General features: G+C 34.9%; 12 protein-coding genes and 1 non-coding gene across 15 annotated transcripts; 6 read left to right on the top strand and 7 right to left on the bottom strand.

The window, feature by feature from the left end:
- Positions 1-8710: 8710 nt before the first annotated feature.
- Positions 8711-14644, bottom strand: LOC133283968 (probable rhamnogalacturonate lyase B). Its single transcript, XM_061480903.1, has 16 exons — positions 14532-14644; positions 13300-13375; positions 13056-13177; positions 12873-12923; positions 12565-12684; positions 12328-12447; positions 11028-11163; positions 10715-10891; positions 10354-10509; positions 10127-10239; positions 9961-10045; positions 9721-9862; positions 9469-9628; positions 9248-9364; positions 9038-9164; positions 8711-8956 (listed from the first exon to the last, which is right to left on the bottom strand). The coding sequence occupies exons 1-16, from the start codon at positions 14642-14644 to the stop codon at positions 8711-8713; spliced, it is 2061 nt and encodes a 686-aa protein (XP_061336887.1).
- A 7683-nt stretch (positions 14645-22327) lies between these two features.
- LOC133283967 (uncharacterized) lies at positions 22328-23431 on the top strand. Its single transcript, XM_061480902.1, has one exon. It carries the CDS (start codon positions 22328-22330, stop codon positions 23429-23431), a length of 1104 nt encoding a protein of 367 aa, XP_061336886.1.
- Positions 23432-44796: 21365 nt separating this feature from the next.
- LOC133283966 (lectin 9-like) lies at positions 44797-45750 on the bottom strand. Its single transcript, XM_061480900.1, has one exon. It carries the CDS (start codon positions 45748-45750, stop codon positions 44797-44799), a length of 954 nt encoding a protein of 317 aa, XP_061336884.1.
- Positions 45751-47870: 2120 nt separating this feature from the next.
- On the bottom strand, positions 47871-48671 carry LOC133283956 (lectin 5-like). Its single transcript, XM_061480892.1, has one exon. It carries the CDS (start codon positions 48669-48671, stop codon positions 47871-47873), a length of 801 nt encoding a protein of 266 aa, XP_061336876.1.
- A 6227-nt stretch (positions 48672-54898) lies between these two features.
- LOC133283965 (uncharacterized mitochondrial protein AtMg00810-like) lies at positions 54899-56008 on the bottom strand. Its single transcript, XM_061480899.1, has one exon. It carries the CDS (start codon positions 56006-56008, stop codon positions 54899-54901), a length of 1110 nt encoding a protein of 369 aa, XP_061336883.1.
- A 4971-nt stretch (positions 56009-60979) lies between these two features.
- LOC133283970 (lectin 5-like) lies at positions 60980-61801 on the bottom strand. Its single transcript, XM_061480905.1, has one exon. The coding sequence runs from the start codon at positions 61799-61801 to the stop codon at positions 60980-60982; it is 822 nt and encodes a 273-aa protein (XP_061336889.1).
- Positions 61802-63960: 2159 nt separating this feature from the next.
- LOC133283972 (lectin 5-like) lies at positions 63961-64788 on the bottom strand. The gene has a single exon (XM_061480906.1). It carries the CDS (start codon positions 64786-64788, stop codon positions 63961-63963), a length of 828 nt encoding a protein of 275 aa, XP_061336890.1.
- Positions 64789-78855: 14067 nt separating this feature from the next.
- Positions 78856-103065, top strand: LOC133283964 (MADS-box transcription factor 23-like). Its single transcript, XM_061480898.1, has 7 exons — positions 78856-79037; positions 91681-91759; positions 100954-101015; positions 102344-102443; positions 102566-102607; positions 102696-102779; positions 102907-103065. The coding sequence occupies exons 1-7, from the start codon at positions 78856-78858 to the stop codon at positions 103063-103065; spliced, it is 708 nt and encodes a 235-aa protein (XP_061336882.1).
- Positions 103066-110180: 7115 nt separating this feature from the next.
- Positions 110181-110254, top strand: TRNAN-GUU (transfer RNA asparagine (anticodon GUU)). The gene has a single exon. It is a non-coding gene; the product is annotated as a tRNA-Asn (tRNA).
- Positions 110255-111643: 1389 nt separating this feature from the next.
- LOC133283951 (serine hydroxymethyltransferase, mitochondrial-like) lies at positions 111644-118819 on the top strand. Its single transcript, XM_061480885.1, has 16 exons — positions 111644-111800; positions 111944-111994; positions 112168-112254; positions 112428-112549; positions 112715-112791; positions 113429-113553; positions 113909-114001; positions 115280-115372; positions 115498-115695; positions 115867-115971; positions 116577-116642; positions 116773-116850; positions 117118-117229; positions 117310-117420; positions 117559-117729; positions 118552-118819. Exons 1-15 carry the CDS (start codon positions 111711-111713, stop codon positions 117705-117707), a joined length of 1557 nt encoding a protein of 518 aa, XP_061336869.1. The 5' UTR covers positions 111644-111710; the 3' UTR covers positions 117708-117729; positions 118552-118819.
- A 287-nt stretch (positions 118820-119106) lies between these two features.
- Positions 119107-128330, top strand: LOC133283975 (probable cytosolic oligopeptidase A). The gene is made up of 17 exons (XM_061480909.1): positions 119107-120150; positions 120265-120432; positions 120686-120809; positions 121264-121340; positions 121768-121911; positions 122002-122232; positions 122296-122386; positions 122679-122800; positions 123586-123693; positions 123783-124028; positions 124878-125023; positions 125484-125601; positions 126336-126495; positions 126584-126615; positions 126830-126895; positions 127896-127967; positions 128126-128330. The coding sequence occupies exons 1-17, from the start codon at positions 119752-119754 to the stop codon at positions 128210-128212; spliced, it is 2391 nt and encodes a 796-aa protein (XP_061336893.1). The 5' UTR covers positions 119107-119751; the 3' UTR covers positions 128213-128330.
- Positions 128331-131226: 2896 nt separating this feature from the next.
- Positions 131227-139271, top strand: LOC133283976 (protein BRICK 1). 3 transcript variants are annotated; one of them, XM_061480912.1, is made up of 3 exons: positions 131227-131463; positions 131762-131887; positions 139166-139271. In XM_061480912.1, the coding sequence occupies exons 1-2, from the start codon at positions 131331-131333 to the stop codon at positions 131884-131886; spliced, it is 258 nt and encodes an 85-aa protein (XP_061336896.1). In that variant the 5' UTR covers positions 131227-131330; the 3' UTR covers position 131887; positions 139166-139271. The 3 variants fall into 3 exon arrangements, with proteins under 3 accessions (XP_061336896.1, XP_061336895.1, XP_061336894.1); XM_061480911.1 differs by lacking the exon at positions 139166-139271 and adding an exon at positions 133777-133926; XM_061480910.1 differs by lacking the exon at positions 139166-139271 and having other exon boundaries at positions 131762-132003.
- LOC133283974 (nodulation receptor kinase-like) lies at positions 134975-141463 on the bottom strand. Its single transcript, XM_061480908.1, has 15 exons — positions 141367-141463; positions 140529-141042; positions 139445-139914; positions 139150-139300; positions 138854-138925; positions 138691-138759; positions 138288-138359; positions 138101-138172; positions 137842-138017; positions 136885-137111; positions 136472-136598; positions 136330-136398; positions 135940-136129; positions 135433-135565; positions 134975-135313 (listed from the first exon to the last, which is right to left on the bottom strand). Exons 1-15 carry the CDS (start codon positions 141461-141463, stop codon positions 134975-134977), a joined length of 2778 nt encoding a protein of 925 aa, XP_061336892.1.
- Between the last annotated feature and the right edge of the window lie 2716 nt (positions 141464-144179).

Raw genomic sequence — 144179 nt, 5'->3', positions numbered from 1 at the left:
CACCACGGTCATCCTCCGTGGACAATCCAATTATGAAAATTGGGCTGCTCATACTTCTCTGCCTTCGGTTCCTTCTGAGCCGTCATCAGCATCCATCTCCATGGCAGATTTTACACCAGAAGTTCTACAACATCTCATGTCCTTGGCTGTCTCTTCTGCCCCTCCAGTTGATAAACTTACGGGTAAAATTTTACACCCATCTTGGATCATCGACAGTGGTGCATCCCAACACATGACGGGCACACTCTCCTATCTATCCAATGTGCATTCTATTTCTCCTTGTTCTGTGGGACTGCTTTCATGATATTGCTACGCAATGTGGCAGCATTACTTTGGGCTCTTCTCTTCATCTCTCCAATGTTCTTTATGTCCCTTCGTTGGCTTGTAATTTGATTTTTGTATCTCAGCTTCTGCGCCAGTCTTGCTTGGCATTGTTTGTTAATTCTGTTTGTTTGATACAGGACCTAAAGCAGAAGAGGACGATTGGAACGGGTGTTGAACGAGAAGGGGTGTATATATTGTGTGCATCATCAGCTTCTGCTCATGTTGCCAGTACGTCAGATTCTGCAGCACTATGGCATCGTCGTCTAGGACATCCATCTTCCCGTTATTTATCTTTGTTACCTTTTATTTCCAATGCAAACAATTTGGCTCCTTGTGACGTTTGTTGTAAAGCCAAACAACCACGAAGTCCTTTTCCTATTAATAATAAACGTTGTTTACATCCTTTTGATTTACTTCACTGTGATATATGGGGGCCATATCATATGGCATCTACAACTGGTGCCCGCTATTTTTTAACTGTAGTCGATGATTTTAGTAGACATGTTTGGATTTTTTTGATGCGCAATAAAACTGAAACTTCCACATGTTTACTTCGGTTTCTCCACTTGGTTCGCACCCAATATGATGCATCTGTTAAGCGAATTCAGAGTGATAATGGGACTGAATTTTTGTCATCTGTAGTCCAAGAGGCTCTCTCATCCTACGGTATTCATCATCAATTATCATGCACTTACACCCCACAGCAAAATGGACGCGTTGAACGTCGTCATCGTTACATCCTCAACGTGGCTCGTGCTTTGCGTTTTGATGGTCACTTACCTATATCTCTTTGGGGAGAATGCATCTTGACCGCTGCTCACCTCATCAACAGGACACCGACTCCACTCCTTGGTGGTCAGTGTCCCTATGAAGTTTTGCATGGCACTCCACCAAAGTATGATCACTTACGGGTCTTTGGGAGTTTATGTTACACTACTGTTTTACCCAAACCACATGACAAGTTCGCTCCTCGCTCCCGTAAGTGTGTGTTTGTTGGCTACCCTTTCAACAAAAAAGGATGGAAGGTCATGGATATCTCCACTCATGAAATATTTGTTTCTCGTGATGTTTTATTTCATGAAACTATTTTTCCATTGGCTGCAACTTCATCTGCACCTTCTGTCCATGTACCGTCACCACAAGCTGTCTTCACCGATTATGATGTGGCACCTGTTACTGCTATTGATACTCCCACAGCGGAGCTTGATGACAGGGGGAGTTCGTCCTCCCCAGTTCCGGGTTCTATTACTTCATCCACGGATGTCCCTGGTTCACCGGTTCCGTTGACAGAACCCAACACTGCATCTGTGGCAGATATTCGTGAACAGCGTGCCAGACGTCCCCCATCTCATTTAAAGGATTATGTATGCAACACAATGACTACACCCTTTCCTCGTCTCTCCACTTCTCCAATCGACTCAGGTGTTCAATATTCCATTGATCATTATGTTTCTAATGCATTATTTTCTTCGCACCATCAGATTTTTCTTGCCGCCGTGGATAGTAACCTGGAACCCAAATCATTTAAAGAGGCTATGCAATATCCTCATTGGCAGAAAGCCATGCAAGCCGAAATTGATGCATTGGAAGCCAATCATACTTGGCAAATTCAACCTCTCCCTTCTGGTAAGAAAGCTATTCCATGTAAGTGGGTGTACCGCATCAAGTACAATTCTGATGGAACCATTGAACGCTATAAAGCGCGTCTGGTTATTGCTGGGAACAATCAGATCGAAGGAGAAGATTACACTGAGACTTTTGCACCGGTGGCTAAAATGACAAGTGTGCGTACATTTTTATCTGTAGCTGTAGCTCGAAAATGGAGCATTTTTCAGCTGGATGTTCAAAATGCCTTTCTCCATGGCGATTTGGATGAAGAAGTCTTTATGCGTTTTCCTCCCGGTTTCTCCCAAACCAAGTCTGGTCACGCCTGTAAGCTTCAACGTTCACTTTATGGTCTCAAGCAATCCCCACGAAATTGGTTTGCTAAGCTTCGTAGTTCTCTCCTCAGTTTCGGCTTTGTTCAGTCTCGTGCTGATTATACGTTGTTCACTTACTCGACTGGTTCCCATTATGTTGCTATACTTGTCTATGTAGATGATATTTTGTTGGCAGGTAGTGATCCTTCTCTCTGTGACCGTGTCAAAGCTCATTTACAAACCTGGTTTAAAATCAAAGATCTTGGTCCCCTCAAGTATTTTCTTGGCATTGAATTTGCTCGAAGCAAGACCGGTTTGTTTCTTACTCAACGCAAATTTGCTTTGGATATTCTTAAGGAATGTGGACTTCAAAGTTGTAAACCGGTTGCTTATCCTATGGATCCCAATCACAAGCTTGCTCTTGCTGAAGGACCTCCGTTTGATGATCCTAAACGTTATAGACGTATTGTTGGCCGTCTTGTATATCTCACGATTACACGACCAGAACTTAGTTATGCAGTTCACACACTTTCTCAGTTTTTGCAGCATCCTATGCAGATACATTACGATGCGGCTATTCGTGTTCTTCGGTACATTAAGTCCAATCCTGGCCAAGGACTCCTTCTTCGATCTGACAGTGATCTTCTTCTTCGTGCCTATTGTGATTCGGATTGGGCTAGTTGTCCCTTGACTCGAAAATCAGTCACTGGTTATTTTGTTACTCTTGGACATTCTCCTATTTCTTGGAAAACCAAGAAGCAAAACACAATATCCCGCTCCTCTGCTGAAGCTGAATACCGTGCCATGGCAGCTGCGACTTCTGAGCTTATTTGGTTAAAGTCTTTTCTCAGCTCTCTTGATATTCCTCATGCAGCCCCTATGCAACTGTTTTGTGACAGTCAGTCTGCTATTCATATTGCTTCTAATCCAGTGTTCCATGAGCGTACCAAGCATATCGAGTTAGATTGCCATTTTGTTCGGGACTATCTTCTCAGCAAGACTATTTCTACTCAACATATCCCCACTAGTTCTCAACCCGCAGATATTATGACCAAAGCACTTGGATCCAAACAATTCGATTTTTTGACTTCCAAGTTGGGCATCTCCTCCCTCCATGCTCCACCTTGAGGGGGAGTATTAGAGTAGCATTAATTTGTTAGGATCCTGATTGTAACTATCACGGTTTGTTACCTTGTATATTAAAATAGATTAGCTTGATTTATGCTTTCTGTTTCTTAGTTTTAGCTGATTTCCTGATGTAAATAGATTAGCTTGATTTATGCTTTCTGTTCCTTAGTTTTAGCTGATTTCCTGATTAGCTTGATTTATGCTTTCTGTTCCTTAAGTTTAGCTGATTTCCTGATGTAAATAGATTAGCTTGATTTATGCTTTCTGTTCCTTAAGTTTAGCTGATTTCCTGATGTAACCAATTGTAAATCTTGGTCTATATAATAGACCCAATTTGATATATCATTAAGCTGCGAATGACAGCAACTTCTGTTAATAATTGAAGAGAGAGACCATAAGGACATGCAGAGGAGAGAGGGGGGAGGAGAACAAAAAAAAAAAACCACAAAGGAGGGGGGACTGGATCACGAGCTTTTGGTGACAACCCGGTCCATCTTCAAGTTCCACATCATCTAAGTTTTCATCTATTTCACAGCTTTAGAAATAAGGTCTTGGGAAACACTTAATTAATCCTATTCACATTACCGACACTGTACCTGTTCCTTAGGGGGGATTCCGATTTCTTCAAGCACTTTTCAAACTCATCAACACATATTAATACCAAGTGAGAGGCTGCCTTTGTAAAATTCGTCTTCAAATACCATCCATGAGTGTCTGGCCAGTCACGTGAAGGGTTGTATTTCAAGCACAACATCCAAGTAAATTTCTCATGTATCAACCGTTGATCAATATATTTTTTTCTTATTATTTTATTTGTACACATCATGTTATGTAAGTAGGAGTGGGTATATTTATTACTGCAAGTGATGTTTGCTGTCAACATTTCCATTTCTCGATTACATCACATGTTGTTTCAAGTGAATCAAATGCACATATTTTCAAATACATGATGCACGAATCCTATGCAATTTTTGTCTTCTATGTTTGTTTGTCCTTCACTACGTTGATACCATTATATTAATACAAGAATTCTTCTCCCCTTCAGCGTTTTTTTTTTTTTTTTTTTTTTTGCACCTTCTCATATACATACGTTTGTTTTAGTTACAAGTAATACCTTTTTTTTCTTCTTTTATAAAAAAAAAAAAAAAACACTCATGCTGTTCAAGTCTTTTTTTTAAGTTTGTAGTTTATCACTTTTGCTTTGCACATGTTGGTCGTCTTTCTAATGCTTATTAGACTATTATTTGTTTTATTTTATTTTTTTATCTCAACCGTATGTAATGAGAGTGCATGAGTTATTTTTTGTATTGATTTTATTTTGTTGCATTTGCAATATGGAAACCATATGTCGGTAGGTATGCATGGGTTTTGTCTTATATTACTTGCTGTCTTTGTGAACAGAATGAAAAGTGGGTTTAAAAAAAAATTAATTTAATCATAGGTTAAATATTGGCTACAGCATGTTAACTTTGTGTGGTCCAAGAAGAAAAATAATAACAAAACAAACAAATGTCCTTGTGTTCACGTAAGTTATTAAGTTGATTGTCACTTTCTTTAATTCTTTTAATTCATTTTTAATATACCTTTCTTTTTGTTCAGTTTTTTTTTTTATTTTTGTTGTTTATTTATTTCATAAATACTTAGGTTCTAATTTTTTTATTTTTTTTACTTGTTTATTTTGTTTGTTCGTAAATTAATTTCTTAATTTTTTCTGTAAGTTAAAATTTAATCTTTATTTGTTCACTTTTATCATTGTTTAATTAAAAAGGGTAAAATAAAATTCACGCAACCAATTTAAGGTAACTGTTTAAAGACGGGCGTGTTGAGAGTGCTGTGGGGTTTATTCTCCATCCTTCCTCACGTGCAAAGGATTCCCGAACCTTGTTCAATTTCAAAATCAGTGTGCAAAGACAAAAGATTTTTCAATTTTCCTAATAAAAAATTTGGTTACGACTCCATGTTCAAAAACCAACTTTTACAACGCTCATTATCCATGGATTCCTAGTAACCCCAAAGAAACTGATTGCCTTGTGCCCACACTCACATGTCACAATCATTGAAGCTTGCTACTCAGAACAAAACACACCACATCATAGTAGTTCAAAGAAAAAACGTAATTTTTGGCTAATTCAAAGGATACTACTCGGTATCCCGCTCTATACACGGGTAAATAATTCAAAGGAATCCCTAGAATATGAATTATACCTGGGTATTTTCCTCTATACTGGGTATCCCCTTTGTACCCGGGTAAACAAGGATAGATGGGTGATATTTTTTTGCTACGGGGGCAAAGTGATAATTATTTATTAATGAAGGGCACAATGGTTAAAAAGCCTTAATGTGACCCATTTTAAAGTTCAACTTGCCTAAAAATATAATAAGGGTTGAATGGTAGTTAGAATCTCGATTTATCACTATATTTTTACATTTTTACGATTTTTTTATCAAAACGATTTTACCAATATTTCAAGTGCTTTTACGTTTTTACGATTTCTTTTACATTTTAATTTTTCATTTTATAATTTTTTATTCTCCTTCTATTTTTACGTAACATATCCTTTTTAACTACTTTGGGGCCGAACTCAAGAAAAAACAGTTCGGTAATGCCTGTTTTGAAATCTATTTTAGAAAATAGTTTTTTATTTTCAGAACAAAAAAAATGGGTTTGGTAATGCCTATTTTGTAAAAAAAAATAAAAAAAACTTTAACTATTAAAAAAAATCAAATTTAGAGAACATTTTTTAGTTATTTTTATTTATTTTTTAATTTTTAACTTTCAAAACAAAAAAAAATCATAAAAAAATATTTATTTTCATAACTATTCTACAAAATTATTTTAATAACAAAATCAAATAGGCCATTAGTTAGTTCTTTCTTTTCCTTTGGGCGGTCACTCTCAATAATGTTCTCTTCAATATTTTGTTTTCTGTTATAATTAAACTAAAAAGTAGAAGCAGACCGACAAAAAAGCAAAAAGTCATATTCCCCTATACCTGTATCCGAATCCCTGGGATATTATGTGATTGTATCTAAAGCAGTCCACGAACCCTTATTGAATAAATTACTACCTATTTCTTTTTAAATAATTGTAATTTAAACCAAATAAAAGTAGCTCAGTTGACAACAGAAAATTAAACATGTGTGTTCGATCCTTCTTAATATCTCAAAAAAAAAAAATTTGTAATTTAAAATTTTGTATAAAAGACTCACAGATTCTTAAATATTTTAAATTTTAAGAAAGTATAAGTTTATTTTACTATATTATCTGGAAAAAAAGAGCATTGGTATTTGTCATTTTAAATATTCTTAATTTTAAGAAAGTATAAGTTTATTTTACTATATTATTTGGGAAAAAAAAAAGAGCATTGGTATTTGTCATCTAGCTATGCCCACCTATGGATTATGGGCATTCTCAACTGTTCTCACCTGTTTATTGGTTGGGTGATGTGTTTTCAATTTAAATGTGATAAAAAGACATCAGAATTGCGATTAAACTATCAATTCACTATCAGGAGTATTTTCATGAAATTCTTGTGTTTTTGTAGGAATTTTGACCCTATGAAAAAAGACAAGTTGGAGAACTCAAGTGAAGAGACTGAAAAAGCTCCAATCCAACCACACCATTAGCTCGAAGATGGTGCTTCCAATGCCAGCATCCAAATTACCTTAGGTTTCTCCGCGCTAGAAGCGCTAGAGTGGCGCTACCAGCGCCAATTACATCAAAAACCCTTGTTGCCCCATGCCACTAGCTTGGGAGTGGCGCTAGCAGCGCTAGAACTTCGGGTATTCCGCGCCAGTAGCGTAGGAATGGCGCTAGTAGCGTCAAAGCATAAATTAGTTTTAGTTTCGTAGTGCTTGCAGCGCCAAAATCGCATCATTAGCGCTAGAGGCACGTGACTCTACAAGTGGGTTTTTCAAGTGTATCTTGAAGAAGATTTATTTGGATTTATGGGATATTTGAAGAAATCTCTCGTGTGATATAAAAAGAACGAATTAGGAAATCAGAGAGCAACTTGGACAAATTGGGGAATGGTTGGAACACGGAGAAAGCTGGAAAATTGGAGAATTGTAGTTTTTCAGAGAGAGAAAGAAGATTGAAGGAGATCAAAGCAATTGTGGAGATCATCCTTCTTCTTTCTATCATTGCTTCATCTAGCTTTCTTTTCTTTCTTTATGTTGTTTAAGCCAGCTATGTTTGGTTAATTTTCTTTTGTAGTTAAGATATGTATCCGACATGAATCCTTATTTTGGGTTAATTCTTTCCTTAATAAATTGTCTCTGATCCGACATATAGGAATAAAGAGGGTTAGGATTCACAACTGACATATTGAGATCTTAATCTTGACAGGGATAGAGCATCAATTCTTGCATGATCGAAACATAGACTTGCAGAAATTGTGAACTTTGTAATTCATTGCGCTTAAAGCTTAATCTAAAAGGGATTTCTAAGACATTAAGATTCTAATTAGGTTAAAAGGTTAAAGAGCTAAGACATTAGGATTTAACCAAATAATTCTTAGATGATTAATTGTTTGAATCAACTGAGATGGATATTAATGAATTGAATTAATTTACTTAAGGAGGATCATATGTGAAATAAACCCAAACTGCAGTCTTTATTATTGATTTTCTAATCTATTTTTTAATTACCTGAACTTTACCCTTGCAATTAATTATTATTCAGCATTTATTTTTCCTTGTTACTTTTAATTGATTTTCTACCAATTTAAATATTATTCTTTCCGAATTCATCTTGATTTGTCTAAACTATGTGAAATATTGAGAATAGTGATTGATATATCTAATCTTCGTAGGAACGATACTTTATTAACTTCTTTATTATTTTTGTGATCGTTATACTTGCCGCGAGAGCAACAGTGGAAAGAAAACCTTCTAATGGAGGAAACTATTAAATAATTAGTCTAATAAAGTGACGTTCTATCTGATATAATTTCATTTGATATTAACATAAAAATTAAGTGAAATATTCAAATTCAGATCATGTTATGCACTTACTCTACACACTAGCTTGTAGCTATATTCCGACACAAAGGTTGTATTTTTTTCTTTTCTTTTCTCTTTTCATCCTTAGTATAAAATAAAAATTGTACCAATAATTGGTAACTTAAGAAAACATAAACAATAACAGGGAGTATCGACTTTAATATTGCTTTGTTTAATAGATGCATTTGGAAGACCAAAAATGACAGGATTTATTATTTCTTCATAATTTATGCTTTCTAGCTAATTATTCTGTTGTACATGCCTTTGGACTAAGAGAATACTAATGTGCACTAAGTCACGGTTATAGATCGTCCTCAACTACAACTTAGACACAATCAATTAGCTGGAGTTGGAGGGCTTTCTAAGCGAATATAATCATACATAACTCCTTGGAAAGCTTCTCTGGCTCTTGGTTGCCTCAAATAGATTGTGTTCTTTCCTTGAACCAAATGATCACTAGCTATACTTATGCTATACAGCCTATGCAATCCATGGATGCCGTGCCTTGCTATGGCATTGTCATCGCCTATTAGCCCTGTTGTGAAGTGGGGTGGATTAGCACTCGGGTCATTGAACCTAACCTGATCAACCCATCTCAGAAAATGTTAGTGATCATAAAATAGTCATAGCCGAATTAAAACTTAATTATGGAAGAAAAGTACCTGTACTTCAGCATTAGAGGAGGATGCCAGGGCCAGTTGTAGTGTGTAGGTTCCCCTCAGTATGTTATTTTGAAGTTCAAATCTAATCTGCCATATGGTTGGCTGGTATGTATTATTTTCCAAGCTCCTGCATACATACATCAAAGCAGTTTAGAGGAAAAAGCCAACAAAACTTACAATTAACAAGTTCTATATATTAACAAAACTTACCTGGGAACATGAGCAAAAAACCAATCCTTTTTATAGTTGTTAACACCAACCGTGTAAACGAGATCATGATTTGGATATAAATCAGCGTAACGTTCCCACAATCCGTATTGCCTGAACCTGCCACAGTAGAAATACTGTCTTGAGTAAATGGAAAAAGAATGCTGTGATTAATAGTAAACTAGGAGCTAGCATCAATTGTCGACAATGCGTTTTGGACTAACTTGTCTCTGTCATCATTCTTGTATAAATAGTTCATGAGGGTAGGGTAAGGATCTGGGACATGGAATTCTGCAGCCGAGCGATCTGGGAAGCCAATTTCCCAAAGAGTAGGACCATTTCTTGGAGGACTATAAACAAGTGAATCCAATTTGATGGTACATCCTGCACGTACATTACATATCATTAATTGTCTAAATAAGCAAGTTGTAATTAATTTTAAGTCTAAACCCACGAGAGTTTTTGAGATATGTTACCAGGTGTGATGGTGATTTGAGCATAGTATTTGTAATCTCCAATAAAGCCAGGAACCCACCCATACAAGTTGTAAACCCCAGGTACTATATTTTTTATTACGAAGTATCCATTGCTGTCTGTTCGGGTCCAGAATTGGTAACCCTGTGAATGATATATAATTCAAACCCTTTTTAGCTGCATGCATCATTATTCCTTCAAAGTTAATGAAACTAAATCTTTTTGGCTCCAACCAAATGTACCTTGCTTTCTTTCTGCCATGATCCAGCATTTCCAGGCAAAGCTAGACCAATGTAAGCATTGATAGCATTTTGAGATCTCTTTCCTCTGGTGAACATGGTAAAAGTAAGGAATTTAGCTCAATCTCATGTAATCGAAGAATAAAATGTAGGTAAACAAGGCATTAACATATACCCATCTTGGACTTGTAACCGTCCTGATACTGTTCCTCGTTGATTGCGTGGAAGGAAATCTTTTGAACGAGGGAAGTCATAAGGCCAGCTTTTGACTTCATTAGATAGCTAATTAATCAAAGAAAAATAATAAATTATGTGCCATAACATAATCACTTCCCTCTAATTAATAATAGGCAATTAAAAATAAGAGTGCGAGTGTGGTTAAGGGTAATTAAGCACCTGTCGCACCGCATCTGACCACAGAGTTTGTAAACGAACATTATTTGGAGCAGAGTTGAGGTAGACAAAAACAGGGCCGAAAACTTTTTTATATGTCTCGCCTTGTTGAAATTTCATGTTTACCCCTTTGCCAGCATAGTGGGTGCTCACAAACATCTATGTAAGAAAATTAACAAAAGCAAAAACAGAAAAGTACTTTAACTGTCACTTATTATTGGGTCCTATGACTGTGAATGACAACTCACATTCTGGCAATAACTATCTAAATTTGGTTTTTAGTTATGATGAGGAGAAATATTTATACACTGTTACATCACAATATATATTTAATATTAAATTAGAGGACAGAAGTTGAACTTACGGAGAGGGTAGTGGGGCCAACATGAGAGGTGAGATCTTGCTTAATGGGCCCAGCATTTTGGAACTCGTTACTGGGTGTTATCATCCAGAAACCCACGGGTGCTTCAGAATCTGCCGTTATCCAGCCATGAACTTTGCAGTCTGTGTTCTCAGTAGAGTATTGGTATTTGTCATCCACCTGAGCCCAACATAATCATTCATACATTCATTCCATGACATTTTAAACTATAAGCCCATATAAAGAATAAAGAAAAGAAAAAAGTGAGGCAAAAATCCATGTCAAATCAAACATGCAAGCATATTAAGAAAGTTACCTCTCCCCTAAATTGTGGGTTAGATGGATGGGTTAAGAGAACAGCTTCAGGATAAGCCAGCCTTTGACCTGTTTCTCTATCTCTCATCGATGGCATTCTCCTTTGCCTAGTATCTGATATAGCCATATAGTTGAACCTGGGCAGTTGTTTGTGTTCATTAGTTAACACAGTTTTCGCCCCTCTTTTAAAATGATAAGCTCAAAATAAATTTATAGGAAAAGTGTTTGTACTCTTAAATGTCACAACTTATGTCATTTTATCACAAAAAGGTGAAACTCATACATTTACATCTTTTAAAATGATATACACTTTTTTCATATATCTATTATGTAACTGGAAAAATTTTACTGTTGACACAAAATTAGTTGAGGTTCATTGGTTTTTTGTTTTCTCTCTTCCTTTCACTTTCTCTCTCTTTGTTATATGATACATATATAAATTAATAAATAAAAGATTCTTTTAAAATATAAATGTATTCTCAAGTTAATTTGTCAAATAAGTATTATGAAAGTATGATTTCGATATAGGTTTTTACATTATCATTTATGTTATTGAAATAGTTTGCTTGCAACAATTACAAATGTTTAAAAAAAGCTAACTCTCTTTTAATGATATATTTATTGAGGAGTGTTATATTGACAATTTTATTTTATTTTTTACAAACTACACTATATTTTATCAGTAAGGCTTAATTTAAGAATATCTTACAAATAAGACATAGTGAAGTTTGTAAGAGTTTATAAATAAAAAATTTCTAAGTATAATTTTTCATGTTTATTTGATAATAAAAAGTATTACAATAATGAGAAATTAAAATTATATATTTATATCCATATTTTAATACATCCCAGCACATTTCATCTTATGTTACACATTTAGGACAAGCAAAATTGTAGAGAGGGGGGAAGGGAAGCACGGAATATAAATAATCAAATTGAAATATTTAAATACCCAATTTATAAAATTAAATTTTAAAGAAAACATTTTTTTAAAAACCGTAACAATTTTCTTCTAACTTAACTTTTCATTTTTTTCACTAGAGTTACTTCTGTAAATTTGAAATTCATAGTTTATCATATTCTATAAACCAAATTAATTACGTAATTAGTTTCCAAGCCAATATATGTTTAATACTTTCAAAATTTGAAATCAAGATTGTTATTCTTATTCCTTTACCAATTCATAAATTTTGATTTGTTAAGAGAAAGTGAAAATTACTAAAAAAAATTTTTTTTCAAAAAAAGGGGAAGAAAAGTACTATTTTATTTTCTTTTTCTCACAGTAACATTTTTCCAGTTACCTGTCTCTGTTGAGCTTGAATACCAATCTAATTTGATCAACCCCAACTGCAGGTAATCCTTCTGGTCGCTCAAATATTACGTATGAGTAAAACCCGGAATCGCCCCTTCGCAATATATACCTGCAACAATAAATTTACATCAAACAATATTAATGCAAAACCAAGAACATGTCCGTAGTCCATGCATCTCTATTTGTTCTCAAACTTTACGTAAAATTAAGACATAATAGAACCCACCTTTTGTCTATGTTTATAGGGACACTTGAGCCTCGCATAGAAGATGTCCATGTTCTTAAAAATGAAACCTCTACTATATTCTCGGTGGCTGCCATTACTGAGAAACTTGTCCCGCGGATTCTGTAGCACAGTTTCAATCATAAATTTGTCTGTTGAGTTATACGTAAGTGCATTAAGCATGCATTACTTTATTAATTAATGTGTAAGATATAATCCACCCTGATTAATTTCTTTTATTAATAATTGCATCATGGAGTGTACAAATACAAGAACATATCGTTAATTAATTGGGAGGACAGGAATTATACCTCTGAAAACCGCCAGATTGTCCTGGTCCCTTCCAAACGACGTCCATGTACCTATAAACATGAAGGCCTGATTATGTTAATCAAACCAGGACTTACAATATGGAACCAATTTTTATGCCTTACTTTACTGGGTTATTTTGTAGAAAATTCCAACTTTAATTTGATTAATTATGAAGTAAATACCCTCTATCGTTGTCTTCATTCCGAGCGTCAAGCACATTTTCAATTCCATTATATGATATTCCAAGGATATAGCCCTCGGGATTTGCCAAGTTGATGGAAACGATGCCGTTATCAATCACCACCTGAAAATCAAAGCAAATTCTCAAGACTTAAAAAAACATGTATTTGACGAGAAAATCTGGTCAATGTTTTTTTTTTCCTCAATATTTTGAACAAACTATCTTTTCCCAAAAACTAGTATCACCTGCTTAGGATTTTCGGTATTCAGTTTGACTGGAGAAGGAACAAATCCTAGGCTGTTGGTCCCCCTTAAACCACTTCTCCATGTGGATGCAATGCAGGGAAAGAAAAAAGTGAAAATCAAATAAAATAAAGTTTAAAGCATCACGTTGTCATTTCAATTAAAGAATATTCAATGGAGAAAGAATAGGACAAAAGGACAATAGGACAATTTGAGCACTGAGTACATATTTAATATTTCAGTTCTTGTAAACGATTCATTTGTTACCCCCCTAATTGTAGGGCAGTGTTTATTTTTCTTCCTAGCTATTCCCATTAAATAAGTCGTTTTTGGTAACCTATCGGAAACAAATACAAATAGAGAGAGGTACTGCCTGACCTAGATGAGAAGGGCGATGCACATAAAAAATCCTACATTATTTCGCGTGTGCACCGGTACAAAAACATAATAAGTCTTAAATAATGCATAGGTGTGAAATAAGAAATGTGTAAAAATAGCATAACTTAAATTTTAGATGGATGGACTTTAACCATTGTTATTATGTTTTGAAAGGGAGATTTCATTGTTATTGTAGTAGTCCATTAGCCTGTACTATTAATGCGGGTCGGTTACAATAATGCAATATGCAGGGACTTAATTCAGAAATGTAGCTTTGTTTCAAAAAGAAAAAGAAAAAAAGAAATGTAAGAGCTAATTTAATTTTCTTTAATTTAGTGCATGCTTCAGAATAATTTCTTAAAATATTTATATTTTAAAGTCCTCTCACAAAGTTTTAAATTAAAAACATTTTCAAATATAAAATAATCTAATTTACACTAGCAGTTATATTATTGTGAGTATACAATAGACATTTGAAAGAGTAAGATGGTGCAGGCAACACGTGGGTGCAAGCAAATTAATAAATTCTTTTCATCCCTACAATGGTTATATATAGCTTGCAAAATGTCTTTTTATTATCATAAAGTAATATACACAAATGAACAAAGAAGCATGCTAATGACCATAAGCTCATAACAACAAATAGATAAATAAAGGGCATGAAATGGACACGAGATAAAAAAAAAACATTACTCTCCTATTTTATGGAATCTTTTCTATCTCTCCCTTTCGTTTTTTACTTATAAGTACTTTTCATATGGAGAAAATAAAACAATAGAATGCCTTCCATTTTGTTTACTCTGAATCACGTAAAGAGAAGCGCAAAATAAAAGCAGAAGCAAGAGATAAGGGAGAACCTGAATGAGGTCTTCTCAGAATAGACACCGAGAAAGAAGCAGAGCTGTACAGCCACTCTAAACCACCACCACAAGAAGAAAACCTCTTTCCTCATCTTACCAGCCACCTTCATCTTTTACCAATATGAACCTGCAAATAATTGAAACTTCATTTCAGAGACAAGGCCGAGAAGAAGATATCAAAGATTGCCAAAATAAACTTCATTAAACTCGAATAATGCTGTTATAATATAATGGTAAAAACTGAAGAGTACTTTCAAACTACCATCTGGATGGTAATTTAACGAAATCAACATTAAAAAAAAAAAAAAAAAGAAGAAGAAAAACAGTTATATAAATTCTAAAAGACATGCCCGAACCTTAACAATCCCCAATGTCTTTCACGTAAGGGCCTTTTCTTAGAGTTACAGAAAACCATAGGAGATCAAAAGACCAGCTGACCAAGTTTATATCGTGGCTATTTTTTCTTGGGAATTGTTTTTCTAACTCTGACTATTTTTTTCTTTGGAATTGTTTTTCTAACTCTTCATTACTCAATTTTCTTTGGAACCTCAATGTGAACCTTCAAAAAATGTGCAGGCAAGAACATAATGCCAAGTACTGACCTCGTGTGTATATATAGCATCTCTTTGATGATGCCACTTTTTAAACAATTTTTTTTCCCTTTTTGGCACTGCCCCTCAATATTCATATCCACCCAACAGCAAGTCATCCCCTCAACGTTGAATTAAGGGTATAATAGTTTTCAAAAAAAAATATTATAACGATGAATTTGGAAAAATCTTGCACCACATGACAAAAGGAATTAGGAAGGTAACATTGAATTAAACTTTTTTTATAAAAGTTTTGAGATATACTGCCAAATTATTAGGCCGAGTGTTTGAATAGTTGAAGTGTGTATTCGATTAGCTGCCTAAATTTAAGTTGAAGTAACACATTATTTTTAGGGGAAAGTTATACTTATAAATATTTTGTTTACAAAATTTTACAAATTATATTTTATCTTATCGGTAAGACATAATGTAGTTAGTAAGTTTGTCAATATAATCCTCCTCTTAATTTTATATGTAAAAAATTTGACAGTGATCTATAATTCAGATTAACAAAAAATATTTTTTTGTGTCGCTATACACAGGCATGATTGATATTGGTCAAATGATATACAAAACGAAAAACCTCTGGCCTAATTATATTCCAACTAGTAAGATGGGGCGTTTGGTACTTATACCTAATCCTCAGTATTAGAAAATCATCAAATCTGATCATTATCAGAATTAAATGCCCCACTTCTTATTCTTCTCAAGTCTACAAGGTATGGTATTATAGTATGGTTTACTTAAAAAAACCAGTATTAAAAAAATTTAAAATATCAATTCCTTACGGGAAGTATAGATAAGAAAAGCCTACAAAGTTGAACCTACACCAGTTTGAGAAATCCGTAACAAAAATGGACAAAAGCCAACCTAAATTCTTTGTCCCAGAAAAACTCATCATTCAAACGCGTTCCCATACCAAGTTGCAGTAACCAATATCAACCTGTGCATGTGATTTAATACTTGACAATGCCCTGTATGTGTGTGTGTGTGTGTGTGTGTATGCGTATTGTACCTACTATTCCCCCGCTAGACGTGGTTTTACCTACAAAAGTTCCTCCGTGACACCTTTTGTTCAGGTTATTTATGAACATTAACCATATTCATTGTACTTTATGTTGTATACTTCTTTACCTTGTACCTAGTAGGTTGTATTATTAAATACTATATAGGAAGATGACCAATAGAAAACGTGGGACTGCCTTCAATAATGTTATTTCCTTTTCTATATATCTTGGCTTATTTGGTATCAGAAAGTGTTTGGTAAACTATAACGATCAGTTAAGTTTTATGATTCTTCGAATCAAAATTAGTTATATAAATTTACAAATATTGTGAATACAGATACTATAGATTGATAATAGAGATATGATAAAATAAAACAGTATCAATATTTAAAACTAGTTCTAACTAATAGATTAACTAAAAACGGACTGATTTTTAAAACATAAACAATTACTAAATACAAAAAGTTTTAAGACTGATTTCATTGTTCATAATTAATTAATATTTGGTAGTTAAGAAACCCGAAAAGGACATTATTCAGCTCATTGTATAAAGTAACATGTTTTGTTAGTTAAGAAGAATAAAGGAATCACACTAGAAGGGGTAGAGGACAAGTTGTAAGCTCTAGGAGGCTTCTTGATAGGTAGCACAAGTCAAGATATTTGACTCTTTTGAAAAAGACAATGACAAATAATGGACTTGAAGCATAGTGGACTATGTCCTAATCGACGGTGTACTTCTTAAGGCAATACACGCCTAGTACAGGAGATGACTCGGCAGGTTACGATTTTCTATTACAACCATTTGTTAATTTATTCCATGAGATAATTTATTTGTCTCTTGTGACTTGGGACAGGTGATGAAGTCAACCCTTTTCAGCAAACGATCGTGAACCAGAATTTAAGAATTAATTTAACTTAGAAACAGACTTCTTTATATAAAGATTTATAATATGCGTCACCATATTCTTACCGTGATATATGAATAATAAATAATAAATTTTATCATCAATCTTGATCCGGATAAAATAAAGGTCCAATGGAAGCCCAATGACATACGAAAAAGCCCAACCCACCAAGGATCCAGAGCAAGCGCGACAGACAACTATCGCTCGTAACACGCAATGCCCTCATCGCGACAGACAAGCCGCGATAACCATATTGCGGATGAAACCCCTTCAAGTAAGCAAACTTAACGTCCAAAGCAATCCCACCACACCTTTATGCCAATAAGCAACGGACAGCTCCAACTTACCGCGACTCTACAACTAGACACTAACAAAGATAAGGCAACTCAGATCCTAGTACTGACCTGCAACCCAAACTTGGCCAATCAGAAGCCAAGCCGCCTTGCTAAGGCGGCATCATAACTATTATATAAACAAAAGAGTTCAACACCCAGGTACAATCATCCTTTACATTTAACAACATACATCACCTGCCTCTGATAATGACTTAAGCATCAGAGTGTCTTCGCAGGTATCCCCAGTCAGACTTAACGCGCTACCGCAAAGGGCAGATACGCAGTTTGATCCCATCCTGACCGAAGGCCCAAAACCAAGCACTAAAACCCATATCTCAACTGTGTGTGATCAGACTTGATACAGTTTGGCCAGCTCACTCCATATCTGGTCTGATCAAATCTTAATCATTGATTTTTGTATATTTAACAATTGTAATTTATTGAGAATTAATAATTAATTAGTGAGAATAATCCAATCAATTATAATAATTTGATAGACGCAAATTAATGATTTAAATTGAGTGTGAGATTTATTATTTTTATATCAGATTAAATTGATCATATTCCTTAATATATATATATATATATATATATATATATATATATATATATATATATATATTGATTCTTAAGTAAAATTTTATTTAGAAAGTTCTAAAATAGGAATAACTAGATTCTAAAATTTTCTGATTTAACTAATTAATTGCTATTTTTCCTTTTTTGCACAGAAGAAATGCATCATATAGAAAGACTTAGTAAGTAAGAGATAAATGAGACGATCCAAAAATACCTACGTGCATTATATATGCAGCTAAATAATCCTCTGATTCCTTCGCGGACGTAATTTTGTTATCAGAGTCTGCAAATCTCTTTCACAGCATGCCGGAGGAACTATAACAAGAAATTGAATCGCTGACAATAAATCAGACAAAAATATTCATAACTGTTCATAATATAGCAATTAACAAATTAACAACTATCCACCAAAAAAAAAAAAAAAACTAACAACTAATAAAAAGATCGAAAGTCATAATTTTTGTTGTTTCCAAAAAACTTATAAATAAGAATCAAATTCAATTATATTAACCACGCTTGATGTTTAAAAATGTTATGTAAGTGTCATTTTTTTAGTTTCAAATATTACTGTGAATTTGTATATTTTAAAAATTGTTTTGTGTAAAATAATTTATTAATTTTTCATGCTAAAGGGGTGTTTAGAAAATCTATTGTCAAAAGGAAATATATTTCTTTTGGGAAAAAAAATGTCATATATAAATTTATGTTTACTTTCACATGTCAATAATAAAAAAAGAGTTTTATGTTTTTCATGTTATTGGATATAAAAATTTATGTCGTTGTTTTGGGTAGAGAGAAAAACATCTGTAATATTAAAAGATGGGTAAAGTGTGTGTCATTTTAAAGGATGTAAAGTTGTGTTATTTTAAGAGAGAGAAAGAGATAGATAAAGGAGGAAAAAGAGTTGACAAAAAAATAAAAGCGTGGGTTCCACTTCTTTGTGAGAGTGAAAGGATATAAGTTGTGTCATTTAAAAGGATAAACACTTTTCCCTTAAAAGATTCATATAACCCCAAATAATTTGGAATTACAAAAATATCCTTCCTCTAAAATTATAACTATAAAATTTGAATTGTAGAAAATGAATTATCTCATACAGTAGAAAATTATTAATCCTATAATAAAAACCATAGATTAGCTCGGCAAAAATGAGGTAGAAACCAGATATCAATGTAGGTGTAGACAGAAAATAGATATGTTGGGGGAAAAAATAGGTGTTCTCCCTAATATTCAACATCTTTGGGATTAACGGAACCATAAAAAAATATCAAAGCATATTACATATAAAACAATAAAATAAGGAGAGAGAAACAATAAGTTTATCATTAGCAAAGCTATAAACATTAGTTATGACAAAACTGCTAAACATGATGGATCATCCTTCTGATTTTATATATCGGTGCGAGTCAATTAAAGAAGCACATGAATAAAGAGATCTCAAAAAAAAAAAAAAAAATCCTCAAAGTAACCTGCTTCTAGATAAATCAGAAGTTCTAATATACAATACATGTTTAACTAAAAAATGTTCCTTTCATTTTGTTTGTATATAGATATTATCCTCTACCTAACAAGAAATAACATATTTCTGAAACGACAAGAAGCAAAAAGAAAAACAGATCAGAAAATGCTACGGACCTGTGCCTCTCACCCAGAGTTTTGGATGGTGCCTCTTACCAAGACTTTTCGAGCTTGCCTTTCTGACGATCAAGACTGCAGTATATATAGGAATTGGATCTTTTCATTAAAATGTATAATATGGTAATCGATGTGTTGGAAAATAAAATAAAAAGTAAAGTTTATTTTGAGTGCTCAACAAATATCACGCGGTCCAATTTAATCCCTTAGGGAAAAAAAATCGACTCGTGATTCTTCTGAAATTTAGAATAGATCCTTGTTAGTCTTTTTGAGAGAGACTAATGTGGATCTTCTTTGAACTTCAGATAAACTATAATTTTGACTAATTGAGTCTATTTTAAATTTTAACTTTACAAAAATTGACTTTACAAAATTAGATAAAATCAATTCAAATCTTTCAAAACGGAAACTAATATCAAATTAACTTTTTCTATATTTTTTTAGAAAATAAAATTAAAATCTTCAAATTAACTTTACAAAAATTGACTTTACAAAATTAGATAAAATAAATTCAAATCTTTCAAAAAGGAAACTAATATCAAATTAATTATTGCTGGTCGCGGATGAATTTAAGAGGGGGTGAATTGAGTTTATTGAAAATAGGTATAAATAAAATCTAAATGGAGGACTCAATGAATCTGCTCATGCCTAAATTTCCAAAGTATTTTCAATGCACTGAGAAGAAAAACTCGCAATATACTCAACGCGCTTTTTCTCTTGAATGCTCAATCACATTTTGAAGAAAGACTCAAAGTATAGTATTTATAGATTATTTTTCTCAAAATCAATTACTGATTCGGTTATAATATAGGTCTAACCAGGGCCCAATAAACACATGGAAGCCCAAGCCCATAAAGGACCTAGAACAAGGCATAAAAGACAGGCACGAGACGCGATAACCCTATCGCGTCACACCAGCGCGATGTCCATATCGCGGAACACCAGGCGCGATTGTCCCATCGCATCATACACGGCGCAGTGCCTCATCACAGCATGCATGATATACTTACTCCTCACGCAACGGGATACCTTCTACAGACAGTAAACTTAAGGGCCAAGGCAACACCACCGCGCCCTCACACCAGTAAGCAATGGACAGCTTCAGCTCGCCACAACTCTACTAATAGACACCATGGCGGCAAGCTCCTCAACATTTAAACCATGACAGCCACAGTACGTTGGCACCAAGGAACCTTTGCCTTCACCATGAAGAAATGTCTCCTCCAAACACACATCTCGATTACTATATAAACATACGTTGTGCCACCAAGGTACGATCATCCTTTACTTTCACAACATAAACACCTGCCTCTGATACTGACTTGAGCGTCGGAGTGTCTTCGCAGGTACCCCCCCATCCGGTGCAATGTGAAGGACGGAGGACAAAGAGCTCAGGCTTATCCCACATCAACAGTACTAGGCCCAGGCCAGCAACCATCTAAGGAGTCTCAACCGTGTGTGATTTGGGCTTTGGGCTATCCCTATCGAATCTGGTCCGATCATTGGCACCGTCTGTGGGAACGTATATTACCCACCATTCTCTAAAAACATGGTTGAAACTCACAGCAAATCTCAGAACGGCTCCAAAAGAAAGCAGAAGGAGACCCCTGCTTCCCGTGAAAAATCAGCTTCATCGGTGGCACCAATTACCATCCACCTGGATGACCCACCGACACCCCAACATCTGTTGGACCTCATCACGTTACAAAACAAGAAAATTGCCCAGCAAAATCGAGATTTAGCTCGATTGAAAAAAGCTCAAAAGAAAAAAAGAAAAAACTCAAGAAAAGGGAAAAGAAAAAGAGAAAAATCAGGAAAAGGAAAAAGATCTCGAAAATTCTGCAGAAAGAGAACCACTTCATTCGCACTCAACAGGGAACCCGGGACCTTCGGGTCATAAAAATAAAAAAGGTGAAGAAATCAAAGATACTCAGGAGAATGAGAATTCTCATGGTCCTTCAAAGACTGTTTCTCAAATTATTCACCCCTTTGTCCCCTGCATCATGAACATCCCAATGTCACATGATGGCACAAGAGCACATGTGAACATCCCTGCATCGCGATGTCAAGATAACAACAGAAAAATAAAACGGCAAGGGGGACCCTTAAGAGCATCTGGAACAATTCCAGACAAACATGATGGCACAAGATGTCACATATCCAATAGCATGCCGACAATTTCCTACAACTCTTAAGGAAATAGCCCTTAGGTGGTACTCAGCGTTGCCACCTAATTCGGTACAAAGCTGGGAAGACTTAACCAACAAGTTTCTCGTGCAGTTCGCAACGAGCAAAGCGCAATACAAATCCACTCATGCGCTAAAAACAGTTCGACAAGAGTCGAATGAATCTTTCCGCGATTATTTAAACAGATTCTTCGATGAAGCACTTCTGGTTAGAGACTTAGATTCATAAGTCTCACTACACATCATCACTGAAGGCCTTTTGCAAGAACCTTTTTCTATGTCGCTAGCCAAACAGCGACCTCGCACCATAGAAGAACTACGTGCGCGCTCAGAGAAATTTATCAACTTGGAGGATTACAAGCGTTCACGAGAAATCTCCAACACCAGAACCAGTACAGACAACTTCGACAAAGATATCTAGAAAAATGTCCAGCGCAAATTTCGCGAAAAAAGAAAGTGGGGAAAATACGACAGCTATACCCCCTTGAATACATCTCCCAAGCGGATTTTCAAGGAAGTTTTCCAAACAGGGTATGTCCGTTTTAACAAACCTCCTCCTATGTCAAAAGGAGTTCAGCGCGATGAATCCAAATTTTGCGAATTCCATAACGATAAAGGTCACACCACCGACGAAAGGCTCGCGCTCAGAAATACGATTGAGACACTCATTAGAGAAGGAAAGCTCCAAGAATTTATTTCCACTTGCAGGGAATACAAGACACAGCAAAAGCGCGATAGAAGCCCTGATAACGACTCGAATCCCAACGAGCAAAGGGCACGTCCTAGGAGAACTTATAACTCCAATCGTAACAGTGACCGTAGAGTGGACAGAGCAACATCAACTGACAGACATCATAGAACTCCATCAAGAAACAGACAGCAAGGCGCGAGGCAACACCGCGATGGACTACCCAATAACGCAGCAGGCATTCTAGCCACCATTGCCGGGGGCTCAGCGGGAGGCGGTGCGACCACATCTCAACGAAAGAAGCACTTAAAGTCAGTAATGACAGTACGCAATCACGCACGCCTATCAACCCCTCGCTATCTAAAACAGGCCATCAGTTTTGATGATGATGACTATGGCGATATCATTCCAGACCACGATGACCCGCTAGTAATCTCAGCATGCATGGCTAACCTCCAGGTAAAACGTATTATGATTGATAATGGTAGTTCAGCTGATATCATATTCTGGGATGCCTTTTGCGCGATGCACATCCCAGAAGAACATCTTCTGCATGGATGTTCGAACTTAATAGGCTTCACTGGAGAATGCGTACAGCCCAAAGGCACCATTGAAATGTGGGTCACCTTTGGAAACTTGCCTTTAGCTCAAACTATCAAGGTGAAATTTTATGTCATTGAATACGCTTCAGCGTATAACATCATTCTAGGAAGACCAACTATTGCGGCATTAAAGGCAATCATTTCCATACCTCATCTTTTGAAGAAATTTCGTAACAAGTCTGGCACGGTAGTTGCCATTAGAGGAGATCAGAAAACAGCACGCAGTTGTTACAATACCAGTCTAAGAGCCAAGACTCCTGTACAACCTGATGACAAAGACAAAGCATCGGTAAATATTACTGATCTCGATGTACGCGATGATCTACGCGATATTCGTCCTCAACCTGATGGGAGTTGGAAGACCTCTAGATAGGCCCACTCCCTGACAACACTACCAAAATTGGTCGAAACCTCCAAGAGGATGAGAAAAGCGCGCTGATAATCGTATTGCAAAATAACAAAGACCTTTTTGCATGGACAGCCGCGGACATGCCAGGGATAGACCCAGGGATAATATGTCACCAATTAACCATGGATCCCAAAGCAAAGCCCATCGCGCAGAAAAAGCGCAAAATATCCCCTGAGAAACATCAGGCGGTTGAAGCTGAAGTAGCAAAATTACTTGATGCTGGAGTGATTAGAGAAATCACTTACTCTACATGGCTCTCCAATGTGGTATTAGTCAAGAAACCCAATGGAAAGTGGCGCATATGTACTGATTACACAGATCTCAACAAACACTGCCCAAAGAATTTTTATGCACTTTCCACCATCGACAAGCTGGTCGATAATTCTGCAGGATACCAAATTTTATCCATTATGGACGCATATTCTGGCTACAACCAGATTCCAATGTTCACACCAGATGAGGAAGCCACAACTTTCATCACCGAAAAAGCTACTTACTGCTATAACATGATGCCATTTGGTCTCAAAAATGTTGGAGCCACTTATCAACGCATGATGAACAAAGTCTTCAGCCAACAGATAGGCCAGATGCTTGAAGTTTACATTGATGATATGATAGTAAAAACAATGACAACTGCGCAACATCCTCACGATTTGGAACATGTATTTCAACAACTGCACAAATACAGGCTACAGCTTAATCCAGCTAAATGCGCGTTTGGGGTACCTGCTGGAAAATTCTTAGGATTCATGCTCACGCATCGCGGGATAGAGGCCAACCCTGACAAATGCAATGCCATTCTCAGCATGACAAGCCTGCGAAACGTCAAGGAATTGCAACAACTGACAGGAAGAATTACTGCTCTAACCAAATTCCTTCCTGCATTAGCTCAAAAATCATTGCCCATGTTTAAACTTTTGCGCAAGCAGACAGACATCAACTGGACTCCTGAATGCGAGGCAGGGTTCTTGGCCATCAAAGAACATTTGGCCAACCCACCAGTCTTGGTCAAGCCTCCACCCAATGAACCCTTGGTCCTATACCTTTCCGTCAGTAATGAGGCCATAAGCGTTGTCCTCGTGCGCGAAGAAAATTTGGAACAACAGCCCGTATACTTCGTCAGCAAAGCACTCCATGGACCAGAACTGCGCTATCAACAAATTGAAAAAGTCGTTTTCGCATTGATCTTAACTTCGCGACGCCTGCGCCATTACTTTCAGGGGCACACTATCAGAGTCAGGACAAACCAGCCTCTTCGACAAGTGCTTAGACAACCTGATTTAGCAGGCCGCATGATCTCATGGTCTATAGAGTTGTCAGAATACGACATCATCTATGAACCGCGACAGGCAATTAAAGCCCAATTATTAGCAGACTTCTTGTCGAAATGACACACTTACATGAGGCTGAGGACAACGTCGATTGGATCATTTACGTCGACGATTCTTCCAATATCAAGGGAAGTGGTGCAGGAATAATAGTGGAAAGCCCTCGAGGTATTACCGTGGAACACTCTATCCATTTTGGATTCAAAGCTTCAAATAACCAGGCTGAGTACGAAGCAGTCCTCGCATGACTAGCCATGGCCAAAGACTTTGGGGCAACAAATATAAATCTCAAGAGTGATTCACAATTAGTAACTGCTCAAGTTCAGGGAAGCTACCAGGCCAAGGAGGCATTAATGATAAAATATCTGGAAAAAGTGAGACTCCTACTCACAGAATTTCGAAGCTATAAAATGGAGCATATCCCTAGAGAACAAAATTCACGGGCTGACATTTTATCCAAGTTAGCTAGCACAAAAGGACCTGGAAACAACATAACAGTGATCCAACAAAGCGTCCCTAATTCTAGCGTCATAATGGCCATAACCAAACGACAAGCTCAACCATCCCAAAGCACGCAATCCATGATTGAGGATGAATCTATGCCATTGGACGATGACGAAACTTTGATGACACCAATTTGGAACTATCTACTCAAAGGAGAGGCACCACAAGAAACGCGCGCGACCAAAAAAGTAGCGCGCAAAGCCTCCTTCTACACCATCATCAATAACCAGCTTTACAAAAAGGGATTCTCTTCTCCAATGTTCAAATGCTTAGATCCCCAACAAGCTTAGTACGTAATCTCTAAAGTACATGAGGGAATTGGTGGACACCACATGGGAGGTAAATCTTTATCTCGAAAATTACTCCGGGCAGGATACTTTTGGCCTACCATGGAAGAGGACTCCAAAAAACATGTGCGACATTGTGTCAAATGTCAAGAGCACGCAGACTTACACCATGCTCCCCCTGAGAAATTATCTTCAATGTTATCCCCATGGCCATTTTACCAATGGGGCATGGACATTCTGGGACCATTCCCAGTCGCCGTCGAAAGGGTCAAATGGTTGTTAGTAGCAATTGACTACTTTTCCAAAAGGATTGAGGCAGAAGCGTTAGCCACAATATCAGCCAACAAGGTTCGCCGATTCTTCTACCGACAGATCATCAGTCGATTTGGTGTTCCACACACCATTATAACAGATAATGGCACATAATTCATAGACAGAAAATTCAAGCAAGTCCTTCAGGATTTGCATGTTAAACACCGATATACGTCGGCTGAACATCCACAAACGAACGGATTGGCAGAAGCTGCGAATCGAGTTCTCAAATGCAGTTTGGAAAGAAGATTAGAAGCAGCAAAAGGGGAGTGGCCTGAACAGTTAGACTTCGTGCTATGGGGATACAGAACAACCAAACACTCAACCACTGGTGAAACCTCATTTCGCATGGTCTACGGTTCTGAGGCTATGATCCCAGTTGAAATTGGGGAACCATCATGGAGAAAGATGTACACAGACTCAGACAACAATTCGCAGGCATTACTTCATAATTTAGACACGGTAGAGGAAATGCACGAGATTGCGCATGTCAAGGAAGAAGCACTCAAATAGAAGATTGCAGCGCGCTACAACTTAAAGGTTGTCAAACGAGGCTTCAACGTGGGCGACTTAGTCCTACGCAGGACAGACATTGGCAATAAGAACGCGCGACAGGGCAAACTAGCTGCAAACTGGGAAGGACCTTATCGCATCTACAGCAAAACTGATAAGGGGGCATATGTCATTGAGACACTATTTGGCCTTACTATCCCACGCACATGGAACGCAGAGAGGCTTAAGACATTTTATAGCTAAGTCTCTCACGACTCACACACTATTATCTTTAAGCTTTTGTCTTTCATTATTATTTCAAATAAAACGAACCAGTTTCCCTTTACTATTGATCAATCTCTGCATTAAGCCTCCAATTAACAGGAAACCTCTCACGGTTCCTATCAACTTACAGGGTTCTCTCACGAATCCTCCAATTAACAGGAAACCTTTCACGGTTCCTAACAACTTACAGGGTTCTCTCACGAATCCTCCAATTTACAGGAAACCTCTCAAGGTTTCTATCAAATTACAAGGTTCTCTCACGAATCCTCCAATTTACAGGAAACCTCTCACGGTTCCTAACAACTTACAGGGTTCTCTCACGAATCCTCCAATCCACAGGACACCTCTCATGGTTCCTATCAAATTACAGGGTTCTCTCAAGAATCCTCCAATCCACAGGACACCTCTCATGGTTCCTATCAAATTACAGGATTTTCTCACGAATCCTCCGATCAACAGACTTGTCAACAAAGATCTCCTCAATAGATCACAAGCATACAGGTCGCGATCCCCAAGGATGTATCGTGATCTTTCACGCTCAAACGCGATGGCATAACCAAAGGTATGCAAAAAATAAAAATATTTTACAATAAACTGTTTAGACATACAGCATGCAGATATAGTGTTTAAGTGCCATATGGCGTACACACCACAACTCCAACATGCAAAGCATACAATCGCGACGCTATGCAGACATGGTGTTCAAGCGCCAGCGCGGCCTCGTTCACTTTACAGGACTCTATACTTAAAGGATTCCTTTGTAACAAAGCACGACATGCATATGATCGCGGCGCAACATACAAATAGAATACACTTCAGCTGCGTTACAAAGAAGGTGAAGAGCAATATGAAGAGGGATGCGAAGGGTAATACCCTATTACAAAGAATGAAAATTTTCAACCGATTAACAACAGTCTACAAAAAGAGAGCAATGCAAGCATTCATTCAGCAACAGATATATATTTAGCAAAATAACCTCAAATGTCATAAACTTCAAAATTTGCGGGAACAATGCCCGCATCATTGTTATGGGGATACCCCCCTTACACATACTACAAATAAAAAGAAGCAGAAGATATATAAAGGACATCAGTATATCAGCGATAAACTTCAGATGGTCTGGATTGACATGTCCTGAGGAGTGTTAGCAGCACACTCATCATTAACAGCAGGAGGATCTTGAGGCAACGACACTTGCAAGGATGGCGCGGTCGTGTCTGTATCCATCTCGCTAATCAGCTCCACTGGGACCTCTTGATTTTGCTCATTCAGGGTCACCAGCTGGCCATCCTTGAAGTAATGGTAGAAGTGGACATCCTCCAGTTTGGCTGAGGGGTTGAAGAAACGCACTTGTTCGATCACGTTCACAAAGGTACCCTCTGCCTCCTTCTAGAACAACTCTTGATACCTCTTAACCTCAGCGGTCAAGTGGGCCTTTTCATCGGCCCAGGTATCAGCGTTCCCTTCAAGCTCCAGTATGCGCTTCTCCAGATCAATCTTCTTCGCCCCCAAGCTTCTGTTGGCAGTCGTCAGCTTCTTTATCTCAGCATCCTTCTTCTCCATCTCAACCGTCAGCAGGGCAACCTTGTCCTCAGATGTCTGCAATTCGGCTTCAGAAGCAGCGCGCTGTTGGGTATTTTCTGCTTTTAACTCCTCGATACGTTCCTTCAGGACGTTTACTGAATCTGTTACATATCAAACAACAGGTTATACATGCAACCGCAATATTATAGTATACAAGCAAGCAACATGGAAAGCCAAACATACTTACCAGGTGCGGTCATGATAAATTGGCCAGCCGTGATCAGAATCTGAGCAAGCTGCCGCCATTGATCCCACGGCAGAGCTTCCAGGTGCATGCCAAGCTCCCTACCCTGAGCCAGCAGGTCATTCATGGCTCTCCCGTCAAACTTTGGCCACCCTACAGCTGGCCCCTCGAACATCGCTTCAAAGGTTCTTTTTCTTCCTCTCGCAATGTCCTCCCCCACTACTATTGGCGGGATAACTTCTCGAGGAGGGGAAGGAGGGGTGCGCAATCTCAAAGGAGATTTCAACTGTACAACGGCGTGACCACTTAACTCAGCAGCAACAGTTTTGATTGGTTGAGAGGAGGAGGAAGAGCCAGCAAGAGCTGCGCGGATGGCATCAATTTTCTCCATTCTGCTCACTGGCGCCATCCTTATACTTTCTGCACAATAGAAACAAATGGATGGTAAGGCATACTTAGTTAATACATACAGGTAACGTTACATAAACACTCAAGACAAATCAGAACACGAAGGAAATTACCCAGGTAAGCTCGCACATCATTTTCAGTATACTCGTTCAAAATAGTATACGTATCCAGAGAGCCTTCCCCAGCAGCTTCACGAGTGATCTTACCTAAAGCAGTCACCTCAAATCCGTAAAATTATAACTTAACACGGAACTTTCTGTCGGGTATTGTGACCAATACAAAGGGAAGATAGGAGCCTGGTCCTCACCTATGAAAAACGGCGTAGTACCTTTGGCGGGATAGATCTTGAAATACTCTGCGGTCCACTTATTAATCTTTCTGCAGTATGACCCGCAGAACTTTTGTTTACCTCTAAAATAAATCCAGTTGTTGCGAGGGGGCATTACACTAAACATGTACAAAAAAGACTGCACAGACTGAAAAAGGCCATAAGCCTTACACACCATCTCATATACCTTAACAAAGCCCCAGGCATTGGGGGTCAGTTGTGAGGGCGCCACATTCAAATGCGCCAACAATTTACAGACGAAAGAAGAAAAAGGAAGACAGACACCTATGGACAAGAAAAAGTAAGAGTACATCATCATATAATGCCTGGTTGACCCCTCGGCCTGCGATGAACAAACGCGCTCATTCTTCGAGATGACTCCAACTTCCTATATATCGTCAAAAGCTTTATCTGGGGTCAGATGCAAGGCCGCGGTTACCTCCGCCAACTCTCCAGGAGAAGAATATATCGACTCAGTTTTGAAACTGAGTTTGACACCCACTCGAGGGTATCAACATCCCGGATGCTTTGCCTGTTTAGGGACCGCGTCTCTGACGGTTCTGCCTCAGGGTTAATTTGTACGGGTTTTTTCTTCCCACCAGGCTGTGATGTGACGATCTTCTTATCGCGGGCATTACGTTTCGCCATTATCTCCTTGATACGAGCGGACACAAAATCAGATTCAGAAGAAGAGGAATCAGTGGAAGAAGACAAATCAGTGGACATAGGTTTATAATTATCAAAATTCTTTTTCTTAAAAGGATATCCAGCTGGATAAACCACATTCAACGGCAAAGGACTAGGAATCTTCGGTCCAGAAGACTCATGCGCGATGGAGCAAGAAGAATCGCGCGATGAACTTGAGAAAGGCGATTTGGCACTTTTTGACTCTGCCGATTTATAGCTGCTATCTGAATTAACAGAAGAATCACTCGATAGCACAATGAGCTTGGACATATTTCCAGGAAAACGAGGAAACACAGAAGAACTATGGGCTGACAATGCCTCCTCGCAAGGAGGTTGTCGCGAGGTTGACCCTAACTCGAAGGTACGACTTAAGGGCACATGCCTGGCACATGCTTTGGTACAGGGAGCTAGAAGTCCTACAGTAGGCCTTATGTCCCTGGTTCCCAAGGACTTTGATCTGGGTAACAACCTCGACGGAGGACTAGATGAACCAGACCGTTCAAGGAATCTGATAAAATTCGCACTGTTGTACTTCTCTGGCATACCCCAGAAAGGCTGACCCAAAATGAAGAACTAAAACACAGATGCAACAGAGGATAAGAAGAAAAACACGTACCTGAGATTTATACTTTCGAACTTCGCAGCTACGAGCAGGACGTGTCACCACCGGAAATGCAGAATAGAGCTGTAAGAGACGAAGCAAGCTTTCCACTACAAATGACCAAATGATCTTCCCTCCAAAAGAAAAGGCACAAATACGAAGAGTTTTTTCTCCAACGGATACTTGAAAAGCCGTGAAACATGTTAAACACAAACACCAGTTGGTGGGACACGTGGCGGGCAGGGGAAGCGTTTTACTCGTAAAACACCCACGAGTGTCCTTAAACCCCCACGTAATCACTGCTGCATTTAATGCTCCTGATTGATTAGACATCTAATCCACCGTTCTTAAGTGGTCGAAGGTCATTATGACACTACAAAACATCATTACCGCAGACAAACAACGGCATGTGACTCAAAACACTACCACGCCTCATACACAAATACATATAGCTCACGGCATTGTCACATAGACAACACTGCAAGCTAGGGGGCATCTGATCCGGATATAATATAGGCATAACCAGGGCCCAATAAACACATGGAAGCCCAAGCCCATAAAGGACCTAGAACAAGGCATAAAAGACAGGCACGGGACGCGATAACCCTATCGCGTCACACCAGCGCGATGTCCATATCGCGGAATACCAGGCGCGATAGTCCCATCGCGTCATACACGGCGCAGTGCCTCATCACAGCATGCAGGATATACTTACTCTACACGCAACGGGATACCTTCTACAGACAGTAAACTTAAGGGCCAAGGCAACACCACCGCGCCCTCACACCAGTAAGCAATGGACAACTCCAGCTCGCCACAACTCTACTAATAGACACCATGGCGGCAAGCTCCTCAACATTTAAACCATGACAACCACACTACGTTGGCACCAAGGAACCTTTGCCTTCACCATGAAGAAAGGTCTCCTCCAAACACACATCTCGATTACTATATAAACATACGTTGTGCCACCAAGGTACGATCATCCTTTACTTTCACAACATAAACACCCCCCTCTGATACTGACTTGAGCGTCGGAGTGTCTTCGCAGGTACCCCCCCATCCGGTGCAACGTGAAGGACGAAGGACAAAGAGCTCAGGCTCATCCCACATCAACAGTACCAGGCTCAGGCCAGTAACCATCTAAGGAGTCTCAACCGTGTGTGATTTGGGCTTGATACACATTGGGCCATCCTTACCGTATCTGGTCCGATCAATTACTAAGAAAAAAATCTCTAAATTCATGCAGTAAATCTGTACTTAAAAAAGGGTATTTTAATATATTATAGAATTGTAAATAATCTGTACAAAAGGTTCTCTATTTATAGAGAATACTTGACCTAATTTTGACCTAATGGGCTTGGCCCAATACAACAAATAAATGACTAAATAATAACTAAATAATTATTATTTACAACACTCCCCCTCAAGATGAGGAATAGATATTTATCAATCCCAGCTTGCTAGTAAGTTCTTGAAATCTGTCTGAAGGAAGCCCCTTTGTTAATAGATCAACTAATTGACACCCAGTGGGAATGTATGGAGTGGTAATCAACCCGCTATTAAGTTTCTCTTTGATGAAATAGCGGTCAACCTCAATATGTTTAGTCCGATCATGTTGAACTGGATTATGAGCTATACAAATAGCGGACTTATTATCACATAGCAGCTTCATAGGTCCCTCACATTTTATTTTGAGATCATCAAGTACAATTTTCAGCCACAGTAACTCACAAATGCCTTGAGCCATAGCTCGAAATTCAGCTTCTGCACTTGATCTCGCAACCACATCTTGTTTCTTACTTTTCCATGTCACCAAGTTACCGCAAAGAAACATGCAATAACCAGTGGTAGAACGACGGTCAGTCACGGATCCAGCATAATCAGCATCTGTGTAGACTTCTAAAGATAGATTGCCATCACGTCGGAATAAATCCTTTACCAGGAGTACCTTTAAGATACTGAAGAATTCTCTCTACTGCCTGCATGTGTTTTTCTTTTGGATCGTGCATAAACTGACTGACAACACTAACAGCATAAGCTAGGTCTGGTCTAGTATGGGCCAGATATATCAATTTCCCAACTAGCCGTTGATATTGTCCTTTATCAACTGGAGGACTCTCTTCTTCATAGCCCATCTTGTGATTCTGCTCAATAGGAGTATTAGAGGGTTTACACCCGAGCTTTCCTGCTTCTTTGAGAAGATCAAGAACATATTTCCTCTGGCTGATAAAAATTCCTTTGCTTGAATGAGCTACTTCTATCCCTAAGAAATATCTCAGTTTCCCAAGGTCTTTGATTTCAAACTCAGAGGCAAGCCGTGTTTGTAGAATCTGTCTCTCCACAAAATCATCACCTCTGATAATAATATCATCAACATATACAAGGAGCACAGTAAGCTTCCCATTTTGGGAGTGCTTGAAGAAAAGAGTGTGATCTCCTTGGCTCTGTCTGTATCCTAAGGTTATCATAACCTTAGTAGATCTTCCAAACCAAGCACGAGGTGACTGCTTCAATCCATACAAGGCCTTTTTTAATCTACAAACTTTATTTTCCCCCTTCACAGAATCAAAACCAGGCGGAATTTCCATGTAGACTTCTTCTTCTAACTCACCATTGAGGAAAGCATTTTTCACATCAAATTGATTTATATCCCAATTGTAATGGGCAGCAAGGGATAACAAGATTCTCACTGTATTCATCTTTGCAACTGGAGCAAAGGTTTCTTCATAATCAATGCCATATGTTTGAGTGTAACCTTTGGCCACTAATCGAGCCTTATATCTCTCAAGAGTGCCATCAGAATTATATTTCAGGGCATAAACCCATCTTCCCCTACTGCTTTCTTTCCGTTGGGTCTATCAATAACCTCCCATGTTTTATTTTTCTCCAAAGCATTCATATCCTCTTGCATGGCTTGAGCCCAATTCCTATCTTTCAAGGCTTCATGTACTGATTTTGGGATTGCAATAGAATCTAGTGCTGAAACAAAGCTTTTGTGCTGCACAGAAAGATTAGCAGAGGAAACAAAGTGGGAGATAAGGTATTGAGTACAAGAGGGACAAGAGGAACAAGTTTTCTTGTGACAAGATCTTTTTCTTTTTCTAAGAGCAATAGGTAAGTCATCAGAAGTAGAAGCAATGGGTAAGTCGTTAGAGATATCAGAAGAAATAGACAAATCATGAGAGGAAGTAATATTAGAATCAGAAACAGGAGATTCAGGAGACTCAGAAGAAATAGGAGATTCAGGACTTACCAGTGGTTCAGACGATTGAGGTTGCTGGTGAGACAGTATGGGTTGTATCTCAGGTGTATTTGAAGGTTCTGACACACCAGGAGCAGACACACTAGGAAGAGAGAAGATTGATCCAGACTCAAAGAAGGAAGGGGACGAGTCTTCTGAAGAACTGTTCTCCCCCTGACGATGAGGACCCAGGAAATAAGATTCAGATTCTTGAAAGGTGACATCCATAGAAACAAAAAATTTCCGACTTGGTGGATGATAACACTTGTACCCTTTTTTATAAGGGTTATAACCAAGGAAGACACACTTAAGAGCCCTAGGATCCAACTTACTCCGATGTTGTTTATGAACATGGACAAAGGCAACACATCCAAACACTCTTGGTGGAAGGCTCTGCAATATGGGAACGGAAGGAAAGAAGGAAGTCATGGAATGAATAGGACTGATATTGTGAAGGACCCGTGAAGGTAAACGGTTGATCAAAAAAGTTGCAGCTAATACTGCTTCTCCCCAATAAGAACTAGGAACAGATGTCTGGAAAAGTAGTGCTCTAGCAACTTCAAGAAGGTGACGATTTTTCCTTTCAGCAACCCCGTTTTGTTGAGGGGTATCAACACATGTGAGCTCATGAATCATACCTCTGTCTGAAATGAATTGTGACAGGCGTTGATTGACGTACTCAGTACCATTATCAGATCTGAGTCTTTTAATACCCTTACCAAACTGAGTCTCAACCATGTGATGAAACCGAATAAATATCTCTGGTACTTCAGACTTGTCTTTCATCAAGTATATCCATGTTATCCGAGTACAATCGTCAATAAAAGAAACAAACCACCTTGCAACTGAAACACTGTGCACTTTAGAAGGGCCCCAAACATCAGAATGGATAAGAGAAAAAGGTTCCCTGCTTTTAATAGTGCTAGAAGGAAATGACACTCGATGGTGTTTTGCAAATTCACAAACATCACAATGAAAGGTCTCAACCGACTTATCGAGAAACAGAGAGGGGAACATAGACTTCAAAAGACTAAATGGTGGATGCCCCAGACGCTTGTGATGGAGCCAAATCATAGACTCTGGTAGAAGGATGACGTGTCATTAATAACTGATTTTTGCTAGCATGGTCTGGAAGGAGATGATACAACCCATCCTGTTCATTAGCAACTCCAATTGTCTTCTTCGTGGTACGATCCTGAATAAGACAATTAGAAGGAAAAAATGTGACAGAACAATTCAAATCAGTTGTAAGTTTTTGAGTGGAGATAAGATTAGTAGAAAGCTGAGGAACATAAAGAACATTTTTAAGAAACAAGGAAGGTTGAATTTGAATGTTACCAGAACCAATAACTGATTTATGGGATCCATCAGCTACGGATATAGTATGACTACCAACAGTAGAATGATAAGAACAAAACAACTCAGTATGACAAGCCATATGATCAGTTGCACCAGAATCCAAAATCCATGAGGTTTTAAAATCAGTGCAAGAAGCAAGAAGAGATATAGAACGTGTGCTCTTACCAGATAAGATCGAAGAACTATCATGCTCGGCCATTCTTTAACAAAAAAGTTAACAACCAGCGATAAAATCAACCAAACAGAATATCAAATGACCTCTGATCATAAAAATAATCACAGATCCAGACAGAAGACAAGAAGACGAGAAGAATGGTGGTGGTCCGGTCCAAAAACACGGCCGCACGCGCCGGAGAAAGGAGCTGCGCATGGGATTCACTCGTCGGGAAAGGGGCGGCGCGTGAGAGCGCGTGGAGGGGCTTCTCCGGCTGAGATTTTTCTGGTGTGGTCGTTCGGTGAGCGCGCACCTGTCTGCGGGTGGTCGCGGTTGAAAAGTCGCCGGAAAGTGGTCCAAACGGTGAAGACAGATCTGATTGGAGGAGGTCGGAGGTGTTTCGGTCGTTTGTGGCGGAGGAACAATGCGTAGAATGATAGAACGGAGGAAAAATAAGGTCAACAATGGTCCCCTTGGTCCAAAAGGTCCCCGGAAAAATTTTCCGGTGGCATGGCGACAAGAGGCAAAGAAATTAGGGTTTTGTTAAAAAAGAAGATAATATGTGCGGAAGCAAATCCCTCAGATCGAGAGGCGTGTTGAAGGGGCGTGTTGAGATATATAGTCCCACATTGGTTGAAGAGCAACTAATGTGGGAGTTTATACGGCCTTGGGCACTCCCACCCTTTGAGCTAGCTTTTGGGGTAGTGCATCCCAAGGTTCTTTACATGGTATCAGAGCTTCTCGCCGTCCCCCACTTTCTCTTGTGGACTTTCTTAGCACAGGTAGGCTGGGCCTGTTGCATTGTCCACTCTTCAAGCCCAATGGGCTCTCGTGTGAAGGGGCGTTGTTGTAAATAATAATTATTTAGTTATTATTTAGTCATTTATTTGTTGTATTGGGCCAAGCCCATTAGGTCAAAATTAGGTCAAGTATTCTCTATAAATAGAGAACCCTTTGTACAGATTATTTACAATTCTATAATATATTAGAATACCCTTTTTCAAGTTGGTATCAAAGCCTCGCTGCCCCCCACTTTCTCTTGTGGCATTTCTTAGCACAGGTAGGCTGGGCCTGTTGCATTGTCCACTCTTCAAGCCCAATGGGCTCTCGTGTGAGGGAGCGTGTTGAGATACATAGTCCCACATTGGTTGTATGTGCAACTAATGTGGAGTTTATAAGGTCTTGGGCACTCCCACCCTTTGAGCTAGCTTTTGGGGTGGTGTATCCCAAGGTTCTTTACACCTGTATTCCAAGGTTATCATGATTTTTAAGAAAACTTTTCAAAATATTTTTTAGAAAATAACATTAATATCTTCAAATTAACTTTACAAAAATTGACTTTACAAAATTAGATAAAATCAATTCAAATCTTTCAAAAAGGAAACTAATATCAAATTAACTTTTTCTATATTTTTTTAGAAAATAACATTAAAATCTTCAAATTAACTTTACAAAAATTGACTTTACAAAATTAGATAAAATCAATTCAAATCTTTCAAAAAGGAAACTAATATCAAATTAACTTCTTCTTTTCCAAATTAAAAATAAATTCTCAAAAATTTATTTAGATTAAAAATAAAAATTTTAAATATTCTTTCTTTAGTGTCCAAAACTTTAAAGATTATAACCTAAAGTATGATCAGGATTCACGTTATCAATCTAACCACTACAAGAAATCTAAGATTTTATCTTGTAACTTCTATCTTTACGAGCGATTTCATGACATCAAATCCATGGGATTATGCCACTAATGTAATTATTATTGGTTTTAAAATTAAAATTGTATTTGTGTAAATTAACTTTATAAATAATTCTTATTTATCTCATACGATTCAAGTAATTAATGCAAATTAAAAATATTAAATTTTTGTTAAAATATTTATTTGTTATTAATTTTTTCTCTATACATGGAAAGAATTTAAATATTCAATATCATTTGATGTGAACTCATAATTTTTTATAATTAGTATGATATTTTAGGAATAAACATTTAACGAGCCACCTGCAATAAAATGGAGCAAATGCATACAATTATTTGCAACAATTCTTATAAGCTAAGGATTAGCACTGGCATAGAATAATTATGGTTAGTTTAAATATTTTTGGACTAATACTTGGAAATTTTTAATAAATTATAAACGTTGCAAGAAAATTAATTTTAGTCTGAATTTGGGTAATATTTAATTGGTTATATTTTACACATATTCTATATATATGCTCAGCTCTAATATGAGCCAAAACTTTTCACGACTGAAGATAGAATAAAAATTAAAACTGAAGATTAAAAAATCTGTGTGAGGGCTAATGTATATTTAAATCTAATAGAAAATTATCATCATAATTTTTTATAATAAAATTAATATTTTTATAACAAATTTTTTATTTTTAAATTTGTAAAGATTTTGAAAATTATGCCTGACAATTATTTACACTACTAATTATTATTTTATTAAAAATTAATGTTAATTTTCAAATAAATAATATTTGTATAATCTATGACTTAATTATTATTTATAATATAAATCAAAGTGAAGATTTAGAAGTTAGAACTATATAATATAGTAAAATTTTATTTACCAATTTTTCTTTTTTTGAATGGACAACCATGACAAGATCTTCCTGACACACATGCGGACATGCGTAACGAAGTACATCATACCCCCGATGCACATTAAATATTTTTGTGACGAGTGAAATTTTAGTGCACCTGATGCATAAGAGATCTGGCGGGGCAAACCAATTAAAAGCCGACATTTTTTGTGCCAACTATATGGAGGAGAGAGAATTTTTAGTGTCATGCTTTGAATGGAAGACCTATCATGCCCCCGGTGCAAGTTAAATATTTCTACGACGAGTGAATTTTAGTGAACCCAGTGCATAAGAGATTTGGTGGGGCGAACCAATTAGAAGCCGACTTTTTCTGTGCCAACTGTACGGAGGAGACAAAAAAATTTCTTTATAATCCACGTGTCATGCTTTTAATAGAAGGCCCATCATACCGCCGATGCACATTAAATATTTCACATGTGTGTTTACCCTTGTTGCGTCACTGTTGCGCTCACGGCAAGTGCATCGGTCGTACAATCTTTGGCTGGAGAGAATTCTTGGAGGCTCAAGCTGGAGATCAGGATTCCGACGGAGTTGAAGACCGGAGATCATTGATTCTTCTTCTTCTTCTTCTTTATTGCTTTTATGAATTCTTTTTATTCTTTTTATTTGTTTAAGCCAGCTATGTCTGGCTAGTTTGTTTATGTAGTTGGGATCATGGACCCAATGTGAATCCTTTATATTTTCTGTATTGATATTTTATAAGTTAATTAGTTAGTTTGTTTTATTCTACCTGGTTTAATTTTTCATATCCTGTTTAGAACTGATCACTCTAAATTATAGGACTTTGAGGGTTAGAATTCACAATAGACATATTGGGGTTTTAATATGGACAAAGGTAGAATAACAATTTGTGTATGATCTAGACATATGCTTACATAAATTGCATACTCATAATTCATTTGCTTAATGCTTAATGCTTAATTCAAAAGGATCACTAAGACATTAGGGTTCTAATTGGGTTAAAGTGTTGAAATCACTAAGACACTAGAGTTCAACTATTTTATAGGGAAATAATGAATTGTCTGAACAAACGAATTAATTATTTATAAAATTCAATATAGGAATATATAGGAGGATCAGAGGTGAAGTGCATCCTGGCTACATTCTTTTCACAATTTCCAATCAATTTCATATTTTCTTGATATTCTTGACATTCTTGATTTTCTTGCATGCTTTTTAAATATTATTGTTTTTAAATTTCTGTTTAAAATTCCAACCATCAATTACTTTCACAACCAAAATCAATTTTATTTTCCAACTTAAGGGGAATAGTTAAACTAGTACTTAGTGCATTAATCCTCGTGGGAACGATACTTTTCTTATCACTTTATTACTTGGAACGATCGGTATACTTGCCGATTTCGCAACAAGTTTTTGGCGCCGTTGCCGGGGATCGAACCCGGGTCACCCGCGTGACAGGCGGGAATACTTACCACTATAATAATTACCTATGATCAATCTACAAGATTTAAGCTCATAGAAAGCATTAGGAAAAGATAATTTCATTCATGATAAAAAGGAAAATTAACATAAAGAATTATTCAAAGCATAATAAATTAATTGAGTTCCATCTAACCCCAACTACTTAAAAGATTTAGCCGACATAGCAAAATCATGAAAGAAAAGAATTAAGAAAGCTTCCCCAAATCCCATATTAGAAAGGGAATTCTATAATTCCAGTGCAGACTTGATTCCGATCCGTCTCCGCCTCTCACGAACATGAACTGGTGTTTCCTCTGCTGCCTCCAATTACCAAGAACGATTGAAGAATATGAAAATTTTATTAATTCTGCTCCAAATTGTGTTTTTATTCATAAAGAATTCGTGCCCTAGGTAGATACATTGAATGGGCTTAAGTTGGGTTTCTGGGGCGTTTAAGCGCGCTGTGGGGCGCTTAAGCCTCCTAATCAAGAACTTGATTTTCTTGATTTTTTTCAAATAAGATCTTCATATCTTCTAGTTTTGATATCCATTCATATTTGCTTCCATTTATCAACAAATTCCTTCAAAATAACAAATATATATATTATTTAATTCATAATCACATAGTTCATGTATTTTATATCAAAACTCTAGTTTTCACTTGTTTAACTTGATAATTCATCTGATTTTAGTTTATAAAACAAGATAAATTAAAAGTTTATCAGTCACCATCTAGTGTAAGACTAACTGCCTTAGCTGGATAAATACTTTCAACATTGCAATAAAATGGTATTTTGTTTTGTAGATCTGAATTATAATGATCTTTTAGCTTTTAAACAAAGATAAGATAGTGGATTTAGAAATTGAAAAAGAAATAAAAGGGTAAACCTAGCTGTTAAGGCCAAGAAAGAACAAAATCTTTCTCCTACGACTTGACGCTGCTTCTTGTGTATCGTGCTTGGAATTACAACAGTTCTGTCAGTAATTACCGATGGATAACTTTCAAGGTTTTTAAAGGAACTAATGTAGAATCAATAAAACATGTTAATTTGCCATGAGTTCTGAGAATTTGCCAGGTCTCAAATCGAATACTTCTTGTTTATCTGATAAATCAATTTAGCGCATACCATATATTTGGACCTTGCGCTGCTATAGATGAGTACGTGGAGGATCCTTTGCTTGAGCTTTTGACTTTTGAGGCCAAATGTTCATGTGTACGAGAATCTGCACATATTCATAGGAAGTTCAACTGCTAAAACTACAAGCGAAATAGGTTTTTCATATTTTCTTAGGATCAATATGCTAGCAGGGTTCTATCACAAATATACAATGTATAAAGAATTGTAAAGAAAGATTTGCACGATCATATATTTATTAGTTTTGAAGTAAATAAGTACAATTGATTCAATTGAAATATGATCCCGGATCAACTAAAAAAAAGGGTGAATTGAGTTTATAGAAAATTTTACAATTCAAAAAACACACACAACTATGATAAAACAAAAGAGTAACAAGAAGAACTGACACAGTTATTTTAACGTGAAAAAAACTCAAATCGGAAAAAAAATAAACCTATAACCCCAATTTGGATACATATATCTAATTAGGAGACAAATCCACTATTATGAACCACGATTAATTCGAAGTACAAGAATAGAACATATTCTACCCTTATATAAGAATTAACCTGAAACCTAATCTTAGGTTTTCGGAACCCTAATCCTAGGATTGTCTTTATTCACAATTGGTTATATTATATGCTTCTAAATTAAAATTGGTTATATTTACGGAGTCTAATCAAAGACTCTTTGAAGCCAAACTACAATTGTCTTTATTCGCAATGGACAAAGACCGATTTATTTTTAAGCCACGACATTTTCCAAAGTCGAGAAGAAAATTCAATTAAAATTGGTTATATAATACGCTTCTAAATAATAAGAAAATAGGAATAAATAAAACCTAAGTTGTGGACTCAATGACATGGTTGCCTAATAATTTTTGAATGCACATTAAAAAAAATACTCATAATATGAGCAATGCGCTCTTTCTCTTAAATGCTCACCCATAATTTGAAGAAAGACTCAAAGTATAATATTTATAGACTTTTTCTCAAAATCAATTACTAAGGAAAAATCTCTAAACCTTTGCACTAAATTGGTTTTCCAAGATTATCATGATTTTTAAGAAAACTTTTCAAAATATCTTTTTGAGAGTAAAATCAAAATCTTCAAATTAATTTTCCAAAAATATATAAAATCAAATCAAATCTTTCAAAAAAGAAAATTAACTTTTTCTTTTTTAAATTAAAAACAAAATCTTAAAAATCTATTTGGATTAAAAATAGAACTTTTAAATATATTTTTCTTAGTTTCAAAAATTTTAAACATTCTAACTCAAGGCATGATTAGGATTCACATTATCCAATCATTACACGAAACCTAGGATTTTATCTTGCAACTTCAATCTTCACGATTTTATGACAATTGTGTTGCATTCTCTTCATCATAATTTATCACAAAGTAAGTCCTGAAACAATTTTTCAAAAACTACACAAACTGTTAGATAATTTGGTGCTTCCCTTGTTTGTTATCATCAAAACTAAACAAGGTGCGAGACCTAACACACACTAATCCAGTCTCAATTAAAATTATTATTAATGAGTGCACAGAGGTTACACAAATATTGTTGGGATATTCAAGTATAATGAATATCATATTGGTTGGTAATGAGCTAAGTAAAATATATATATAAATGGAAGGACTCATTAGCCTAATCCTTTAAGATTTTGAGTTAAGACATGTTGTTGGATCCACTTGGTGTAGTTGATTTAGCTTAACTCATTTATGGTGGCCTCCTGCCATGGGCTTCCCCCGACCCACCTGATAGTGGTATCAGAGTCGAGTTTGACTCGAGCTGGCGGTGTGTTTGGCTGGAGGCTGGGGGGAGTATACCAATATTGAGTTTAACACTTCAAAATGAGATATTATTAGGATATTCAGGTGTGATAAATCTCACATTGATTGATAATAGGTTAAATAAAATGCATATAAATAGAAAGATCCATAAACCTAATATCTTAAAGTTTTGGGTTGAAATATAATAATAAATTCACTTGATATAATTGGTTTAGCTTAACTCATTGATGACGTCTCGGGTGGCATGGGCTCCCCTCGACGTGCCTGACATGGTTTTGATGTATGTATTTTATATAAAGTTGTCGTGTTGCGTTTTGTTTAAAACTTTTGTTTTTAGTGAGCTTGCATTTGCTCGTTGCCTTATGTCGTTTCCCTTTTGTGCATACGGTGAGTTTTGATGTGGGTATATGTTGTTCACACACAGCTTATTTTGTAAGTAGTTCTCATTCGAAAATATTCATCAATCTCTCTCTCTCTCTCTTCTGAAAAAAGAACACTAGGCCCCCTTTCTTCGTGACATTGCTGTTGGGAAAAATCGGTTCCCTCAAGCTCAGCTAAGCAGCCTTTGTGCGGAAGTCAATCAACAAGATCTTGATCTCGGATCGCGGCAATACCTCGGCCTGAACTTCACTATGTCGGGCAGCGCAGCGGAAAAATCAAAACGAAAAACAAGAGAGAGAAGAGAAGGAGAGAGAGAACACAAACAATTTTTAACGTGTGAAAACCTTCTCCAATGAAGAAGTAAAAACCCACGAGACCTAGTCCAGATCAAAAATTCACTATGAAAATAATGGTTACAAAGAATCAAATACACCAATGTGGTGGTTAACTCAACCTATCCAACAATAGTGAAAATCAAACTACCCTTACGTTATAACCAATATTTGGATATTTTTGTTTGAGCCGTACGAGATGAAATTCTCATATACGGTTCTCTGGGGGGTTCGTTGGTTTACCTATCTCAATAAAGTCTATGACTGGTTCGAAGAACGTCTCGAGATTCAGTCGATTGCCGACGATATAACTAGTAAATATGTTCCTCCTCATGTCAACATATTTTCAAACTCTCTCTAGAGATCTCTCAAATATAAAGCTTTAAGCTTTGCTCAAACAAATTTCTCTCAAATCTCTAATCACTCTCAACTAATGAATATATAGAGGAGCTGGAATTTAGGGTGTAAGGTTTAGGATTTTTGAAAAACCGATCAATAGACTTGGGTTTAGCATTGAAGGAGGAAGCCCAACAATTAGGTCATCGAAACCCATTTTTCACATTCTTGCTCTTCCAATCTTTTGTTCTTTGGTTACTGGTTCTTGTAATATTTGTTGAGTGTGATGCAGGACTCGTTTTGGATACAAATCGTGGAACTGTTTGGTAAGTCTTGGTTCGAAGCTTTGGAGTCCTGAAGCTCGAAGACAACCTGTTTGCGTGGTTTGCTGTTATGCAACCCGATACTCTTGTTCTATTGCTTTCTTGCTGATGTATCTTTGTGGTTCTTGATTTGTAGTTCTGTCTTCTTTGTGTTGCGATAGGGTTTTATAGGGTTTGGTTTTTTATAACCAATATTTATAATGTTGCTTGTGGAGTATTGTTTTTAGAATCTGAACACTGTTCTTGCTCTTCATTTTCGTTTCTGCGCTGTTAAAGATACAACAAATACGATCACATAATTCCACTGCGAACAAATTAAGCTACCAATATCAAACAGCACGTGTCATTTTGAAGCCACGAACTTTTGTTCTCTATTTGGCCATTAATGGTACACTACCACAATTCTAACCGAAGCTTGAACTGAAACTCCAAGAAAGAATCTTGTGTACTTCAATCAGCTGTCCTATGGCGCCAGAGAAGCCAACCCTAACCCATTGGGGAAGAACAGTCCTCAAATCAACTACAAGTAAGAGGTTGCTGGAAGAAACGTTTTGATTCACCTGGCTTTGAGGGTAAGTTACTAGTGCACTTAAATTTTTTGTGACAGGCTCATAACTTACAGTAGCAAATGCTGTTATCTGGCTCACAATATTGCCATTTTTCCGCGGTATGGTTGTTGCTTAAGCAATGGAGCTAATATCAATGCCTATATATGTGCGGAGACTGGAACCCATGGATTCTTGTAAGAAACAAACTCAACAGCCACTATTTGATTTTGGTAGGAATTTAAAGCAGAGTCAGCACGGATGAGTCCCAGGAATCCACCAATTGAGTCTTTGGGGATGTCACGCTTGAATGGTTCAATGAAAAAGGAGATGCCATCTCCAAAAAGTCCTGGGCCATTTGGTGCCACAACAATAGAGAAGATAGTGGTAAACCCAGCAAGTTCCCCTTTGTTGGCATCCCAAAGGCGCACTGGTGCAGCATAAGAGGCTCTGCCTGCACCGTAGCCTGTAGGGCAGGGGAGCGCCTCTGTTTCCGATCTTTGTGAGCTGTAGAACACAGTTTGATGCAAAGGCATCACCTTGGAAGGTAATGTCGTTTGTGTGTGGCCCAAAACTGTTCAATTATGAACACTTTTTTCTTCGGAAAAAATGCACAATAAACGAGCTGGTTTTGCTAATGAAGAGTTTCCTAATGACTCAAGAAGAATAATGCCAATAAATGATTTATAAATGGAAGGAACAATTCAGTCATACAATCAACTTTTTGACAATTCTCAATAGTGAAATTAAACGTCGTGTTATTATTAAAAGAGATCTCCTCCCACTCTTAAGGGTAGGTGGATCTACAAGGCTGCTTCGAAACGTCGTGTCATGTGTTTCAACCAACTCACCCGTGGCGGCAGAGAAACCAACTCTGACCCATTCTGGCAAAACAGTCCTCAAATCAATGTCATATGAAACAGTAGCATTCCTGTTGCTTCCAGTGTAGGACATAAACACACTTAATCTTTTGGACTCTGAGTTGTAGTTTATGCTCGCATGTGCTACACCGTTGTCTGGTATAAAATCAATTGGCCATGCCACAGTTGTCACTGACTTAACGGAGTCAACATCAATTCCTATATGAGGAGACTGCATCGGTGGATTGGGGTCCCACGCATTTGTATAACTATCAAATTCAATAGCCACGACTTGGTTTTTGGTGGGGTCCAATGCAGTTTCTTGGCTGAAAAGTCCAAGATATCCACCACATGAGTTTTTGGGTAAGTCAAGGTCAACCGGTGCAATAAAGAAAGCAAACCCATCACCATGAAGTTTTGAACCATTTGTGTTCACGACAAAGCTGAAACCAGTGCTGAAGTCTGCGAGTTCACCACTGTTTTTGTCCCAGATGTGCACCGGTTTGACATGCATTGCTCTTCCAACACTCCGTGGGAGTGGTTTTCCAAGTTGGTCGGTTTTGGTTAAACGTAGAACACTGCCAGATACTGAGGCATCTCCTAGCAAAACTATGTCTGGATTTTCTTTCTCGAAAAGAGAGAAACCGAAAGAAACGGTTTCTGATGATGACAATGGTACTGATTGTTGTGACATGACATTGTGATATTGTAGAATGAGGAAAAGGTTAAAGATTTTAATAAGTAGAGCGGAAAGGGGATTTTGAGCTTGAAGGAGGTTGGATTTTGAGTTGACGAAAGCCATGTTGTGATGCTTGAGACAATGGGGAGAATGAGGTTATATATATAGGCCTGTCTTGGCCAGCTAAGCAAATAATGTACAATAAATTTCCAAAATATACGACATGCAACTCACATAGTAGAATACGTATATATTGCTACTTGCCAACTAATTAATTAAGGTGGACAAACCAAGGAAAGTCTACCGCATGTTAGAAATATATGAGTCCACAACATGTTGGTTAACAAAACTTTATCACTTTTGAAAACGACCAGGTATAGGTTGAAGATATTGGTGAGAAATATTTGCAAGAAATTTGACCGACTGTATAGTGTAATATAAATGATATTGTGGCACCAAGTTTAAGTGATCGTATTTAACATATATCTTTCAACAAGATATCAATAAACAACATTTTATATCATTATATTCCATCATTTTGATATAATCTATACAAATCCAACATTGCTGATGGATTGACAGGAAACGCGAAAAGGAAAAAGTATGGTCTAGAAACCTTTTGTGAGTTGTAACCATATATGTATTTTTGTTTTAGTAGATTTTGTGACCATGTGTATTTAGAGTTTAAGCGGAATCAACTTCGCTTAAAGACGGAACTATTTACACATGTAAGACTAATATTCTAAATCGGGGCTTAATCACAATTATATTTTCTCACCCTTTTCAAAAAATATACTTGATGAAAATCAAACTCAAGTTTTTTCCCCCGCTCTACTCAGCCTGGGGAACAGCTGTTTCTTTAATTCATTGTTTTCTTCCTTGAATTGCAGTCTTTTAATTTTTCTTTGTTGGAGATAGTTGTATCGTATGCAAAACTTGAAAATTTTGAACTTATATAAATATTAGAATGTAATTTTAACGTACTCTTATTTGTTAAAAATATGTTACATTATCAACCCACAATATATATTGTTACATAACTAATGAATTTGAGATCTCAGGTTATTGTCAATACGGTCAAATTTTGTGGACAATATGACGATGCATCATTTGATAAATCATAGCACATCATTTAATCTCCATATTTATAATGGATTCGCTTTTTCTACACTATACTACAGATAAGTTATCTGCACTAAGCTCAATACGACGTTGTTTTGAGGCGAAAATGTGTTTTTGTAATTTTAATTTATTTCAGGGTTATAATGGTCTTTATATTTTAATTTTTTAAGATTTCTATACCAAAACGACGTCGTTTTGGAAGAAATGCAGATAACTTATCTGCAGTAACTGCAGAAATATTTTTCCCATTTATAATATTCAAAATATCCCATTGGACATTTCAAAAGACACATGTCTAATATATTTTGCGTTAATAATTTTTTTTATTTGAATCTTTATTTTCTTTACTTAATCACTATAATCCCTCAATTTACTAATTACATTAAATAATATCATTTCAGTAATCTTTCATCTAAATTATCTTTTGAATGTTGACATTTCATATTAACTATTTTGATCATCTAAGACATCAACCGTGGTTTGATACACTTAATTAAGAGCAAAAATTAGATAAAATATAGTGAAATAAATGCTACGGATAAATTATAAATTAATGGACAAAGCTAAAATATTGAAAAAAGTTAAAACGAACATAGAGTAATAATAGAAGTTCGTTATGACTTAATTATATTAGAGTAAATACTCTTTTTGTTCCTTCTTTTTAGGACTAATATGGGTCTTTTTCGGATTTGTGAGGGTCTTTTTCGAATTTGTGAAGGATCATGATTTCAACTAAATGGGTTCATCTTAAATTTCTTAGGGACCACACGATGAGTCTTTTTATTTGCTAGGGACTAAAACGGGCTTAGTAAAATTTGTTGAGGAACAACAAAGAGTATTTACTCGTTATATTATCAGTGTCCGACCCTTATTCCTCTTTTAGCCGATATAAAGAGGATAACATACGGAAAACTTGTTAGACATTAGCAGATTCATGTCTCCACCAAAGATGAAGTATCACTAGTACCGTAATGCAATGTATATTGTTCATCATAACTTTAAGCCGATCCTTATTAGGAAAACAGAGAAACATTACAACAATAACAACATACATTAAACCATAAAAGAGCTTGGTTCTGTCAATAACATGCGGTTTAATCTTTTCTCCCAGTTGTGCTGTTCTACAAAGACGAAGCAAAGGACCAGGATAGAATGTCATGTGTTTCAACCAAGTCCCCGGTGGAAGCAGAGAAACCGACTAGGACCCATTCCGACAGAAGAGCCGCAAAATCAACGGGGTATGATACATCAGGTACCACTTTATAACCACCATATGTTACAGAGACGCTAAGTAGTTTGGAGGCAAAACTATACGTTATACGGGCCTGTCCTATTGCTCCTTGTGTCATATCGATTGGCCACGGCGTAGTTGCCACGGACCTAATGGAATTAATGTTGATTCCTATATGAGGAGGATTTGGGTTTGTGGGGTCCCATTCATTTTGAAAGCCATCAAACTCAACAGCAACAATTTGGTTTTTGGAGGTGTTGAATGCTGTTTCTTCATTGAAAAGTCCAAGGAACCCACCACTTGAATTGTCTGGAAACTCAAAATCGAGTGATGCTATAAAGAAGGTGAACCCATCGCCATGAAATCGTAAACCTAAAGGGTTCACAATAAACGAGAACTCAGTGGTGAACTCTGCGATTTTCCCTGTTCTTTTGTCTGAGAGATGAACTGCTCCAAAGAATCCAGCTAGACCAACACTGTGTTTAGGTATTGGGTCCTTTTTAGTGAGTTGTAATATTCCATTTGTTATATTGGCATCGCCGTCGACAATGATATTTCTAAGACCTGGCTCAAAAGTTGGGAAGCTGAAAGAAAGTGAGTCTGATTTCACACTGGTAATTAGCAAGAGGAAAAAGATGAAGATCATTAGGAAAGCAGAGAAGGGGTTTTGATTTGACTTGGAGTTAGCCATGTTAGTGTTGTCGTGAATGATGCATAGAGCAAGTGGAGAATGCAGCTATATATAGGCTTTTGAGTTTTAAACGTTGAGATATATAGTCCCACATTAGTTGTATGTGCAATTAACGTGGAGTTTATAAAGTTAGCTTTTGGGTGGTGTATCTCAAGGTTCTTTACATGTTATCAGAGCCTCGTCGTCCTGTTGCATTGTCTACTCTTCAGGGCTCTTGTGTGAGGGGACGTGTTGAGATATATAGTCTCACATTGGTTGTATGTGCAACTAATGTGGAGTTTATAAGGCTTTGGACACTCCCACCTTTTGAGCTAGCTTTTAGAGTGGTGTATCCCAATATTCTTTACAAATAATGTTATTGAAATTGATAATAAAGGCTGATCGACAAAAATGCCTTTGTTTAAAAAATCATCAATTTAAAAATTATTTAATTTATCTTATTTTGAGCAATTTACTATGTGCTTTGTAAAAGATTCTAACTTATACACATGACATGATTTAATTTATTGTTTTATCAAAGTTAATCGCACGACGGACTCAAGATATGGAACTTTAAGTTGGACCCACGCAATCAACGTTAGATAAAATAATAAACAATTTCTAAACTAAAATAGACTGATAATTTTATTTTAAAAATAACGACATTTTAATCAATCAACCAATAATAAACAACTCATTGACCAAAGTTGGCAGAAAATTAACCTATATGGTGTTCCTCAAACTTAGGCGACAAAAGCGAGGAAGTAATTTCCAATGAAAAAACACTATCAAGTTTAGTCCAAAATACGTTTGTCAATATGTTCTTCGAATCACCTTTGGTCCTTAATATAAAGACATTTGGATTGGTTCAGGCAATTGAACTTTGCTGTCCTCAGCAATATAATAGATTCAAGTTATCAGCAAAGAATAATTCAGTGAAAACATGGAACACAACATCTTAAGAATTCAGATTGCTATGCATGTATAACTCTCTGTTTAAAATTTTCAACAATGTTTTTCAGTTATATCAAGAATTTAGACTCCAGCTTGAATATTCCTCATCAGTTTAAATGTACTCTCATCACACTCAGTGTTTAAGGGTTTCACACTTATCCATCAGTGTAGTAGGAATTCCATAGACTTGAACTTATTCTCAATTCCTAAGAATGAGGAATCCATTTGACATGCATAGACTGATCAAAAGGTCTTTGATAGGTTGTAACTTGGCCTGGTTTGGGGGTGAGAATCTTTTGGTCAGAAGCTGAATGGAGAGATTGAAATACTGCTTTAACAATACTTCCTTCTCTTCTAGGTTTTGCCTCATTTACAAACTTGGGATTCTTTCCCTTTCTTCACTACCTTTTCTCTCCTTGGTTGCAGATGTTTTCTTCATTTTTTCTTTTGAGTTACAAATTTTCTCCTTTTTTTTTTTTTTTTTTAGGCATTTTTGCCATATTTTGCAAACCAGTCTTTTCAACTTCTTATCTTTTCCTTGTTCATCAACTGAACTTTTCCTTTTTGAGAAGTAATTTGACTTTTCTTCTTTGATCAGCATTCAATCTCTCAAGGTGTGTCAAGAGGAATAGGATTAAGCAATTTTCATCAGGTTTGAATGAACTGGTTTAAGGCTCAAAGGGGGCTTAACAATGGAAATTCTTATGGGTAGGCTGTTTGGCTCTATGTTGTCAAGAATAAAAATGCCCTTATCATTTCAGTCATGCATACAAGCTAGAGAAACAGTTCAAGTTCTAGAAACTACTACAGTGAGGCCTCTCAAAAAGAAAAATTTCTATTTAGGCTCAAATCCTCACAGTTATAATTCAAACTAGAATCTCAATTCAAAGTTTCACATCAAGCATTATCCAAAAAATTTCACCAAAACAGTTATAAAAACGAGCAGTCATCATTCTCAGATTAAAACAATTAATTGCTCACAGATATCATGCTTCATCTAACACAATCTAATTACTTACTGAGTAAGCTTAGAACAATCTGGGACTGCTTGTTTAGGAATTCTCTAAAAATTTTCTCTTTTTCTTTAAAAAAAAATAAAAAAAATTGAATCTAATAAAAACAACAAATAAAAAAAAAATTGAAGGTTAAAATATCTCCCCTTTTTCAGAAAATTTTCTGTTAGACGTCCTTTCCGTGGTGTAGTTCCGCAGTATTTAGCAAGTCTCAAGTCTCGCATACAACATGCGACAATTCCCAGATTTAGAACGTTGTTGTCCTCAGTAACAAACTATACTAGTCGAAGGACTAATTCTGCCAGGTGGAACACACACACACACACACACACTTGTTAAACAGTCAAAACAGAATAAACTCAGTATGTAAAAGGAGGGAATAATCAAACCATAATCTCAAAACAGCAAAACGAAAAAACTAAAGTCAAGATAAATAGTGAAGACATTGGCGCTGAAAGCGTGGAGTTCACGCTGTGAGCGCGAAACTCACTGTCTTTTTTCAGTCTTGTGGCGCCACTAGCGCCAAGTTGACGCTGACAGCGCCAATTCCCAGATTTTAAATTTTTCCATATGGTCACTATTTCACCACTTACTTGAATTATTAAAAATTAAACTATCCTAAGAAAATAAAATAAATAAAATAAAAACAGAAAAACAACTATTGGGTTGCCTCCCAATTAGCGCTTGTTTAATGTCACGAGCCTGACGTTGACAGATGATCAAGGTGGCTTATAGCAAAGAACCAAAGCTGGCTTTTTCTCCTTAGTCATAGTCATTTTTTTGGATTTCTTTATCTTAACCTTGGGTTTACTTTTGGTTCTTAATAGATGAGGATTCTTGAGCTTTGTTCTTCCATCTCCTTTGTCTTCAACAAATTGTGCTTGTACATCTGAGGGAAAAATTGTAAGGGATGAAAAATTAATTTTTAAATCAAGAATACTTACCTGGACTCCATCCACCTTGTGAATTGCCTCATCTTGTAGCTCATCTACCACTGCATTTGTGGTGGCCAAGAATGGTTCTTCAAGAAGGTGAGCAAAAATAGGTTCCACGTCTATATCAATGACTGCAAAATTTTCTCTGTATTCAAAGTTGCCCGCCTTCACTAATACATTTTCAGCAATATTAACCAACACTTGAATAGAGCGATTGGGCAATTGTAGAGTCATCTTCGCAGATCTTATATGCCTTATTCCCATTTTCTCTAATAAGGTCATTGGCACTTGATTCGCATTAGTCTCAACATCACATAAGGCTTGCTCAACATGTATGTCTACCATGGGGCCAAGGGTGTTAGTGCTTCTTTCGCTGCATGCCTGAATTGAATCCACAAGATTAGCTTCATCGCATTCTTCCTCATTTGAAGATCTCATCTCTAGCTTCTCATAGTCTGCATCTTCTTCAGTTTTATACTCCTCCAATTCTAGTGTTTCATCATAAGAATGTAGGAGGGTAATTGCCATTGGTGAGGGAGTCTCTTCTCTATATGTTCCAGCTTCTTGCTCTTCTCTTACTTCAAAATAGTTTTCAACTTTGGATTCTTCTTCTACAGTAGATTCCTCCTCGATTTCGAATTCTTTAGTAGCTATTGTCACATCTTGATCCTTCAAGTATGAATTTCCCTCAACGTCTTCAGTGACTTGCTTGAGAAGAGGTGCGACATTTTATATATAATTCTCTTGAGCTAGAATGGATGACTTCTCCTCAGCTTCTTGCTCAACTATTGGCTGGTCCTGGAGTGCTTGGTATTCGTCGTATACCACTGTCTCGATCATATCAAGAACTTCTTCAGGTTCCATAGTGTAAAGTGGTATTCCAGCTGCTAGATCTAATTTCATTCTTAAAAGTGGGCATATACCGCTGTATAAAATGCGAACAAATTCAGAATCTTCAACTGGACATCTTCTGCATAATTCGTGAAGCCTACCCCAAGCTTGATATAAATGTTCTCCCTCCTTTTGTGCGAAGGAGTCGATCTCCTTTTTAATCTTTGTGGCTTTGGATGGTGGGAAATATTTGCTTAGAAATTTGAATTCTATGTCCTCCCATGTGGTGATGCTTCGTCGAGGTTGAGACTTCAACCACGTCTTAGCTCTACCTTTTAGAAATAAGGGAAACAAGTGGACCTTAATTGAGTTTTCAGTGGCTCCGTCTAGCCTTATGCTACTGCAGAAATTCAAAAATTTATCTATTAGATCGTGAGGATCCTCTGCATATTCACCCCCAAAAAGTTTTGCACTTTCAATGCAGAGCAATCCTTCCTCTAATTCTAATGGAATTTCAAATTGTTCAACCATGATGTTAATAATACATCATAAATTTTATTTTATTTTTTTAAAAAAAATAAAAATAAAAAAACAAGAGAAATAAAATAAAAAATAGAAATAAAAATAAAAAAATGAGATAAAAAAAAATTTAAAATTAAAATTTAAAAAAATATTAAAAAAAAAATTAAAATTAAAAAAAAAGTTAAAAAAAAATATAAAAATGTAAAAAGTAAAAAAAAAAATATAAAAAAAAAATCCAATCTAGAAATTCAAAAGTTAAAAATAAAATTGGCGTAGTCAATCCCCGACAACGGCGCCAAAAACTTGTTGCGTAATTTCGGCAAGTGCACTGATCGTACCAAGTAATAAAAGTGAGTAAGATATCGTCGCACGAGGATTGAGGCACCAAATCTAATTTTAACTATCCCTTTCTTAATTGGATGAACAAAAGAGGTTTTAAAAGTAATTGTAACGTGACAATTGTGAACCGTTCAATATTTCGTGAACAATTCAGAGAGAAATTTGAAGAAATTAAAATCAAAGATTGAGAATTAAGAAAAATATTAAAAGAAAAACTATTGCAGTAAAACGCCAACACCTTTCCGATCCCCACCTTGTAATAATGATTAATATTTATATTTAATTACCCAATTGACCAAATAATTCACCATCTATAATTAATGAGTTAAGCCCTAATCCCTTAGTGATCTTAACCTTATTAACCCTATTAGAATCTTAATCCCTTAGAAATCCCTTTTCAAGCTAATCTTTAAGCCCAGTGAATTTTCCACATTTGCAGTTCATGTAGCCTATCCCTAGTGCATACATGAACAGTTATCTTACCCTTTGTCAGGAATTAGAATCCCAATATGCCTATTGTGAACCCTAACCCTCGCAATCCTAATAGAGTCGCGAATTCTAAAAGAATCATGGAATGAAAAACAGAGTAAAATAAATTCAATTGAATAATTAACCATAAACTTAACCAAAATACAAGGGGTTCACATCAAGGGTTGTGACCCTTACCACAATATAAAAAGACTAGCCAGACATAATCATGTCTGACAGTTTAAAAAAAATAAAATTCATAAAAACAAAAAGAAAAAGAAGATGAATGATCTTCAGCGTGAGCCTCCAAGAATTCTCTCCAGCCCAAGATGATTTTCTTTTAGAGTTTCTGCTTCCTTTATATAGCCAGCTACTCAATCAGGTCATAATCCTTGCATTAATTCTGATTAAATTTCCATTTTTCTCATAATTTCATCAATCAATCAGGTCATGATCCTCTAATTAATTTTGATTAAATTTCCATTTTTCTTATAATTCAACCAATCAATCAGGTCATAATCCTCTCATTGATTAAATTTCCATTTTCATCAAACTCCACAAATCAAGGATTGCATTCATGACGCCTGCCCGATCAGCGCCAAATCCGCACGGATCGCGTGGACAAACAGAAAGTAATTTGCCAAAATCACGCGGATCGCGCCATTTTCACACGTTTTGAGCGAGACTATGCAATTTCAACTTCTCTCTTTCACTTCTTTTTGGTGTTTCCTGCTATCAAAATGCATAAATTGAGTGAGAGAATGATTGAGAAGGAATAATCAATATTTCTTGCATTTATGAGCTTATTTTCACACATTTATGATTAATTCCTTGCTTCTTTTACTTAGAAATCACCATATGTTAGACACATATCAGCAATGTATGCCATTTTTTAAAGATTAATAAACAATGGAATTTTCAACGAATATGATACAGCTAATTAGAGTGGTAAATTATAAATAAGGCGACCAATTTAATTAAACTTAAAAATGTAGCCAAAATGATGTCAATTTCATATTATTACGATTGAAAGGTATCAGAGAGAGATTGTATTTATACTTAGATATGTTAACTAACAACTAACTTACTATTTACAGCTAACTAACAGTTAACTAACAATTAGGTTATCAGAATTCTGTTGAATTCTGTTTTGGATACATATGGGCCATTGGGCTTGGTATATCTGTCATCCCTCCCCCCCAAGCTGAGTGGGCTTGGACGCAAGAACACACAATTTGGACTTAAATTGAGCAAATGAGGGAGTGGAGATAGCCTTAGTGAGCCCATCAGCTAGCTGATCAGAAGCAGGTACGTGATGAACTGACATTTGCTTAGCTAACACCTTTTCTCGTACAAAATGGAGGTCAAGCTCAAAGTTCTTGGTACGGGAGTGAAAAAAGGGATTAGCGGTGAGAAGAACAGCTGACATGTTGTCACAGTAGATGGTAGGAGGGCGTGGAATGGTGATTCGAAGTTCAGAAAGGAGTGGCTGGATCCAGGTGAGCTCAGCAACAGTGGCAGCCAAGCACCGGTATTCAGCTTCGGTGCTAGATCTACTGACAACATGCTGCTTCTTCGAAGACCAAGTAACAAGGTTGGAGCCAAAGAAAATGCAGAAGCCGCTGGTGGAGCGACGATCATCAAGATCCAAACCCCAGTCAGAATCACAGTAGGCAGCTAAGTTGAAGTTAGAGGAAGGATTGATGATTGAGCCATGGGACACCGTACCACTCAGGTAACGCAAAATTCGCTTGACTGCCTTCCAGTGAGTGTCTAAGGGATTTTGCATGAACTGACACACCTTGTTAACACTAAAGGTTATTTCAGGTCTAGTTATCGTAGCATACTGAAGGGCACCAACTATGGAACGGTACTGTGTAGGGGCAGAATAAGGAGATCTATCACGAGATGAAAGTTTGGAGCTGGAGATCATTGGAGTGGGCATGGTTTTGCAGTCATGCATGTTAGCTTTCTTGAGCTGATCAAGGATGTATTTGGACTGATGAAGATGATATCCTCCAGATTCTGTTTTTGTGGCCTCTATACCAAGGAAGTAGTGGAGATAACCAAGATCTTTAAGGGAGAAGGCTTGATGCAGAGAGTGAATTAAGGACTTGATGGCAGATGAGCAAGATCCAGTGACAAGGATGTCATCAACATATACTAGGACAAAGAGTGGTGGTTGGAGTAATGGATATGAACAGGGAGGAGTCAAACTTTGCTGTGGTGAAGCCAAGTCTATAAAGAGTGTTGCTGAGCTTTTCAAACCAAGCACGAGGTGCTTGTTTGAGACCATATAAAGCTTTGGTAAGTCGACAGACCAGTGTCTTGTCTTGATGGATGAATCCAGGAGGCTGCTGCATGAAGACCTCTTCTTAAAGCTCACCGTTCAAGAATGCATTATTTACATCAAGTTGATGAATGGGCCAATTCCTCGAGAGTGCAGCTGTGAGAACAATACGAATGGTGGTGGGTTTGACTACATGACTAAAGGTTTCCTGATAGTCAAAACCTTCTTCTTGATGGAAGCCTTTAGCTACAAGGCGAGCTTTATATTTGAGGATGGTGTCATTTGGGTTAAACTTTGTACGAAACACCCATTTGCAGCCAATGTGAGATCTGTTTTGAGGAAGAGGAACTAGTTCCCATGTGTGATTGCGTAGGAGAGCAGAGTATTCTTCTTGCATAGCTTTAAACCAATGAGGCTGAGCAATGGCTGCAGTTGTAGATGTAGGTTCTAGACTTGCCAAGTAGGCTTTTGGTTTAAAGATGTTTGCTTTAGCCCTGGTGGTCATTGGATGAACAGATGCTTGAGGAAGATGTGTATCAGTAGAGGACCTGCAAGTAGAATTAGTGGTCCTAACAGAAAAATCATGCAATAGAACACTCAAGTTTGTACTGTTGAAGTGATGGTTGGGTGAGTAAATAGGTGGAGGACCTAATATGGAGTTAGTGGAAGGAGATATAGTAGGATTAGAAAAAGTAGCATTCGGGTTCAAAGGAAGTGAAGGACTAGTGGGAGTAGTGTGTGAAATGACTAGAATTAAATGACTTACTGGAATTATAGGACTTAAAGATTGACTAGTAGGTGTTGGAATAGAGGTGGGGTTAGGTGACTTAAGATAGGGAAAACTAGTTTCATCAAACAAGACATGTTTAGTAATGAAAGTTTGACCAGTTGGACTTAGACATTTATAGCCTTTATGTTGTGTACTGCACCCAATGGAGGTACATTTAGCTGATCGAAAATCAATTTATGTTTGTTATAGGGTCTTAAGTAAAGGTAGCAACTGCAACCAAAGGTCTTTAGAAAAGAATAGTCAGGGGTAATGTGAAAGAGAGTTTCAAAAGGTGACTGTTGATTTAAAGTGGGTGTAGGTAATTGGTTAATGACATAGGTGGCAGTGAGGAAAGCATCCTCCCAGAATTTTTGGGGTAGGTGAGATTGTTCTAGTAGTGCCAATCCAGTTTCCACTATGTGTCTATGTTTCCTCTCTGGTTTTCCATTCTGTTGGTGTGTATATGGACAGGTTAGACGTTGGACAATGCCTTGTTGTTTTAGATAGTGGGTGAGTTTGAGATATTCCTTTGCATTGTCTGTTTGCAAAGCTTTTATCTTGGTGTTTAGTTGGAGTTCAACCATGGTTTTGAATTGAACAAAGATTTCATAGGTTTGTGATTTATTTATTAGGGGATAGATCCAAGTGTAGTTTGAGAAAGCATCAACAAATATTATGTAGTATTTTGCACCTGATGTGCTCTATATAGGTGATGGACCCCATATGTCCGAAAGGATTAGTTCAAGAGGCTGAGAATAGACAGTAGCGGTATTAGGTAAGTGGAGTTGATGCATTTTTATCATACAACAAGCACAACAAAGCTTTGAGTCAATTTTATTTATATATGGTATATTATAATGTCTAAGTACCAACTTTACAGTATCAAGAGCGGCATGCGCCAACCTAGAATGCCAAAGACTTAAGGTAGAAATGCTAGAAGTATGGTTACATGTAGAATTTTTTTGCTGAATTGAAGAAATAGGACTATTCAAATGTGAATTTTCTGCAGAAGAAAAATGCTTGGACTTTGAAGCTCCATCAAAAGCATATAAGCCATTCTTAAGTCTGCCTTGGAGAAGAGTCTCCTTGGTAGCCTGATATTTCACATAACAAACATCAGCATGAAATTCGAATATGACATTGTGTTCTCTTGCAAACTGAGATACACTCAACAGATTTTTAGATAAGCCAGGTACATGTAACAAATTGGACAGTTGAAGACTGAAGAATTAACAAATGAATGCAAAAATGAGTGTCCTATGCTTTTGATTTTTAGATTAGAGCCATTACCTACTTGAACAGCATCCTGACCACTGTATGGTATTTTGTTGTGCAGGTTATGAGGGTCTGGTGTAAAATGAGTGGTGGCTCCAGAACCCGGATACCAACTGTTGTCTGTTACTGAAAAGAAATCAGATGCACTTTCATCTTGTTGCCTTCCACCATTCTGATTTGTTACAGCTATATTTGCCTGCAAATTCGAGTTATTGTTCTGGCTGTTCGGACTTTGGAAGTGTTGGTTGAACCTGTGAAAGCAATCCAAAGCCAAATGTCCATATTTACCACACACTTGACATTGAGGTCTATTGTTATTATTGAATCGACCTCCTCTCCCTCTGTAAAATTGATTTGGTCCTCTATTTCCGTAAAACCTTCCTCTATTCTGAGTATATCCTCCTCTGCTGAAACTTGAAGGATTACTGGATCTTCTCATTTGGAGTTGAGCCATATTAGCTTGAAGAGTATTTGTTACATTCTTTTTATGCTTCTCCAACCTTTGTTCTTGAGCCATCAAGAGAGCTGCAATTTCTCCAACTGCGTAAGGATCTGTTCTTGAAATAACAGAAGTGACAAATGAATCATAATCCTCATTCAAGCCATCGAGTATAGCTTCTATATGATCTTCAGAATCAACTGGTGAACCACAAGCTGCTAAGGAGTCTACCACTTTCTTGATCTTGAGCAGGTATGTTGATACATCTCCATCTTTCTTGGAATTCTTCAACTGCACTTTCAATTGCTTGATTTTTGCTCTTGTTTGAGAGACAAAAAATTCATCTAGTTTCTGCCAGATTTGGAATGAGCTTGAACAGCCTACCATTCGAGTGTCAAATTTTCTAACATTGAGGAGAGTAGCCATGACATCAATAGCTGATCTTGTCGATCATTTGCAGCTTTTTGTGCATTTGAAGGTTGTGTGCCTTCATTGCTTGTTGCAGTATTGCCTTCAACACTTTCACCAGTAGTGTTATTTGCAGCAGGTGTGAAATCTTGCACTTCTATTGCGTGATGAACTTGTCAAGATCATAGCCTTTGATAGTGGCTAAAGCTTGTTGTTTCCAGGGTAAGAAATTGTTTTCATCCAGCTTAACAGATACTGGATTAGAGAACGTGTGAATCGTGGTGGTTTGCACATCCATGGATCGAGTGTGGCTCTGATACCATGAAAGGTATCAGAGAGAGAAAGAGAAAGAAATTGTATTTGTAAAAGTGAATTATGAAAAGCTTAATTGATCAGTTACATGTGATATCTATTTATACTTAGATCTGTTAACTAACAGTTAACTTACTATTTACAGCTAACTAACAGTTAACTAACAATTGGGTTAGCAGAATTCTGTTGAATTCTGTTTTGGATACATATGGGCCATTGGGCCATTGGGCTTGGTATATCTGTCAACGATTTCACTCCTACCTGACACGGAACCTTTATTGGGTTCTATCAGGCAAAACGACCGTACTAGTAAAAATTGGCAAAAGTTTCTCCAACTCAGAGCTGTTTTGAAATGTATTTTCTGGCTACAGCAATCAAACGCATTGGTCAACTTGACGAGACCGGTCCCGTCATGGCGCGACCAACAGCAATGTTAGCACCTCATACAGTCCCGTCAAGTTAAATTACGCATTCAGTGTCAAAACCTGGCACATGGATCCCCCAAACCCGTCAACAAGAATGACCCGTCAACAAGAACGACGATTTCAACTTATGCAGGATACAAATTCATTGACTTTAGGGGATTTTATGAGTAGGTGATTTTATAATAAGTGATACTTTAGCTTTTGTCTCTCTTTCTTGAATTACTTTCACAAATTACATGTACAATTATGCTTAATATTTAATTAAATCAATAAGTATAATTACTGTTTAATAATTTCTCTAACAATTAATCTATTTAACTAAGTAGGTTTTTTCTTAAGGTTTCATAACTTATAATTACTAAATTAATTAAAACAAAAATGATAAAACAATTAAAATTAGTGGATACCCTAAATAAAAAATGAATGGATCTAAGGCTATTAAGGAGCATTTATAGTTGGTTGTGTGAGAAGAAATTTGTTTTTTTTTTCTATTATGTTTTTTTCTATTAATATTCGATATAATTTTTAAATAATTACATTTATACAAAATACGAAATGGAATATTTATCACATAATAAGTGATGCATTTATAGTTGGCTCCTGGGTATGATCCGAATATTTAATGGATTGATTCAAAATATTTTGATTAAATTTATGATCACCATTAAGTATATATAATTTATGTATCAAGGAAGTTGGTGTGTTTTGAGCTTAATTTATTATTTTGTTTTAAAACTTTTCTTTAGTTATTAGGGCTATTTTTTATTATTTTTAGTATATTCAGTGTTGATTCGATTGTAATCATTTATTTTAAATATTTTTTTTGGTAGATTATTTTTAATATTTTTTAGCCGTATATAAACTTGATTGATTTATAATTGACTTATAAAAGAATATTATAGGACCTCTTTTATAAAGATATTAAATATTTTTATTATTTTAATAATTATAATTGAGAACAACGGTTTTTTTTTTTATGAAATTGTAAAGGAAGTTAATTATATTATAAGTTTGTCAGTTATTTTTTTAGCCGATATAGAGTGTATGTGTCCACCAAGATGAAGTACTATTAGTAGCGTAGATGCAAATAAAGTATTATTCATAACTTTTTTTTTTCGTACATAAAAATTTAGGTGGGATTAAACACAAATATCCCACCAAGATTAGGGCATAAACCTAATCTTTTTGAGAATTTTTAGGAAAAATAACTAATCACCCATGAACAAGGTACTCACTTACGTAGAAACATTACAAACATCACAAACGGTAACAACTTCCATCAAACCATAAAGGAGCTTGGTTTCTCTCAGCATGCACTTTATTCTGTTCTCCTATATAGGTGTGCTGCTCTACAAAGACGAAACAAAGGACCAGGAAAGAATGTCATGTGTTTCAACAAAGTCGCCAGTGGAACCAGAGAAACCGATTAGGACCCATTCCGACAGAAGAGCCCCAAAATCAACGGGATACGTAATAGTAGTTTCCAATTGGGAAGGACTCTGTGGATAAGTTATAAAGACCTCCAGTTGTTTGGAGGCAAAACTATAGATTATGCGTGCATGTCCTATTTCTCCTTGTGTAACATCGAATTGCCATGGCACAGTTGCCACGGACCTAATGGAATTAATGTTGATTCCTATATGAGGAAGATTTGGGTATGTGGGGTCCCATTCATTTCTAACGCTATCAAACTCAACAGCAACAATTTGGTTTATTGAGGTGTTGAATGCTGTTTCTTCATTGAAAAGTCCGAGGAATCCACCACTTGAATTGTCGGGAAATTCAAAATCTAGTGATGCTAGAAAGAAGGTGAACCCATCGCCATGAGATCGTGAACCCAAAGCAGGGTTCACAACAAACGAGAACTCGGTGGAAAATTCTGCGACTCTCCCTCTGCTTTTGTCAGAGAGATGAACTGCTCCAAAGTATCCAGCTACTCCAACGCTTTGCTGTGGTATCGGGTCCTTTTTAGTCAGTTGAAGTATTCCACCGGTTGTATTGGCATCACCGTCGACGATAATACTTCTAACACCGGGCTCAAAACTGGGGAAGTCGAAAGAAAATGAGTCTGATTTGACATTGGTAACTAGCAAGAGGAAAAATATGAAGATCATTAGGAAAGCAGAGAAGAGGTTTTGAGTTGCAAGGAGTTTTGACTTCGAGTTAGCCATGTTGGTTTTGTTGTGATTGATGCATAGAGCATGGGGAGAATGCAGCTATATATAGGCTTTTGAATTTTCAAGGATGTTATGGAAAATAAACAACACATTGACCAAAGTTAACAGCAAAATTGCCTAGCACGGTGTTAGTCAAACTTAGGCGAAAAGATCGAGGAAGTTTTCCAATGAATAAAAACCTATCAACATTAATAGTCCGATATAAGTTTGTCATGATGTTCTTGGACATCAATTTTGGTCCTTCATTAGAAGACATTTGGTTTGCTTCGAACAACGAATGCCAGTTTTTAGAGATTATTAAACGATGATATTTTTGTCACGACCCGCACACGGGTTAATATTAATCTTACAATTGATTAGTTCGATAAGTCTAATTTTTATGAAAGCATATTTAGAGTTATTAAATATTTGCAATTAACTTGCTTGTAGAAATAATGGAGCGACTTTATAATATAAATCTATAAGTCTTTTAGACAAATTAAAATATAAATATTGTCCAAATGAAATGAATGTCAGTACCATTCATAACCAAACAGATTCTCACGATCTAATTAGATGAGTGAAATTAGAAGTTAATTCTATAACTATACTTTCTTAAATATGTAATTAAGATTAGTGAGTTGCAATGTAATTCGGTGACAAAATAATGAGAAGTTGAGAACTAACAAGCGCGACTTGGCAACATATGAAATTAATATGTTAATCAGACAATAAATTTCAAATCAATTTAAAATGTCATTTCATCAAAATAATATGTTGATGAAATCAAACAACTAATCCAAAAAATATAATGCTAAATCCAATAATTGTATATAATTCAGAAATTCCCACTTTACTAAAATAATATGTGTTCAAGCGGGATACTTAGACAAAATAGTAACATATTGATCTCAGGCTAGCCATGTGATCATAATATCATGCTTATGGCCTGCATTAAATCACTAATGGGCTTTTCTTTTAATCACAAGTCATGGTGCACCAAGGCTAACTGTTATTTGATTGATGTTCTGAAAAAGTCATACCTCAAAACAAATTTAAAAAATAACCATAATATATAAATTCTCAAGGCAAAAATATTATCAATCATAAGAATATATTCCAATTTCATAAATTAATTTACCAATATTGCAATGCTTATCAAATGTTCAATCATAAAATTATAAATATTTCTCATGATCGATAATATTATTTCATAAATTTCTGAATACCATTAAAATCAAGCCAAATATTATAAAGCAATTCAAATGAATGTAAATATAAATAATTCTCGAAATTCATAATTTAATACCTTTTAAATAGATACACAAATGATGAATTTGTATATTTCAAGTCATTTCTCAAATATTATCAAAATCAATTTAAGTGTTGAAAATAATCAAACAAAGAAAATTGCCTTACTCCATTTATGTTATCCGCTCATCCCTTGAAAAATATAAATAAGGAACATTATGCATTTTTATTTATAAAGCCATTGCATAAAAAAATTAAAATTTAAAATAATCAGAGTAAAAATTAAAAAAATTGGATTAAGTATAGTGATTATTATTCACTCATTGATGTCTTGAGTCGGAAAAAAAAACTTCAAGAAGTCAATTGGTGGAATGAAGTTGAATCTTAAATCTTGCATAGCCTACTATTCTCATGGTTAATTCACTTAATTGGTTATAATCAACTCCGGTGACTTCATTCTCTCAAGCACTATGACAAATTTATATTTCTCGTCTAATCTATCTCCCTTATTTTTCTTTTTTATATTCTGGATAATTATTTTATAGTAAATTTGATTCTCTGAAATTTTGAAATACTGATTAATTTTGAAAAAATAAATGATATTAAATTAATATTCGAATATTTAATTCTTTGTCATGACATTATATTAATTTGATATTAGTATTTTGTAACGTTTAAATTATTTTAATATTAAAAATATTATTTGATGACTAAATCAACTTAATAATTTTGAGAAATAAGCAGATTTATGTGTCCACCAAAGATGAAGAATTATTAGTAGCGCAAATGCAACATATATTATTAATCACAACTTATTGGGAAAACAGAGTAACATTACAGCAATAACAACATCCATTAAACCAGAAAAGAGCTTGGCTCTTTGAACATGCACTTTATTCTCTTCTCTTAGTTGTGCTGCATCTCTACAAAAACGAAGAGAAGGACCAGGAAAGAATGTCATGTGTTTCAACCAAGTCGCCGGTGGAACCTGAGAAACCGACTAGGACCCATTCCGATAGAAGAGAGACAAAATCAATGGGATACGATATAGTAGCTTCCCATTCCACAATATTACTTGGATAACTTACAGAGACACTCAGAAGTTTGGAGGCATCATCGTAGAGTATGCGTGCCAATCCTGTTGCTCCTTGTGAAATATCCAGTGGCCATGGCGTAGTTTCCACCGACCTAATGGTATTGATGTTGATTCCTATATGAGATTGATCAGGAGAATTTGCAAATATGGGGTCCCAATCATTTCTAAAGCTATCGAACTCAACGGCAACGATTTGGTTTTTGGAGATGTTGAAGGCTGTTTTTTCATTGAAAAGTCCGAGGAATCCACCACTTGAATTGTCTGGGAAATCAAAATCGATTGATGCTATAAAGAAGGTGAACCCATCGCCATGAGATCGTGAACCCAAAGGGTTCACAATAAACGAGAACTCGGTGGCAAATTCTGCATTCCTCCCTCTGCTTTTGTCAGAGATATGAACTGCTCCAAAGAATCCAGCTAGCCCAACACTGTGTTGAGTTACTGGACCCTTATTAGTCAGTTGTAATATTCCACCGGTTGTGTTGGCATCACCGTCGACAACGATATTTCTAACACCTGGCTCAAAAGTGGGGAAGCTGAAAGAAAGTGAATCTGATTTCACACTTGTAATTAACAAGAGGGAAAATATGAAGATCATTAGGAAAGCAGAGAAGAGGTTTTGAGTTGGGAGGAGTTTGGACTTGGAGTTAGCCATGTTAAAAAAGTGTTGTTGTGAATGATGCATAGAGCAAGTGGAGAATGCAGCTATATATAGACATTTTGAGGTTTGAAGGATGTTTAGGAAAATAAACAATGCATTGGCCAAAGTGTAGACGGCAAAATTACATAGTACGGTGTTTGTCAAGTATAGGCGAAAAGAGCAAGAAAGTTTTCCAATGAAAAATAAACTATCAAGATTAGTCCAAAATAAGTTTGTCAAGATGTTCTTGGATATCACTTTGGGTCCTGCATTAGAAGACATTTGATTAGCTTCCAACAATGTATACCGGTTTCTAGAGGTTAATAAACGATGATATTTTTAAAGAATATGCTACAGCTAATTACAGAGATAAATTTTAAACAATGTATGGATGCATATTGATCCTTTTCAGGACAACTGTTAAAGATCAAATATTAAGAAATCATTAGGAAAGGCCTAAGCGCCTGAGGTTCATATATATCTTTTATTATTTTTGTGTACAAAAGGGTCATATATATATATCAAGCCCAATCCATACCCGCCTTCATATGGTAGTGTGAAGCCTTAAGCTGGACCATGCTTATATGGAGTATGTGTTCTACTTTTTTATGGGCCTTAATGATTTTGCGTACTCGCAAGGTCAGATCCTGTTAATTGAACCTAATCCTCTTAATAAAAAAAGGTTTTTCCTTGATTATCTAAGAGGAGAAGTTGGTTTTTCCTTGGGGAGGGAGCTGAACCTTTAGCCATCACTGACTCCCGCACTCCGGATTAGTCTCATAGCCGGCTCAAATAGTCGAAGCTTGTGGAGATACTGGAGGGAGCCAACTCGCCTCAAAGAGGTAATTAGGGTTGGGTAACTCCAGAAAAAAAAAAAAAAAACTGTAGTCATTTTGGTTCGAACGAGGAGATGAACTCGACTTTTGTCAAGTCGGGTCTTGGGTCATGGAAATAAAACCTACTAAATTCAACCCGACCTGATCCGATGTATTTTTTTTTTGTTTAATGTTTTTTATTTTTATATCAAATTTATCTAAAATATATATTAATACATACCGACCCAATATGAACCGATCAGAATTTGATCGAGCTGATTCGGTTCAAATTGTCCAAAAAAATTATCAAACCCAAACCAACTCAAATTGATGTTTTTTAATTGATTTGGACTTACGTATCTTATTAACCCGGCCCAATTGCATCCTATGTGATATTATAGTGTTTTTTTTTATTTGGACCATTTAAAAAAAAATTGTTAAGCCAATAACAGTGAAGAAAATATGAATTGTGTTTTTTTAATAAAAAGTCGTATTTAATTAAATAAATTCATAACATATTGTTCACGTTCAACGATTTTCTTTCTCTTCATGCAAAATGCTTAATCCAGATTCTTAATTTTAGCATGTAAATAGTCTAAAAATTATTTAGATGTTAAGCCAACTATTATAGTGAGAATATGAAAAATATTTTTTAAATAAAAATATTGTATTCTTAGACTTGATCCGGTTATTGATCCGGTCGAGGTACTGAGTCATTGGTCGAACCACATGACACAGTAAGTATATATATTCTATAATCTATATTAAAAAATTATAAGTATACTTAAATACCTGTAAAAAATTATACAAGTTCTAAATATTCTAATATAAAAATAATAAATCACACAACATTGTCCAATAAACAAAAATACACAATATTTGATATGTTTTCAAACATTTAACATCTACCATAAATGAAATCCAGATGAAATCTTGACGATTCATTAATTTTTTCTGTTAATTATAATATTATCTTATTTTATAAACTTCTTAAATTTTTAAAAAAAAACCTGAAATGATCTTGTTAAATTTATAAGCATTTAATTGTTTTTTTTTGTATGAATCAGGTCACTAGTTCAACCAGTCGGGTCACCAATTTTGACTAAAATCGACCGAGTTTAACCGGTTCACACTAGTTCTATTGTTTGGCTGATCCACTACTTCATTCGGATGGGTTATTTTGACCAAAATCGACCGGGTTTTACCGGTTCGCACTAGCAAAATTTTTTGAGTTTTCATAGCAGCGGATCATATAATCAAATTATAATTTTTAGTTTTATTGTATTTATTCGGACCGGGTTTATTGTACTTCATTCGAATCTCTATCCAAATTTTTCGCTGGTCACAAATATGCGATTCTATAGGTGAAAGTTTGCAGGGGGAAAAAAAAGCCCTATAAAGATACAGAGTTGGTAGGAATGAAAATCAAGGAGATGGAGATTTGATTGTAAAATGATAGTTTGTTGGAAGACTTTTAACTATAAAAAAACGACAATAGTGAGATAAGGAGGGATAATGAGGATGTTAAGATGATGTTAAAATTGTATTTTAAAAAATTGTCTTATCTTTTAGTTTATACTTTTTTCAAAAGCAATTAACTATTGGCTAAAAAAAATAATATTTTAACTTTTATTTTAAACTTTGACTTTTTTAAAAGTTGTTATCCAAACATTTAAAAAATTTCAAAAAAAAAAAACTTTTTTGAAAAATATAATCTTTTTTTTTTTTAAAAAGTCCATCTAAACTGGTACTAAATGATTTAATATCATACTTTTATTTTAATTAAAATTATTCCGACACGTGTGAGTAAATCTCATAACAGTAAAAAACCTAGAAGTGTAATTAATTTAGATCATTCAAAACAAAATTAATAACATCGAATATTTAATAAATGAAAAAGCGAGGCTGAGAAGTATATAAATTAGCGACAAGGAGCCTAAAATCTACATAGGGCGTGTTTTATGCAAACAAATGAACATGTTGACCCACAAAAACAAAACTGAACTAGAAGTCTAGAACACACTCGTAGTCGTAGTCAAAAGCAGTTTCAAGACCCATTATCGGAAATTAGCCCAAATTGGCAAACTACCTATGAAGGAGTAATAGGGATTAGGGAGCCACAAATTTGCATACTTGCACCATGGCCTATGGATATAGTCGTACAGTTCCATTTGTTATTTTATGGCACACGAAGAACTTTATATATCTTTTTTTTTTAACATCAGAACTTTATATATCTTGTACGCATTGGAAGTGGATATCTAATCCCAGTTTACTCTGACTTTTGAGAATCCCTTTGAAAGCTGTTTCATGGTCATTCAGCAATTAAAGTGGATTACTGATACCAAATTTTTTAAAAATAATAAAAAAGGAAAGAAAGCAAACCTTCGTTATAAAAACCTTTTTTAATTAAATGGGATTTTAAAGGAGCGTTAGCCTATCCCCTCTTCCATAGACTTTTCTCAGTTTAATTAGATGGGATTTGAGTAGGACCTCAGTGCTTTAACCGTAGGGTGTACCTCCACCTTTAGGAAACATAGGAATTCAATATTTCTATTTGTATTAATTTGAGTAAATAGCTAATGCCTTTTTTGTTGAAAAATGATACTTGGTTACAGAACTTTATTAAAAGCTTCAAAAAGCTTAAGAAATATATTGTATTTCAGTCGGGGAGATAAAATATAAAATATATAGTAATGTAAGTAATTAAAATATTAAATAAATATTTATTTGAATATCAATTTCAATAATTAAAAGTTTCGGGGTATTATATTATTTGATCTACATTTTTAGTATTACGCATTTATCGATATATAATTTACAATTATTTAAATTACTACTAACTAATAGAAAGTATAAACTGATAACTAAATAAATAACCAGATCTTTATTAATATTTTAAATGAAATATTTTAAATCTTAATACCAGTATTATATATATTTTAAATTGAATTAAAAAATAAAATTATAAAAAATATTAAAATAAATATATATTCGTTCCATGTTTTAATCTTTCAATTTATTATATATTTTTATTTAAGTTATTATTGTTGAAAATATTCAAATATGAGTTGTGATAAAGTCCTACGTCAGTTAGAATTGAGTCAAGTAAGTACCTTATAATTAAGTGCGAAAAATAGATAGACCTGCAGTCTTAAAGTTTTAAGTTGAGATGTGGTGTCAACCCATTTATTGTGATTTGTTATTTGATTCATTAGTGGATGATTGGACGTATCATACCTAAAAGGTTTTGGACTCCCTGTATCATTCTCAAGTGGTATCAGTTAACGATGACTGTGCGACTATTTGAAGGTGACGATGCATTTAAGAGGCATTTGCAACAAGTTAAAGTGCCTTCAATACTTAAAGAGAAAAGACTTTCACAAAAGTTGCTCTTAAGGGGAAATATGATATTGGGCCTCTCACTTGAAGTGTCAGTCTACTTATTGTGATTTGTCATTTAATCCATTAATGGAGATATCCCTTGCAAAAGATTTAATTGGAACACCGATCAAAATGTCACTTTTCACCAAGTTTTTTACCTAAATGTCACGCGAACGGTGTTATTTCCCAATATACCATGTGGGCAAGTTCACTGGGCACTGTAGCAAACTCTGTTTGTGACGTGTCACATTTCTAGTGGATAACAAGTACCAAGTTAAAAAAAAAAATAGTACCAAGTTCGCTACCCCGTGTAGCGAACTTGGTGTCCACTTAAAACGCGACACGTCAACACTGAGTTCGCTACAGTGCCCAGCGAACTTGCCCACGTGGCATATTGAAAAATAACACTGTTCGCATGGCATTTAGATAAAAAAACTTGGTGAACAGTGATATTCTGATCACTGTTCCGATTTAATTTGGACTTCCCATATATATATATATATATATATATATATATATGACCCAAGTCAGCACGAAAATCGAAAGATGAATATAGGAATATTTATAAAATCCATATATATATATATATATATATATATATATAATTTTTAATAATTAAAATATATACAATAAGTATTTAACTGAATAATTTAGTGAATGGTGCATATATCAAACAAATTAAATGTTAAGACTATGTTACATTATAAGTCTATTAGTAAATTAACAATAACTGAACAGAAACATAGATTAGTAAAATAGTCGTAATTCAAAGACTAAATAAAAAAAAGGTTTAAAATTTTATGATACTAATTTATAAGAAGGTCAAAGTTTAAGGTAATTTTGTATTTTTTTCTGTCTTATTTTTAATTTTTTTTATTCTTTTTATTCAGTATTAGTGTTGTACATATATGATGCACGGATACTGACACGAGACACGACACGACACGACACGCCGACACATTAATTCTAAAAAATGGCATATTTCGACACGTTGGGACACATTTTGATATTAAATAATATTTTTAATATATATAATATAATTTATATTTAATAGATATAACAGTCCATAATAAGTTATATAACCAATCAAATATTCAAATTTCATAACATAAATATAAACAAAAATAATTTTTCGTATCTTGTTAAATTTTCATGTCAAATTTCATAACAGGTTAAAATTAATTTATAAATGATTTTTTTATTTTTAGTTAATGTAATAAAATTAAGTGTAAAAAAAAAAAAACATGTTCGAGCGTGTCCCAGCGTTAACCACGTGTCGGAAAAAATTGACTGCGTGTCGAAAAAATATGTTGAAACGTGTCAAAGAGTTGACCACGTGTCAAACGCGTGTCCGAACGTGTCATAACATGTCTGTGTCGAACACGTGTCGATACGCACAATTTCAAAAAAAAAAAAAAAAGCGTGTCCTAGGCTTGTAGCTGTACATTACCTCACGTGAGAGGTAAAGCACGTCTGCGAAAAATTTTTGAAGATGAAAAAAGGAATCTACTGTGAAACTTATGGTGGGGAAGACACCGTATATAATTTTCAGGTCTTGTCAAGGTGCAAATTGAAGAAATAAAATAAAAGAGATTTGAGGAGATATATAAAATAAATAGGCGCTCATAGGCTCATAGGCACGGTTTGTAGACCTGTAGTCTATCCTATCACTTTATATTGCCTTTTCTGTGTTTGTATACCTATAGTCATCATTTTACCCAGAGTGCGCGAGAAATAGACTATCATATGTACATTTATTCATACTTTACAATTTACATGCGACCTTTAAGGCTTGGGTCCAATCACTGCTGTCAAATTATACGAACTATAGATGGCACTGTATTTATTCTGTTGCTTTTTTTCTTTGAAGGGAAAAGCAGAGACAATCCTAAAATTATAGAGATTCGGTTTGATAAACGTCAAATATCTAGTCGCCCACAGGCACATGAAAACAATTGTCAAAAAGGATATAATCTTTCGTTCTTTCTTTTTTGGAGAATTTGGATATAATCTTTCTAGTATATCTGTTTTCCCCACTTCATGTCAAATATATTTAGTTATCATGATCATATATTTTTATCTAATATATGCGACCTCTCTTTGTCCCCCCCCCCAAAAAGATGCTTTAATTTCTCCGTGAATAAGTGATGTTTAAATTTCTTTAAGTTGTAGATGGCACTCAGGCACTGTGGATTGTAATGAAAGGCAGAGAACATTCAACATGCTACGTTTTGGTGTAGAATACAAGTAAGGAAGCACAGATGATGCCTTCATCTTTTACTTCTACGAGTATCCTTTTGAGAACTAAGTTGTGAACAGTACACGAAAATTGATGATCCTTTTGAGAATTATGTTGATGAACAGTACACGTAAATTGATGATACATGGGCTCATGAGAATCATAATTCATTAGGGACATACATATCCAAACTCCGAGATAAAAAGAAAAAAAGTCATGTCATCTTTTTCCTAGAGTGCTACAAACTTGACGGGGTTGAGTATATTAATGATTAAGCTTCATGTGCTCACTGATTACTTTACATGCTGCAATTTCCATCACAAGCTAGAAAGAAGTAATTATCAATTGGCACGATGACCAGTAAAAGCAGCATTTCCCAAAGCTCGAATAATTAAAATAATAAACTATCTTTGGGGCGTGTAGGCAAAGTTTATCTTGCTTGGATTCCGTACGCATATGATATACTGATCAAGTGATCATTGACATCTGTCTAAGCTCCTTAATGGGAGCACTCAACTTGAACTAATTAATCTAGTATTGGACATTAATTTAAAAGAAGTGCAATCTTAAAAATTCCAGTAAATTAAGATCGAATCTTATTGGTGAATGAAACCTCATTTACTGTTCACATGGGTTCAACCAATAGAAAGGTGAATTTAGAGACAATGGACCAAACTTTATGACTATTTGCACCTCACCTGGCCCCTTTAACCAATATAATAATGTGACCAAATCGAGTGTTTTATAAAGCTTCAAGGTTATAAGGGACATCAAAATCGAGATGTATATTTCTAAGTATAGTAGCGCGTGGGGATGTCCCTCTCCTGCGACTCAACCCTTTACGGGTCACGCAAACAATGGTACGATTTGCTCACCTTGGTCTCAACTCAGACACACGCGTGCGAAGGTTTCCCTCGATTGGCGAATATGGATTCTATGAACTACTTCGCATGTGTGTTAAGTACAGTGATATGCAGCTGGCAGCTATTTCATGAAACTGTTTAAATTAACGTCTAAAGTTTTGACTATACAATGTTGTTAACCCCTGTCTAAGATAAGACTTCTTTTTATTAAAAAAAATAAAAAATTATTGTTGAGATATATAGTCTCACATTAGTTATATGCAGTGGCGGAAATTAATGAAGGGTGGGCACTGTTCAAGTACATATAGATCTGGGTCTGGTCTGGAACGCGACTTGCTAGCCGGTGCCGGCTGGCTGGGTCTGGTTTAGATCTAGATTTGGATAGATTGTGACTCAACTTGACCGATGATGGAGAAAGAAACAAATGTTCCAACTTCTAATAACGGAGATTGAGGTTTGAGAGGAGATGAATCAGTATGTAGATGCAAACGAGCTCTCTGCTGTTAGGTTTGAATAATGAAGGTGGAGGAAAGAAAAAAAAACTTACGAGTAAATAAAATAGAAGGAGGAAAATTAAAGGGGTAAGATATCGTAACAATCAACTAGGGTTACACCAATGTTACTACCAATCACCGTTAGATCGATTATGTTGATCTAACGATTATATTTATTTTCATCTTGTATGGTTTTGATCCCCATATTTAATGAAAATCAGTAAATATGGGAAATCATAATCATACAAAGGTGAAAATAAATATAAAGCATTAAATATGGGGAATCATAACCATACAAAGATAGAAATAAATATAACCGTTGGATCAACATAATCGATCTAATGGTGAAATTAATTGGTAGTAATATTGGTGGTAACACTATTTGGTTGTTACAATATCCTACCCCAAAATTAAATTAGGAAAATTTGAATTTTAAGAAAAAAATATTTTTATATTTTTGCATCAAATTTTAAAGGGGTGGGCACTTGCCCCCTTCTCTAACACTTGGATCCGCCTTTGGTTGTATAAGCAACTAATGTGAAGTTTATAAGGCCTTGGGTACTCCTACCCTTTGAGCTAACTTTTGGGGTGGTGTATCCCGAGGTTCTTTATATGGTATCAGAGCTTGAGTGACTACAAGGTCACAAGTTCGATCCTCACTGCCTCCACTTTAAAGTGGAATTAAAATAAAAAGCACAAAAAAGGTAAACAAAAATTGGGTCTGTGCATAATCCACGCTTCAAGCCCAGTGAGTTCTCGTGTGAGGAGGCCTTGGACACTCCCACCTTTTGAGCTAGCTTTTGGGGTGGTATATCTCAAAAGTTGTTTACAATTGTGAAAGGAAATGAAGTAAGTGAAGGTTTAGTTAAATGAAAATATTCATAAACAATGTTTTAAAGTTCCTAAGTAAGATGTGTTGCCAAGTACTCGGCTCATAAAATAACAACCAATACCATGAAAAAAGAGACTCCTGCCTTGTTTTAGACAGTCCAAAACCTAGCATTTCTTAACATGGGTTTGCAGGCCTGCAAATATTCTTTTTGGAAATTGGAAGGATTAAAAAGTCAAATATAACTTTTATTTAAAAAAAGTGTACAAGTATCATTATTTTGAATCAAGACAGTTAATATCAACTTGATTATATAATAACACTCCATTTGAGCTCAACAAAAAAAAGGAGCACTTTAAGTAGGGCTATTAAAGTAACATTATTTTGTAAACATGCTTTTACCTTTGTGTACTTGTGAGCATTGAAAAAAATCAATGTATTTGAATCCACAATTCATGATTAAGGTCTAGCAAATCAAATTCTTGAAGGGTAAGCTACTAGCAGTTTCAAGGAAACTCGAATTTTTTTAAGGCTAAATAATATATTATAATTTTTGGTTAATGATTTATTTTTTAAATGTTAACATTCAAAACTATAATCTGTCCCTTTTTTAAAAATCATTTGAGCAATGATTTTGTATTGTGAACCAAGTTCGAACCTTGAATTCAAAGGTATAGAAAAACACTCTCACTTATTACGTTAACTAACTTATATTTTAAAATGGAAGGGATATATAAACTTTTATTTATCTTTAAATAACTTTGAGTGCATTTCTTTTATGAATAAGTTTAAGAAGTTTTTTTATCTCATTTTAAAATTAAAATATATCACAAATTTTGACAAAGATTTTATTCGTAACATTTGTATAGATATGGTTTAATCCTATTAATTGAATCAACTTTCGTTATCGAGGTTGCTTTGGCTATAGTTGAGGGTTGCACTAAGATGATATGTACTGCATAATCTTTTATAAAATCATACGTCTCCTATCTGACACGAGGAGCTGATACTCCAAACTCCGAAATTTTTGTTTTCAAGATATCAGGTGCCTGTATAAACTGCAAAGTTGCAGACTCCAAAGTCTAAGGAACCACATAATTAATAGTGTGAGAGTATTTGTAACCAAAAAGAATAGTACTGTGAGAGTGGTTATGATGTATTAAATCATTAAATCAGGTGGAAATAGAATCAAGAATTGAACCTGTAAAGTGAGCTCCCATGTAAACTTTAATCTGGACTGCATTCATTGGTAGACGCTATGAAATTACTAACAAAATGGGGAGAAATTGAAATGGCTATGCCGTATGCTAGAAAAGTTCTTTATGAAACTAATTGACGTGCCACGCTCGGCGTGTACTGGTTGAAGTTTAAAATATTAATGTTACGACAAATTGATTTAATAGAGATAAATTATTAAGAAATTTATGAATATTATGTTACATGATGAAGCTTACATCATGTTATACTCACAATGCAAGTGGGCCCCACCATTTTCTTATTTTTTGTTTTTTGATAAAAACTTGTGGAGCCTACTTGCATTATGAGTGTAGCATGATGTAAGCTTCATCATGTAATATAATATTTATAAATTCCAATTATTAATTAGTAAATTTGAAGGAAAAAAGTTGGTTAATAATTAGTAAATTATAAATTAAAGTTATTCGTCGTATAAAAGTTGTTTGACCTATGGAATCAATCACCAAACCCGTCATTTTCCCTTTCTTTTTTTTTCTCTCTCTTTTGCACTTTCAAAAAAAATCTGCTCTTTCACGGTAAATTGCATTGGTCCAATGGATGGAGCAAATTTCAAGCCACAAGTTTTAATTTAAGCTTTTGTTAAAAAAAAATTAAGTGAAGCCATTAATGCATTTTCATAGTTTTGAATTTTTTTTAAGTTATGAAAAGATTAAGAAGAAGAAAATAATGTTTCATCCTGAGATCAATAATGAGTAATGAAAATCGAACTAAAGAATTAATTCAACACAAAAGTTAAATCAAATCTATTATATTTTATCGAAGTTTGATCGTATGGGTTAATTGAGCAACTATGATTGAAGAATGTTAAGATTTTCCGTCAACGATTGCTCTATTTTTTTTGTTCAGAGAACCATGATTGCATTTTGTTGTATAGAGCAGTGTTAAGAAAGCCGGCCCGGCCCGGCCGGTGGAACCGGTTGGCCCGGTCGTGAACCGCGGTTCAACCGGTATTAACCGTCGAACCGGTGGACCGGTTTTATTACTCAAACCAGTTTTGGAAAAAACAATTCTCGAACTTGAGTCTCCGAGTAAGCCAAACAACAACTTACCACTAGGCTGAGTATGTTTGTTGGTTAATATGCACTATTTAATATAGGGATAGGATCCACTTACAAACTTTTTTTTGCAAATTACACTAAGTACGACCGGTCGTACACCGCATGATTAAAGTATGACCGGTCGTACTTTGTAAGAGTTTGTAAACAAAAAAGTTTATAAATATAACATGCCCCTTTAATATATATATATATCATATCATTTAATAGAATTATTTAAAAATTGCATCTTATAGAGCAGTGTTAAGAAAGCCGGCCCGGCCCGGCCCGGCCGGTGGGACCGGTTGGCCCGGTCGTGAACCGCGGTTCAACCGGTATTAACCGGTGGACCGGTTTTATTACTCAAACCAGTTTTGGAAAAAAACAATTCTCGAACTTGAGTCTCCCGAGTAAGCCAAACAACAACTTACCACTGAACTGAGTATGGTTGTTGGTTAATATGCACTATTTAATATAGGGATAGGATCTGTTTACAAACATTTTTTTGCAAATTACGCTAAGTACGACCGGTCGTACACTGCATGATTAAAGTATGACCGGTCGTACTTTGTAAGAGTTTGTAAACAAAAAAGTTTGTAAATATAACATGCCCCTTTAATATATATATATATATATCATATCATTTAATAGAATTATTTAAAAATTGCATCTTGTGGGAATCGAACCCTTGTTGTGAAGATATAAATTATAGTATTTACCACTAAGTTACATCTGGTTCTTGCTTCATCTGCACCATTTAAAATATTTATTATATAATTAAGTATAAAATATAAATTTATATACATATTCTGTTCATGCGGTTGAACCAGTGACCGACTGACCCGGTACCCCGACCGGGTCGATCACCGGTCCGGGTTTAATAAAATTGGTATAGAGCGCTCAGCAGTGCAACAAATTAAATGATGCTGGGGCAACATAGTAACTTTCATAAATAAGATCTCATCAATCCAATAACAATTAACAATTGGGCTGGATTATACGCGGTTGAGTTTGAAGAATTTGACAGTTTGGTGAGATGATTGGGAGAATATACCTAGATAATTGGGTTTTGGACCTAACAAATGTGAATTTTTAAAAAAAAATCACTTGTTTAGTTCGTTGACCAAACGTTTTACCGGACTAATGCAGGAAGACGCGTTTCAGGTGGCTACGCTTTTAGTCGCACACTTGACACATGCACGTTTCTGACATATCTGAACACGTCTGTACCAGGTGCACGTTTCTGGTAAGTCTAACCAGCACAATACCAAGACGCGTCACGTTCAGGAACGTGTTTCGTGGCATAGTCGTATCACAGTCAGAAACACGCGCGTGTCAGGTGCGCGACTAAACGCGTAGCCACCTGAAACGCGTCTTTCTGCATTATTCCGGTAAAACGTTTGGTCAACGAACTAAACATGTGGATTTTTTTTGAATTTCACATTTCTTTGGTCAAAAACCTTAGATAATTCTAAACTGAAAAAAGGGAGATTCCGGGGAATAGAGTTTCACTTTGATTCAGTAGTCAAGCAGAGATGATCTTGCTAAGGCTAATTGTTGTGACCTTTATAGTAGAAAGGTATGTCGATTACCAAAAGAAGAAGAAGAAGAAGAAAGATGCCTGATCCGTTTTTGCCACCTTTGTATGGAGGTATCCATCCTCATTGGTGGAGAAAGGTAGCTTGGTGACAGGCTATGTCGCAGGTAATGATGTTTTTAGGTTACGTCTTCAAGTATGATTTCGGCAAGTAGGTGCTGGCCTGTAATTATTGGATCTCGAGGAGGCTTACTTGTTCTGAGCAGATGATCTCGCTGTTTTTCAAGTTATTTGCTTACAGTTTTTTATGAGATGTCTAGTTGTACACGGGATGAACGCGTTTTCTTCTCAGTTAAACAATGGTTTGGACCTTTACTTGGGTTGAGTTCCAATCTCGTATTTGGAAGGGTCAAGATCAATGTTTCAAAATAAAATAAAATTAAGAAACATATTGTTCATCACAGAAAAATTTCTTAAATACTTCAGAGTAATATTTTAAGGGATATGCTATTTTACCTACCTTTTTATCATGCCTATCTTATCACTCTCCAACACTATTAGAACATAATTTCAGGTGAAGAGAGAAATGATGAAAGTTAGTTGAAATTCTGATCTAATAGTATTTGAGTATAATAGGTAAGGTAAGCATAAAAAAATAGATAAAATAACCTATCCTACATTTAATTGGTTAAGATTTGATTAAAATTTTTATATAATATTTTAAATTCAATTAAACTGCATTTATATGATTATACCATCTACACTTTTTTGGTACAAATGTAACATTCTCAAAATACATGGGACTTTTTCCTATCATAATAACAATTATTATGTGCAAGGAAGGTTAGATGAGTTAGATTGAAAACTATCTCTGGCTTTTTTTATGGGTTCATGTTCATCCATTACCCGATTTGAATAAAATAGAATTATAAGGGCAATAAAACCCTTCTTACTAAATTTTCAACATAATTATATAATGAGAACTCAGACTGGCTAGTTAAAAATATATTGTTACAGATATCATTAGTTGGAAAGAGTTCATGTATTAGGGATTTTAAAACAAACTAATTTCTCTGATTATCATGAACTGAAATTTTGAGTATGTACTAACCTAGTTATAATTAGTATCATGTATTTGTAGTTGTAACGTGTCAGAGACTTATACGGCTGACGGCGCCATGGAAATTCTCAAAATTATTAAAGTAATACACAATCCATATACCTCTCCTTTAATACTTTACTATAGAAAGTACATTACAACAGTCACAACTCACTAGTCATAGCAGGGATCTAATTATTTAAATTAACCAACATTGTAATTTGCCCCACAAGCGGCTTCTCCTTCACCCAAAAACTACTTTTCTTCTTATTAAGTTCTTTCGACTTGCGAGACACAGAAAATGCAAACGCAGCAGCATACACTATTCTTGCACCATCAAATACTCTGAGTATTCATCTTGAATAGCTGTTATACCTAGTCTCGCTTTGAATCTACCAAGTAAGAATTCTTAGTCACACACTGATTTATAGCTTTACTGAAGTTTGTGCTTTTTTTTTTTTTTTTCTATTATGATTCAAAGAATTATTAATCTGATTATTTCAGAAACCCTAGGTGCATAAAGGTGAAAGAATGGGAAGAGGTAAGATTGTGATTCGAAGGATCGACAATTCCACAAGCAGGCAAGTGACTTTCTCAAAGAGGAGAAAGGGATTGATCAAGAAAGCAAAAGAGCTAGCAATCCTCTGCGATGCAGAAGTTGGACTTATGATATACTCCAGCACTGGGAAGCTTTACGAATATGCAAGCACCAGGTTGGTCATGATTTTTTTTGCAATGGATATTTATGTGTTTCCGTACTCTATATATGTTCCTGTGAACAGATATCATGACCGTACAAGTCTGTTATCCGTACCTTAATTTAATTCGTCCCTATTTGTCTGAAATTTAATCTGTGTTTGTTTTAATTTAGTTTATGTTAACATATCTCTTACTTGAAGACTACATTAATGAAACAAATATGCATGGATATAAGTTCAAATAGACCACGTTCTAGGAATATGCTTTGACAGTCCTATATATAATATGATAGTTATATATCATCACTTTTCTCAAATTCCTAATAATAGTTAAGCTGAACCAGGATCAATGCTGCCAGTTCTATTCTGGGAGAGTATCAAACAGAATAAAGATCCTTTGATCTTACACATGCACTATATGTTGAAGTCTAATGAAAAAAAATAACTGGGGTTTGATTCTGATAATATTGATTTCCAGGACTAACTATCTAAAAGCTTAAAGGGTTAAGTGAAACCTTATGTTTGAGCCTAACCTTCCTGTGTGCTCATCCAAAGAGGGGACTCCAAAGAAGAGATCTATATTGACTTGTATTCTATGATTTCTTTCAGTCGACCTTCATAGTCTTGAGTCTTAACTCACCAATCCAACAAAACGTAGGATGAACTGAAGAATATTGAGAGAACTGTATCTGAAAACTTCTTGGCCATGCAAATATGGTTCATTTAGCAAATGATAGTTCAAGGAAATATTATTAGGTGCAAAACTAGAAATTTAAGGTAGAACTTTTATGCTCATATAAAGTAGGACATCTCGTCGTATTATCCACCAAACACATTGGCCAGTTAAGCTGAAATCCACATAGATATATAGTTTGGTTTTGAATAATTTTAGATATCTTAATTTTACCAATTTTAGAAGGTTGAATAAAAGTGTGCATGATTCCAATTGCATAACTTTAGCCATTGTCAATCTGAATGATTTTAGTTGATACCATGCCTTTTTAGTCGATGTCAAGTTAGGTAGCTGTACCATCCCAAAAGCAATATTCAAGTCACATTTAGGATCGTTATCATTGGCAAGTGCATGCATCAGATAAAGTGTTGGCACCACTAGTTTTTGATATGGACAACCTTATAATATAATTAAACCTAGCTAACTAAGCAACTTTGATTTGGTAGGTTTCATTGTCATTACTATTCTTGCTTTGTGTATATCCTTGTCAAGTTGTCAGGGTGGGACTTGGGATGAGTTCCTTTTCTTTCTTGTATTCTTGCTGCCTAGTCTTGGACCACGGTAATCAATAAACCTTTGTCTGCTTGGAATTTCAAGCGCTTACATGCTAGTAGATGCACTGAACCCTTGTAACTCCCCGTAGAATAAAAGTTCTTCTGCATAAGCTTGTAAAAAATGTATTTATTATGATATAGTTTTTTTATGATTTTTTTAAAGTCACTTTTTTTATGATAAAAACACTAAAATTATTTGTTTATCGTTACAGTCTTTCTTATATAAAAAAACATATCTAATTATCTTTAAAATACATTTTTCTAAAAAAAAAAATATAAACAAATGAACCCTAAATTTGTAATACAAGGAAATTGTACTTATTTAACATTTTTTTGTGATACTTATTTAATATATTACAAAAAACACAAAGCGAGCTTCTTAATGTGTTAAATCATACATGTCAAGTTAAACATCATACCTGCTAAATCATTCTATGTTTGCTTATTTGGAGGAAGGATTCAAATTTGTTGTTTCCTTCTGTGTTCTACTGAATAATGATAATTAAAAAAAAAAACAAAAACAAAAAAACAAAAAAAAAACTCCTTTAACTGACAATATTTCTCTGGTAACTGTGAGTTTCATTTGCTAAGTTGTCACTATTTAATTGGAAGAATAGGAAAGAAGACAGGAAAATAATGAGACAACAAATTTGACTCCCCTACAGGAGCAATATTAAGTAGCAAGAGCATCAATCATCTCCTTCTCATAAAACACTAAGGGTGTACATGACAACCTTATCGGAATTAGTTTTTTTTTTTTTTTTTTTTTTCATTTATGTTCCCAGGAACAGAAATTGATATAAAACTTGTTTGTTAAAACCAATTTACTTTTTTGTTCTCGGGATGAATCGATTTAATTTTTGTGCTGTAGAAAAAAGAATCAATTATTTTTTTGGTTTCTGGACACAAAATGAAAAACACTTGCCTCTCTCAATCACTCTCCAACATTACCATCATCACCACCACCATCTCCATTATTCCGACACAACCACCACCACCATCATTGCCGCTGTCGCCGTACCACCAATGTTGTCGTCACCATCACCACCACCATCATCATCATCTCGACACGGCCACTGCCATCATCGTTGCCACTGTCGCTGTACCACCAGTGTTGTCGTCACCACCACGACTATGTCAGCGCCGCCATCAATACCATCACCATCATCTTCACCGCAAACATTATCGTTACTACCACCACCATCGTCACCAACCACCACTACCATCGCTGCAGCCACTGCTGTCACCATCACCCCCACTATCATCACCACACCACCACCGTCACCGCAGCTACAGACGTCACAACCGCCATGCCACCATTGCTGCCACTATCACCATCACCACCATCGTCGTAGCCACTGCCGTCATCACCACTGCCGCCGCCACCACCACCATCATCGCAGCCACTGCAGTCACCACCACCATCATGCCATCATCTCCACCACCACCACACCATATGAAAAGATAAGGAAAGTGATGATCCAAAGTAATTAGGGTTCGTGGTCAATGAACCTTAATGGAAAGTAAGAAAAAAATGAAAGGAAAAGAAAAGATAAAATAAATAAAAGTAAGATTAAAAAAATAAAAGAAATAAAAATAATATAAACATAAAGATAGATAAGAGAAAATTAAATAAAAATAGATAAACAAAAGAGAAATATAAAATAGAGAGGAAAAATAATTAAATAAAGAAATAAAAGATAATATTGAGAAAATTACTAAATAGAGACGATCTAGAACATATGAAGAAAAATGGGCTCATCCATTCATAGTGCTAATATCTTTTCTCCAATCCATTCTAAGATACACCATCCGCCAATCTATCACTCCTTTGAATTTTGTTATACTACTTTCCCCTAAGTTTCGGTCAATATATCTTCCTTTATGTGTTATGCTCTTCTAACAAATTTTTGTTCTCATGGGTGCATCTAGTGGTCTTTGCATTATATGCTCAAACCATCTCAATCTATGTTTTTTCATCTTTTTAGCCATCCATACTACTCCTACCTTTCATCCAATAACTTCATTTCTTATTTTATTCATCTTTGTATAACTACACATCCAACTTAGCACCCTTGATTCACCTACTCCCATTTTGTGCTTTGTATGTGCTGGTTAACATTCAACTTCGTATAATATTGCAGATTTTTCTACTATTCTATAAAACTTTCCTTTTAGCCTCGGTGAAATTTTGCGATTGCATAAAAACCCTAATGCATCACGTCATTTTATTCAATCTGCTGTAATTCTATGTTTTGCACCCTCATCAATCTCTCAACCCTTTTGCAAAATAGATTCCAGTTATATCTAAAAATATCTTTCTTGAGTATTTTATTCACGAAATCTTAATCTCCATTTCTTGCTAGAATATTCTCGCAATTCATACACTCAGTGTTATTGGAACTTAGCATATATCCTTTAGGGAGCGTTTGGTTGAGGAGAAATTTTATGAATAATAGGAAAATGTTATATATAGGGAAATGGTTGGAAAGTGAGATAGGTAGGAAAATGTAAAAAAATGTTGTTTGGTTGGAAAAAAATTTACCGGAGAAATTAGGTAACTTTTTTAAAATCTATGTTTGGTTGTAGGTAAAATATAGATGAGAAAATTAGGTAACTTTACGAAAATAACCCTGTTTGTAAAATTTATTTACGGTGGCATGCTACTCTACCCGTACACATCAAGTCAAATCCCAATGTTCATCTCTTCTCATCCAACTACACCAACCATCTTCTCCATTTTGTCCCAAATCTCCATCTGGGTCATTTAGTTTTGGTGCCTCTTTTCAACCTTTTACTTCATTCATTAGTTTTGGTGGGTGCTTCTAAACTCTTTGTTGGGAAAGGTGACTTTTGGGTACCCAGTTAAACAATTCTTTTGTCAAACCCAGAAATGAAAGCTACCTCCTTTGCTGTTGTGTACCTTTGATTCATTTCAACCACGTGTCTTTGAGTTGTTCCTTGTAGTGTATTGAAGGGCATGGTCTTTTTGTTGTGTGTGAGTGATTCTGTTACTTGTTATACTACTTAGTTTCACATCTTCTTGAGGGAAAGTAGAATGGGATCTGTAATGAGGTTCACTCTGTTGGAGAGTTCAATTTGGATGCCAAGTGGCTCATAGATCCCAAACAACTACGAGAAGGGTACGCTCGTCTTTGGGCACCTTTTCCTTGTGAGAAAATATCCAGCTTTTCACTAATACCACCTACGAGAAGGGTAACTTTGGCCGGCAATATGTCTTCAAATTGATATGCAAATACGTTTGCTAGGAAACCCATTTAGATAGCTAAGTCAGGAGCCACCTTCAACCAAACGTAGATATCTGATTTTCCCACTACTCATTTATCTATCATTCTCAACAAATGCCTTCAATCAAACAGCCCCTTAGATTATAGACTCCTCACATGATTAAGTGATTTTTTTTTGTAAAAAATAATAATTCTAAGCTTTGCATTTTTTTATACAATGATGACAAATAAGTTCGAATATAAAACTTTGTACAAATTGACCAAATTCCTCACCACTAACCTATTCCTTGTAGCTTAAAATTGTATATTTTTAACTTTATAATTAGGTCTCTCTTTCTTCTTTTGTTCTTCGTTGTTCGTTCTTATAATCTCACCTGGTGCCCAAACAATTACTAAGTGTCTTTTTGAATGTTTATTATATAACTTTATCGTAACATTTTGATGATGATGTTGAAGCACAACTGAAGAAAGAACTAAATGCTAGTGAAACATTTGAAATTGATTTGATTATTGTCTCGAATCATGATTGATTACTGTGTCAGATTATAGAAGAACAAGAAAAAACATTTTACCTTGCAATTGTATAAAATTAAAATTCTAGAAAAAAAATAAAGATAATGAACTTAAAAAAAGTAATAATTTTTTATTTTTATTTCGACCCGATTACAATAACTGAAGCAACCCAACCTTGGATTGGTATGTTTCAAGTTGGTTAAATTTTTTCCAAAATCCAAATCAAACCGATCCAGTTGGATTTGGATTTGATCCGTTTATTTATCTTTTTCTTTCCTTTTCATTTCAAACTCCAACCCAACCAATCCCGTGATCACCCCTACTCATCGATTGAAAACTTTAGTCCAGCTCCCACTCATAGCACTTAATGGTATATGTAAACCTCTAGGTTTGGAAAATGACGAAAGATTTGAGTAGGTTGTATTAAATCACGTGTTTAATTCCATTGTATAAAAAAAAATGGTATATGTAAGACCCATTACATGAAGAATTCTTTGAATGAATGTCATGGATGACAATCTTCTGAATAGACCTCTGCCTATATTTGAGGATTCCATGCATGTTATTGGTACCTTGACAAGTAATATCAGAATAACAAACAATTTTAACCCAAACAAAGAGTTCAGATTTCATTTGGAAGTACTGGTGACTATTAGGTGTGAAAGTGGGTTGGGCTGGGCTGGGCCAAGCTTTTCTCCGAAAAACCCAAATCTACGTCAAAAAATTTCAATTTGGCCTGACCCAAGCTTAGTATGAGTCTAACTGTTAGCCCGGCTTGACCCGTTTATAAAAACACAAATGGCCTGACTTGGCCCGTTAGGTTTTTAATTTTTAACTTTCAAGCAGAACCATGAATCAACTTTACAAAGTACTCAAATTTTGTTGCTACACTAAAAACCATAATTTCAACATCCAAATAGAATCATGAATCATAACAAAACTCATACAATATGCATTTAAGTCATTTTCAAAAGCAAAATGCTCAAACTAAATAACATATATTTCATCAGATCCAACAAACAAATCCATACTATGTAAATTAAAATAACTACATGAATCTAACAAACACATCATGATGCTTGTAGTAAGTATAACCTTTCCCAAAAATCTTTTAATATATTCATATACACAATCTAACATGTTGAGATGTTGGTTCCTCCTATATAAGAAATAAAGTAAGATTTCTATTAAAATATAATCGAATATAATTAAGTTATAAATAATTGTAATTGATTAAATTTATATCTTTTGTTTTTTCTTCAAGGCATACGTACTCTATTTTATTTTATTTAAAATAAATAGTACAATATAGGCCGGCATGTAGGCCTATAGGCCCGGCCTTTTGAAAGTGAGCCTACGACCTTTTTATTAAACAGGCTTTTTTAAGGCCCAAGTCCGACCTATTATACAAAATATACTAGGTCATGTCTGGCCTGATATAGGTCGAGCCGTAGGCCAGCCCGACCCAGTTTCACCCCTAGTGACTATTCCTAATTAATTATGAGGTCTGTAACTTCCAAATTAATTTTCTCTTATATATATATATATATATATATATATATATATATATATATATATATATATATATATATGAGGGTTATATTTGCCAAAAAAAAATTACTTACAAATTCTTACAAACTACGTTATATATTCCCGAAAGTACACTAGGTTATATTATGTATTTTTGAAAGTAAATAATGTAATTTGCAAGAATTTGTAAAAAAAATTTGTAAACGAATTCTTTTTCATATATATATATATATATATATATACTTCTTATAGGAAGACGAGCATTAACTAGTGGTATTGCTTCTTTTGTGACTGGAAGCACTAATTGAGATTTAACGGAGAATGATTATATATACTTGTTATATTTAAGTTGGTACTGGTAGTCCTCCTTAAAAATAGTACAAGTCCAATATTACCCTTTAAAAAAATAAAAATCTCATAATTAGTTCTTGAGAAAAAAAAAGGTAATTAATAAAAATAACAAATTTAATTTTAAAAAATTCAAAAAATGCTTGTCTTGTATGAGAAATTTTCCATAATACATAGACGTGTGTATTTATTATTGTCTTGTATTCAATTGTATTGACAGTGAATTTTTCTACTATAATATTGTACATTTATATAAATTTTCTGTGATTTAAATATGTAGACATGTATACCTAGCTTTTAATTAGGGGTGGCAATACAGGTATTGACCCGCGGGTTGACCCGTGACCCGACCCGCCAAATCACGTGTCGTGTCAACCCGCGGGTCAGGGCGGGTCGTGTCAGGGTTGTATAAATGTGACCCGTTTTTTTTCGTGTCGGGTCACGTGTCAACGCGCGGGTTTGCGTGTCAACCCGCACAGTGTAATTTTTTTATTAAATATTTTATTATACTATTATTTTTATTCATTTATATATTGATATATATAGTTATTGTTTAGTATGGAAAAGAATAGAAGGAACTAAAAATCTCAAAAAACAGAAGCTAATCTTTTTTTATTTTTATTTTTATTTTTTATTGTTTTTAATTTATTTATTTTTCAAAATATCCCACTTTTTTTTAAATTTTAATTTTTGCGGGTCGTGTCGTGTCGACCCGTGACCCGCAACGGGTCGTGCCAGGGTTCGTGTTTTGTGATCCGTTTAAAAACGGGTCGTGACAGGGTCATGTCAAATAGTGTACAGGTCGAAAACGTGTCGTGTCGTATCGGGTTGACCCGTATTGCTAGCTCTACTTTTAATCGGACAAAAACCACACAATTAAACAATGCGAACAAGCAGTACTTGAATCGATTAATTAAATTTCCAATAGATCAGTTGGGATATACAAAAAAAGTTTACGAACAAAGATTAATTTCACATTAAGACATAAAAACACCTAAGAAAAGAGGGGGATGGGGAACAAAGATAGCTTGTGAGCATAAAGGTAATATTTTCACTTCAAAAGTTTCAAGTAATCTTTCCACTATTTTGACTCTTTATGACCAGTTACAGAATATTTGACATATGATGTAATAGGCTATTATATCCTGTTTTTATCCATTATTTATAAATTATGAGATCAATATCAACATCAACAATATATTTAACCCAAACTAGTTAGGGTTGGTGGAAAATGAACCCAAATGAAAAATTAAGAAAAAATAAATAAATAAAAAATACATGTAACATTATCCACTAAAAAAATAGCATAAACAATTGAAAAGAAAAATAAATTAAAAGAAAGTGAAAATAAAGATATATAAGAGAACAAAAAAGAATAATAAGTTAAAAATAAAAAATAAGAAAGGAAAAATGAAATACATAAATAAATAAATAAGAGAAGAAATATTGAGAGGAGGAAAAGAAATAAAAGAAAAGATGAAAAGATATTAAAAAAAGCGAGGTAAAGAGAGAAAAGAAGTGATAAAGCGAAAAAAGAATAAAGATGGATCATCTGGAACATAGGAAGTGAAACGAGTTTACCCTCTATAATGCTAATAGCTTTCCTTCAATCCATCCTAACATATATCGTCCGTCAATCTATATCTCACTATATTAAGTCTTGTTTTACTACTTTTCTCGAAGTTTTGGTCTACCTTTTTCTCTCTTTGTTTCAAGCTTTTCATAACAAACTTTTGTTCTTACGGGAGCATATGCCCAAATCACCTCAACATATGTTCTCCTATCTTTTCAACCACCAGTATTACTCTTATTTTTCGTTGAATATCTTTATTTCTAATCTTATAATTCATCCTTGTAAGACCACACATCGACCTTAATATCTTTATTTCTGCTACTCTTATTTTATGTTCATGTTGCTGATGTGCTGGCCAATATTAGCTCCATTTAATATTGCAGGCTTTGCTGTAATTTTATAGAATTTTTCTTTTAGCATAAAGGAAATTTTGTTGTCAAACAAAAATCTTGATGCATTATGTCATTTCATCCACCTGCTCTGATTTTATGATTTACATTATTATTAATCTCTCCACCATTTTGTAAAATTGATTCCGGGTACCTAAAAGCATATTTCTTGAGTATCTCTTGTCCAAACATATGCAATGTCTTGCTATGACTTAGCGTAAATCCTTTAATTAAACTCCAACGTATTTTTCCACAATTCTAATTTCCTACCAGCTTTAATCTCATCAATAAACACAATATTATTTGTAAAAAAAAAAAAAGTATACCATGACAATTCCTCCTTAATCAAAATTAATAGGATATGATAGAAAGGTTTTTTTCCCGAAAGTGACCCCTTGCCTCCTTTAATCTTCTCCAAAAACGTGAGTCTCAACCATATCACTATCATTAGCCAGCACAGCTAACACCATTACCGCCGCCATTATGATATGCGTGTTTGAAGAAAAAATTATTAACTTCATCAAGCAACAAATATCTATCCCTATTATTGTGCGCAGTGTGCTTGACATAATTAATAATTATTTATATTTATTAAATAAATTAACTCGAGTTATAAATAAAGTTGAACTATTTTGTGTTGCATGTGACTCTGATTTTTTTTTTCATGTTAATGTTATTGTTTATGTTAATAACAAATTCAAAATTTATTTGCTGAAGATATAATTTTTTTCATTTTTGATTTTGTAAGTTATTTTCTGTATTTTAATATATTTTATTTAAAATTATGACTTTCATAATTTTTTAAATAATTTAAAATAGAGACTAATGTTTATTTAAGTCAAAAGAAAAAAGTACAACTTAAAAATTCATTTAAAAACTTATATAAAATTATATTAATAAAATATTTTGCATCAAACACCCTATATAATATGAGCTTATCAAAATTATATCATTTTCTATTCTTAATCAGCTCTCTTATATTTTATCTTATCCGTTTTTATTATATCCTCATGTCTTTTTTTTTTTGTAAATATATCCTCATGTCTTAATTACATGCTGATTAGTCTATTTTCCTTTTTTCCTTTTTAAAAAAATCTACATATATGAGTCCTTCACAGAAACCAACTAACGTATATTAGAAACTAATAAAAACAAAAAAAATCATGTTTCGATATGCAATATTGTTAGTTAATCAACAGGGTATATAAAAAAAGTAACGGTAGAAGATTTAAGAGAATTATTAAAATAATGGAAAAAGTTCCTTTCACGTACATTTTTAAAATAAGAAATACTAAATCACACTACATAATTTTCGTGATACGTCAAACAAATAAGTAAAAATAAACAGAGGAAAAAATGTGTATCATTTTAAAGGATGTAAAGTTGTGTCATTTTAAGTGAAAGAAAGAGATAGATAAAAGAGGAGAGAGTGAACAAAAAAATATAAAAGTATGAGTCTCACCATTTTGTGAGAGTGAAATGACATAAGTTGTGTCATTTAAAAGGAGAAATATTTTCCCGTAAATAAATGAGCCTCTTTCTTGTTAAGATACCTATTCCCTACTCTCTTAATAGTGAAGATATGATCCTACCTCAATGTGGTCTTGATTCTTGAACTTCTTCCCAAACCAACTTGTTTTGAAAATAATGTTTAAAGCTTGACTTACTTATCTTAACATAAAAATGACACCTTTTCATGCATCTAATCACCATTCTATTATTGCCATTCTTTGCCAAATACAGATTTTTCTTATGAACCATTGCATACTCTTTCACAGCATCCTCAACAAGGGCTTTAGAATTGAAAATAACGCCTATATCAAACTGTACCTATCAGTGTCTTCGGGCATCTTAAACATGGCATGGGGAATTTCTGCCGTTGTTGGTCTTCTTCATCATTATTAGGTGGATTGTCTATATCTTTCGAATCACCATCTCCGTTTTCAAAATCTACAACTGTGGTAGGCTCTAGGTTTCTTGATGAAGTTGCAAATCTCACAACATCACCTATCCCTGGGTCACTACTCACTATGATCAATATTTGCTTTTTCCTTAGCCTCTTGAGTAGGTTTTTGATAACCTTCCGGATCTTATGTCTATGGTGGCAATACACTAGTCCAATCCCATTCCTCATCATAATCACTGTCATCCAAAGAAATATCACTGCAACTGTCCTGCTCATCCTCTGTCTCAGCAATGTAATCTTCATCTTCGGTACATAATTTCTTCTTCCTCCACTTCACTCTCAGTATGCGTCTTCTTCTCCCTCCACTTGCACATAATTTATGTTTCATCCTTTGTATGGCTTCCTTCAACATTGCCAACTTCATCAACTTCAACTTCCCTGTCTCACGAATCAGGGTCCCCTTCAATCACCAAAGGTGTGTCTATTAGGTGCTCTACATAAACATCTATGGTCTCATATACGGGTGTTCATCAACCGATTCAAACTGCAATGACCAAACTAAAAAATTGATATCCGAATTAACCGAAAATCGAAAAAAAAAACTCATATACTTTAATTGGACTGGATCGATTTTCGGTTTGGTCGGTGAAAACCGATTCAATCCAAACTGAACCAATTTATTATGTATTTATTATTTTTGAAAGATGATGACTTGAAATCTATGGTTTTGTAGACTTGGAATCTAGGATGCTATTAATAGCAAATTATCTTGTTTTAATTTTTTATTGTCTATTAATCTATTTTAACTCTTAATGAATTTTAAGACTTGTTTTAGTTTAAAGACTTCAATTTTGTAGTAGTTTGTAACTTTGTATAGCTTTATTTTGATATAACTAGTGATTTATATGGCTAAAATGTTAGGCTTTTCAAAAAATCAAAAACCGATCTAATTCAAACCGAATAAGATTGAATTGGATTTAAATAAAAATTCAAATCAAATAAATAATTAAATGATCAAATCAAAAGGATTGGATCTGATGATTTTTACTTTAAAACCGATTCAATCCACGCTGCAAATCTCATACCCCTTTACATCAGCTGCAAACTTTAGGACCTCAGCATCATTGTTAATTGGGCTCAACCCATCATCTATTTGCGAAGAAGGTAAACGCTGAATCATCACAACATAATTACCTTGACTTAATACTATTCTTGTCTGGAATCACTGTAAAGTTCTACTCCATTGTTGTCTTGCTCCATTTCTTTACAAATTGAGCTATTGATGTTCCCAGACGAATGGTTCAAGTACTGGTCCTTCTGACTGAATACATCAGAGTCCATAATATAGCCGGTCAAGAAAGGTTGACGTCCATCCTACCCGAGAGAAAAATGCACAAATAAAAACAATTATTAATCACAAGTTGAATAGCAATAACATTGCCGATCCAATTAGTTTGTTATAAATGTATTATTGATATTGAATAACAGGAGCATTGAATTAGAGCCAGCAATGAGACACCAGTAAAACTAGAAAAATGATAAGTGCAAAATGGAAAGCTATAATTTTGCAACAATCACTTCATAATGTAATGAATCTCTTATCCATACTTAGTAAAGTTGTTTCATTAGTGAATCTTATGATATGGAGACTTCACAACCTTTGGCTGGCATGTATACGACCTTTATTAGATTACTTCAACATTTTTCTCATAGAAACGAAGCTGTCGATAAATATATCTTTTGATGGTGTGATATGCTGTGCTGTCACCATGTCTTCTCCTGATACAGCTTTCCATGATGAATGGTGCTTTTGACAATTTCGGAAAACAAAATTAAAAATGTGATTATTCTTTTATGTGACCAGCATGAAATCAGTGATCGAGAGATATAACATAAGCAAGGAGGCACATCAACAACGGACAAATCCAGAATCCGAAGTCAAGGTATGCTCTGTTAACCACTCTTCAGTATTGTCCCATTCCTTGTTCTTCATAAACGTTACAAGCAAAGTGTATTTGAAGTCTATCATCGTTTGTTTATTTATTCATGAGTTTTATCATTTTTTCTTTTACATGTAAAAGCAAAATTATCCCCCTCCCCTCAAATGAGCTAACCCTAATTTATGATATAGTGAGCTAACTAGATAAGTTTGGCCAATCTGTGACCCGTCAGCAATTATGAGAACAGAGACAGGACTGTACTTATTTTATCTAACATGATTACTCCATTACTCATGCGTCAAGTGTATCAATTGAATCCTACGCATTACCAAAACAACCATTTTCTAGCTTCATAGGCCATCAAGCCACCCTCCTTTTGAACAACACATAGCACAATAATGTGCAAATAGATTACATAGAACAACCTAAAAAATGAATGAACAAGCATGTGTACTATACGGAAATACAAATAAGAAACTTGTGAATACTTATCAATTATTTCAAGCTCCTTGCACATAATCACATAACTAGGAATCTATGAATATATGGAATCACATCTTGCATAATTGGTATCATACAGAATGCAAAATGTGAGATTAAACAATTTTCCAGTATTTTTAAATAAGAATTCCTGATTAATTACAAAGTTAAAAGTGTTATCCAATGATTGTAATATTTTGCATCATAAATTCAAGCATAATAAGCAAACAAGTAACTATAAAATAAGAGAGATCCACATGGTCATCAAATAAAGTTGATAAAATGTATCTTAACTACATCATGTGAAGTAACTAGGTATTGAAAAAGAAATAAGACAGGATAACCTCATATAATTCTTTTTTCAAAAGTACAGGAATCCTATATTTCCGTATGAAGCTGGTTGATGAAAAGCAACTCAAATGAAATAACACTACTTATATGGTGCTAAACTTCTTCGTTTGTCTGTAATCAACTTCCCCAAAAAGTTTAAGTATTCAAATGAAGGCTTAAGAATGATTTTATATCTAACACACCTCTCATGAAAGCCTTTTGGGCTTGAAGTGTGAATAATGCACTGTCCCATTTTTACTCTATGCTAAAATCCAATTTTTATTTAAAAGAATGGGGACTGCAAAAAAACAAATTGTTGACCTTTTAGTCATTAAGACTGATAGTATGATAAGAACCCACTCTACTAGAAATTGAGTTTTAGCACATGGTAGAAATAAGCCAGTGCATTCACCAAAAAAAAAAAAATGTATTATCGGCATTCCATGCCCAATGAGTTCTTACATGAGGAAGCGTGTTAAGAGATGTAATAAAACCATTTCTATGCCTTCACCCAACTACTGAAATGCAAGGATTGACCCATTTTTACCATATGCTGAAATGTAATTTATATTTATAAGAATGAGAGCAATAAGAATCGAATTCCCGATTGCTTGGTCAAAGAGACTTCAATACCATGTCAAAGACTGTTGGGTCCGTGGCCCATGATGGACCTGCCACAATTAGGTGTCTTAATCTCTTGTTTATAAGAGATGCTAAGATACTGAACCGTCAGAGCTAAGAGAGAGAAAATAGAGGCAGACATGAAGAAAGAAAAACGCGTAAGAGAAAGCGCAAGCCAGAGACGAAGATTCTCTGAAGAAGAAACCCGACACCATTGCTGAAGAAGAATAATACCCTATAGAGTAGGATTCCTATCCCCTTTACTAAGAGAAATGCTTGTTTGAGACACTTGTCTAACCCATCCTTCTAGAGGGTGAAGTCCTCTGGTTATTGAGTCAGAGTGAATCTTTTGTGCAATCCCATTTTTCATAGAGAAGTTTTTTTCGGACTTGGTCCCGTGTTTTATACTTCTCACATCGAAGAAGTTTTCCACGTTAAAAGTTTTGGTGTTCTCTGATTTTCTTATCTCTGTTTATTTTTGTTTCTATTGTTTGTTCATCAACACTTCCGCAAGCCTACCTGAAGAAGGCTGAGCTAATTGACACAAAGACCGGGCTGCAAAGTCTCAGGCTCCGAAACACAACAATGATATGGTATCAGAGTTCTTAGATCAAGGGCTCTGTGAGGTCAGAGATGAAGGCTGCCGTAACGCATGATGGTGACCTGTTCAAACTCACCACAAAGAACAAATCATGCTAGAAACCCATTATGGAAGATCATCTTTATTTCAAGGATTTATATAAACCTATTTTGAGCGCGGACAAGGCAGAAGAGAAGAGCGATAAAGAGTGGGATGTCCTGAATTAGAAAGTGGTCCCTATAATCCGCAAGTATATTGATAAAAGCTTGTTCAAGCATGTGTCGACCTACACAATCGCTCGCAAGTTGTGGACAAAGCTAGAATCCTTAATTCAAAAGAAGACGCCACGCAACAAAGCATACCTGGTGCGGCGACTTGTAAAGCTAGACTACAAGGACGGACAGAGCATGATTGAGCATCTGAATACATACAAATAGATTTTTAATCAGCTGACGATGATTGATATGAAGATTGATGACGAGTTGTAAGCACTTTTGCTACTCAGCTCGTTGCCTGAGAGCTGAGATACTTTGGTTGTGACACTCAGTAACTCAGCTCCAAAAGGAAAGATGACATTGGACTCAGTTGCAGACAGTTTGCTGAATGAAGATGGTAGGAGGAAAGAACGAGGTATAACCCATCATTATAAACGAATGTCGTTGAAAATCGTGGAAGAATGGCACACCGAGGTAGAAGTAAACGTCGTGGTCATGACAAGTCTAGAGGTCGGTCAAAGCCGAGGCCGAGCCTCAGATGCATTTATTATGGAAGACTGAGTCACTGGAAGTCTGAATGCCAAACTCTGAAGGAGGACTAGAGGACAAGCAATGTTAAGCTGGACGCGATAGATCCAAGGAAGAAAGAAGAGCAGAGCACCACGACTGTAGAAGCCAATGCCGAGGTCAATGTCTTCCTGATTGATGAAGACAACTATTTGAATGTGGCCTATGACGACTATTCATGGGTTGTGGACTCGGAAGCATCCTTCCATGTGACACCCCACAAGGAGTTCTTCTCATCATATCAAGGCGGCAACTTTGGTATCATGAGGATGGGTAACCAGGTTACCAGCAAGATAGTGGGAGTTGGAGAACTCACGATGATGACCAACATGAGCTGTAGACTAGTTCTGAACGAGGTCAGACACGTTCTTGATATGCAACTCAACCTCATCTCGGCAAGTAAGCTTGATGAAGCCGGGTTGGTAAATTACTTCGGTGGAGGAAGATGGAAACTCGCCAAAGGTAGCTTGGTGGTAGCTCGAGGTAAAAAGGAAGGATCTCTCTACGATGCAAAGGAAGGTCGGCAATGCATAGATCAATGTTATCCAAGACAAATCAAGTCTAGAGCTCTAGCACAGGAGACTTTGACACATGAGTGAGAAAGGTCTGCAAATTCTCATCAAGAAGGAACTGCTTCCAAACTTGAAAGGTCAACTCCTGAAGACATGCACACACTTAGTCGGCAAGCAATGCCGAGTTTCATTCTAGAGGCCAGACCAACCTAGAAGAAAGAGGTATGTTCTTGATCTTATCCATATTGACGTATATCCTATGTCAAAAAAATCTCTAGGTGGTGCATATTACTTCATCACATTCATTGATGATCACACCAGAAGAGTGTGTGTCCTTGCCAAATACGAAAGACCAAGTACTCCAAGCGTACAAAGAGTTCCATGCAAGGGCTGAAAGGGAGACTGAGAGGAAGTTGACAACGGCGGAGAATACCGAGGTCCATTCGAGATGTACTGCAGAGTGGCAGGTATAAAGCTGAAGAAGACACATCAATTGAATGGTGTAGCCGCAAAGATGAACCGGACTATCGAAGAACGAGTTTGAAGTATGTTGTCATATGCTAAGCTTCCCAAGGTGTTTTGGGGAGAAGTCGTTAAGACTGCAATTGACCTGGTAAACTGTCACCCTCAAGTCCTTTGGAAGGAGATATCCCAAAAGAAGTCTGGACTTGTTAAAAGGCAAAGTAAGAGCATATGAAGGAATTCAGGTGTCAGTCATTTGTGCATATTCCCAATGATGAACGAGCAAAGCTAGATGCAAAGACCAAGGAGTGTGTTTATCTCGGCTTACCAAAGGACGAGTTAGGTTATCATCTTTGGGACCCCGTCAATAGGAAGGTTGTGAGAACCTGAGATGTAGTGTTCTTGGAGAATTAGACTATTGAGGACATCCAGAGGCCCAAGGTCCGAGCTATAGTTTGTCAAGAAGACCTCGTCTCCCTGTCCGAGCTGAAGCAGGGGGGAAATACAATCAGCAAAATACTAAGGAGGGAGGACAACAGGAAGAGCCACCAACTAAAGGTGAGACAGAATCAGAACATATCAAAGTTCGAGGTGAAACAAAGCTGAGTCTCGAAGAGCAACCATAAACTCGACAATATGTTCGAGTTAGACGCCCTTCCATCAGATATCTTGCAGAAGAGTATACAATCAGTAGAAGAAGGAGAGCCTCAGAGTTATGAAGAGGTAGTGACCAGTGCTAAAAAGGAAGAATGAGAGAAAGCTATGCAAGATGAGATGAAATCCTTCTATGAGAATCACACCTTTAATCTAGTTGAGTTACCAAAGGGCATACATGTTTTAAAAAACAAATGGGTATACAAGCTCAAGGTGGAAGATAACAACCCAAAGCCGAGGTATAAAGCACGAATTGTGATGAAAAGGTACAATCAGAAGAAAGACAGATTTTGAGGAGATATTCTCATTAGTGGTGCGGATGACGTCAATCCGAACTATTCTAGGCATAGCGGCCACTCAAGACTTAGAGGTCGAACAACTTGATGTGAAGACGACTTTTCTTCATGAAGACCTAGGAGAAGAAATGTACATAGAGCAGTCCAAAGGTTTTGAAGTTCCGGTAAAGAATATCTGGCATGCTGAATTAAGAAGAGCTTGTACGGCCTGAAACAAGCACCTCGATAGTGGTGTAGAAAGTTCGAATCCTTCATGACTCAGCATGACTTCAAGAAGACTCGAGCAGATCATTGTATGTCTATCAAGAGGTATGATACCGCCGACTTAATCGTCCTCTTGCTCTACGTTGATGACATGCTAATAATAGGGAAAGACATGAGGAAGATTAATGCCCTCAAGAAAGCCTTCAGCAAGACGTTCGCTATGAAAGATCTTGACCTAGTAAGACAAATACTAGGGATGAAGATTGTCTGGGATCGCTCAAAGAAGCGGTTGTGGCTATCTCAGGAGATGTACATAGAGAAAATTTTGAAGAGATTCAATATGAACCAATCCAAGATGATTATTACTCCTCTGGAAGGACTCTTCAAGTTGAGTCAGAAACAAAGTCCAACCAGTGATGAAGAAAGAGAGGAGATGTCAAAGGTCTGATATCAGTCAGCTATAGGAAGCCTTATGTATTCAATGATACGCACAAGGCCTGACCTTGCTCATGCAGTCGAGGTTATAAGCCGATTTTTGTTGAACCCGGGAAAGTAATATTGGGACGTTGTCAAATGGATATTCATATATCTCAAAAGCACAGTAAGCATGTGTTTCAGTTTTGGAAGAGGAAAACCCGAGTTAGAAGTCGACTCGGATGCCGACTTAGGTGGAGATGACGTTTCGAGGAAGTCGACCACAGGTTACCTGACTGCCTTTATGGGGGGAGCTATTTCCTAACAGTCCAAAATCCAAAAGTGTGTCTCCTTGTCTACTATCGAGACCGAGTATATTGCTGCAACTGAAGCTTGTAAGGAGCTAGTGTGGATGAAGAGTTTCCTACAAGAGCTCGGCCACATTCAGGAGAAGTATATGCTGAAGTGTGATAACCAGAGCGCTATACACTTAGCGAAGAACTAAACTTTCCATGCACGATCAAAGCACATAGACATGCGCTACCATTGGATCCGAGATGGGATAGAAAAGAAGTTTCTGCAGCTCGATAAGGTGCATACCGATCTGAACTGGTCGGACATGAAGCAAGACGGTACCAACATGGAAGTTTGAAGATTGCTGTGAAGGTGCCAAATTGACTACCTTGGCCCCATACCCCGAATGAAGGGATATCCTCCCCTTTGGGCACGGAGGGGGAGATTTGTTGGGTCTGTGGCCCATGATGGACTTGGCCCAATTAATAGGTGCCATGATCTCTTGTTTATAAGAGATGCTTAGATGCTGAGCCGTCAGAGCCAAGAGAGAGAAAACAGAGGCAAACATGAAGAAAGAAAAAAGTGCAAGAGAAAGCTCAAGCCAGAGACGAAGGTCCTCTGAGGAAGAAACCCAATGTCATTGCTGAAGAAGAAGAATGCCTTGTAAAGTAGAATTCCTATCCCTTTTACAGAGAGAAACATTTGTTTGAGACACTTGTCTAACCCATCTTTCTAGAGGTTGAAGTCCTCTGGTTATTGAGTCAAAGTGAATCTTTTGTGTAATCCAATTTTTTATAGTGGAATTTTTCTGGACTTGGTCCCATGATTTTTACTCTTCACATCGAAGAGGTTTTTCACGTTAAATTTTTTGGTGTTCTCTGATTTCCTTGTCTCTATTTATTTTCGTTTTTGTTGTTTGTTCATCAACACTTCCACAAGCCAACCTGAAGAAGGCCAAGCTATTCGACATAGAGGTTGGGCTGCAAAGTGCCGGTCTCCGAGACACAACAAAGGCCAACTCCACAAAAGCTTAAGTTGTTATGTAAAAACTCATGATTAATTTTATATCTAACAGTTAACACTAGCTGGTATAGAACTACTTTGAGAAGAATGAAATTTAGAAAAATTGATTATGAAAAAATTACTTTAGATAGAATGAGTTTTATGCTTAGGAATGTTCACTTAAAAGATTTTGTAAGAGATGAGTTTGTTCAATAGTGTTCATTAAAATTGTCCATTCACAAAACCAATTTTTAATCACAATTTATTTTTAAAAATGCAAAGATAAGACCACATACAAAGATTTTCTTCACCACTATCTTCTCGCAAGTCAGGATTTCATAGGGAGTGGTTTTGTGTGTGAAAATACTTTAATAAAAAATAAAGCTTTCTGCTGTGTCAGTATTTATTATTTTAATAAGGACAAACTGGTTCCTTGAACCTAAAATGCATTTTGGGCAAAAGTATCAAAAAGCTACTTCTGCCAAAATACAGTGAGGACAACAGAATGCATTTTGGGAATAGACAAACCATTTTTGTCCACCAGAATTAATTCCAGGGGGCAAGAATGCATTCTTATCCTCCAGAATTATCAAGAATTAATTGTGAGCATTTCAATAGTGTTATTGATATCTTACAGATTAAGAATAACAAAAGAATACAACACATAAATTGCTTATGCAAGACAAATGTTAGTCTGGATCAAGCATGATTCCTAAGATCTAACTTCAATCACAGTTAACAATTACATGTATTTTTGTTATAATTAATATTCTAGAATCCTAATTAGCCAAGTCAAACGAACTATTTTTTAATGGAGTTATGAACTGCCATATGAACATAACTCTATTAGGAAATAGTTTGTTTGTTTTGACTGAACAGTATTACTAGAATATATTCAAGCATCAAGCCAAACAGTATTACCAGTGCTCTTTATAATATTTATGAGCAGAGATGGCAGAGTTGGTATATGATGGTACCACTAATCAAGAAATACCAAAATTCCAGTGAAAATATTGGGACAAGCCCTTACAGAGACCACTCTTATTTGCAAGATTAATGATAACAGTAACACAAATGACTAAGTCTCAAGGTCAGACCCTATGAGGTACCGTAATTAAAATACTGTCATTAACGATGACACAAAACCATTCACCAAGCTGTGCTGCGGATTCGATTTTCCCTCCTGACATTCCTTAATGAGGAAAAGACCCCCACTCCTCACCAAGCTCTCCTACTCCACCAAGCTGTTGCTAATCAGATGTCCCCCCACCATCCTCCAACTTTTCCTTTATAACCAACTCTCCAACATGGTTCCCTCCCACTACCTTTTCTCCATTCAGCGCATTCCACGTGTAGCTCCTAATAACAAACTCATTCTCCACATTTTCCTTAAGTTCCTCAATGGCATTTACCTTGCTCTCCTGATTTTCCTTGGGCCTCCCATTATGGGCTTTGTTCTGTTTTTTCCTTCTATGCTCATAAACTAATTTCAAGGTCCAACAATATATAAGAACGATTTATATTCTAAAATAATATGAGAAAGTTCTTTGCTGTTCAGTTCAGTCCCACATTGATTTCAGTTCAAGTTCTCTATTGTCTAGTCCCAATCCTGAACCATTGCCACTTTTTCTTTTGGTTACTGATATCAGTTGCACATCTAAAATTTTAAACCTCATTAATTAACTTGCAAACCCCAAAAATTATATAAATCTCATCACAAGCAATGATGCAATTGCATACATAAAAGTGATACACAAGTTGCCAGCATTTATCATTGCATTAAAACCATAGGTTCGCTCAAATGAGCCTTATGCATCATTTGACCCAAGAACCTGCTTGGGATGAAAGGAAAAGCAGAGAAGGGTGAGGAAGGGTTGGAATTAGCATTCTGAAACAGAGTAAGGTTAAGAAGGAAATCCATTCCCACCTTCTTCCCTTTCAAATGGTAACAATTTTATTACCTCCATGTTGGAAGAAAAAGGAAACGAATATCACCAAAACAATCCATAGTGAATTAAACATAAACAAACAGAGTTGATGGAGAACAAGGCCTTTTTATGTAAAATTTTATTTTGGAGCTAGGGTTTTATGTAAATTATGATTGTTAATTTAGGGGACTTTAATTTGCAAGGTTGGGGATTTCGTGTTTTGCCTGAACTGGATATTACTTTCCTAGTTTTCTCTTAGTAAGGCAAGAACCTTATTCCTTAGGAATTTGAAGGGACTATAAATGTCCCTCCTGTCAAACTTTTAGGGTTTTTTTTTGGACATTAAGTAATCAAGATTTCGTGAGTAATCTTTACTATTCTCTGTAGTGGCTCCATATTATATGGCAAATGGAAACACCATATTGGCCTTATAAAAACAAAGAAACAATTACATCTGGTTATTGCTTATTATAAATTTGACTCTCAATTTCTAAATTTACACCACAACGATTTCATATCTCATTGTGGATCATGCTGAAGCATTCTGTTAAGATTTAACTCAAAATGAAGAAAATCATCTCTTTGCATTTTTTGCCTTTGCATCACTCATCTACATCATTTTTCTTGATAATTGATAGTTTTGGCAAAGGGAGGCAGAAATTTTAAGGCAGCAAATACAGAATCTACAAGAAAACCATCGGTACAACCCTTCCTACTAAGTTATTAAGCAATTTTTTTTTTATAATTTTACAAAGTATATACCAGGTATTGTTCTGGAAGGGCTTCAGCATCAGACAATAAGGTATTACCGTACTACAGTAGGTTGGTGTGTCATGGCATGCTGCACTGAATCCAACAAAATGTCCATGATATATTATTAAGATTTGATTGTCACTGCAAATTCCATTTAGTCTCCAATCATTAGAAATAAATTTCCAATCCCTGCTAACGAAATAATCTTCCATTGCAAAAAAAACTAAAAATTAGATAAAAAGAAACAAGAAGTGAGCAAAGTCAATCCAAACTTCCAAACTAAGGCATGCATATATTTAAACCACTTTCATTATACTAAATTTATATTTCAGTAGCTTTGATAGAGCCCTTGGAACTGGGGAAAGAAATGCAATTGTTAATGCCATACACTGCCAGTAAATATCCACTAGTGTTTGTTACCCTGCCAATACAACCGAATAAAATTTACTACCATAACCACTTAAATATCTAAAAAAATTTAAAAATAAAATAAAGTTGACAAACCTAAATATTAAAAAAAATGAAGACAAAAGGTAAAAGGAAAGACATACAATAAAATATTCCTTCTATACATATAATATGAGTGGCACTTATAGAAGTGAGATTGATTTGTAGAAGTAAACATGGACCAGCAGATTGAAATCCTCTGGTTCTATATCAGTGAGTTTATGGATAACAAGAACATCACAAATTATAAAAGTATAGGTTCTTCAAAAAAAAAAAAAACATCATCTTGTACAACCTATTTGGAAGAGACACCACTTAAATATTTGAATCACACATAAAAAACTGCCTTGCTCTGAATTAGTCACGCTAGTATTTTTTTTTTTTCCCAGAATAGCATGAAATGAAAAATAGTCCATACAGAAGCAGCACTCACTTTCCTCGCCATCTTAGACTATTGCCAATAAACATGAATAAAATGACCCACCAGGAACCATCCATAAGGAAGGCTTTGGTAGAAGTGAAAACTCTTCTACCTTCTTTTCTTCTGTTTTTTCTCTTAATTTTTTGGGAATTAGATAAAGGGAAAGAAAAACAAAACCTCACATGTAAATCCCATGATTATGCACACAACAAATCAATTGAATACAAATTCTACTATGGAGCTACCACATCAATCAAACACTAATCTAATACATCATGCAATATACTCCAAAATAGAAAAAAGAAATATTTTCGTTTTTTGTTATTAATGGTGACTAATTGAAGAGAACAAAATCGCACATCTCATTAACCTCTATGCATGAGAACATTAACATTCTGAGGACACAGGCAATTGATGGGAGAACAGCTTTACGGTTTGAGTGTCAGAAACCTACAAGATCTAGAGAATCAACTGGAAATGAGTCTCCAAGGTGTCCGCATGAAAAAGGTCAACTACTTTTTAGATTCACACTGAGAAGGAATGAAGATAAATGTGCTAGATTGGTTAATCTCATTAAGGACCATGCTAAACACTAGAAAGCAATTAACAAGTTTTGTCAAATTCTGCAGGAACAAATTCTTACGGATGAAATCCAAGAGCTGAATCGAAAGGTCTTTCTCAGTAGTGATCTTCACAAAATTCCCTCTAAAAATTTTATAACAGTGACTGACTTATATATTTTGTTTTTCTAAAATACAGGGCAACATTATCCATCAGGAAAATGTGGAACTTTATAAGAAGGTAAACCTCATTCAACAAGAAAATACACAACTATGCAAAAAGGTAGCCTAGTTAGTTAATCTGCATGGCATCCCCAAAAATTACAAGACTTACATTCACTTTGGCCATGAAGTGTGACAAATGACAATAGAAAGCACAGATTGCTTGACAATGAAGCTTGATGTCCCAGGTCTATGACACAGCTGATATGGCCACAACAAGCAAAAATGCATTTGTTCCACTTCCATATGGTATTCATGCAGGAGGGGATCCATATGCATTCATCCAACTTCAGTTATCCCAGCCAGAGCAAGAAGCCTGTGAGACATCAGGCAGTGCCACAAAATGAAGGTCAAAGTCTTCTTTGGTATGACATTTTAGCAACACATTTGGAAAAGAAAGATATAATGATATCGCAGCATAATAATCACATCCAAAGAAGTGAAGACTGAAAAGTTCTTGTGGTTGAATCTTACTCAGTACTGACATCACTGAGAGAATCCCAGCAGAGAAGAATGCACTTCCTGAAATTGGATGGGTTAGATAAAAGCTAATCAGTACAATGACATTTGCATGTAAAATTGCACTATAGGAAATCTTGAATAATATGGCATGGACATTATATCTTCCTTCTGTAACCAACAATTCCTTGCAGATAAATTACAAAATATATGAGAAATCCCACACAAATGCTTCTTTTTTAACCACACAAAAACACTAAGAATAGCTATAGAGTTTACATTCTATGTCATTCAGCATATATCTTTGCAAAAGAAATCACACTTCCTCTACTCTTTCCCTCTCCCTTCCTCCTCCGCTCTAAAGAAGAACAAAGAGATTACTACTCAAAGGGGTATATTTGGCAAGTTTACCTTCCCCTCTTTTTCTCTCATCTTAAAAAAGGAAAAAAAAAGGAGTAGTTGCTGTAAATGACAATGCAGAAGTTATTTAATATGAGAAGGTTATATTTACAATTTTTTTATTTACAAACTAAACTGTGTCTTATTAGTAAGACACTCTTGAGTAGATAATATAGTTTGTAAGTTTGTAAAATAAAAATTTGTCAATATAATTTTACTCATCAGCTATAGCTATACTTTTTATTTTATTTTTTTGTTAAAAGAAGTGTTTCAATAACGGAATAATAAACTCTCATGTTAAGCAAAATCATTAGTACTTCACTTGTGCTACTGAAGTGACGCTCTTTATCGCCATTCCGTTCATTCCAAGTCAAACTATGCGGTTTCTCACAGCTATCTCCAATATACACATTGACTTTGCCCTTCCACAATGTCAGTGACTACAAGAAATTCTCTTCCTCATATGCAATTTTCTGTGCATGGCTAAAAAACCTACAACAGAATCTTATCCATAGCTTCACACAACTGCAAATTCACACTTAGCACATGTTAATTCTATCCATCACCTCTAAAGATACAACAGCATTTCATTGACAACATTCTTAGATAATAGTTTGATTTAAAGCATTAATACCTTGCTTGTTTATAGCTCTATAGCTGCAACAAGTTGTAGCAATCGAGATAGAATTTCGATGTTGTGCTCTTTCTGGATACAAAGAATAAATGTGCATGCACAGCAATCAAACAATGGAATCAACGATATCTGCATTGGTGCGAAAAGAGAATATGAAGGTTGAAGAAGAAGAAAGGGTTCTTACTTATTAGTTCTCAGTTGTTACCTGCACAGTAAATATCGCGGGAGAGGAACAAAATATCTTACCGCAAAATCGTTTTTTATATTTTTTAATTAATCATTAATATGAGTGGTCCAAGCGTCCAAGTCCTCGTGTATTCAACGCCAAACGCGTTACCTTCCACTTTCTACCTAAACGCTTATTCGGCGCATTCATTACGCATTTTTCAAAGGAGCTATTTGCGTGATTACATATTTATTATTTTGATTTTTAATGTATACGTCTTTATAACTTCTAATGAACAACATAGCCATATATTTGGTTGGATTGAATTTAAAATATTATATAATAAAACTTTTAAATTAAATTTTAATTATTTAGAGTATTACAGTAATAAGAATTTCTCATAGTAAAGGATTTTAAAACTTATTAGAATTACATTGTGTCCAAAGTCAAGTTAATGCTCTAATCATGATTACTTGATTACTCTTAGAAGGACACCTCATTGTCTCGAAAAAAATCAAAATCAAAATCGGTCAATTAGAGAGAGATATTTTAAGATTTAATTAAAGAGGAAAGTTATACTTACAACTTATTTTTGTTTATAACTTTTTACAATCATAATTTTAACCATTGATTTTCGTCAATCAACGGTTATTATTTTCATAAATTAAATTTATTTATTAATTATTAATTTACAATAAATAATAACCGTTGATTGACGAAAATTAACGATTAAAATTATGATTGTAAAAAGTTGTAAACAAAAATAAGTTAGAAGTATAATCTTCTTCTGAAAAAGGAAAAGTATAGACAAAACTTCTCATTTGATACTAGCATTATCAGTAAAAAGGAAAAGTATAAAGTTTCACATTATTATAAATAGTAATTAACTGTCATTATATCATAAGTTGCTACTTGTTCCACATTATATAAATTAAAAAGAAAAAAAACTGAGTTTTTTTTATAAATTAAGAATCAAATAATTAGTGAAACAAATTAAGTTTAAAATTTTCGAAAAAAAATAAAACCGATTGAAGACAATTTTAATTTTATTTTTAGCCCATTTTTTAAAAAATAAATAAATAAATATTAACTAGAGCAGGTCAGTGTGGACCATCATATTCTTACTCTCATTTTTTTTTTTTTTTTTGACTTTTTCATATTTCTTCCTACATAATGCAAGCATGATTTCTTAACACTGTACTTTTCACATCGGCTTCTCATTTCATATCAGCATCTGATTCATGGGACGGTTGTTGCTTTATGCAAAAGAATAACAAGAAGTGAAACGTAGCTACGCATCTCAAAAAGAGAGAGATAAAGCAGATTTCTGTATATAATAATAATTCCAGATATCACTAACAGGAGCTTTCCAAAATAACCAAATCCAACCGAATTAAATTGGAATTGAAATTAAACGGACTTAAAAATTAAACTGAACTAAAAGAATTGGTTTGAAAAACCGATTTGTAAACAATTTGAAACTGGTTCGGAATCAATTTAATACTAGTTTGGAATTCGTTTGCACATCCAAACAGGTTCTTAAACATAAATTGATTCTGAAGTTCTGAACCAGTATGAGAAAAAAAAAAAAAGTTCGGTAAATTTGGTTTGGAACCAAATCGATTTAAGCCAAAAAAGAAAAGAAAAAGAAGAAGTTTGGATCGATGCCCATCCTTACCATTAGCATATTCTTTTTTATACAAGTAAACTAAGGAATGTACACCACAGCCACACCTCACCAAAAGGATAAACAAGCAAGCCAGTATGCTAGGCTCATTACAATTATGCAAAGGCATTATATATTTTCATCTCTCATCTCTCTCGCATTTCGGATTAGTCTCAAAGAGTCAAATTTTGTAGAGATACTGAAAGGAACCAACTGGCTTCAAAGATGTAATTAAGGTAAGGTTAACACACACAGAAAATATGCAAATGCATTATAGATCTTCACAATTTCTTGTCATTTCAGTAGTCAAGAAGTCATTAATCTATTATTAGACATACATATCATATATACAAGGGTGATTCCTAAGAAAGGAAGTTACTTGTACAGCCCAAGAATTTGCATTCTATTCTTTGATCATTATAATCCTTAACAAAGTTCACTTGAAGAGCATCTCTTTCTTTTCTTTTTCACCTCAGAAAATATGAAGGGGGGTTTCATATTTATGAGTTAGACATGCTCTATTTCACTGACTAGAGAGTGAAGCATCATGTGTGATGAGACCTGGGTAGCCAACTGCTTCATGTTTTGCAGTGAGAATCCAACCGGTGGTGGAGCGCAGCAACACTTAACATATAAGACAAGCAGAATGGCAGCAATCAAAAGATTGCACAGTAATAAGAATAGATGAAGTCCTGGCAGATCCAGTTTAATAAACAAATTCTCAATTAATTAATAGATCTTTGGTATAATCATATATATATATATATATGAATGAGATACCATATAAAGACTTGAATATAGATTTGTACCATTTGGTAAATACTTAAATGAATTAAATGGCAAAAATATTATAAGTTACAATCTATCAAAACAAATGCCAAAGTCTGCTTTACATTCAAATTAACCTAAAAAGGCACATAGAATCACAATTCACAAGGCAAGCATATATATTATATAGAATCAGTGATGTAAATGATCCCACCTAACATCTTGACACACTCTTGAAAGCCGTCTAGGTTCCTCAAGATGGCAACCTTCATCAAAATTCTGAGAGTAACTAACAGCATCATAGTGAAATGATATAGGTTTGGATCTACGCAAAGTCTTTCTCTCCCTCATGATGAACCTTTTAAGGATGTTCCTCCACCACCAGCCCCTCTTGCTAAGACTGTTGCAGTAATTGATTCGAGAGTACTGAAACTCGTTGTGGACTGGAAAGCATGACGGAGACATCATGCACCCTGAGATGTAAGAGGAATGCTGCACTGTGATTGTGAGATCTTTTTCCATTTGAATGTAGTATGTGATGTTCAACCCAGCTTTTTCTTTTTTGAGGTGGGTATGCTTCTTATCTTCTCAATTATTTTCTTTATCAATGAGTTGGATGGGGATCCAAGTACCTTGTTACCATATGTAGTACCATACTGTAAAGGGGTAAAATTATTATTCAGTGTTTTCAACTTCTTTTGTCAACTTTTGTTAAATGTATATTTTGTTCATTAATTATTTTTCATTTTAATTTGTCCTATTAGGCTGGTTGGAGTTAACAATATGGACTAGAAAATAAAAGATATAATTGACAAAAAAAATTAGGTGTAAGGTACAGGCAAATCCGCAAATCAATGAATTAAATTATTAATAGCAAATCATCATGAATATTATTATTTGTTGAACAAAAAGAGTTCTATCTCTCTCTCTGCATGTATCTTTTGTTTGCCGTTTGGAAGGACCTAAACCATAGTTTGGGTAGCTTTTGCCGAAACCATGGTTTTGGAATTCTAAATAGAATTGTTTCAAGAAGAAAAAAAAATTAAATAGAAAACTAAACATGCTATCAGCCTATGACTTTATTTTTCTTTAAAGAGTGACATCTTTTTTCTTTTCTTTTAAATTTCAATTTAAATTGTTTTAAAGTAATTATGCATATTTTTAGTTTTAGTTTTTAATATATATTTGTATTGTTTTGGGGGTTAACTGATATTGGATTATACAAATCAGGAAACAACTCTATGTTACCGACAAAGGGTAAATCAATGTTTTTCATTATTGAATGTTAGACAATATGGGATTGATAAGGACTTTCATCGACCATTAATTCTGAATGACCGGGACGATGAGAATGAAAAGGGAAAGGAAAAGGACAATACGGGCCGAGCAACTCCTTACAATTATTTCTTTCCAAATCAGCATATTAGAAGAAGTTGAAAAAACAGCAAAAAAAATGTGTATCGTTTTAAAGGAAGTAAAATTGTTGAGAGTAAGAGATAAATCATAAGGAGAGAGTGGACAAAAAAAAGTGTCGATCTCACCTTTTTATAAGAGTGAAATAACGTAATTTGTGTGATTCAAAAGGACAAACATTTTTTTCCAAAAATATAACAATAAAACTCAAGAAACGCATTACGAACAAACCATTCATCAAAATAGAGGGTTAAAAAAAAAAAACGATGGCAAGCTTAAGAAGAGCAACAAATAATAATAACAGGGCATGTGATTTTGGTACAATCACAGCTCCACAAGCCACACCTACCTCTGTCTGTGTGTGTGGGGACTTGGAAATCTGTCGTGTTTCTCTGATTGACAAAGTGGTGAAGCAGTCAAGCAGAGAACAGTGTCGTTAGCAAAAATAATAATAATAAATAAATAAATTAAATAAATAAAATTATTCAGCCCCTTCCTTGGTTTTGATGCCATCTCTTTGCTTGCCTTGTTTCCACTCTCGTTGGATTCCTTTCATACTGCAATTTTCATCCAAGCAATAGTTTATCTTGCATCGGTTGGGCATATAGCAACGGCTTTATAAACTAGGATTGAGTGATTGGCCTATGTTCTTTGACATGTGAACTTAATTAAATTCTTAGACATACGACATGTAAACTAAAAATATTACATTTATTAACTGAATTAGCATTTTTTTTTATAATAATGTAGCATAGATTTAAACTTATAATTTCATTCAAATTATCTAATGGCTTATGAACTAGTGATTACAAAAAAGAGAGCATTATTGACCTCGATACTTTAAATTTGAATTTGTGTATGGATATTTTGTCATGACCAACGTAGACAAGCATAAGACCTATCTGGACCCGAGAATCTAATGCACATGTACGTTGACTGTTGAGCAGAAAGAGTGTGTCACCACATGCATGCACCCAGCGAATGGTAAATCCCTTTCCCTTGGCCCTGCTTGTTTCCTGTGGTCATTTAGGTTCCTGTTTGGTGAAAATTATACTACTGTCCGTGGGGATTGCTTGATCACCGCGTTCTTGCTCCTTAAATGATGATCAAGTGTGTTTACCCTGTAAAATGAATAGTGATAATAATTCAACCAATTGAATTTATGGTCCAGAACAATATGTTTGCTACCATACGTTTGAAAAATTTGTGTGCCTAGCTATATTGTACGTACAAGAGGTGTCTATGATGTGAGTTGTACATGAGGGACCGAAGCACAGCACATATAATGGCTTTTCCTTAGCACATGCGTCCAAGGTTCATAAGAATTATTATATCTTCAACTTATTAGGTGTAGTTAAGTTTGGTGAGCGCAAAATCTGGTTGGTGATTTTTATTTTGTAAGTGAAACACTCGCAGTTTGGACTTTTATTTTATTTTATGCAATGATGATTCTGGGATTTGAACTTATGACCTCATGCAAACTATCAACATTTCTTATTACTAGACCAATCATAATAACTTTGTAATTTGGATTTTGGAGTCATGAACTTTATACTCGTACTATACATGTCTCTTTTGATACCAGAAAAAGGAAACTGTTTTTAATTTTTATAACTAAAATATTTTATGAATTATTTGAATTGCTTTTGGCAGATACAGCTGATAGAGAAAAGAAAGAAAAATTTAATTAAGTTCAATTGGATGAATCAAATTAGAGTGTGTGTGTGTTTTTTTTACTGTATCCAATAAATTACACGAAGATCAAATTATAACATGTTATTTAGGATGGATAAATTAGTTTATGAATTTTATAGATATAAAAGATAATGGGTAAACAATTAAAATTTTCCATAAATTAGCTTTTAATAAAATAAAATAAAAAACATCAAAATAAGCCTTGAACACGGCTTTCAATTAGTCGTTCTATTTATAATTTAATTCGCTCCTTCTTAGCCAAGCTGGAATAGCTCAGTTGGTTAGAGCGTGTGGCTGTTAACCACAAGGTCGGAGGTTCAACCCCTCCTTCTAGCGAATATTAATTTTTTCTTCTTCCTTATTTATTGATTTGCCTGGCTCTGGTGTAGCCCAACTTAGGATTCATTTTATTATTTTCATGGATAAAGGCCCATGTTCTGAATTTAGATTTACACATGGGCTTAGCCCCAACTTAAATGGTGCTGCTCTTTACTAAGGGTCTAAGATTTTGAATGGAAGACTATTCTAAATGTTATTTTCTTTTAGCCGTTCTGTGTATTTTTGGGCAACGTACAAGTAAGATTTCATTCTAATTTTAGTTTTTTCAAGTAGAATGACTAATTAAATCAAATAATTGAGAAAAATACTGACACAAAAAGGAATTTCAATTATTTAAGAATGTGTAATCTTCAACAATCAAATATTCAACTCTTTTTATTTATTTGGGGCAGACTTGAGGATTGGAAGGAAGTATGTAATATATTGAATAAACACTATTTTATATGCATACTTTGAGCATGTGATCGCATACGCTGGACTCGTTGTTGATGCTTGATACTCTCCCACAAAATAACACAAAAGTTGGTAAAATGTCCTCACTCGTAAGAGAAACAGTACAAACATTTGGTGGCAACATCTGTTTCAACTTTTAAGCATTCTGAATTACCCCTATCAACTTGAAAATGCAAAGGGCCACTTTGTGGCCAAGAAATGGTGGTTGCGGATAGGACTTTCATGGTCTGCTTTAGTTGCCAATACACATCTTAAATTTCGAACACAATTATTATTATCATTTTTAATTTATTTGATAGAGTCAGGGACAATATTATCACACAGAAATGAACTTCTATGATGTGTGTGCACAAACTCAAATGCCTGGTCTTGACGTCTAGCAATTGTTTTTCACCAGTTTCTCATTCAAAATGATTAAAAACTCAATAATAAATCTAACTTAAGCGCATTACCTCATTTCCCAAAGCCTTGTCATAAACTAATACTCAAATGGTAAAATTTAAAATTTAGAGGATTTGGATACTCTCATGAAAAGTGATTATATAGTTATGTTATCTGATCAATTAATGATAAGATAAGAAAAGAAAAATATAAAATTTTTAAATAAGTAATTATGATCAAATAACATGATTATATAATTATTTTTTTATATGAGAGTATCCAAATTCAAATTTTTGTAAAATAATAATTGCATTCATGGTTAACATTTAGGAAAAAGTGTTTGTCATTTTAAATGACATAAAATTATGTCATTTTAGGAGAGATAACGTTTAATACACACAACACAATTTGGATTAACTTATCTTTATGATACTTTTTTAGACTATTATCTAACTATATATAATGTGATGCTAAAAATAGATTAAAATTAAAATTTTATCTTCAACCGCGGAACAACGAGTGAATCATCAACAGCCACCAAACCTTAATTAACAAAACGACCGAAACTATAATTCAAGGAACTCACAACACACACACACACTCTGTGTCTGTCTCTAAGATGGCAATGGCAATGGCACTTCGCAGGCTTTCATCTTCCATCGACAAGCCTTTACGTCCTCTCTTCAATGCTGGCTCTGTTTACTACAAGGTCCACTCTCTTCTTTACAAATCAAATCCCAATTATATATATTTGCGAACCTTATTCACCATTTCCATTCAATTTCTTCTATGCTTCCTCGTACCTTAACCGCTTACCTAGGATTCCTTGTCATTTTTTGTTTGTTAATGTAGTCCTCTTTGCCTGATGAAGCTGTCTACGACAAAGAGAAATCTCGTGTTACGGTAAGTTAATTATAAATAATATCATCACTTATATTTCACGTTTCATGCAAAAAAAAGAAAAAAGAAAAAAAGAAGAAGGAAAGAAACTTATGGATTTGATGCTTGTGATGCGAAGCTCGTTCACATATATTAGTTATTCATGATGTTTTCGTTTGAGAATATTGCCTTTGCAGTGGCCAAAGCAATTGAATGCTCCACTTGAGGTTGTTGATCCTGAGATTGCTGATATAATTGAGCTTGAGAAAGCCAGACAATGGAAGGTATACTTTTCAGTGTCAAAATAATTCTCTACCTGTTTGAGTTTGTGTTAAAATATATATTTGATATAGTTGGGGTGGTGATGCATGATATGAAACTCAGTTCCCCTTAGAATTTTGTAAAAATTTTGCTTTTCATCTTACAGAAGACTTAAGTTGTTTTTCTTTTGGTTAAGGGGCTGGAACTGATACCCTCAGAAAATTTCACTTCTGTCTCTGTGATGCAAGCTGTTGGTTCTGTCATGACAAACAAGTACAGTGAAGGATATCCCGGTGCAAGATATTATGGGGGAAATGAGTATGTCAGTCTTTCGCTTTCTGTGTGTGCTTGTATTGATAATTCATGGATCTGGAAGCCAATAGATAATTAGATATAGTATTAGACTATTAGCATCTTGGATTTTATTCTTGGAGTACCCAATTGGATCCAATTCAAAAGATTGTGGATATTTTTTTATTTCAGGTTTATTGACATGGCAGAAACACTATGCCAGAAGCGTGCTCTGGAAGCATTTCGGTTGGATCCTGCTAAATGGGGAGGTAAGCTCACATGACAAACTTATCAGTAAGAAAAAAATGTCATGTTATTTTTGGCTAGATTTACTTTTTTTCCAGCTTGTTGGTAGTTGGTTGTTGCTTTGTCGTTAGCAGATGTAAATAACCAATTCAACCCAAAAGTTTAAGCTGTTGGGAGAGGTTACATTAATAATTTTATATATCTCAACACGCCCCCTCACACGAGAGCCCACTGGACTTGAAGGATGGACAATGCACAGACCCACCTACCTGTGCGAAGAAAGAAATTCCACTAGAAAGAAAAAGAAAGTGGGGGGCGGTAAGGATCAAACCCGGTACACCGAGGCTTTGATACCATGTAAAGAACCAATTCAACCCAAAAACTTAAGCTTTTGGGTGAGGTTACATTAATGATTTTATATATCTCAACAATACATATCTTTTGTTTGGGCTTCATTTCAGCTTTAGAGTCATATTACTTTTTCACAGAAATCTGAATCAGCAATGGACATGCTAAGAGACTAAGGGTTAAAGTCTCCCATGTACTTTGCTTGTTAAAATTTAAAATTATCTTCCATGAGCTTTTCTGAAATTCAATAGATTTTTAAAAAGTATTAAATGTTAAGTTTGCTCATATGTTGTTGTTACCCTTAATTTGCAGTGAATGTGCAACCTTTGTCTGGTTCTCCCGCAAATTTTCACGTTTATACTGCGTTGCTTAAACCACATGATAGAATCATGGCACTTGATCTTCCTCATGGAGGCCATCTTTCTCATGGATACCAGGTATTATGAACTTCCATCATTCATTTCCTGTTATAAATAAATCTATAATAGATTTATGGCTTATTGCTCATTGTTGACATGTTTATGAGAATTTCTTCTGAGATTAGCTACAAATGACATTGTAGTCGTTTATGAAAAATTAAGCTTGTTTACTATGTATTCATATTTCTATTACCGGGACATTGTTTTAATTATTGACAGCGTAATTTATTAGAATCAATTAAGACTGTTTACATTTTCTAGACAAGTTTATGCCTTATTTCTTTATTTTTTCTTTTTATCCCCTCTCATTTCACACTCTCTTCCGTTTAATTATCCTGATAAAAAATTAATAATTACTACTTTCACTGTGCAGACTGACACCAAAAAGATATCTGCAGTCTCTATATATTTTGAAACAATGCCATATAGATTGGATGAAAGTACTGGATTCATTGACTATGACCAGGTATCTTTGCAGTTTCTTTTATCATGGTCATGCTCCTTTTTTCAATAATCCTCATTTATGGATTAGCTTCTTGGGCACATTTAACTTGATCATACTAAGTTTCCTCTTGACGACTGGCTCTTAGAATTAAGATATTCACATGATATACATGCGGTGAGTTCAGTTACATGCTCATGCATATAAATTGAAGAATTCAACAGCTATAGGGTTTAACGACATCACATGTAATTATCAATAACTTTTTTTTCCCGATGGTCTAAAGTGCTCAAAATCAAGTTCTGACAAATGCTAACTAGAACCAACTAAAACGATGTTTCTTTCACTTACATTGACAGTAATGTCATTCCTCTTTGTCGTTATCATTTAATGAACTTCCTTGTAGCTTAAAGGTTAGAAATGAAGATAATCATTTAATCTGGTAGCCGGAGAAATGATGATTGTAGATTCGCCACTCTGTAAAGAATGTACACTATTCACTTTCTACGCTTTTAGCAAGGTTACGAATAATGCTTAAAGATGATATTTCTGTTGCCATAAATCCCCTTTGATATTTTGTCTTGTTTATGTCTAAAGAACTAATTTAACACAAAAGTTTAGCCTGGTGGGTGAGGGTCTTTTTAATGGTTTATATTATACTCTAATACGCCCTCTCACACGAGAGTCCACTGGGATTGAAGGGTGGATAATGCATAGGTTCACCTACCTGTGTTAAGAAACTCCACAAGACTTGATTAATTATTAATTAAATGGGGGAGGTGAGGATCGAACCGTAACACCGAGGCTATGATACCATGTAAAACACCAATTCAACCCAAAGGCCTAAGTTATTAGGTGAGACTACATTAATGGTTTTATATATCTCTAATACACCCCTTTACATGAGATCTCATTGAGTTTGAAAGGTGGATGATGCATTAGGCCCAGCCTACCTGTGCTAAGAAACTCCACAAACTTAATTAATCATTAATTACATGGTAGCGGTGAGGATTGAACCCGTGACACCAAGGCTCTGATACCATGTAAAGAACCAATTCAACTCAAAAGCTTAAGTTGGTGGGTGAGGGACTTTTTAATGATTTATATTATAATCTCACATTATGAAAGGCAATGGGAGTTGTTTTACTCCATATTTAAACAGTTAAATGATTCCAATTGCATCATTATCCAAACTGGTAGACAATTTCGTAAACTTACTTGATTTGTCCTCTCATTTTTAACCTTTTTGAGTTCAATTGAGAAAGCTTATTTCTCTAATAATCTATTACAATTGAAATGCAGTTGGAGAGTACGGCTACACTCTTTAGGCCAAAATTAATAGTTGCTGGAGCTAGTGCTTATGCACGTCTGTATGATTATGCACGCATACGTAAGGTAATGTATAAATGGCACAGAATGATAACAAAAATATAAATATATTGTCGTTCTTAGAATTGGTGGTTTTTAATTTGAATGGTTATCTGGAACACCCAAGGTTGAACTCATAAAGCATGTTACAGGTGTGTGATAAACAGAAAGCTGTGTTGTTGGCAGATATGGCACACATTAGTGGATTGGTTGCGGCTGGTGTTATCCCATCACCTTTTGATTATGCAGATGTAGTGACTACTACAACTCACAAGTCACTTCGTGGCCCACGTGGAGCTATGATCTTCTTCAGGAAGGGGGTAAAAGAAATTAACAAACAAGGAAAAGAGGTGCATTCCTGAACAAAATTCATTTGCCATTTTTGTGTACATTTGACTTTATACTCTGTCTCAAGTCTTGTTTTCATTATTTTAGCATGTTTTGCTTATTTGTACAAAATCTCCTGTAAATTTTTGGCGTAAGCCAAACATGCAACACTAATTATTCTTACTTATTTGAAGGTGTTGTATGACTATGAGGACAAAATCAATCAAGCTGTCTTCCCTGGACTGCAAGGTGGTCCTCACAATCACACTATTACTGGTTTAGCTGTTGCATTGAAGCAGGTACAAAAATAAAAAAGATAAAGGTGATCTTTATTTTACTGTTGTTTTACTTTTGAGAGACTGATGAAAGGGATCCGTGCCACTGTCTATTTTTTTTTTCTTGATATTGAGGTTTGTATATTGTATTTCAACTGCAGCAGACAATAAAATGGATATGTAGTAGGCTTTATCTTCATTATAGCCTATTAAGAAGATTTGTCTGAGGGGTTGATTTGGGGAGTGGCTTTGTTTTTGAGTGATACCAATTGGATTGTGCTTAAGTCTTAGGTTGGGGTGAACAAGTCTCAAGTCTGTAAAGAATCTTGGGATACACCACCCCAAAAGCTAGCTCAAAGGGTGGGAGTGCCCAAGGCCTTATAAAGGCCATATTAGTTGCCCATCCAATCAATGTGGGACTATATATCTCAACAAAGTCTAATGAGTGTAGGTTTGTAGCTTTAAAGCAAATTATAAATACTTGAAAGTTCTGGTTTTTTTTTTTTTGGGGTGGGGGGCGTGCTTAAATAGTTAATATTGAGAGAAGGTATGAGTTATGACTTATGATTTGAGCTGCATATTCATATTCATTAAGTATAGTATCTTTTGTTTTTCCTTGTTGGACTCAGGCTACCACTCCCGAATATAGAGCATATCAGGAGCAGGTTCTCAGTAATTGCTCAAAGTTTGCACAGGTACATATTTCAAAGGAGAACTTAACTGTCTCTTCTCGCAGATATTGGATCTTAAACCAACATAGGGGTTGGCCTCCTACCCAAACCAAAGAGATTAACACCTTGTATTTTAACATTAAATATGTTGCAGGCTCTGATTGGAATGGGCTATGAGCTTGTTTCTGGTGGAACTGAGAATCATCTAGTTTTGGTGAATTTGAAGAACAAGGTGATGCACAAATACTTTGACATTTCATATAATCATCATAAACTCTACTATGTTACGGCATCATAACATTCAATGCTAATTATTTGTGTTAGTCATAAAGTTAATATTTATTGTGGTGATTTAATGTGAGAGAAATTTTAAACACTCATAACCTTGTAAAAGGAATATAGTATACCATGTCAGATCCATAAAAGAAAGCTGAAATTTTTCATCTGAACAATAATATTAAAGTGAGACTAATGTTTATTTTCAAAAATCTTTGTTCAGGGTATTGATGGCTCCAGAGTTGAGAAGGTGTTGGAATCAGTTCATATTGCAGCAAATAAAAACACGGTTCCAGGCGATGTGTCTGCCATGGTTCCTGGTGGCATCAGGATGGGTACAGGCTCTTCATTGCTTTTATTTTTATTTTGATGTCATTATTCAATACTTGATCTTGATAGCTCTAGTTGATTTCAGGAACTCCTGCTCTTACTTCTAGGGGATTTGTTGAAGTGGATTTCGTTAAGGTAGCAGAGTTTTTTGATGCAGCTGTAAATTTGGCTGTGAAGATCAAGGCGGAAAGCAAAGGTTCATAAATCTTCAATATCCTTCCTTCCTGTGTTTGTCTTTACTTTTATCTGGACACCGCTGGTATAAGTTGCTATGGGGTTGTTGGGTGCTTAAATAAGCAAATATGTAGTTGATGATGATTTTTTTATTAATCAGGAACAAAATTGAAGGACTTCTTGGCCACAATTCAGTCATCTTCTTACTTCCAGTCAGAGATTGCAAAGCTTCGCCATGATGTTGAGGAGTACGCAAAACAATTTCCAACCATTGGTTTTGATAAAGCAACCATGAAGTACAGCAAATGAGAAAAGAAAATTTTCCATTTAGGTATGCACTTTTGTCAATCGTATCATGACTTTTTGACCCGGCTGTTAATATATTATGTTGATAAGGCATACAAATTAATTCATCGATAATCTCCCTCCTAAACTCCCATATGTTATCTGGCCTGGTCACCACTTGAGCACAGTAAAAAGTAAAATGCAATTGCTAATTCAAGAAAATCAGATTTGCTTTTTTATATCTTAATTCCTCAATTGTGTTGTACTATCTGTGTTGTTGCTTTGTATTCCAGAAGCTAGTAATGAATGAGCAAGGAAGTGATTAATAATTTTATGGCCTTGGACTAGATCGTGGTGCTTTTGACCTCAAACTAGACAAATGCACTCTTATAAAAAGCATCCTCCTTTTAAACTGTACAAATTTGAAGACATATGCGTTGTTTTCTGGTTTCTTCATTCTCATTAAATTTTTTCATTTCATTTTCCCGGTATTTGTTGGTTTTAATTTTACAAAAGAGGTAAATGAACATAACAGTGCAAGAAGTCCACCAGATTTAGCTTCATTATCCATCAAAAGTTTCTGTGCATTATAAATTTCATTTATTTGCCCCCTCAAAACTTCAATTCGTATAATAATAATTAAATAAAGAGAGATACAAAATGATACCAGTAATCTGTTATTAACCTTGGGGAGACCTTCTGAAGTGATATTTGAACATGAGATTTTGAATCCATTTTTCTTTCCCAAGGCATAAAAACTTGCATTTGACACTTCTGACTGAAAGATCAAGTTTCCTCAATCAGACCACACAAATTAACAAAATCGTAGTCTGGTATTCTCTCATGCATTCAGTTTGCTATGTGACAGTGGCAGGTAACACTCTGCTCTTATTGGCAAGCAATTCAAGGCGATCAGTTTTCCTGATTCCTGGAAGAGGAGCATAGCATATCAAAAATATTAGCCAAGATCCTTTATTTGTATGAATCTAGAAAAACTTGATCGAGAGATAACTTCGCGCAATGTATAGATACTTATGCAATTAAAGTTTAAAATAACCAAGTTTCTAAAACAGATGCTCGTTTGTCTCTACAGCCTTTGGTGTGATTACTAATATGATAAAAATTGCTGATATGAATTCTCTTACTTCGTATGATATTTCTATCTTTATTTTGTCAAGATCAGTGAGCAGTTATAGCAATTCCAATGACTCTATGGTATGCAACCTTACACGATGCAACATGCAGCATTATTGCTTTACTATATCCTGACTCGTTAAAAATGTGAAAAACTAACTCCCAAGGTAGCTCATATGGCAACTGAGCTCCAAGGGTTTTGCTTGAGTCAGGGGTTCAAATCCTGCTTCAAGCTTCTTGAAAAATCTTTGGAGGCCAGAGGATGTGTCTCCCTCCTCGAATGAGGGATTAGTCTCATCTTTCCTCCGGTAGCGAGAGATTAGTCTCATTCTTCCTCCGGTAGCGAAGGTCAATGCACCCGCTGTTCCAATGAGGGACTAGCCTACAAGGCCGTACCCCGAGGGCAAAGTGACCAGAAGAAGTTGAATGAGAATACCTCTATAGTTGTACTAAAAAAAAAGTAAATTCAATAAATTATAACCATTAGATTGACGAAAATCAACGGTGATTAGATTGGTTGTAAAGGTAGTAAACTTTTTTTGGTGGTAAGTATATCCTTTCCAAAAAAAATTAAAAAATGTGAAAAACTAAGTCATTTCAGAGACAAGTTGGAAAAACCAAAACAGATAAGCGGCATCACACCAATCCAAAGCTGAAAAAAATCCTCATCAGTCATCACCATAGCATATTTTGGAATCCAAGCAAAATTAAGATTACTAAACTTGAAAAAAAATAAAAAATAAAAGTTAATTGCTTTTCTGAAAAAATGTATTTGATGTTTAAAAAAAATAAAAAATCTCAATACCTTATACCGATTCATAGAATTATAAAAATGACATATTACTCAAAAAGTAAAAACATAAGTATCTACATCAAAGATATTTCATGTTCCTGACCAAAAAAACATACTAAACAGATAAAGAACCTTTTCAAAATGAGACACGGAGTTCTGGTTAGTGCCCTTCTTATAGCAAACATGCTCATGGCTACACGCCTTACCCGCACTCTTACACTCTCTTGTTCCATTCCCCCACTCCTAAAGCGCACTTCTCATTCCATTTTTCACCCCAAACAATTCTCTAAATCCCGTCCCTGTCCCCTCTGGTCCTCTTCCTTCTCCTTCTGCCTTGAAGCACTTCACAAGTCCACTTCCCCTTCCTTCGCTTGCGCTTGCGCTTGCTCTTCTTCCCTCTCTGCTCCGTCCATGGCTGCTTCCGCGATCGACGACCTCGTCGAAGCCAACCCTCTTCTAAAGGACTTCGAGTTCCCGCCATTCGATGTTGTCGAACCCAAACACGTGCGACCCGGCATTCGCACCCTCCTCAAAAAGCTGGTAACAAGTTCTCACCTTTCGTCTCGTTTCGGGTTCTTCCTTGGATTTGGGTTAATGGGTCTTGGTTGATTAGGTCTTTGCGGGTTGTTTGCTTGATTTTTTGTTTTTTTGTAGGAAGGTGAGTTGGAAGAACTGGAACGCACCGTGGAACCTTCATGGCCAAAGTTGGTTGAACCGTTGGAGAAGATTGTAGACCGGTTGTCTGTTGTTTGGGGCATTGTCAATCATTTTAAGTCCGTTAAGGATAGTTCTGAGCTCCGTTCTGCCATTGAAGATGTGCAGGTATTTTCTTTTTCTTTTTCTTTTTTGGGTGTTTTTGTTTCTGTGCATTTGGGGTGTAGTGTGAAACTTTATAGGAATTCGTTTATTTGCTACACTTTTAACATATGAGCCATATTGCAAGATGTTATTCTGTTGTTTGGCCCTCTATTTAATATATTTTCTTTTGGTTTTGGTCATCTATAGTGTAATTTATCTTTTGAATTATGAGTGCAGTAATTTTGTTGCACTAACAAGGCTTACTTTTTGTTTGCAGGCAGAAAAAGTTAAGTTTCAGCTTAGATTGGGTCAAAGCAAACCTATTTATAATGCATTCAAAGCCATTCAAGAGTCTCCTGAATGGCAGAGACTTAGTGATGCTCGCAGACGCATAGTTGAAAGTAAGTTACTATGCTGTTCTTGTGATGTGATTTTTTGTATTGGCATGTTATTTTCTTATACTAAGTAGCTTCAATTGCTCTGGATTACATACGGATGCTGCTTCTCTGCTTCTAGATTTTTTTTTTTGATTAGATGGAGAAATGTGAAAGATGCTGGGTGTGTAGTTGGTGTAAATTTTTCTGATTTATGGATCCACTCTTTTACTAATTTGATGCTGGGCTTCTAAGTATAAGAGAGAGATGTTCTGTGTTCTACTTTTTGGTGTTTGACTTGTAATATGGAATATCTGTGTGACTTAGTCTTACCTGTTGTTGAAAAAATTCTATACTCATGAAGTCATACTAAATCGTAAACTGGTGTTCCACTTACCGTTCACTTGACTTAAACAAATTTATTGTTTGGGAATTGTCATTTTACATTTACCAAGTAAGAATTGTACTTGTTCCTTTGCAGGCCAAATAAAGGAGGCGGTTCTTAATGGTGTTTCTCTTGAAGATGATAAAAGAGAACAGTTTAACAAAATTGAACAGGTTTGCGTTTTTTAACAACTAAAAACAACCATAAATGGTGGCTATTATTAGTGCATGTTATTTGATTTCCATCATTTATAGTGATTATGTACTATGCTTTAGTTTATATCTCTATCTGTTTTATGGAAGCAACCAAGCCTCTCTTTTCTCAGACAAGGGAAAATGAGATCATGGGTTTGTAATTATACATACTTTGAAATTTGAATGTTTGTGACTTACAAATAAAAAGGATAAAAGGATAAGCAACATGGACAGGTAAAATTCTGTTGAAATTCAAAATTTTGAAAATCAGAAAGGAGCTATTTGCAACAGCTTGAAATCCCAATTTATTAACAATATATGTCACTGAGGGATTTTGCTCAAAATCCGTACTCCAAATTATACCAAATGTTGTAATGGGGTTATGATTGAATGATACCATTCATAGGAGCTGGAAAGGTTATCACAAAAGTTTGGGGACAATGTTCTGGATGCAACAAAGAAATTTGAAAAGCTGATTACTGATAAGAAAGAGATTGAAGGATTACCTGCTACTGCTCTTGGGTTGGCTGCACAAAGTGCAGTGTCCAAGGTATATCATGTTGACATGTTATGATACTATTCTCAAGTTATGACAATCAGCTATCTTTTTGAATTTAGATTTCTTGATTGGTAAATGCAGGGGCATGAAAATGCCACAGCTGAGAACGGGCCATGGGTAATTACATTGGATGCTCCGAGTTTTATTGCTGTTATGCAACATGCTCGCAACCGTTCTTTGCGCGAGGAAGTCTACCGTGCATATATAGCACGTGCATCTAGTGGAGATTTGGATAATACAGAAATAATTGAGCAAATTTTAAAGCTTAGGTTGGAAAAGGCCAAGCTTCTCAACTACAATAACTATGCTGAGGTATGATTCTTTTGTTATAAAGAATACAATCCTATTTTAGGTTGCTGATGTATAATCTATCAGGTTAGCATGGCAACCAAAATGGCAACTGTTGATAAGGCAGAAGAACTTCTAGAAAAGCTTCGAAGAGCTTCGTGGGATGCTGCAGTGCAAGGTAGTATATAAGATGTGTTCCTGATTTAGTGTTTGCATAAGGCTTCAAATTATATTTAGTTTTTTCATTAGTTATGTATGGGAAAATGCATGGTATATAGACTTTCTAGAGTTGGCCCTTTATTGTCTTTGAATATTCCAAAATAGCAACAAATAGATGTCTTTTTGGTAGGATTCCAAATAATCAACACTTAATAGTTCTGACGTATACCCTATATGTGATTGTGGGTGTGTGTGTGTGTGTCCTCCTTTAATTGACAATAACTTAGGTTTTGCATCTTTCTTCCTTGCAGATATCGAAGACCTTAAGATTTTCTCCAGAAGTCAGGGTGCACTGGAAGCAGATGATTTGAAACATTGGGACATTAGCTTTTGGAGTGAGAGGCTTCGTGAGTCAAAATATGACATTAATGAGGTTGCTCTCTCCCATTTTCTCTCTTTCACTCATTCACAGTTATCATTTAGGAAAAGACACTATAAGAACATGAGGTTTGAGTTTTGGCAATTAACTATTTGACAAGACGATAAAGAAATTTAGAATGATCAGAAGAAAGATTAATTTCCATTCCACATAATATAATATTTAATAAGCCATTCATGTATAGAATTATTGTAGTCAGTAGTTTTATACAACTATTTCATTAGCTGTTGAATTGTGATAATTTATGGTGAACTTGTTGGCCCTTATTATAGAAAAATTACAGGAATTTATCATAAGTATGCAAAATATTTTGTGACATTTGGTTGAATGTTGTAAATATCCTATGGATACTCGGGCTTTAAAATGTGAATCATACAGGCCCCATGCAATTAAAATAATTTTTCATTTCTAAAGTTTGTAATTACTACCAAGAAGGTTCTCATACTTTGTTTTCCATATTTTTGTTCCTACATATGAATTTTATTTTTTTTGCTACTTGTGTAAACATTTTATGTTCTCTAACACTGCACTACGACATATTTTATTAAAGGGAAAGTTTCATAATTTGGTTCATTCTTCATCAGCCACGTAGGAGTTTCTTCCTCTCACAGTCCCACCCTCTAATTATATTGTTTGCTAATCCTTGTTCATTCCATTGACTAATGTACCAACTGTTTCAAGATTTTATTGCTTTTAATAATATGTCAGTCTTTCTCTTTTGATATCAAAACTTTTAATCTGCCTTGGAAAGCTCAGACTTCTGTTACTGTGTCTCATAGGAAGAACTGCGTCCATTTTTCTCTCTGCCAAAGGTTATGGATGGACTCTTTAGCCTTGCAAAAACACTTTTTGGCATTGAAATTGAGGCAGCTGATGGTCTAGCTCCGGTAACACTGAGTTACCTTTGTTCAGCTATGGCGCTTGTACTGAGTAGCATCTGTTTTAAACTTTCTGATACATGATTATTGTTATTCAGGTTTGGAATAATGATGTCAAGTTCTTTCGCGTTAAAGATTCTTCAGGTAGTCCAATTGCGTATTTTTATTTTGATCCTTATAGCCGTCCTTCTGAAAAAAGGCAAGGTGCATGGATGGATGAAGTTGTTGCTCGTAGTCGTGTATTATCACGTGATGGTACCTCAGCAAGGTTGCCTGTTGCCCACATGGTATGCAATCAAACCCCTCCAGTAGGAAACAAGCCAAGTCTAATGACGTTCCGAGAGGTAACCTCAGTTTACTTGATGTATTTATCTATCTCATATTTTTTAGCTATCATTATCTATGCAATAAAAAAGAGCTGGTTGGGCTATGCTAATGGGAACACTAATTGCCACTGGTAGTGTCTGCGTCTGGTTTTGATCTCAATCCTTGCAAATTTTAGACTGAGTCAAAGACCACTAGAACAATTGTGTAAGAATGGTATTTATTAATGGGGTTCTGTGTTTTAATATTTGGTTTGAATGCATGAATGATCTCTCACTATTTTTCGAATTGACTGTATTCTAGGACATATTTTGAATTTTTGATATGAAGACATTTCTTGCTTAGATTCCTCTTAATTATGATGTATTGGACTGTGTAATAAATTCAGTTTGGGCAGTGGACAGCCTTACTTGGGAAGATCCAGCTCTTTGGTGCGAGTGTGAACTGTGAAGTGTGAAGTCAATTATGTAAAAGATTTTAACCTGAATGAAACATATCAAGATTTACAACAGTTTAAAATTCTACACTATATCTTAATAACTGTGCTATCAAAGTTTTCATAGATTAGTAAGTTAAAGAAAAGAAAAGAAAAGAAAAAACCCTGTATGGAGTTATTCACAGTTTGATAAGTTGAAGGGGTTGAGTTGTTGAGTTTTGAATCACATGGGGGTTTTCTGAAATTGAACTATAGTTGACGGTAGTTTCTTACATTTTGGCATAATAAAATTGATTGATCACTAAGGCATGATATAGCAACTGAGATACAATAATTCTTAATGTGCAGAATGAGTTGCAGTTACTAATTTGTTTACTGAGTATGTATTCTTAATGGTTCACGAACTATCCTTTTGTCTTTCCCTTTTTCTCAGGTTGAGACTGTCTTCCATGAATTTGGCCATGCACTTCAACACATGCTTACTAAGCAAGATGAGGGTCTTGTTGCTGGTATTAGAGGGATAGAGTGGGATGCTGTTGAGTTGCCTTCTCAATTTATGGAAAACTGGTGTTACCATAGGTAAGTATGAGTATATGTCCATGTGAGGTTCATACCCTTGTCTTACATGGATGTTATGTTCAGCCTTCTTTTTTGTCATAACTCATAACCAGAGTGAAGAATGAACTTTGTATGTTATAACTGTATATTATTAGCTTCATCCTCTTTTGATTAAGTCTCTTGAATAATTTTTGACATATATGTTTTGTAAAATCTGATTGTTTCCAATTATCCTTTGTCCCTGAGGCATCAATGATGCATGCTCTTGGTTTTATGTTCAACATTTCAACTTCTTCCCATTTTATCCCTATACGGCACTTGGAAATTATTGGGCTTGTTTGATTTGAGTGATCTTATCCATTTTAAAGCCTTATATGAGGCGAATTTTCGCACATTAATATCTTTTGTATATAAAATAACATTATGATTTTTTAACCAGAGTATCATGCATTCATATTTAAGGCATTTTTTGTTGCTTTAGAGAGACTTTAATGGGCATTGCAAAGCATTTTGAAAATGGGGAGAGTCTCCCTGAAGATGTATATTTGAAGCTTGTTGCTGCTAGGACTTATCGAGCTGGCTCTCTAAGTCTTCGACAGGTCAGTTTATGTATTGGATAATTATTCCTTTCTGTATTTTTATTTAAATTAGCTTATCAATTTATGTTTTTCTCACGTTCACAATGTCATATGGTTTATGTGCAATATAAGTGGAAATATATAAAGAGGGCAAGCCTAGAGCAGTGATAAAATTGTTCATTTGTGATTAAAAGATCACGAGTTCAAATCCGGGAAACAGCCTCTTTGCAAATATGCAAGAGTATAGTTGCGTACAAGGATTGTCCTCATCTCATCCTCGCTAGTCGGGGTTCAAGGAGGAGTGGTTTTATAAGGGGAAATATATACTTCATTTCAAGTTTTGAACTTTGTTATGAGATAACTATTTTGTTCTTGTGGGTTTGGAGTAGGCTAAGCAGTCTGCATTAGTATTGGTACTCTGTGGTTCTCCCCGTCTCTTATTCCATAATGGCTTTACTCGGTGATCCCAAAATTTTGTCTTTGCAGCTTGTTCAAGAAGGATGTAATGAAACTGATTTAAGATGCTGTTAATTCTTATTATATTTTTTGGTATAATTGCATTTCTTCATACAAGCTTTTTTCTTGGGTTCTATTATTCTTAAGTGAACTGAAGTAACTTGTCTGTGAGGCTTCAATATTCTATTAAGTGAACCTACTTTTTATGCTGATTCTGACCTTTCTTTCTTGTGTTTTGTATTTTATGTTTTAAATACATGATTAGCCTTGTAATCTATATCTGTCAATATGATTTGCAGATAAAATTCGCAAGTGTAGATCTGGAACTTCATACAAAATATGTTCCAGGGGGACCAGAATCCATATATGATGTTGACCGCAGAGTTTCTGAGAAAACTCAAGTGATTCCTCCATTACCAGAGGACAGGTTCCTTTGCAGCTTTAGTCATATATTTGCAGGTTTGTTGTGCCTCTTATATCTCTTTGTAATTATGCAAAGTATATTGACAAAACTGATTTTATTTTTTCTGGATTTTGTATTTGTTAGGTGGATATGCAGCTGGATACTATAGCTACAAGGTATATTCTATACTGCTTTAATAATGATGGACATTTCTTTCCCAGTTTTGTTAGGCTTGTCCACTTTTCTTTTCTGGTTTTGGTAGGTTCGCCCCCTGCTTTTGTTTTCCACTTTTACCCTCCCTATTCCCCTACAGAACTTCTCATGTCCCTCCAACAAAGGAAAAAGAAAAAAACTAATTTATATCTTACGGTGAATTTATCTGTTGTGCAGTGGGCTGAGGTGCTGTCTGCAGATGCTTTCTCTGCATTTGAGGATGCTGGATTGGATAACGGCAAGGTATATTTGATTAAAAAAAAAAAAACTGTAAATAAGGATTGGCTTTACTGTTTAAGAACTTGATTTTGTGTTTGATCTTCAAAATCCCCTATTTTTCATAATTATTTATAATTGAATAAAAAAGTAGCTTATGTTCTTTTATCACCTAATACTTTTTCAAGATTTTAACAATCATTTTTGTCCCACAATGATTGTGTTGACATTAATTTTGTCCTTGAAAGATAAGTAACATCAATGTAGTTCTTGAGAGATGGAAAGTGATATCAGTTTAGTCCCTCAATAATAAAAAAATGATTTCAATATAATCTCTCAATTATAGAAAATTGACATCAATTTTAGTCCTTCAATAATCGAAAATAACATTAATTTAGTCCCCAAAGGATGATTTTGATGTTACTTTTCTTGTTTGAGGGACCAAATTGATGTTACTTATCTTTGAAATTAGTTGAGTTTTGCTGTCTTGGAAGTGTTGTTAACAGTCTTGAAATTTAAGTGCTTGTGAGTTCTAGTGGTTTGGATTTAGGGTAGTATTGGTTTGAATTTTCCCAGGATGGTTTAAAAAGGAGATTATTTTGCCATTTGAAAAGTGATAATTTCAAGCAATAAGTGGCTCTGTTCAGCCTGTTGTCCCACATTTAATTTAACTTGGTTTATAAGTTTATTATACTTTATATTTTTGCCTCCCCTTACCCTCAACTTTCTTTTTCCTCAACTGGTGATGATCTTGCAAACTCAAACTATTTTTTGAATGGTTTAATATTTATTATTAGGGAAAATATTTTCTCATGTCGTAGGAGAGTTGTTTTCTTCTACTATTGACCCTTCGATTTGTGTGCAATATTTTCTTTTGCTTTTTTATTTTTTTAATAGATGTGGGCCCCGCGTAAGATGTGTCTACAATATGAGAAAATTTTCTCCTACTGCATGAGAAAATCGAAACCCTTATTATAATTACCAAACATGTTACGTGTTTGATTTTGATGATTGTGTGTTTACACAGGCTGTTAAAGAAACTGGACACAAGTTCCGGGAGACCATTCTTGCTCTTGGAGGTGGCAAGGCACCACTGGAGGTAAGAAATACATCAGAACAACACCCCTTCACTCCATTATTCATGTTTTTTTTTTTTTGCATTTTGTTAATAGAAGAAATATGGCTAAGTTATGTGGAGTAAGCATCTTTTATGTTTATATCAAGTAGTGAACATGTAATGCTGATTGATGTATGCAGGTCTTTGTGCAATTCCGTGGGCGAGAACCAACACCAGATGCATTGCTCAGGCACAATGGCCTATTATCAGTTGCAGCTTCAGGATAGAGTTGGCCACACTATTATTTTCAAATGAGTGTGTGACTCAACTTTCTAGATATAATAATATGGATACATTTAAAATTAATTTTACTTTACAACATTTAAAGGAATTTATATTTTTAAATCAGTGATTTTGCTATTAGCTTTTTTTTTTTTTTTTTAGCAATCAATTCTTTCATCATTTGATCAAACCAACACTTCTCACCCACGTTCCTAAAATAATACATAGAAAATTGGGAAAGTTGCGTTCTAACAACTGATTCCTTGCCTTCACGTCTTGCTCAAGTGGGGGATGGATGGGTGACTAATCGTAGGTGGGTGTGGGTGGATGATCTAACTTCAGGAAACTGTCTTTTTGTAATATATTTTCGTTGAAAAAATATCTTTAATTTTTAAAATATGACGTTGATTAATTTTTAAGATATAATTAAAATTAAAATATAAAATTAAAAAAATGTCATTGAAATTTAAAAAAAAAAATGTTTTAAGAATTCTTGAAAAATTACATTTACACGCATAATTCTGAATCAAATTTTATGTTTATATTCTCTTCTCTTTTGATAGGAAAAGGTCTAACCTCGAATTTGTTTTATTTTCACAAATATGCTACATTCCAGAAACAAAATTGCTATATTAAAAGTCTTGGAAGTCATTGTACAGACTTTGATACTTGATAATGTCAAATACACAAGTTGAGCTAAGCAGGAAATTGAAATTGAAAAGAGAAACATTATCAATTATGATTATCAAAATATAAAAAATATTCAACCCTCCTTAATAACAATTTTAAACATTTTTTATATGGTGTTGATTAATCCTAAGAATATAATTAAAACAAACATAAAATTATGAAAATGTTCTAGAATTAAAAACAACGTATAAAAACACGAGTTGATCTCATATTTTATTTAATATGATTATATTATGTAAAAAAATTATAATTATACAAAAATGAATCAATAGTGATACAGAAAAGAGAAAAAAATATTGTAATAGATAATTATAAAATCAGCATTCTTATTTCACTCTTATATGATTAGGACTTAGAATTCTCTTACATTACATAATTATGTTAAATAATATATAAGATGATCTATTTTCATAAAAACACTTAAAAAGACACCGAAATGTCAAAAACCGATGCAGTATGACGCTGGCACGGTTCTAAATCTACTCTATTTGGATCGAGACCCAAAAAAATGACAGGATTAATACTACTTTTACTTTTAAATTCAGAATAATATTATATATTTATGGAAGAATAATTTCTCCTGTTACAAGAAGATTTATTCATCTCCTAGTAATAGTTTGAAAATTGTGGAACACTTTTATTTTTTGTTTTTTGTTTTTGTTTTTTAAAAAAAACGGTAGCCCCATATGTGTTTGTGTCTGTGGAATAAGATGAAACATTTTCTACCACAGGAGATGTATAATTTCCTATATTTATATATATAAATAATGGATCCGTCGCTTCTCATGTGGCTGCTGATAAGAAAAGTTGCAGCAAATTTTTAACACTAGGATACACGTGCGGATCCTAAGATACACGTGCGGATCTTATCAAAACAAAAAAAACAAAAAAAATCCAGAATTCGGACGCGTATCCTGTGTTGCTGCAAATTTTTCCTTCTGCAGTCACGTAAGAAGTACTTTCCCCATAAATAATTGGATCTAACTAAAAATATTTCTAAATCTACTTGAACCGCTGAAAGGACATTTCAACCATCAAATAAGAAGCATTTTTTTGATGAGATAGATTAAATTAGATTAGCAATCAAATTAAGTTGGTATTTCAAATATGAAGAACCCAGTCCTCCATTTACTTTTCTTTTTGTTGGTGGCATCATTATTCAACCCACTTTTTAACTTCCTGACAAATTTAAAAATAAAAATAAAAATCTCCATATCCTTCCTGCTACACCAATGAAAAAAAAAAAAAACTATTTATTAAAGAAGACCATTCTTATTGTGTTCCATTAAATAAATATCCATATATGAACTGTATTTGACAATGATAGACAGACTAAAAAACGTGCAGGTTACTTCAACAAATAAAGCTTTTGCACTTGTTATTAGAATTTATATATCAAATATCTACATTACTTATCTGTCTTTGTAATGTGATTATATAGAAGGCACGTACTACTTTTGTCAAATGAAATTCAAATACTTTGTTAATTAATTAAGGGTTTTATTAATCTCATTTCAAAGGAGATAAGTTATCTCATATCATAGAAACAAACTTATAAACTCCACCACTTGAAAACATAAAAAGACAAAAAAAGAAAAATGTGACACAGTTGTCGAAGGGTGTGTAGGAGAGAAAACTTATCTCATGTAGCATGAGAATAATTTTTCCCATTATTTAATGGGAAAACATAATTTTGTATCATTATTCTATGAAATTACATGGTTTTTGTGAGATATGCATTCTCTTTCCTCCATTTTTTCTTCTTCTTAATTTTATAAAAAAGAAAAAATATAAAAAAACATATAAAAACGCATCAAAACGATATAGTTTTATTAAAAATGATATAAAATTATATAATTTAGAATGACAAATATTTTTTCCTTAATTATTAACAGATAAAAAAAAATTGTGTATCTTTTTTCAGAATACAAACTTAAATTTTTTTGAGAGAGGTAAACATAAAGAAGTAGGTCACATCTTTATTTTTTTTTAAGTAAAACTCACAACACTTTGTATCTTTCTTTCTTTAAAAAATAAATAAATTTGTGTCCTTTAAACAATTACATATTTTTCAAAAACAAAAAATAGCGATTAATATTAACAAAAAAAAACTCTAATAAAAGAAGGGTTTATCATCTATTATTTAACATGACCATAAAAATTTTCCTACACACACAACATTTTGTGGGACCCGCAGCAAAAAAAAAAAAAACTCTGGCACGCAAAACGAATCTCTGTAACATAACACACTCACTTTTCCTACGATATAACTCTTATAAAACTCATAATAGAAATATCGAGTTCTGGGATATAGACACTGCATTAAACATTTGACTCAGTGTTAGAAAGTAGGATAAAGAAAAACCCTGCAATCAAATCTGCAGTGTGCATTTGCACTGGATCTGGAATTGCAGGGAAGAAGAAGAAGAAGAGATGGCACGTGCAGGAGGGATAACAAACGCAGTAAACGTGGGAATCGCGGTGCAAGCTGATTGGGAGAACCGCGAATTCATCTCACACATTTCTCTCAATGTTCGTCGCCTCTTCGATTTCCTTGTCCAATTTGGTATATACCCTTTTTCCCTCAAACTCAATCAATGTCTCGTTGCCTTGTGAAACGACCCACCTTGGTGTCGTTTAAGCTATTCTGTTTTTTTATTTTTTTTTTGAAAGATGAGCTATTCTGTTTTGTTATGTTATTGGGTATTCTATGAGTGCTGGATCATATTGAATCACACCAAAAACATCTCAAATTTGAATTTTTTGAAAGACCCTTTCTCTTGTTATTGAAATTTACTCTGTATTTTTTCTGGGGTTCATGTTATGACCTGACATACCCATTTGTTTGTGTTTGCTTTGTTCAGAGGCTACAACAAAGAGCAAGTTAGCATCGTTGAATGAGAAGCTTGATGTATTGGAGCGTCGCTTGGAACTACTTGAAGTTCAAGTGGGCAATGCATCAGCCAACCCTTCTCTTTTTGCCACATGATGTATGTTGTAATGTAGCTTTCCAGTAATTACTACTCTCCACCTATAATGTAAAATCTTAACCAAACACTAAATCTGTAAGTCATTTTGAAATCAAAAGTGAAGTATTTGATTAGTGTCATGCTTTGTTATGTAAATCTAGTTCTTGATTTTCTATTTATTGGGTCATTATATAGCTAACTGCACTGCTTTATTTGCAACTTTGGACTAACAAAATGACATAAGTTATTGCAATTCTCAGATTTTTTTACCCTGTTTGTCGTGTAACAATGCCTTTTAGGGTCCATTTGATTTGCTATAAAATAAGGGACACTACACCACATCAAAAATAGTACTTTGTTTAAGTGTTAGAATAGTATGTATACTGGATAAAAAGTAACTAAAGGGACACCACAAATATCTAAAAACAAAAAAATGAGACTGACAAATCACACTCTTTCATTATCCCAACTCTATTGCCCGTAAAACAATGCACAACCCAATGGGTATTATAATAAATTATGTGTTATGCTCTTCATGGATATTACAAATTTTCTGTCATGTGCATTGGTCATTAAACCGCTAGCAACATAAAAAATTGTCTTGTAACTCGAATCATTTGTCCTGTACTAACCTATTTGTACTATCCCTCAATATGCATCAAACACAACCTTAAAGTCCTTACCAATGCGGCTATATGTTCACGGCACATGCCTTGGATTGAAGCTTACATATTCTCTGTTCTTCTGTCACCTCTGTTTCATTTGTGAGATACTTCCATGCCATACTCAATCACTTGAGGGCCACCAAAATCAGTCATCTTAATTGTAGTAATGGAAAGAATACATCAATTGATTAAGAGTATTATCACCTTTGGTACCTTTCATTTTGTAGGAAAAATTAAGCTCATTTAGCAGAATCTGGATTTCTCCCTCTAGCTAGAAATGGATGATAACATACTAATTTGATGATATGTGACATAATTCACACTCAGATTTAAGTACAATTGGTACTCTATTCCGAGGTTTTAATCCGTAGTGTACATAATTTCTTTGTTCATAACAGTCTCCTTCCTGAGTAATGTTATTATTGTCCCTAACAAACTCTTTGCACACGCTTAACAAATTTCTTTTTGAGCCATTGGATAACAACTATACCTTACTTAGCTTTCTTCTAAATGGCTCAGATTCTGTACAATCTCATCTCCCTTACATAAACTCAAACAAGCTCGGAAATACGGATGCTTAGCTTTCTCTCCCTCCTTTTCCTTTTGCTTGTTCTCATTCTCCTTCTAATTTTAAGTATTCATAAGGAGTCATAATTCAACATGGAAGAAACAGTGTAGTTAATAATGCAGATTAAAAGGGCCGACCCAGTTCAAATACCCACTTCGTGAGTGTCTGGGGAAGGGAATAATAATGCAGATTAAATTAGGATAAAAAAAAGTTTAACTGCAAACCCCCTCAAAAAGAATCATAGAATACTCATAGATTGAGAATATATATATATATATATATATATATATATCTCAATAATGGGGAGGGATCATTTGACTCCAGAGTAAGATTTAAAAGTCTTACTCCTCATCCCAGCCATTGATTTCCGTTCATCCAACGGTTATCATTTATTTGAAATTAATAATTAATTAATGCATTAAATTACTAAATGATAACCGTTGGATGAACGGAAATCAAGGGCTGGGATGAAGAGTAAGACTTTTAAATCTTACTCTAGAGTCAAATGATCCCTCCCCCTCAATAATTAGTCTTTCAATATGATTGTGTAGGTCAAATTTTCCGTGGAGGGAGAAAATTATATTACCACTTTACTGTACCTGAAGAACTCAAGCCTGCATTCTAATCATATGAATTCTTATGTGAACTTATGGTCTTTCTACTGCATAACATGGCAGATATGTTGTCCCTACAATTTCAGATCTTTCCATTAGTACTGTCTTCAACTCATTATTACTCAAGAAGCGGCATATTAAGGGAGAAGAGGGTCGAGGAAGGGAGGAAGAAGAGTGTATGAACTAACTGTCTCTCATTATCATTAGTAATTGTTTGTCAAATTCAGAAGTGGATAAATATTTGCTTCAATTTTCTTTTCCTTCCTTTATCTGAAACGTTAATTATAAAATAATAATAAAAAAAGACCTTGGGTTGAATCAAGCGCCACTGACAATTTCTTATTCTCCTACATCATCCCATCCAATCCGGCACTAGGATGTTTGTTCAAATATGAGTGTTTGGTATACAGTTGGGGAGAGGCTACGTTTTGAATGTATCTATTTCAAGCCAATTGAAAATTATGCACTATAATAATCAATCTTGTGCCCAATGAAGAAATAGGACACGTTCAAAGAAAAGAGGATGGATGGTTTCCATTGAATTGTTTTCGTTAAATATATTTTTTAATAGAATTGTTTCAGAAAATATGATCATTTTTTTCCCTCGGTGCCATTTGAGAGTTGCGGCAACCCCAAATTTGTTTTTGTTGAGAGATTGAGTTTTATGAATGCCACCCAAAGAAACAACCTTTCTGCTTAATACATTAAATCCTGGTCCTGAAACCATTGATCTAGGAAGATACTAACGCAATGATTGTAAGTTTATCCCTAGTGTCTAAATCGTGATTAAGACTTAATTATAATTATACAGAACCCAAACAAAGGAAAAAAGGGATAGGAGGAACTCTTAGTAATTGTTAGGCTGAACTTTGAGTATTCTCCATAAACTTGGGTGCTCGTCCTGCTTTACCGAATCTGTCACGGTCCAACCAAGTGTCTATAGCTCTATTGAATGCATTGTTGAACTGCCTTATATTAAATCACACTCAAATTAATTTGTGCAATCTTTACTTGTCAAGTTTGGACTTTGCAAATGATACGACCTTTGAATTCTGCATCATATATAGTTTCTCTAGCATTTGACTCAAATTATTCTTTTCACCCATAAAAAATGGGGCTGAGCAAGAGAGATTTAGTTTCAAGATGCATAGAATGGATGAAAGTATAATCAGTAGTAGTATTTTCTCCTTTACCATTTAGAATGTGATATGACTAAAACAATTATCAAAAACGAATCAAAAGAATTCCATTCAGCCATTTACTATCTCGGCTGTGGGTGGGACAAGGTTTGGGATGTGATGGTTGATTCTGCTGTAGTTGAAGTTGAGGGTAGCACCCTTTTCTCTATGACAATAGAGTAGCGGTTGGATCCTCCAAGGCTGTCTATGGACTTCATGTATTCGGATGCATTGTTTTCTATAATGAGAGCATCTTCCAACTCACGGATAATGTCAAGCATGCTTGGTCTAAATGTTGAGAAGGGTTCAAGACATTGCAGTGCTACTTCCACCACTCTCCACATTGCCTCTGCATGGTATCCTCCCTTTACGCCAGGATCCACAATTTCATCCATCTTTGACGCTCTTATATATGGTGTAGCCTGCATGCAAAGTTACTTCTTAGTGCCTACTTAATATAATCACATAGGATTTAAAATGGATAAGCAAAATGTGATTTGGGTATTGGTACAATACAGTGGGGGGGAGGCAAGGACCATACCCATTCAACCAAGCTCCACTCACTCCGTGGTCTCTTAATGTTGAGAGGTTCCCGACCACTGACAATTTCAAGTAGAACCACCCCAAAGCTGTAGACATCACTTTTTTCAGATAATTGCTGGGTTTTGTAGTATCTGCATAGAGATAAATGTCAGCTTTTGTTTGGTTGCATTCTGTATAGGACTAGGAGTATCATATTATTCTTCATCTCATCTGAATTCACACAGGTAATTATCCCTTATAATCTGTTGTTAATGATATGGAACTATCTAGTTTCTGCATATATATCTATAAATAAATATGCACTTCATAAAGGAAATATAATCAGAATCATTTCTTCAATCTCTCTGTGATAGACAGAGCCTCCATGAAACAACCACAGAATGCAGTAAATAATAGGAGAGTCTGTGCAGTCATTTTGGAATTGTAATAAATCCTCTGCTAAAAGTGATAGAAGAGAGCAGTATGAGAAGTTCAGGTTAAGACATAATAGTAGAAGTCCACTTACTCAGGATCCAGATACCCTGCAGTTCCTCTTACTTCAAGGGAAACATAACTGTCTCCTTCCTGAGGAGCATATTTTGAGAAACCAAAATCTGCAACCTTAGCACACATGCTATGATCCAGAAGGATATTGCTTGATTTTACGTCCCTGTGTATTACGGAACGTCCAGGAAATGTGTGAAGATATGCCAAACCTGCTCAATCAGACAACATGTAAACACTAGAGTCCCTGACATGTTATAGATGAAAAAAATAACGCAGTCTATTAGGTCAGCAACAGAGTTAATCTTGTGAAGAAATTTAAGGATGCATCACTCAAGGTTTTCTTTATTTCATTCTTTCTCCTTCCTGATATGATGCAAGCTCAGTAAAAATAAAACATCATATTACTTGCCTCGAGCTGCACCAAGAGCAATAGAGAGTCTAGTTGGCCAGTCTAATACCTTTCTCTTTGCTGGCTCCCCTGTTGTCATGTTGAATTTTAGAATTACTAGGTATCAAAACATATCAGCTGAAAAAAATTGTGGGATATTTACCATATAGTCTATCTTGCAAAGAACCGTTGGACATGAAAGGATACACGAGAATTTGTTGATCATTTTCATTACAGTAACCAAGAAGAGGCACCAGGTTCTCATGCTGTATTGCAGAAAGTAGGTTCAGCTGCATGATGCATCATAGACTAGTTAGATGGTTAGATATAGAAAGTTCTGCCAAGGAAAAAAAAATAGGGATATTATTGAAATATTCCAATTTCAATGAAGAGGGGTGGGAGAAGGTATAAGCTGGGAATATTGTGACACACAGAATATTTTATATTCTTCATTGGCATTTGCCAGGTTAGGCAAACATCAGCTTTTGCATTATTGCACGCAGCCTAAAAATTTAAAATTAGGAACATTTCATGGAAACTTAGATACATCTAATAATTTAAAAAAGCCTGTTTTACCTCATTATCAAATTCTCGAGTTCCCTGAGTTGATGTGGCTGACCGGACTTTCACTGCCACTTCTTGACCATCATTTAGAGTGCCCCGGTAAACAGAACCAAACCCTCCTTCACCTATCAAAGTTTTGTACCTCTGTGTGGCCACCTCTATATTTTCCAAAGTGAATGGTTGAATTGAAACGGATTTTATGAAGAAATCATCTTTGCTTGCCAAAGAGAAAATTAAATCTGCATGTTTTTTGTAGAAGAATATGTCATATATATGTAGAGTAGATTGGGCTATAAACCTTACATGCTAAAATCAGCATTTCCCTCATACAGAATAAAACACACAGCGATAGCAATGTTCTTCAACTCATACTAATATCATCTATCATGATCATAATTATGGCTGTTGTCCTTGACATTCTTGTTACTAGGTATACAAAATGTACAGGGATCGAATGCAAAAATTTTGTAGCCATCTATGTAGAAATTTGCACAGGATATGTTCATTTTCTAATATATTTTCCCCTTCATTACCTTCATCATTATATACAACATTATATGCGAGTTCCTGACTGAAATACTAGTTTTACCCTATATTTCCTTTACTTATGTGTGTATGGTACAAGCAAATCTATAGAAGAAAAATGGAATTAATCATAGGGGTAAGAGACTGAGGAAATCTAGAACACAAGCGAAGTGAAGGAGAAAGCAATTTAAAGATGTAAGGCCCCTTAAACCTTTATGCAGAACAGCAGAATTTTGCATGTTTGTAGAAGCCAATAAAAGTTAAAAACTAATTTCTCTTATGAAAAACCATGCACTATATTATAGGTGACATCTTTCAAAGCCATTGATATTATGATCTGAGATTGTCTTTAAAGAATGATGTGACCTATATTTTTTGGTTGTTAGTCTAATAAGCAAATAGACAAATAGGATACGAAGGATTAGAGAAGATAAAAATGCCTACTTGTTGCCATTGGGTAGTTCTTTGCACCAAATCCCTCCCATGGAATTAATTTTTGTCTATAGCGGCAAATAAAAAGAATTCCAACAGCCAAAGTAATCAAAAGTGATCCACATGTAGCAGCACCAATAACAATTACTTGTCCAAATCTGGGTTCTTTTGATTTGCATCTTCCGTAACTGAAATATTAATGTGGAAATAAATATATAATTGCTTTTTTTATTGAAAAATCGTATTTTTATTTTCAGGGAATATATCATACTCTGTATAGATTAGTGTACTGTTCAACGTTGCTGGATCCTCGTAGCTCATTTTTTGGTTGCAGCCAAAATATCTGGAAATAAATAAAATGCAAGCAATTTGTGGTGGAAAGTATATTAAAAAATTAACAATGATTAAAAGAAGCTTCCTAGTATAGATGAAGCAGAATGCCAACATATAAAACTTACAATGATTTCAAATGAGGCAGTGAGATAATCGATTCTGGAAGCGGTCCCATAAGATCATTGTAGCTCAGATCTCTGGTCCATAAATTTAAATCAATCAACATTTGAAAAAGTTTGAGTGGTAATTTTTTTTATGACACTAGCAACAGAAGGAAATTTCTCTATGATTGGAATCCAGCAATATATGTAACATGATATTTCAGTTCACCTTTACAAGATTCCACACTTGGCATGGAATTATAAGAACTTATTTTGTTGTGAAATTATTTAGACAATTTCATACTGCTTCAAATAAAGTGGCATGGTGTGCTTATAGTTTATAAGAACATCGACAAGGATAATAGAAGTGCTGTAACTTATATAGTATCATCCTAGGTCATAGTTGAGCATGAGAAGGGATAATTACACTGATATCAACAAGGAGGAAGGAGGAAAAGAGGGGATATAACCCATGAAGCTGTTGTGGCTCAGGTTCCTGCATATGACAAAATTACAGCAATGCATAAAAAAGAGTCTCGGATTACCCACCTAAAATAAATGCCGAAGTAGAAGAGTTTTAGAAGCAATACAGTATTTTTAAGTTGGTCATCTCAGTGACACTGGAAGGGATTGGTCCTTTGAGATTACTAGAGGAAAGATCTCTGGAAAAAACAAATAAAATAACAATGTACATAATAATAAACACCTAATGGAAAGAGGAAAAATAGAACAATAAGCACTTAGAAATGAGGCTTAGATTTATCTAAATAAAACCAGCTTAGCTAGAGATATTGATTGGTTTATAAAAAGCAAGTACATGCATTAAAGCCATAATCTGAGTTTGATGTATTTATGGCAGCATTATTAGGAGGATGGAATGACTTACAGATTAGTGATAACAGGTGAACCATTTGAACGATCACATGCTATTCCTTGCCAGGGGAAAAGAATACAAGGGTCTCCAGCCCAACTCTCCAACGCTTTATTGTCTTGGTTTTGTAACAACAACTCTTCTTTCATCTTCTGAACGACTTCCACTGAAGAAATAAGAAGTGTTTGGGTAAGAAAGAGAGAGATTGAAGATTAGTTACAAATTAAAATTCATTAATATGGAAAACTTAGTTCAGAGATGAATAAGAAAATGGATTGTAAAACAGGTAAATAAGATCAATTACACTTACCTTCTGTTTGGTTGGTTTCTTCAATCCATGACCTTACCTGCAGGATCTCATAAGCATTCAAAAGGGGTCCAAACTCAGACCCAGATGCATTGACCAAGGTTACATTAAGTGATCCATTTGCTGAAACGTTCAAGGCAGTGTATCTATAGTTGGAACCTCCAGCCAATATATCAAATCTCTCCTCTTTAATCTCACTATTAACATAGATGTCAAACACCCTTTGGGTTGCTTTGACATTGCTATTTAATTCAAGGAAATAGAGAAACACACGGTATACATAATCCCCAGTCTTAAGGTCATTGTGGATGAACTCCAATCGCTCAGGGTGGGTAAGAGCTGTCTGTAGTACTTGTAGAGGAGGTGTCACATTAGTTTTGAGGTCAAAATTGCTGACATTGAAAGACAATGGAAGAGCAGATGATGAACTTGAAGTTGCTTTCCAGATTCTATCACTTTGGTCAACTGGGTACCTAAAATTGGTAAGTAGCCATATTGTGAGACCTTTCTGTCCATGTATATAGTCCACGGCATCAGAGGAACTAAACAAAGTTACAGACCAAACACTAAGCATAAATCATTTCAATAGAAAACTAAGGATACACCATATTGACATAATTCTCTGTGCAGTTTGCACCAGTTAAGATATCCAAACTGAAGCGGCAGTGGTATTCTTATGATTTGCATATTATGATGCATAGATTTCTTGCTTCTTGTTTCTTTATTTGTTGTTATTTTTCATTCAGGTGCATCTCATTGCATCATAAAGAAAAAAGTTAATATAAAGGTGTACAAGCATCTCATAGTTCTTTCTATAAAGTGAAGCATAGGTTTTCTCATGCATTTGTAGGTAAGGTTCATGCATCATGCTGCTCAAATTCACTTGGTCTAAAACATGATCGGGCATAACACACATTGCAATTATGTATCCCCTACAGAGAACGATGTTGATTTTTCAGTGTATGAGTATGCTGCTTCTATAAAAACCAAAAAGCAATAACCTTTAAGTTCTATAGGTTTCAAGGAGATACACTTTTTTTGTCAAATGGAGGTGGAATTTACGTAAAACATAAAGTAGATCAGGTACCTGATATCATCATCTTTCGTTCCCCCAAGATTATTTCTGCTTATCAGTTTTAAAACACTATTAGGCAAACCATCTAGGTACTCTTCCTGCAATGGCCTTAATTCAAGCAAAGAAATAAATGGATTAACCTCCCCCTTCACTAAGCAGAAGTCTATGTAGTTTTTGGTGGCTCTGAAAACTCCCTCAATTTCCAAGTCCTGAAGGCTGGACGATCTCACTGCACCTAATGGTGTCACCCCAATTGAAACATCAAAGGAAGAATTTAAACTGTCAAATGGAAATGTGCCTCTTATCAGATATATTTTATTCTCAATTGTTGGCAAATTGTAACATCTCTTTCCCTTAACAATATTGAACAGTCGAAAATTTTCATTGCTACTGTGGTTTAACCCAATTTCAGATATTGATCTGCAACTACTTTTATCAGAGAACCAGCTGTAATCTGTTGTGTAATTTAAGGTGGTCAGTGGATCTGTGTAATTTGAATCAGCACAGCATGCTATGCTCTCGAACCCTGCACAGAAAATGTCACAGGTTACAAACATTTTGTACAAAACTGGATTTCCCCTTAAAGAAATTTGATCTACATCAGAAAAAGAAAGCATGAAGTGGTTTTAATATTCATTCAGTATAAAAACTAAAAGGAATGAAACTACTAGTTCTATTTTTATATCCTTGCAAAGAAGTTTCCTTCTTTCTTTCTTTTTTCCATTTTTAACTAAGATTCATTTCTAGGCCATGAGTTCATGTTAAAATAAGTTGCTTGCTATAATTAAAGAGAAAGAAATCAAGTAAAAGATACAATTATCTAAAAGAACTATAGTATTTAGTTACTAACCTTCAGTTGCAGAAGCTGATCTGATAAATATACAAAGACAGAGAGCATATGCCACAACCAATCTTATTATCCAAATATCCGGTAGTTCCATCATCATCTCAAAAAGAGGTTACCCCATGATGTTGTCAAACTTGAATCCATGCCAACTAATTTTTCATCTTCCACCAAATACCATAAAACTTGTGAATTCCATTTCTTTCTCTGCCTTGATAACCAAACACTCTTTAGCTTCCTTATATGCTCAGATCCTTAAAAAAAAACAAAGAACCTTAGTCAATCCTATAATTCGGCGAACCTTATAAAAGTTCTACCATTCCCTTGTGGAAGAATTTGAAGCCATTTTTGCAGAAATGCTCAACTAGATGGAGGGTTAGAAGAAACAATACTCTTAGAAAAATGAGTTTGACTTTTAGGCCTGAGAAACTGCAGGAGGTAGCTAGGAAAGAGATGGAAGACGAGTTATAGATTGAATTAGTACAAATCCATAGTTAACTATAGTTTTTATATTTTTATATCATTGATCTTAAACATTATTATTCTTATTGTTTTGGTGGTGATTGATTATATGTATTTAATATTGATATGGTTTAAAATAATTGGACAGACTAAGCCTTCGTCTTCTTCCGCCTTTGTTCCTCTCATTTTTTATAACCATGATGAGAATAGGGAGAGGTATCTTGGAATAAATTTTTAATTTTCTGGTATACTTACTTACAAGTTGTTAGTGATGCATTGTTGCCGAGACATACTTAATAGTATTATATATTTATATACTTAAGTTTCCCATTAATATTGATCAATATTATAATATAATGGTTATGAGAAGTTTCAAAGCTGAGACTGTACGTGTTCTATTTTATGCTTAGCACAATCAACTCATTAATTGTTCCTTTTCATATTTTCTATAATAGTTTGCTTAAAATTTGAAATCGAGCAATTAAGAAATTAGGAAGTGGCTCAAGGAAACCCCAAAAGAACAGGTAACCCCTTGAGATGCTTGGAGTACTAACCTAACTGTTCCGCATGACATGAACAGACTGAAAATTACATTACAAATTAAATTAGCATCGTTTACGAAGATTTCGTTGAATTTGTGGTCCATATAATTATTTGCATAAATATTATAGCTTTATTATTTCCATATTGCTTGGATCATACCTATTATCAAAGTTATATCAAAAAGATTTACGTAACTTTTCATTAATTGGACTCCAAAAAGAAAAGATAACAAAGACTCTATAAAAAGTTATATACATAATTTTCATTAATTGTTTTATATAAAAATAAACTCTGATTAGGATCCACTCCACATTTGTCTTTGAGGTTGCTGGATATATTGATTAAAAAATCTACATAATGCGTAAAAAACAAGATGGTCAACTGTGCACATAATATTATCATATGATTAAATATGTTTTAATGTGCAGTGATCAGATCGGATGGTTATATATATGGTATTATACTCTAAGGTAAATTAGAGCGTAGATATGAGTATTTTTTTAGATTTTTGTATCTTAATAATATTACTGATCATTCTTCAAGTTAAAAGTTGCTCTTCCTCTTCTCTCTTTCCCGTTGAGTGTAGGAGTCCTCAAACTGTAAAGGTTGGAGTGACTGTCACGTTGAGAGAACCCCAAGAGCCATATTTAATTGCAAATGACAATATAGATATAAGAAATTAGTTTGTAATTAATAAATTGTTCCTATTAATTATATCTATTACTAACTAATCTCTCTCTCTCTCTTTAATTCAAACAACCTTTGGCAAGTAAAATTGATTACTTATTCTATGTTTAGTAAATGCAATTTTCCTGATTCCAATAATCTCATCACTTTTTGTATTATTCAAATTTTACGAACCCACAGGCATAAAAATCCAAATTATTAAAAGGCATTGTAAATACAGAAAGGATAGATGTTGATATCCTTGACGTATAACGTTTTGCTTGGTCAAATCCCAAAGAATACTTCAAGGCTCAAGCAGTTGAGTAGTTATTATATAAATAAAAACTTGTTCTGTTGTGCTAAAAAATAATAATAATTAGTTGTTTCGTTACTTTTAGTATTAGTCATGGTAACAAGTTGCAAAGAAAATCTTGCATATTGCCGGTAATTTCAAAGCTTAGGGTAAAAGGGATTTAAAAATTATAAAAGTTTAGCATTTAAGTTTCAAAATTTTGATTCAGTCATCATCATGCCTAGTCGTGGTTAGCCATGTTCCGATTATCTTTATTTTAGTAACAACCAAAAGAAAATTTATAAACTGCTATTGCTGTAAGTTATTAGTAATATTTTAATATTTTAATTTATAAACTAATCGGTTAATGAAAACCTTGATTTGAAAATATATAGATTATTAGAAGCTTATATATGATTAAAAAAGAAAAAGAAAACTGTGACTTGAAACTTGCTATAAATTCTCAAAACTTGGAAAATGACAGTGTCTGTAATTATTAGATTTCTTCATTTATAACTGTTTTCGAAGCCACTTTTGCTTAATTTAGATAGTTAAGTGAGTTGCAGTTTGGATATAAGTTTTGGAGATTTTTTTCCTCCTCTAAGGGAGCAGTTTAGGCTATTATTTCTATATATAAATGGAAGGAAAGTAATTATCTTCTTGAAATTTTGACATATATTCCGTGGATTCAATAATTGAGATTTACTGGGAATTAAAAATTAATTAATGAGTGAGACCTAATAAATCTTAACTGTTAGATACAGAAAATCAATGATTAAGATTTGATGTAAGACTTATTATTCTTAGACCGGTATAAGATGATCCCTGCTCCTGTGTGTGTATATATATATATGAA

The sequence above is a fragment of the Gastrolobium bilobum genome, unplaced genomic scaffold (genome assembly GCF_033153095.1).
Source record: "Gastrolobium bilobum isolate Gb01-03AN ecotype WA unplaced genomic scaffold, APGP_CSIRO_Gbil_v1 utg1266, whole genome shotgun sequence".
Lineage (NCBI taxonomy): Eukaryota > Viridiplantae > Streptophyta > Magnoliopsida > Fabales > Fabaceae > Gastrolobium > Gastrolobium bilobum.
This window is presented reverse-complemented; position numbering and strand designations above follow the sequence as displayed.

Bases quoted from the DNA above. Each gene is read 5' to 3' on its own strand.
- LOC133283951 (XM_061480885.1), top strand. From the start codon at position 111,711: ATGGCAATGGCAATGGCACTTCGCAGGCTTTCATCTTCCATCGACAAG. The intron at 112,550-112,714 runs GTATGTCAGTCT...TTTTTATTTCAG, and splicing joins AGATATTATGGGGGAAATGA to GTTTATTGACATGGCAGAAA. The intron at 116,851-117,117 runs GTGATGCACAAA...ATCTTTGTTCAG, and splicing joins TGGTGAATTTGAAGAACAAG to GGTATTGATGGCTCCAGAGT.
- LOC133283974 (XM_061480908.1), bottom strand. From the start codon at position 141,463: ATGATGATGGAACTACCGGATATTTGGATAATAAGATTGGTTGTGGCA. The intron at 138,360-138,690 runs GTAATTATCCCT...TTTATGGACCAG, and splicing joins TCCTCCTTGTTGATATCAGT to AGATCTGAGCTACAATGATC. The intron at 138,018-138,100 runs GTATGATATATT...TTAATATTTCAG, and splicing joins AGTACACTAATCTATACAGA to TTACGGAAGATGCAAATCAA.
- LOC133283972 (XM_061480906.1), bottom strand. From the start codon at position 64,788: ATGGCTAACTCCAAGTCCAAACTCCTCCCAACTCAAAACCTCTTCTCT.
- LOC133283976 (XM_061480912.1), top strand. From the start codon at position 131,331: ATGGCACGTGCAGGAGGGATAACAAACGCAGTAAACGTGGGAATCGCG. The intron at 131,464-131,761 runs GTATATACCCTT...TGCTTTGTTCAG, and splicing joins CGATTTCCTTGTCCAATTTG to AGGCTACAACAAAGAGCAAG.
- LOC133283968 (XM_061480903.1), bottom strand. From the start codon at position 14,644: ATGAAGGTGGCTGGTAAGATGAGGAAAGAGGTTTTCTTCTTGTGGTGG. The intron at 12,924-13,055 runs GTATTTACTTCA...TCATGTTTATAG, and splicing joins AATGAAGACAACGATAGAGG to GTACATGGACGTCGTTTGGA. The intron at 9,165-9,247 runs GTAAGTTTTGTT...GTATGTATGCAG, and splicing joins TTTTTTGCTCATGTTCCCAG to GAGCTTGGAAAATAATACAT.
- LOC133283956 (XM_061480892.1), bottom strand. From the start codon at position 48,671: ATGGCTAACTCCAAGTCAAATCAAAACCCCTTCTCTGCTTTCCTAATG.
- LOC133283967 (XM_061480902.1), top strand. From the start codon at position 22,328: ATGTCAAAAGGAGTTCAGCGCGATGAATCCAAATTTTGCGAATTCCAT.
- LOC133283964 (XM_061480898.1), top strand. From the start codon at position 78,856: ATGGGAAGAGGTAAGATTGTGATTCGAAGGATCGACAATTCCACAAGC. The intron at 101,016-102,343 runs GTACAACCCTTC...CTGAGGACACAG, and splicing joins AATCTACAAGAAAACCATCG to GCAATTGATGGGAGAACAGC. The intron at 102,780-102,906 runs GTAGCCTAGTTA...TTGATGTCCCAG, and splicing joins ATACACAACTATGCAAAAAG to GTCTATGACACAGCTGATAT.
- LOC133283965 (XM_061480899.1), bottom strand. From the start codon at position 56,008: ATGGTCTCAAACAAGCACCTCGTGCTTGGTTTGAAAAGCTCAGCAACA.
- LOC133283970 (XM_061480905.1), bottom strand. From the start codon at position 61,801: ATGGCTAACTCGAAGTCAAAACTCCTTGCAACTCAAAACCTCTTCTCT.
- LOC133283975 (XM_061480909.1), top strand. From the start codon at position 119,752: ATGAGACACGGAGTTCTGGTTAGTGCCCTTCTTATAGCAAACATGCTC. The intron at 120,151-120,264 runs GTAACAAGTTCT...GTTTTTTTGTAG, and splicing joins GCACCCTCCTCAAAAAGCTG to GAAGGTGAGTTGGAAGAACT. The intron at 126,616-126,829 runs GTATATTCTATA...TCTGTTGTGCAG, and splicing joins CTGGATACTATAGCTACAAG to TGGGCTGAGGTGCTGTCTGC.
- LOC133283966 (XM_061480900.1), bottom strand. From the start codon at position 45,750: ATGGCTTTCGTCAACTCAAAATCCAACCTCCTTCAAGCTCAAAATCCC.